The 144,179-nt window shown below is 49.1% G+C and overlaps 1 protein-coding gene and 4 pseudogenes across 2 annotated transcripts; all 5 read right to left on the bottom strand.

Moving 5' to 3' along the window:
- Positions 1–27,110: 27,110 nt before the first annotated feature.
- On the bottom strand, positions 27,111–47,205 carry LOC147118686 (uncharacterized; annotated as a pseudogene).
- A 9,868-nt stretch (positions 47,206–57,073) lies between these two features.
- Positions 57,074–137,265, bottom strand: LOC147118683 (uncharacterized). 2 transcript variants are annotated; one of them, XM_085984533.1, is made up of 3 exons: positions 137,176–137,265; positions 83,335–83,511; positions 57,074–60,236 (listed from the first exon to the last, which is right to left on the bottom strand). In XM_085984533.1, exon 3 carries the CDS (start codon positions 60,125–60,127, stop codon positions 59,288–59,290), a length of 840 nt encoding a protein of 279 aa, XP_085840659.1. In that variant the 5' UTR covers positions 60,128–60,236; positions 83,335–83,511; positions 137,176–137,265; the 3' UTR covers positions 57,074–59,287. The 2 variants fall into 2 exon arrangements, with proteins under 2 accessions (XP_085840659.1, XP_085840657.1); XM_085984531.1 differs by lacking the exon at positions 137,176–137,265 and adding an exon at positions 84,572–84,683.
- LOC147118685 (uncharacterized) lies at positions 79,164–82,181 on the bottom strand (annotated as a pseudogene).
- On the bottom strand, positions 134,512–137,141 carry LOC147118684 (uncharacterized; annotated as a pseudogene).
- Positions 137,266–140,752: 3,487 nt separating the features above from the next.
- Positions 140,753–143,864, bottom strand: LOC147118682 (uncharacterized; annotated as a pseudogene).
- Between the last annotated feature and the right edge of the window lie 315 nt (positions 143,865–144,179).

Genomic DNA, 144,179 nt, shown 5'->3' with positions numbered 1-144,179 from the left:
AAGTCACACAACACCAGGTTATAGTCCAACAGTTTTATTTGAAATCAATAGCTATCGGAGCGCTGCTCCTTCGTCAGGTGAAGTGGAGAGATGCCTATAGACACAGATTATATAGACAGAGAATAATGCCAGATGATTACAGGTAATCTTTCTAACTGCCATTTATCACTGCGGACAGTCCGGGCTTAGGCTGCGCGAGCTGGAGCCACGTGAGCTACACTGGTGAAGGTTGAGATTCCAGAAATACTGGGGAACCAAGGGGCTAATGAGAGTGAGGAACTTAAAGTAACTCATATCAGTCGAGAAAAAGTACTTGAGAAACTAACGGAACTAAAAGCCGACAAATCTCCTGGACCTGACGGCCTACATCCTAGGGTTCTAAAAGAGGTGGCTGCAGAGATAGTGGATGCATTGGTTGTGATCTTCCAAAATTCACTAGATTCTGGAAAGGTCCTCGTGGAATGGAAGGTAGCAAATGTAACCCCGCTATTCCAGAAAGGAGGGAGAGAGAAAACAGGGATCTGCAGGCCAGTTAGCCTGACATCAGTCCTCGGGAAAATGCTGGAATCCATTATTAAGGAAGTGGAACAGGGCACTTAGAAAATGATTATATGATTAGGCAAAGTCAACATGGTTTTATGAAAGGGAAATCATGTTTGCATAAAGCTCAAAAGTGGGTTCCAAATCATTAATGCTCCAACTTCTAAGATTGGGAAGTGAACAGCTGTGAAATGGTAGGTTTTAGACCACTTCTGCAGCTTTCACCTATTCACAGCAATCCACAGTCATTGCGAACCCGACATACTTACCTGACGTGATAGCCGCTCTCCGGGAACCTCATTAAAAACCTGGGAAAATGGTAAGTACATGGGAAAATGGTGCTTAACTACCTTTTAACAAGCTTTAAAGTATCTAAATTGACTGACCTGCCGCTTGGTGTCGGGTCTGTTCAGGGATGACAGACCCGACACCAAGGAAACTCACAAGGAGGCGGTTCAGAGCAGGGTACCGACCCGCTGTCAATCTTTGTGGTTTTGACAGCGGACTCGCCTCCAAACCCGCACTCTGAGCGTCGGCAAACTTCAGCCCTTAGAGTACTGCGTCCAGTTCTGGTCGCCATATTATAAAAAGGATATAGAGGCACTGGAGAGAGTGCAGAGAAGATTTAGAAGGATGACACCAGAAATGTGAGGGTTTACATATCAATTTCAATTTCAATTTTATTGGTCACATAACTAAATACAAGAAGTGTAATCTAGTCAGTGAAATGTTTTTTTCTTGACGAGCTGAGAGCACCAAGCAGCAAGAACACTTAGCTGCCTGGTACGCATGGAGCTCGCAAGGATGGCAGCCATCTTCATCGGCGCCATCACAAAAAACACATACCGACATATACACGCATACATATTTTAAAATATAAATAAAGCAGACATAAAATAAATAAAAGACATAAAAAGACAGCACATAAAATGAACAAGCAATAATGTAAAAAAAGTAATTTCTACAGCAATTACATTGATATTTCTAACCAGGCATCTAGAATAATCTCTGGTTACAGGGTGGCCGCACTGGGAGAGCATTGTGAGGAACTCACAACTTATAATTAAATTAATTTAATTAATTAATTAATCTATATATATAAACGGATCGATCTGTCTGTCTGTCTGTCTATCTGTCTGTCTGTCTGTCCGGCTATGCGCTCAAAAGTTATAGTGCGTACCTACGCGTGCGTTACGTCGAAAGAAAACTTACCTTTCCGAAACGGTCGTAAGCGTATTTACGTTTCGGCCGGACAAAAATCACGCCCGCGGTATCCGAAAAATGTTCAAAATTCCGCTCATTAGCATCTCATTATCCGCTCATTAGCGACAGAGTGACCTCGAGGTCGACCAATCGTACGCCGGGTTCTTGGCGCGTGCGGCCGGGCCCTCCTACGGTCGAGTGACGGGATGATTGACCAATCCTACACTTTGGTGATGTGACGGTCGACCAATCGGTGCGTGTGTGGGCGGGCCTTATCGTTCTGAACCGAGGTGAGTCGCCGCCATCTTGATTCCAAACTTTTCCTTTCTTTTTCCCGCTTTCTGCATCTTTAAAAAAAACGTTGCTTTTAAAACACATATTGTTTTTAAAAAAAGTTAATTACTTTCTAAATCTTTTATCTAATCTCATTAATTTTCCTGCCTTTCCCCATTTTTCCAGGTAGGCCTCGAAGCCTCGGCCTCTCCTCCGCACCCACGCCCGAGCTAGGCACCTCCCGGCCCCAGTCAACAAGCGGCCCCCGATCGCCGCCATCTTTGTGATGGCTGGAGGGGCGGGCCTCAGCCGAGCGCCGCTACCGCCGCCATCTTAGTAAAGGCTGACGCGGCGGTGGCGGCACGGAGCTCCGGGGAGCAGGAGCGCGGCGGCGTCTAACTCTCCCCGCACCCAGTCTGTCTCTCTCTCTCTTCCCCGCACCTCGTGAATGCGTGGGGGAAGAGGCCCGGGGCACCGGGGCCGCTTTCGGAGACTTCAACTCCGTGACAGGTGAGGAGGGTCTTTGTTCATGCAATCGGCTGCTCAGGCCCAGAGATCGGGAGGCGGAGAGGGGAGGAGGGTTACCAAGGCAACCGGGGCTCGGGTGGGGGGTGGGGTCTCTCTGCTCTTGAAGCCGGCGGGGGGCGGGGCTCCAGAGATCGGGCCTCTGGAGATCGGGGGGGGTGAGCCTTGGGAGATCGCGGGGGGGGGGGGAGGGCGGGGCAAGCCTCGGGAGATCGCGGGGGGGGGGGAGGGCAGGGCAAGCCTCGGGAGATCGCGGGGGGGGCATGGGGGGGCGAGCCTCGGGAGATCGCGGGGGGGGGGGGGAGATCGCGGGGCGGGAGGGGTGAGATCACAGGGGGGGAGGGGGGCGAGCCTCGGGAGATTGCGGAGGGGGAGGGGGGGCGAGCCTCGGGAGATCGCGGGGGGGAGGGGGGCGAGCCTCAGGAGATCGGGGGGCGAGCCTCGGGGGAGGGTGGGGGCGAGCCTCGGGGGGGGCGGGGGGCGAGCCTCGGGAGATCGCAGGGGGGAGGGGGGGCGAGCCCCGGGAGATCGCGGGGGGGGGAGGGTGGGCGAGCCTCGGGAGATCGCGGGGGGGTGGAGATCGCGGGGGGGGGAGGGGGGAGATCGCGGGGGGAGGGGGGCGAGCCTCGGGAGATCGCGGGGGGGAGGGGGGGGGCGAGCCTCGGGAGATCGCTGAGGGGTTGGGGGGCGAGCCTCGGGAGATCGGGGGGCGAGCCTCGGGGGGGGCGGGGGACGAGCCTCGGGGGGGGGGAGCCTCGGGGGGTGAGCCTCGGGGGGGGCGGAGCGGGGGGGAGCCTCGGGGGGGTGGCGAGGCGGGGGGCCGAGCCTCGGGGGGGGGGCGAGCCTCGGGAGATCGGGGGGGGCGAGCCTCGGGAGATCAGGGGGGACGAGCCTTGGCGGGGGTGGGGGGGCGAGCCTCAGGTGGGGGGGACGAGCCTCGGTAGATCGGGGGGGTGGGGGGCGAGCCTCGGGAGATCGGGGGGCGGGGCGCAGGAGATGGGGGGCGGGGCTCGATAGATCGGGGGGGGCGGGGCTCGGGAGATCAGGGGGGCGGGGCTCGGGAGATCGGGGGGGCGGGGCTCGGGAGATCGGTGGGGCGGGGCTCGGGAGATCGGGGGGGCGGGGCTCGGGAGATCGGGGGGGCGGGGCTCGGGAGTTCGGGGGGGCGGGGCTCGGGAGTTCGGGGTGGGGGGAGCCTCGGGAAATCGGGGGGGGGGAGCCTCGGGGGATGGGGGGGGAGCCTCGGGAGATCGGGGTGGCGGGAGCCTCGGGAGATCGGGGGGCGGGAGCCTCGGGAGATCGGGGGGCGGGAGCCTCGGGAGATCGGGGGGCGGGGCTCGGGGACTCTCCCCCTCCCCTACCCCCTCCCCCTTTCTCCCCCCTCCCCTCCCCCCGCTCCCTCTCCCTCCCCCGATCCCTCTCCCCACTCCCTCCCTCACACCTCCCTCCCTCCCTCTCCCCCGCCTCCACCCTCCCTCCCTCCCTCCTCCCCCTCCTCCCCTCCCTCTCTTCCCCCCAGTCGCTCTCTTCTCCCCCCAGTCGCTCTCTCTCTTCCCCCCAGTCGCTCTCTCTCTTACCCCCCAGTCGCTCTCTCTCTTCCCCAGTCGCTCTCTCTCTTCCCCCCCAGTCGCTCTCTCTCTCTTCCCCCCCAGTAGCTCTTTTGTTTCCCCCCGCCCCGCACCAGTCGCTCTCTCTCTCTCTCTCTTCCGACAACAACATGCCCTCGAAAAAGCCTTGGCACCGCCGGGCACTCCAGCTAGTCTATATATATAAACGGATCGATCTGTCTGTCTGTCTACCTGTCTATCTGTCTGTCTATCTGTCGGTCTGTCTGTCCTTTGGTGTGTGTCTGTCCGGCTATGCACTCGAACGTTATAGAGCGTACCTACACGTGCGTTACATCAAAAGAAAGCTTACCATTCCAAAACGGTTGTAAGCATATTTATGTTTCGGCCGGACAAAAATTGCGTCCGCGGTATCCAAAAAACTTTCAAAATTCCACTCATTAGCATCTCATTATCCGCTCATTAGCGATAGAGTGACGTCGAGGTCGACCAATCGTACGCCGGGTTCCTGGCGCGTGCGGGCGGGCCCTCCTACAGTCGAGTGACGGGACGATTGACCAATCCTACGCTTCGGTGACCTGACGGTCGACCAATCGGTGCGTGTGTGGGCGGGCCTTATCGTTCTGAACCGAGGTGAGTCGCCGCCATCTTGATTCCAAACTTTTCCTTTCTTTTTCCCGCTTTGCGCAGCGCCCCGCTATCGCCCCGCTGGCCATATTTGGTTGCCGCCGCCTCCCCCGCGCCGGCCGCAAACAGCGACTGGTACACAGGGCGCCGGCCGCAAACAGCGACTGGTACACAGGGCCTACCTGTGCCGGTAGTGGGGCGATTTAAGGTGGAGGTGCGGCCGGCCGCTTTTTCGGCGGCCGCCTGCCCGCACCTCCTTCCCCGGCCTCCTACACCCCCCCCCCATGGCATTGCTGGCTATTTCCAGAGAGCCCGGCACTTCTCCTTGGTGCAGGGCTCATTTGCCGGCACTCGCGAGCAGGGATCTCGCTGTTGCAGGCACCTCCCCCTTAAGAATTAGAGGAAGGCCTGCAGTACCGCAGGCTGCCGTGCCGCAGCGGGTGGCGCTGCGGCACTTTACACACCAATATTCAGTTTCAGCGCCCCAAGCGGGGCGCCAAAACCCTTGTTTAGCGGCCGGCTTCAACTTGGGGTGCTGAAACTGAATTTCCCGCTGGCGCAAGTGGCTCCGCGCGCAGCGGTAATTCCGGCGCCCAGGCGAGCTGGGCGCCCCTAACTGAATTTCTAGGCCTTTGTGTCTTAATGCGAGGAGCATTTGTAATAAGGTGGATGAATTGGCTGCGCAAATAGAGGTAAACGAATATGATTTGGTTGGGATTACGGAAACCTGGCTCAAGGATGGCCAAGGCTGGGAACTCAACATCCAGGGGTATTTGATATTCAGGAAAGATAGGCAAAAAGGAAAGGGAGGTGGGGTAGCATTACTGGTTAAAGAAGGGATTAACACAATTGTAAGGAAGGATATTAGCTCTGATGATGTGGAATCTGTATGGGTAGAATTGAAAAATACCAAGGGGCAGAAAACGTTAGTGGGAGTGGTATATAGACCTCCAAACAGTAAGGCGGAGGTTGGGGATGGCATTAAAAGGGAAATTAAAGAAGCGTGCAATAAGGGCACGGCAGTCATCATGGGTGACTTTAATCTACATATAGATTGGGCTAAACAAATTAGTAACAATAATGTGGAGGAGGAATTCCAGTCTTACTCGGGTCCCCTCCCTCACCTCCTTTTCCGGTACATCGATGACTGTATTGGTGCCGCTTCCTGCTCTCGCCCTGAACTATAAGTTCATTCACTTTACTTCCAATTTCCACCCTTCCCTCACCTTCACGTGGTCCATCTCCGACTCTTCCCTTCCCTTCCTTGACTTCTCCATCTCCATTTCTGGCGATCGGCTTTTGACAAACATCCACTACAAGCCCACTGACTCCCACAGCTACCTGGACTACACTTCCTCCCACCCCGCTTCCTGTAAGGACTCTATTCCTTTCTCCCAGTTTCTCCATCTCCGCCGCGTCTGTTCTGACGATGCCACCTTCCATACCAGTGCTTCCGACATGTCTTCCTTTTTCCTCAACCGAGGATTCCCCTCTACTGTGGTTGACACGGCCCTTGACCGTGTCCGTTCTATCTCCCGCACTTCTGCTCTCACCCCTTCTCCTCCCTCCCAGACCACGATAGGGTTCCCCTTGTCCTCACCTTTCACCCCACCAGCCTCCACATTCAACGGATCATCCTCCGCCATTTCCGCCACCTCCAGCGTGATCCCACCACCAAACACATCTTCCCCTCACCTCCCCTTTCAGCATTCCGTGGGGGCCGCTCCCTCCGCGACACCCTAATCCACTCCTCAATCACCCCCAACAGCCCTTCTCCTTCACCTGACACCTTCCCGTGCAAGCACAGGAGATGCAACACATGCCCTTTTACCTTCTCCCCCCCCACTGTCCAGGGCCCCAAACACCCCTTCCAGGTGAAACAGCGATTTACTTGTACTTCTTGCAATCTAGTATACTGTATTCGCTGCTCACGATGCGGTCTCCTCTACATTGGGGAGACCAAACGCAGATTGGGCGACCGCTTTGCGGAACACCTCCGTTCTGTCCGTAAGGGTGACTCTGAGCTTCCGGTCGCCTGTCACTTTAATTCACCGCTTCACTCCCACTCTGATCTCTCTGTCCTCAGGCTATTACATTGTTCCAATGAAGCTCAACGTAAGCTCGAGGAACAGCACCTCATCTTTCGATTGGGCACTTTGCAGTCTGCCGGACTCAACATCGAATTCAACAATTTCAGATAATTATCCCTGCCCCCATTTTTCATGCAGTATGATTTTTGCCACTCCCATTTGCAACATTTTATCTTTCCTGCCTCTTACAAAAGTACAGGATGTTCTTTCAATTCCTTCCTCCCCTCCTAACAGCCGCCCCCCCCCCGGTCTCTGCACCTGCTTAATATCTGTTACATCTCCAGCTTTCTCCAGTTCTGATGAAGGGTCCCAGACCTGAAACGTTAACTCTGTTTCTCTCTCCACGGATGCTGCCTGGCCTGCTGAGTATTTCCAGCATTTTCTGTTGTTATTACTGAGTTTGGATGATCAGCCATGATCGCATTGAATGGCGGAGCAGGCTTGAGGGGCCGAATGGCCTACTCCTGCTCCTATCTTCAATGTTTCTATGTTATGGCTGCTCAAGCACCATACTATAGATGGGAACAGTCTATCTTTCCTCCACCAAATGGCGGCGCACAAACCCGATCCCATCACCGAAACAAAGCCTCACAGCTGACACCAGATGGAGCACAGGCGGGGCCACTGGAGCTCATTCGGGCCAGAGACCGTTCTTCACCTTTAGAAACTGCAGCTTGCTCACCCACAGCATCTCCCGACTCCGCTTCTGTCGACCAGCCGCTCCGCCCTAGGCCCCCCACCTGGGGTCCTCCGTGCTGGGCCCCCCGCCTGGGGTCCTCCGTGCTGGGCCCCGCGCCTGGGGTCCTCCGCCCTGGGCCCCCCACCTGGGGTCCTCCGTGCTGGGCCTCCCGCCTGTGGTCCTCCGTGCTGGGCCCCCCACTTAGGACACTCTCCTCTGGGTCTTCCACCCTGGGCCTTCTGCACTGGGCCCTCCGCACTGGCATTCCCCGTGAGCAGCCGGGGTGTGGAGCAGCCTGTTCACACAGCACCGAGCAGAGCTGAGCTGCTGAGAATCTTGCAGCCTCCCCGGGGTTCATGAACCCGCTCCCTGAGCTCGGGGTGTGAGCAGCCCGCGTTCCCCCGGGTTTAATGAACCCGCTCCCTGAGCTTGGGGTGTGAGCGGCCCGCGTCCCCCCGGGGTTCATGAACCCGCTCCCTGAGCTCGGGGTGTGTGCAGCCCCCGTCCCCCCGGGTTTCATGAACCCGCTCCCTGAGCTCGGGGTGTGAGCGGCCCGCGTCCCCCCCGGGGTTCATGAACCCGCTCCCTGAGCTCGGGGTGTGAGCGGCCCGCGGCCCCCCCGGGGTTCATGAACCCGCTCCCTGAGCTCGGGGCGTGAGCGTCCCGCGTCCCCCCGGGGTTCATGAACCCGCTCCCTGAGCTCGGGGTGTGAGCGTCCCGCGTCCCCCCGGGGTTCATGAACCCGCTCCCTGAGCTCGGGGCGTGAGCGGCCCACGTCCCCCCGGGGTTCATGAACCCGCTCCCTGAGCTCGGGGCGTGAGCGGCCCGCGTCCCCCCGGGGTTCATGAACCCGCTCCCTGAGCTCGGGGCGTGAGCGGCCCGCGTCCCCCCGGGGTTCATGAACCCGCTCCCTGAGCTCGGGGTGTGAGCGGCCCGCGTCCCCCCGGGGTTCATGAACCCGCTCCCTGAGCTCGGGGTGTGAGCGTCCTGCGTCCCCCCGGGGTTCACGAACCCGCTCCCTGAGCTCGGGGTGTGAGCGGCCCGCGTACCCCCGGGGTTCATGAACCCGCTCCCTGAGCTTGGGGTGTGAGCAGCCCGCGTCCCCCCGGGGTTCATGAACCTGCTCCCTGAGCTCAGGGTGTGAGCGGCCCGCGTCCCCCCGGGGTTCATGAAACCGCTCCCTGAGCTCGGGGTGTGAGCGGCCCGCGTCCCCCCGGAGTTCATGAACCCGCTCACTGAGCTCGGGGTGTGAGCGGCCCGCATCCCCCCGGAGTTCATGAACCCGCTCACTGAGCTCGGGGTGTGAGCGGCCCGCATCCCCCCGGGGTTCATGAACCCGCTCACTGAGCTCGGGGTGTGAGCAGCCCGCGTCCCCCCGGGGTTCATGAACCCGCTCCCTGAGCTCGGGGTGTGAGCAGCCCGTGTCCCCCCGGGGTTCATGAACCCGCTCCCTGAGCTCGGGGTGTGAGCAGCCCGCGTCCCCCCCGGGGTTCATGAACCCTCTCGGGGTGTGAGCGGCCCGCGGCCCGCGTCCCCCCGGGGTTCATGAACCCGCTCCCTGAGCTCTCTCACCTGATGTGTCAGCGGCTGCTGCCAAGGTCTGCGCATGCTCAGCTCACACTGCCCGGTGATTGACGGGAGCTCCGGACCAATAGGAAGAGCGGGGCAGGGCTGGAGGAGCGAGCGGGCGGCGGGTCCTCCAAGCAATCGGAGTGTGTGAGGGGCGGGGCTTGCGTCACCCAGTGGGCGGGGCTTAGTCCGCAGCTCCCTCATTGGCTGAAACTCGCAGTGGGATTTGAATCCACAACCTTCAGAGTCAGAGGCGAGGGTGCTGCCAAGTGACATCTGCTTCTGTTTCCGCCTTAACTTCCTGTTCCCTCTGGTTTATGGAGAATGTGCTTTCTGTGGTCAGAATTCAGTTAATCAGTGTCGAGCTGCATGTATTCTCTCAGACTAACTTGTTTGTGCCCCTGGTTCTTGTGATAGCCATTCAGTCATTGTTTAAGGCTCAACCTATGTAGAAGCACTTTTATTTTCCAACAGGTGCTGTGTTCAGTTTTACACAACGCACCTCAGCAAAGATATAAATAATAAAATAGCAAAATACTGCCTCTGCTGGAAATCTGAAATAACAACAGAAAATGCTGGAAATACTCAGCAGGCCAGGCAGCATCCGTGGAGAGAGAAACAGAGTTAACGTTTCAGGTCTGGGACCCTTCATCAGAACTGGAAAATGTTGGCGATGTAACAGATTTTAAGCAGGTGCAGAGACAGGGAAAGCGGGGAGGGGAGGAAAGTACAAAAGGGAGGGTCTGTGACAGGGCGGCAGGCAGGAGAGATTAAATGTTGCAAGTGGGGATGGCAGAATCATCAACAGCTGCCGCCTGAAAAAATAGGGGCAGGGGTTAACTTTCGATAATGTCTCGCATAAGAGATTAGCGCGCAAAGTTAAAGCACATGGGATTGGGGGCAAGGTACTGACTTGGATAGAGAACTGGTTGGCAGACAGAAAGCAAAGAGTTGGAATAAACGGGTCTTTTTCCGAGTGGCAGGCAGTGACTCGTGGTGTACCGCAAGGATCGGTCCTAGGACCCCAGCTATTCACAATATGTATTAATGATCTAGACAAGGGAACTAGATGTAATATCTCCAAGTTTGCAGATGACACAAAGCTGGGTGGGCGTGTGTGCTGTGAGGAGGATGCTGAGAAGCTCCAGTATGATTTGGACAGGTTGGGTGATTGGGCAGAAGCAGGGCAGATGCAGTATAATGTGGATAAATGCGAGGTTATCCACTTTGGTGGCAAAAACAGGAAGGCAGATTATTATCTGAATGGCAATAGATTGGGAAAGGGGGAAGTGCAACGAGACCTGGGTGTCCTTGTGCACCAGTCGCTGAAGGTAAGCATGCAGGTGCAGCAGGCGGTTAAGTAGGCAAATGGTATGCTGGCCTTCATAGCGAGAGGATTCGAGTACAGGAGCAAGGATGTCTTGCTGCAGTTGTACAGGGCCTTAATGAGACCACATCTTGAGTATTGTGTGCAGTTTTGGTCGCCATATCTGAGGAAGGATGTTCTTGCCATGGAGGGAGTGCAGCGAAGATTCGCCAGACTGATACCTGGGATGGCAGGAACGACGTATGAAGAGAGATTGGGTCGATTAGGCTTATATTCGCTAGAGTTTAGAAGAATGAGATAAATCAACCCCAGTCACTGACACCAATCTCCTCCTGTCTGATATAAACCAACCCCACAGTCACTGACACCAATCTCCTCCTGTCTGATATAAACCAACTCCACAGTTACTGACACCAATCTCCTCCCGTCTGATATAAATGGACCCCACAGTCACTGACACCAGTCCCCTCCTGTCTGACATAAAACAACCCCAGTCACTGACACCAATCTCCTCCTGTCTGATATAAACCAACCCCACAGTCACTGACACCAATCTCCTCCTGTCTGATATAAACTAACCCCAGTCACTGACACCAATCTCCTCCTGTCTGATATAAACGGACCCCACAGTCACTGACACCAATCTCCTCCTGTCTGATATAAACCAATCCCATAGGCCCAGAAAGATTAAACTCAGCCCGTGATTTGGATTGGGCTTGTCTCCATTCCCGTGCCGAGGGGATTGCTGTACCAGACGGGAGGGGCAACATTTGGGGACTCTCGATTCTCCACCAATTCCCATTCCCCATCTTTCTGGTGGATAATGGAGGTACCACTGCGTGTAATGTGCAAGTCAGTAAGAATTGTCAGCGAGGATTAATCAACACTTTCTAATTGGAGCTGTTCTTATTCGAACGGGAAAGTGTAGTTGAGGTGGATGATCAGCCATGATCTTATTGAATGGTGGAGCAGGCTCGAGGGGCCGTGTGTCCCACTCCTGCTCGTAATTCTTATGTTAATCAGTGGAACCTTTAAGACATTGAATTGTAGATTTTGTACCAAAGATTAATATAGGATTAAAGAAAAATTAATAATTTTATTATAAACTAAACTAATTTCTGATGAGAATCTGTGAATTAAGGGGAAAGATCACAGACAGCACTTCTTAAAGCAGCCCCGAGATCACAATCAGCTTTATATCCAGAATAGTAAACTCCAGCCCAGTTATAGGGGTTATTAACATCAGTAGAAACAAACCCCAACTATCAGAATGAACCTGGTTCAGTCCCAGATGTGATTAACAGCAGAATCCAACCACTGCAGTCACCTGTGAACTTGACAGTGTCTCAACAGGTTGGATGAATAAGTGAATCTCATCCCACACACGGAGCAGGTGAACGGCCTCTCCCCAATGTGACTGCGTCAATGAATTTCCCGCTCAGATGGGTAACTGAATCCCTTCCCACAGTCCCCACATTTCCACGGTGCGGGTGTCCTTGTGTCTCTCCAGGTTGGATGATCAGTTGAAGCCTCGTCCACACACAACACGTGTACGGTTTCTCCCTGCTGTGAATGGTGCGATGTTTTTCAGGCTGAGTAACTGGGTAAAGCTCTTTCCACAGTCAGTGCACTGGAACACTCTCACTCGGGTGTGTGTGTCTTGGTGCTTTTCCAGTCACACTGATGTTTGAAATCTTTTCCCATAGGAAGAACAGACAAACATTTCTCCTTCCACATTCAGAAGCCGATGATATTCAGGTCCTGATGAATCGAGTGACTATGTCAGATCTTGATGTGATGTTTGGTTTGAGTTTCCCATTTGCAAATCCTCCCCTTCTAATACCCTGTAAAAAGAGTTTACAAAAGTCTTCACTGTGAGTACAGGATAGAAATTCAGAACAGGCAATTCTAGGTGCTGATTCTGGCTGGGATCAGTTCTACACTCACTGGTTCCCCTCCCTCTCCTCCCCTGAAGGTGCTGACTCTCGCTGGGTTCAGTTCTACACTCACTGGTTCCCCTCTCTCTCCTCCCCTGAAGGTGCTGACTGGCTGGGTTCAGTTCTACACTCACTGGTTCCCCCCCCTCTCCTCCCCTGAAGGTGCTGACTCTGGCTGGGTTCAGTTCTACACTCACTGGTTCCCGCCTCTCTCCTCCCCTGAAGGTGCTGACTCTGGCTGGGTTCAGTTCTACACTCACTGGTTCCCCTCCCTCTCCTCCCCTGAAGATGCTGACTGTGGCTGGCTGTCTGTGATCTCTCCCGCTCTTTCCAACACTCTGGCCTTCCCTGTTCATCTGTAATATCTCCCTGTTTTGGTGCTGGGCTCTCCCTGAACACTCTCCATTTCACCTTCTTCTACAGACACTCTCTGACCATCACCATTTCACAGAATGATACAGCACAGAAGGAGGCCATTTGGACCATCGTGTCTGTGCTGCTCTCTGAAAGAGCCATTCAATTAGTCCTTGGGAAGTACTTATCCAATTCCCTTTAGAAAGTTACTATTGAATCTGCTTCCACCAGCCTTTCAGGCAGTGCATTCCAGATCACAACATGTTAAGTCTGTGTGTTCTAGTTGTAATTACTAACACAGACTACAAGATTAAAGTTCAACAGGTCTTTACTGGTTGGAGGTCAGGACTATACTAAATACAATATTACTACACAGTGCTTATATCACAGAATCACAGAAACCTCACAGTGCAGATAGAGGCCATTTCGGCCCATCGAGCCTGCACCGACACATATCCCACCCGATCCCCGTAACCCCTACACCAACACATATCCCACCCTATCCCCGTAACCCCACGTATTTAATCCCCCTAACACAAAGGGTCAATTTATCATAGCCAATCAACCTAACCTGCACATCTTTGGACTGTGGGAGGAAACCGGAGCACCCGGAGGAAACCCACGCAAACACGGGGAGAATGTGCAAACTCCACACAGACAGTCGCCCGAGGCCGGATTTGAACCCGGGTCACTGGCGCTGTGAGGCAACAATGCTACCCACTATGCCACCGTGCTGCACCACCTGTATTACGTATACAGCAGCCAGAGAAAGTAGTACATCTCTTAAAGTGGAACAGGCTTAAGTTCTCTTAAGGTGGAACAGGTTACATACACCACAATCCTCCCTTTTTAGCTTAACAGTCATATCCCCATTTAACATAACATAATAACATATATAACTTCAGGTATAAACAGTTCAAAGGTTCAGTCTCTCAGGAGGCCTTCTGATTCGGTTTGGATAACGCCTTTCAGTGGTCTCTGATTCCTGTTGCTGAGGTGACTCCTCTAGTTGGTCTCCCATGCATTGGGTGTTATCATCATCAGGTACATTCCCTGCCGAGGTAGATGCTTCAGGTTCATTAACGTCTTCCACAGTTGTCTCTGTCGCAACCATGGGTTCGACCCTTGCTCTCGATTCTACCAGTTGATCCGCATGACGCCTTATCACATTGTTACCAATATCTACTGTGTACATCAGAGGTCCTTGTCTGGCCCGAATTGTTCCGGACTGCCATTTTTCGTTTCCATAGCCCCTTGCCAACACTGGTTGTCCTACGTCGAAACTTCGAGTGGTCTTGTTATTAATATGCCGGAACTGTTTGTTTTCCACTTCCCTCCGCACATTTGGTTTTAACAAGTCCAACCTGGACCGCAACCTCCTGTTATAAAACATCATGGCAGGACTTTGGTTAGTCACTGCATGAGTGGCGTTTCGATATGCCATTAGGAAATTGTCCACCTTGTGCTGTAGGGGAATCTGATCATCGTTCATGGCCTTTATTGCCTTTTTGAATGTTTGGACAAATCTCTCAGCCAACCCGTTTGTCGCCGGATGATATGGGGCAGAGGTATAATGTTTCACCCCATTCTTCTTTAAGAATTTTTGGAATTCTTCCGACACGAACTGTGGTCCGTTGTCCAAACAGATCTGTTCTGGCAATCCGTTCCTTGCGAATATTGTTCTTAACACCGCAATTGTCTTTTCTGAAGTAGTGGTATTCATCTTGATCACTTCTGGCCATTTGGAATGTGCGTCCACCGCAATTCGGAACATGGAGTCCATGAATGGACCAACAAAGTCAATATGTACGCGTTGCCATGGGGCTGAAGGCCATTCCCATGGGTGTAGTGGTGCGATCGGAGGTGCATTTTGCACTTTTTGGCACCCAGCGCAGCTTTTCGTCAACTCCTCTATCTGTTGGTCAATACCCGGCCACCATACATAAGCCCTAGCAAGACTTTTCATCTTAACTCCCCCCAGATGACCTTCATGCAGTTCTTTTAGAACTCTTTCCCTTAACTTGGGAGGAATAATCACTCTTGTCCCGTACATCAAAGTACCATGGCAGACGGACAGCTGGTCTCGCCTTGCCGAGAATGCCGGTAACAGAGGATCACCACGTTTTGGCCATCCTTTCACTGTCACCTCGTAGACTCTGGACAGTGTCGGGTCGTTCCTGGTTTCTCTTTCAATACTTGCATTGGTGACTGGTAAACACTCGATGATGGTCGAATGAAATAACTCAACAGGGTCAACTTTCGTCGTTTCTTCTTCTTCAGGCAGTGGCAGGCACGACAGCCCATCAGCATTGCCATGCTGCTTCGTACCTTTGAATTCTATTTGATATTGATGTGCCCCTAGGAAAAGGGACCATCTCTGGAGTCGCTGTGCTGTCATCACTGAAACACCCTTCTTAGGGTTAAAAATGGATACCAACGGCTGATGGTCTGTCAGAAGTGTGAATTTTTGGCCCTGCAGGTAATGATTAAACTTCTTCACTCCCCATACAAGGCTGAGAGCCTCCCTATCGATCTGCGCATAGTTGCGCTCAGCGGAGGTCAATGATCTGGATGCAAACGCGACTGGCCTTTCCGTGCCATTTGGCAACTTGTGTGAGAGTACTGCCCCAATACCATATGGAGAAGCATCACAAGCCAACCGAATAGGCAGTGTCGGGTTGAAGTGAGCCAACACTTCCTCTGAGGTGATCAATTCTTTGCTTTTGCAAAATGCCTTCTTACAGTTTTCGCTCCATTCCCATGGTACCCCCTTCTGTAAAAGAGCATTTAGCGGGTGCAGTACCGTGGATAGATTTGGTAGAAATTTATGGTAATAGTTAATCAATCCTAGAAACGACCTCAACTGAGAGACATTATCCGGAGCGGGAGCCTTTACAACTGCCTTTATCTTGTCAGGAGACTTATGAAGCCCCTCCCGGTCAATGACATGACCACAGTACGAGATCCGCTTCTGGAAGAACTCACATTTCTGCCGATTAACTCTAAGTCCATACTCTTTCAGTCTGTTGAGCACCAGTTCCAAGTTTGCGAGGTGTTCTTCATCACCATCACCTGTAATCAGAATATCGTCCAGGTAACATTGTGTGCCTGGAATTCCCTGTAATACCTGCTCCATGGCCCTCTGCCAAATTGCTGGAACCGATGCCACTCCAAAAACCAGCCTATTGTACCGGTACAAACCTCGATGCGTGTTGATCGTGAGGTATTGGCGTGACTCTTCTTCAACCTCCATCTGCAAGTACGCCTGTGCCAGGTCTATCTTGGTGAAGTGTTTCCCGCCAGACAATGAAGCAAAAATATCCTCAATCCGCGGAAGCGGATACTGCACCGTGTGAAGCACCGGATTAACGGTGATTTTGAAATCTCCACAGATGCGAACCTTCCCTGGTTCTCCTGGCTTGTTGCTCGAAGGACATTTCATAACGGGAACAATGGGCATAGCCCACTCACTCCAATCTACCTTAGACAGTACACCTGAACATTCTAGCGCTTCCAATTCCGCTTCTACAGTAGGTCGTATTGCATAGGGTACCGGTCTGGCTTTAAAAAATTTTGGGTGTGCATGTTCATCAATCTTGATGTTTGCCGTAATTCCTCTCAGTGTTCCCAGTCCCTGCTGGAACACCTCTTTAGCATCATCCAATATTTTGGACAATCGTTTAGGTTTGACATCTGTTTCCCCGGAATCTACCGTTAGTGCCTTCAAGGAGTGCCAGTCCATATTCATTTTCCTAATCCACTCCCGTCCCAGTAGTGGTGGACCTCCTTCAGGTAGCACATATAAGTCCATTACTTGGCTTTCTTCGCCCTTGTGGACCACTTTTACCTCTATCTTTCCGATGGGGTACACTCTTTGCCCCGTGTATGTTTTCAATATAATCTCCGTATCCCGTAGGGGAATATGTTGGAATAACCTTTTGTAATCTTTCTTATTCATGACCGTCAATGCCGATCCAGTGTCCAATTCCATCTTTACTTGGACTCCTGCTATCTGAAGGGTGACCCAAATTGTCTGGAGATCTGCATCCTTACCAACGTTGTGTACTCTTAAGCTACCCAGTTCATTACTGCTAGCGTCTGAATCTGACTTCTGTTCAGTCGAACTGTTCTTTGTCACCTTGTGTACCCTTATGTATTTTCCTTGCGGTGACTTTTTGTTGCTGGTCTTCTTTCCTGACCGGCATACTTTAGCTATGTGGCCAAGCCTGCCACACGTTCTGCATTCTTGGTTTTTAAACCAACACTGGTTCTGATCGTGCGTTGTCTTTCCACAACGATAACATTTTACAGTGCTCAAACCCAATTTATTTGTACTGAGTTCCGGTGACCGTAGCTGCATTACTGCCGTGCCTCTCGCTGCGGCTTCGTGTGCTGCTGCCATAGTGACCGCTTTCTCAAGCGTCAGCTCATTCTCCTCGAGCAGTCGCTTTTGTGTATCTTCTTTTAATAAACCACACACAAATTTATCTCGTAGCGCCTCTGTCAGTCTCGTTCCAAACTGACAGTACTTTGCTAGCTTACGCAATTCCATTAAATATTTAGCATTGCTTTCATCCTTCAGCTGCCTTCTGCTGTAAAATTTAAATCGTTCCGCTAGCATCAGCGGCGTGGGGTTTAGATGATTTTTCAGGACAGTAACAATCTCCTCGAACGTCTTATCCGCCGGTTCATCTGGTGATAAAAGGTGTTTCAATTGCCCGTATGTCTTCGCACCCATTAAGTTTAATAATGTTAGTGCTTTCTCTTCATCTGGGATTTTATTTGCTTTACAATAATTTTGTATGCGTTCTACATACATGGCCCAATCTTCGATGTCGCTATCAAAGGTATTAATGTTCCCATGTTTAGGCATCGTTGCAATTTAATTTATTTTTATTTTTATCCAAGATGGCGGCTTCCCGCTCTTGTCTTCGTCCTCCGCCTACAAAATGGCGGTTTTCCCGCGCTTGGCGGTCTTCACCCGTCCCCCGACGCTGTCTCCGCTTCACCGCGGCTCTCGCGCCTTCAGTTGCCCCAGACGCTGTGCCTTTTTAGCCCGAATGCGGCCCGGCCATTATCACCAGCCGCGATCGATGTCCCTGCGCTGCGCCTTTCGGCCCGAATGCGGCCCGGCCCTTATCTCCGGTCGCGATCGATCTCACCGCCCTTATTCCGCCGTCTTCCCTCCCCATCTGTACAGCCAACGCGGCCGACTTTCTGGTCACGTCGCTGCCCGGCTTACCCACCACCGAGGTAGAAAGAAGATAGCTGACAGCCGCTGATGGAGGCTTCGAGTTCAGGATGTCTTCTGCACTCTGGTTTCTCGATGTCTGCCGCACGACGTGTCTTCCAGCAGGGTGATGAGGGTGGAAGCCTCTCTTCGACGTCCGTTCTGTGGACGAAGCCGCCGTGGATATAAACTGCCGCAGGGTAAGAATCGGACTCATCGCCACTGTTAAGTCTGTGTGTTCTAGTTGTAATTACTAACACAGACTACAAGATTAAAGTTCAACAGGTCTTTACTGGTTGGAGGTCAGGACTATACTAAGTACAATATTACTACACAGTGCTTATATACCGGTGGTCACCACCGGTATTACGTATACAGCAGCCAGAGAAAGTAGTACATCTCTTAAGGTGGAACAGGCTTAAGTTCTCTTAAGGTGGAACAGGTTACATACACCACACAACAAGTCACTGATTTAAAAAGTCTCTCCCCATCTCCCCCCTGGCTTTTTGCCCAATTATTTTAATTCTGTGCCCTCTGATTACCGACCCTCCTGCCAGTGGAAACATCTACTATCCTATCGACTCCATGAAAACCCCTCATAATTCTGAACACCCCGATTAAATCTCCCCTTAACCTCTGCACAAAGGCGAACAATCTCAGCTTCTCCAGTCTCTCCAGATAACTGAACCCCTCATCCCTGGCACCATCCGAGTAAATCTCCTCTGCACCCTCGCCAAGGCCTTGAGGTCTTGTCTGAAGTGTGGTGCCCAAAATTAGACACAATACTCGAACTAGAGATTTATAAAGGTTCAGCATAACTTCCTTGCTTTGTACTCTATGCTCCTGTTAATAAAGCCAAGGATCCCGTATGCTACTTTAACAATGAACTTGTCCTGCCATCTTCAAAGATTTGTGTACACACAATCCCAGGTCTCTCTGTTCCTGCACCCGATTAAAATTGTACCATTTAGTTTATATTGCCTCTCCTCTTTCGACCTTCCAAAATGCATTACTTCACACTTCTCTGCATTAAATTTCATTTGCTACATGACTGTCCACTGCACCAGTCTGCCTATGTCCTCCTAACTGTTTACTATTTCTACTTCCTTTACACACGTTTCAGATACATCACCAGTTCTCTTTCGTTTACAGACATTCCCTGACCAAAAAACAAAATGAGACAGACTTGTATTTATATAGCGCTTTTCACGACCAGCAGAAGCGCCTTGGGACGTTTTACTACGTTGTTGACTTCCCAAAGAGCTTTACAGCCAATGAAGTACTTTCTGAAGAGTAGTCACTGTTGTAATGTAGTCCCCATTTCCCTTCCATTTACAGACGCTCCCTGACCAGTCCCCATTTCCCTTCCATTTACAGACGCTCCCTGACCAGTCCCCATTTCCCTTCCATTTTCAGACGCTCCCTGACCAGTCTCTATTTCTCCTTCATTTACAGACGCTCCCTGACCAGTCCCCATTTCTCCTTCATTTACAGACGCTCCCTGACCAGTCACCATTTTTCCTTCATTTACAGACGCTCCCTGACCACTCACCATTTGTCCTCCATTTACAGATGCTCCCTGACCAGTCCCCATTCCTCCTTCATTTACAGATGCTCCCTGACCAGTCACCATTTCTCCTTCATTTACAGATGCTCCCTGACCACTCACCATTTCTCCTTCATTTACAGACGCTCCCTGACCAGTCACCATTTCTCCTTTATTTACAGACGCGCCCTGACCAGTCACCATTTCTCCTCTATTTACAGACGCGCCCTGACCAGTCACCATTTCTCCTTTATTTACAGACGCGCCCTGACCAGTCACCATTTCTCCTCTATTTACAGACGCTCCCTAACCAGTCATCATTTCTCCTCCATTTACAGACGCTCCCTGAGCAGTCTCCATTTCTCCTCCATTTACAGATGCTCCCTGACTCACTTCCCATCTGTCCCGGAGTTTGGCGCTTTGTTGAGATTCGGGCCGGAGCGAAACGGGAACCCGCGGGTGGAGGCGGATAATGTTCACAGCTCTTATAATCGGGCCTGGGGCCGCACTCGGGGTGTGTGAAGCCCGCGTCCCCCCGGGGTTCATTAACCCGCCTCCCTCTGACCTGCTGCAGCCTCGCCACCCGCGCATGCTCAGCTCACACTGCTCCACAATCAGCCTCTCCCACGCATGCTCAGCTCACACTGCCCAGGTATGTCGTGTCCACAAAAAGCAGGACAAATCCAACCTGGCCAATTACTGCCCCATCAGTCTACTCTCAATCATCAGCAAAGTGATGGAAGGTGTCATCGACAGTGCTATCATGCGGCACTTACTCACCAATAACCTGCTCACTGATGCCCAGTTTGGGTTCCGCCAACACCACTCTGCTCCCGACCTCATTACAGCCTTGGTCCAAATATGGGCAAAGGAGCTGAATTCCAGAGGTGAGGGGAGAGGGACTGCCCTTGACATCAAGGCAACATTTGATCGAGTGTGGCATCAAGGAGTCCTAGTAAAACTGAAGTCAATGGGAATCAGGGGAAAGCTCTCCACTGGCTGGAGTCATACCAAGCGCAAAGGAAGATGGTTGTGGTGATTGAAGGTCAATCATCACAGCCCCAGGACATTGCTGCAGGAGTTCCTCAGGGCAGTGTCCTAGGCCCAACCATCTTCAGCTGCTTCATCAATGACCTTCCCTCCAACATAAGGTCAGTAATAATGATGTACGCTGATGACTGCACAGTGTTTATGGCCTTTCACAACTCCTCAGATAAGGAAGCAGTCCATGCCCACATGTAACGACCTCGACGACGTTCAGGCTTGGGCTGATAAGTGGCAGGTAACATTCGTGCCACAGAAGTGCCAGGCAATGTCTATCTCCAACAAGCGAGAGTCAAACCACCTCCCCTTGACATTCAATGGCATTACCATCGCTGAATCCCCCACCATCAACATCCTGGGGGGGTCACCATTGACCAGAAACTTAACTGGACCAGCCACATAAATACTGTGGCAACAAGAGCAAGTCAGAGACTGGGTATTCTGCGGCGAGTGTCTCACCTCCTGACTCCCCAAAGCATTTCTACCATCTACAAGGCACAAGTAAGTAGTGTGATGGAATACTCTCCACTTGCCTGGATGAGTGCAGCTCCAACAACACTCAAGAAGCTCGACACCATCCAGGACAAAGCAGTCCATTTGATTGGCTACCCATCCACCACCTTAAACATTCACTCCCTCCACCACCGGCGTACCGTGGCTGCAGTGTGTACCATCTACAAGATGGACTGCAGCAACTCGCCAAGGCTTCTTCGGCAGCACCTCCCAAACCCGCGACCTCTTCCACCTAGAAGGACAAGGGCAGCAGGTGCATGGGAACACCACCACCTCCAAGTTCCCGTCCAAGTTAAACACCATCCTGACTTGGAAATATATCGCCGATTCTTCATCGTCGCTGGGTCAAAATCCAGGAACTCCCTCCCTAAGAGCACTGTGGGAGTACCATCACCACACGGACTGCAGCGGTTCAAGAAGGCAGCTCACCACCACCTTCTCAAGGGCAATTAGGGATGGGCAATAAATGCTGACCTTGCCAGTGATGCCGACATCCCATGAACGAATAAAAAAAAACTCTGTGAATTCCTCATCCCTGTGGGAGCCGATATTAGTCAAAAACTGCTTCTTGGGCATTTCTGACAGTCAATGTTAGTGGAGACTGAACCAATCACACAGCTCGGTGACAGATTGAATTATTCCGCTCTCCAGCCTGTAACCGATGAAACTTGTAAAACTGAGGCTGAAATTCCACTGCAGTGCGCCGGGGGTGCAGGCAGTGCTGGGCACAGAGGGAGCAGCAAACCGGGTTCAGAGAGGGCACGCTGGGTTTGCCCTTGACCTGGGCTTTCCGTTCAGCATGTGCTGGGGCCCAGTGGGATTTCACTGCTCCGGGGCATTTCTGAGGGTGTCACAGGAACATTAGGAACAGGAGGAGGCCATTCAGCCCCTCGAGCCTGCTCCACCATTCAAATAGATCAGGGCTGATCCGTATCTTAACTCCATTTACCCGCCTTTATTCCACATCCCTTGGAACAATTACCTCAAAAAAATCTATCATCTCAGTCTTGAAAGCTCCAATCGACCCCCAGCATCCACAGCCTTTTGGGGGAGAGAGTTCCACATTTCTACTACCCTGTGTGTGAAAACGTGCTGCCTGATTTCACCCCTGAATGGCCGACCTCTAATTTTAAGATTATGGCCTCTTGTTCTTGATTCCAGCACCAGAGGAATCCTCCATGGCCTCCCCTCTCCTTATCTCTGTAAACTCCTCCAGCCCTACAACCTCTGAGATCTCTGCCCTCCTCCAATTCTGGCCTCTTGCACATCCCCGATTTTAAACACTCCACCATTGGCAGCCATGCCTTCAGCTGTCGAGGCCCCTAACTCCGGAATTCCCTCCCTAAACCTCTCGACCTCTCGTTCCTCCTTTAAGACATTCCTTAAAACCTACCTCATTGAACAAGCTTTTGGTCATCGGCCCAAATATCTCCTCATGTGGCTCAGAGTCAAATTTAGTTTGATAACGTTACAGTGAAGCACCTTGGGATGTTTTACTGCGTTAAAGGCGCTATCAAAATGCAAGTTGATGTTGTTACTCTCCAACCCCCCTCACCCCAACTCCTCTTTCACCCCTACTCTCCAACCCCCCTCACCCCAACTCCTCTTTCACCCCTACTCTCCAACCCTCTCACCCCAACTCCTCTTTCACCCCTACTCTCCAACCCCCTCACCCCAACTCCTCTTTCACCCCTACTCTCCAACCCCCTCACACCAACTCCTCTTTCACCCCTACTCTCCAACCCCCCTCACCCCAACTCCTCTTTCACCCCTACTCTCCAACCCCCTCACCCCAACTCCTCTTTCACCCCTACTCTCCAACCCCCTCACCCCAACTCCTCTTTCACCCCAACTCTCCAACCCCCTCACCCCAACTCCTCTTTCACCCCAACTCTCCAACCCCCCTCACCCCAACTCCTCTTTCACCCCAACTCTCCAACCCCCCTCACCCCAACTCCTCTTTCACCCCAACTCTCCAACCCCCCTCACCCCAACTCCTCTTTCACCCCAACTCTCCAACCCCCCTCACCCCAACTCCTCTTTCACCCCAACTCTCCAACCCCCCTCACCCCAACTCCTCTTTCACCCCTACTCTCCAACACCCCTCACCCCAACTCCTCTTTCACCCCTACTCTCCAACCCCCCTCACCCCAACTCCTCTTTCACCCCAACTCTCCAACCCCCCTCACCCCAACTCCTCTTTCACCCCAACTCTCCAACCCCCCTCACCCCAACTCCTCTTTCACCCCTACTCTCCAACCCCCCTCACCCCAACTCCTCTTTCACCCCTACTCTCCAACCCCCCTCACCCCAACTCCTCTTTCACCCCTACTCTCCAACACCCCTCACCCCAACTCCTCTTTCACCCCTACTCTCCAACCCCCTCACCCCAACTCCTCTTTCGCCCCTACTCTCCAACTCCCTCACCCCTACTCCTCTTTCACCCCTACTCTCCAACCCCCCTCACCCCAACTCCTCTTTCACCCATACTCTCCAACCCCCTCACCCCTACTCCTCTTTCACCCCTACTCTCCAACTCCCTCACCCCTACTCCTCTTTCACCCCTACTCTCCAACTCCCTCACCCCTACTCCTCTTTCACCCCTACTCTCCAACCCCCCTCACCCCAACTCCTCTTTCACCCCTACTCTCCAACCCCCTCACCCCTACTCCTCTTTCACCCCTACTCTCCGACTCCCTCACCCCTACTCCTCTTTCACCCCTACTCTCCAACTCCCTCACCCCTACTCCTCTTTCACCCCTACTCTCCAACCCCCCTCACCCCTACTCCTCTTTCACCCCTACTCTCCAACCCCCTCACCCCTACTCCTCTTTCACCCATACTCTCCAACCCCCCTCACCCCAACTCCTCTTTCACCCCTACTCTCCAACTCCCTCACCCCTACTCCTCTTTCACCCATACTCTCCAACCCCCCTCACCCCTACTCCTCTTTCACCCCTACTCTCCAACCCCCTCACCCCAACTCCTCTTTCGCCCCTACTCTCCAACTCCCTCACCCCTACTCCTCTTTCACCCATACTCTCCAACCCCCCTCACCCCTACTCCTCTTTCACCCCTACTCTCCAACCCCCCTCGCCCCAACTCCTCTTTCACCCCTACTCTCCAACCCCCTCACCCCAACTCCCCTTTCACCCCTACTCTCCAAACCCCCTCACCCCTACTCCTCTTTCACCCCTACTCTCCAACCCCCCTCACCCCTACTCCTCTTTCACCCCTACTCTCCAACCCCCCTCGCCCCAACTCCCCTTTCACCCCTACTCTCCAACCCCCTCACCCCAACTCCTCTTTCACCCCTACTCTCCAACCCCCTCACCCCTACTCCTCTTTCACCCCTACTCTCCAACCCCCTCACCCCAACTCCTCTTTCACCCCTACTCTCCAACTCCCTCACCCCTACTCCTCTTTCACCCCTACTCTCCAACCCCCCTCACCCCTACTCCTCTTTCACCCCTACTCTCCAACCCCCCTCGCCCCAACTCCCCTTTCACCCCTACTCTCCAACCCCCTCACCCCAACTCCTCTTTCACCCCTACTCTCCAACCCCCCTCGCCCCAACTCCTCTTTCACCCCTACTCTCCAACCCCCTCACCCCAACTCCTCTTTCACCCCTACTCTCCAAACCCCCTCACCCCAACTCCTCTTTTGCCCCTACTCTCCAACCCCCTCACCCCAACTCCTCTGTCACTCCTACTCTCCAACCCCCCTCACCCCAACTCCTCTTTCACTCCTACTCTCCAACCCCCCTCACCCCAACTCCTCTTTCACCCCTACTCTCCAACCCCCCTCACCCCAACTCCTCTTTCACCCCTACTCTCCATCCCCCTCACCCCAACTCCTCTTTCACCCCTACTCTCCAACACCCCACACCCAACTCCTCTTTCACCCCTACTCTCCATCCCCCTCACCCCAACTCCTCTTTCACCCCTACTCTCCAACTCCCCTCACCCCAACTCCTCTTTCACCCCTTCTCTCCAACCCCCTCACCCCAACTCCTCTTTCACCCCTACTCTCCAACTCCCCTCACCCCACCTCCTCTTTCACCCCTACTCTCCAACGCCCCTCACCCCAACTCCTCTTTCACCCCTACTCTCCAACCCCCCTCACCCCAACTCCTCTTTCACCCCTACTCTCCAACCCCCCTCGCCCCAACTCCTCTTTCACCCCTACTGTCCAACCCCCCTCGCCCCAACTCCTCTTTCACCCCTACTCTCCAAACCCCCTCGCCCCAACTCCTCTTTCACCCCTACTCTCCAACCCCCTCACCCCAAATCCTCTTTCACCCCTACTCTCCAACCCCCTCAGCCCAACTCCTCTTTCACCCCTACTCTCCAACCCCCTCACCCCAACTCCTCTTTCACCCCTACTGTCCAACCCCCCTCACCCCAACTCCTCTTTCACCCCTACTCTCCAACCCCCCTCACCCCAACTCCTCTTTTACCTACACTCCAAACCCCTCACCCCAACTCCTCTTTTACCCCTACTCTCCAAACCCCTCACCCCAACTCCTCTTTCACCCCTACTCTCCAAACCCCCTCAGCCCAACTCCTCTTTCACCCCAACTCTCCAACACCCCTCTCCGCGACTCCTCTTTTACCCCTACACTCCAAACCCCTCACCCCAACTCCTCTTTCACCCCAACTCTCCAACCCCCCTCAACCCAACTCCTCTTTCACCCCTACTCTCCAAACCCCTCACCCCAACTCCTCTTTCACCCCTACTCTCCAACCCCCCTCACCCCAACTCCTCTTTCACCCCTACACTCCAAACCCCTCACCCCAACTCCTCTTTCACCCCTACTCTCCAACCCCCCTCACCCCAACTCCTCTTTCACCCCTACTCTCCAACCCCCCTCACCCCAACTCCTCTTTCACCCCTACTCTCCAACCCCCCTCACCCCAACTCCTCTTTCACCCCTACTCTCCAACCCCCCTCACCCCAACTCCTCTTTCACCCCTACTCTCCAACCCTCCTCACCCCAACTCCTCTTTTACCCCTACTCTCCAAACCCCTCACCCCAACTCCTCTTTCACCCCTACTCTCCAAACCCCCTCAGCCCAACTCCTCTTTCACCCCAACTCTCCAACCCCCCTCACCCCGACTCCTCTTTTACCCCTACACTCCAAACCCCTCACCCCAACTCCTCTTTCACCCCAACTCTCCAACCCCCCTCAACCCAACTCCTCTTTCACCCCTACTCTCCAAACCCCTCACCCCAACTCCTCTTTCACCCCTACTCTCCAACCCCCCTCACCCCAACTCCTCTTTCACCCCTACACTCCAAACCCCTCACCCCAACTCCTCTTTCACCCCTACTCTCCAACCCCTCACCCCAACTCCTCTTTCACCCCTACTCTCCAACCCCCCTCACCCCAACTCCTCTTTCACCCCTACTCTCCAACCCCCCTCACCCCAACTCCTCTTTCACCCCTACTCTCCAACCCCCCTCACCCCAACTCCTCTTTCACCCCTACTCTCCAACCCTCCTCACCCCAACTCCTCTTTCACCCCTACTTTCCAATGCCCCTCACCCCAGCTCCTCTTTCACCCCTACTCTCCAACCCCCCTCACCCCAACTCCTCTTTCACCCCGACTCTCCAACCCCCTCACCCCAACTCCTCTTTCACCCCTACTCTCCAAACCCCTCACCCCAACTCCTCTTTCACCCCTACTCACCAACCCCCTCACCCCAACTCCTCTTTCACCCCTACTCTCCAACCGTTTCACCCCAACTCTTTCACCCCTACTCTCCAACCCCCTCACCCCAACTCCTCTTTCACCCCTACTCTCCAACCCCCTCACCCCAACTCCTCTTTCACCCCTACTCTCCAACCCCCCTCACCCCAACTCCTCTTTCACCCCTACTCTCCAACCCCCTCACCCCAACTCCTCTTTCACCCCTACTCTCCAACCCCCTCACCCCAACTCCTCTTTCACCCCTACTCTCCAACCCCCTCACCCCAACTCCTCTTTCACCCCTACTCTCCAACCCCCCTCACCCCAACTCCTCTTTCACCCCTACTCTCCAACCCCCCTCACCCCAACTCCTCTTTCACCCCTACTCTCCAGCCCCTCTCTCAGCAGCCATTGACTTCAATGGAACATATCAATTGTCAGTGTATCAGTCAGGATTTGAAAGATATTTACAAATGATTCGAGAGGATCTTTGAGTTGGGATCTTTCTTTGTTATGTCCACTCGATGAGTGTGATAACAGACTTTCTCATGTGAATATAGAGCTGGAGTACTGGGTCGTGATGTGTTTGGTGTTCATCCTGTTGACTCTAAAATTTGAGTCTTGTGGTTTCAGACACCAGATAATCAAGCTCACAACAACAAATTGTCTTTCACTGACTTTATTAACAGCACTGCAAAGATACAGAGAGAGTATAGTTACCTGATCCGGAGAACAGGGATAATACAGTGGATTCAGAGCTCTCTTCTCCCCAGGTCTGTTCTAACAAGCTGTGACTACACTGGCGATATTTATATTTAACTTGTTTATTACATTATTGATCTGGCCCTGCTCAAACCATAACCACAAGGATATCTGTCATTGTTCTGACTGTGACCACAAGGCTGTGTCACTATCACACACACACACCGTTTCCTTCTTTCACATCTCCATACACAGACCATCTCTTTACACATCCCCTTTCTACACAATTACAGCCGACATGAGCAAGGACGTGAGGCTCATTCAAAGACACACTCATTTCATGACAGCAAAGGTTACACTGGGACTAATCTTCAGTTATTTCCATTACAGGCACAATGCAGAGTAAAGATGAGACTTGCATTTATACCGCCTCTTTCATGACCTCAGGATGTCCCAAAACACTTTACAGCCAATGAAGTACTTTTGAAGTGTAGTCACTGTTGTAATGTAGAAAACGCGGCAGCCAATTTGCGCACAGCAAGCTCCCACAAACAGCAATGTGATAATGACCAGATCATCTGTTTTATTTTAGTGATAAATATCGGCCAGGACACCAGAGATCACTCCCCTGCTCTTCTTCTCAATAGTGCCATGGGATCTTTTCCACCCGAGAGAGCAGACGGGGCCTCGGTTTAATGTTTCATCTGAAAGACGGCACTTCCGACAGTGCAGCACTCCCTCAGTACTGCACAGGAGTGTCAGCCTCGGTTCTAGTGCTCAAGTCTCTGGGCTGGGACTTGAACCCACCACCTTCTGACTCAGAGGCGAGAGTGCTGCCCACTGAGCCAAGGCTGATACAGCAGCACCTCAACACTGCCTCATCACCCTGCAAGCTTCTGGTAAATAGATTTGCTGAATAAATTTAAAACCAGGTTTGCGGGCGTGATGCTCTATTCACACATCGAAGGTGAGAGAGATGCTGTGGGGCACACACTAAGTCCAGTAGCTGACAGTGATTAACAGACTGAGTTTGTATTCAGTGATCCCAGGTGTATTACCGATACCTTCCCTGGATACCAAGGCTAGGAGAGGGACTCTGGAAGGGATGGGGAGCTGGGACTTGTCCATGAGAGTAACCGAATGTATGAGAACTGAACTAATCTAGAGTTCGAAAGGAGAAAAGGACCAAAAATGGACATCAATTAGTCCCTTATCTTGGTGAAATAACGAACACAACACAGCCCAGTTATAGGGGTTAATAACATTGGTAGAAACAAACATAGGATGTGATTAACAGCAGAATCCTACCCCTACAGTCACTTATGAATTTGCTGGTGTCTCACCAGGCAAGATGATCGAGTGAATTCCTTCCCACACACAGAGCAGGTGAATGGCCTCTCCCTAGTGTGAACTTGCTGGTGTCTCAGCAGGTTGGATGAAGTAGTGAATCCCTTCCCACATACAGAGCAGGTGAACAGCCTCTCTCCGCTGTGAGTGCGTTGGTGGGCCTTGAGACTGGATGATAGAGTGAATCCTTTCCCACACACGGAGCAGGTGAATGGCCTCTCCCCAGTGTGAACCCGTTGGTGTGTCAGCAGATCCTTTGCGCTTTTAAAGCTCTTCTCACAGTCAGCACATTTGAAAGCTCTATCAAGGTGAACAAGTTGGTGTGTCAGCAGGTGGGATGATTTAGTGAATCCCTTCCCACACACGGAGCAGGTGAACGGCCTCTCCCCAGTGTGAACCCGTTGGTGTGTCTGAAGATTGGATGACTGTGTAAATCCCTTTCCACACACGGAGCAGGTGAATATCCTCTCCCCAGTGTGAACCCCTTGGTGTGTTAGAAGATTGGATGCATGAGTGAATCCCTTCCCACATACAGAACAGGTAAACGGCCTCTCCCCAGTGTGAACTCGCTGGTGTTGAATGAGGTGAGATGACTGCCTGAAGCTCTTCTTGCAGTGAGTACAACTGAACGGTCTCTCGTCGGTGTGAACAAGCTGATGTTTAATAAAATTTGCAGAGAGTTTAAAGCAGTTCCCACAGTCAGAGCATTTAAAAGGTCTCTCATCAGTGTGAACTCATTGGTGTAAATGGAGGCTGGACGACAGAGTGAATCCCTTCCCACAAACGGAGCAGGTGAACAGCCTCTCCCCGGTGTGAATGCGTTGATGAGTTTTCAGCTCAGATGGGTAATTGAATTTACAAAAGGTAAATCATGCTTGACTAATCTACTGGAAATTTTTGAGGATGTAACTGGTAAAATAGATAAGGGAGAACCAGTGGATGTGGTGTATTTGGACTTTCAGAAGGCTTTCGATAAGGTCCCACATAAGAGATTAGCATGCAAAATTAAGGCACATGGGATTGGGGGCAAGGTATTGACTTGGATAGAGAACTGGTTGGTGGACAGAAAGCAAAGAGTTGGAATAAACGGGTCATTTTCCGAGTGGCAGGCAGTGACTAGTGGGGTACCGCAAGGATCGGTCCTAGGACCCCAGCTGTTCACAACATATATTAATGATCTGGACAAGGGAATTGGATGTAATATCTCCAAATTTGCAGACGACACAAAGCTGGGTGGGAGGGTAAGCTGTGAGGAGGATGTCGTGAAACTCCAGTACGATTTGGACAGGTTGGGTGATTGGGCAGAAACATGGAAAATGCACTATAATGTGGATAAATGTGAGGTTATCCACTTTGGTGGCAAAAACAGGAAGGCAGATTATTATTTGAATGGCAATAGATTGGGAGAAGGGGAAGTGCAAAGAGACCTGGGTGTTATTGTGCACCAGTCGCTGAAGGTAAGCATGCAGATGCAGCAGGCGGTTAAGAAGGCAAATGGTATGTTGGCCTTCGTAGCAAGAGGGTTCGAGTACAGGAACAAGGATGTCTTGCTACAGTTGTACAGGGCCTTGGTGAGACCGCACCTTAAGTATTGTGTGCAGTTTTGGTCACCTTACCTGAGGAAGGACGTTCTTGCCATGTAGGGAGTGCAGCGAAGATTCACCAGGCTGATACCTGGGATGGCAGGAATGACGTATGAGGAGAGATTGTGTCGATTGGACTTATACTCACTGGAGTTTAGAAGATTGAGAGGGGATCTCATCGAAACCTATAAAATTCTGTCAGGTCTGGACAGACTAGATGCAGGAGGGATGTTTATGATGGCCGGGGAGTCCAGAACCAGGGGTCATAGTCTAAGGATAAGGGGTAAGCCATTTAGGACTGAAATGAGGAGGAACTTCTTCACCCAGAGAGTGGTGAACCTGTGGAATTTTCTGCCACAGAGGGCGGTGGAGGCCAGTTCATTAAATATATTCAAGAACGAGTTGGATATATTTCTTGAGGCTAAAGGGATCAAGGGATATGGGGAGAAGGCAGGGACAGGGTACTGAATTTGGATGATCAGCCATGATCTCATTGAATGGCGGAGCAGGCTCGAAGGGCCGAATGGCCTACTCCTGCTCCTATCTTCTATGTTTCTATGTTTCTATGCTTCCCACAGTCCCCACATTTCCACGGCTTCTCCATGGTGCGGGTGTCCTTGTGTCTCTCCAGGTTGGACGATCAGTTGAAGCCTTGTCCACACACAGAACACGTGTACGGTGACTCCCCGCTGTGAATGGTGCGATGTTTTTTCAGGCTGTGTAACTGGTTAAAGCTTTTTCCACAGTCAGTGCTTCTTCTTCTTCTTCTCCTTCGGCAGTCACTCGGAACACTCTCACTCAGGTGTGTGTGTCTCAGTGCTTTTCCAGTCACACAGATGTTTGAAATCTTTTCCCACAGACAGAACAGGCAAACATTTCTCCTTCCACATTCAAAGGCTGATGATATTCAGGTCCTGATGAATGGAGTGACTCTGTCAGATCTCGATGTGATGTTTCGTCTGAGTTTGCGGTCTGTAAATGCTGCCCTTCTCACAGCCTGTAAAAGGAGTTTACAAAAGCCATCACTGTGAGTCCAGGATAGAAATTGACAAGATTCTCTCCTCCTGGTTCCTGGCCAAGGGGGCCACGCATGCGCCCTGCTGCCCCCTGAGCCTCTCAAGATGGCGGCCGTTACCCCGGGCCTGTCACCGGGAGAAAGCCCTGCAGCTGCCGCCCCGCTCGGGGCAAACGCCCAGCCCGGAGGCTCTTGTTCGGGGCCTGAGACCCACCCCGGGTATTTGTGAAGCGGATAACGTCGAGTGTTTTAATAATCGGGCCTGGGGCCGCACTCGGGGTTTGTGCAGCCCGCGTCCCCCCGGGGTTCATGAACCCGCTCCCTGAGCTCGGGGTGTGAGCAGCCCGCGTCCCCCCGGGGTTCATTTTTCTTTTCATCAGTTACATAGTAAATCCATTACATTCATTGACCAATTATGGTCAACAATATAAATACAACAATAAATTTTACAGGTAAATCAATAATGTTTACAGTACAAACTGCAACTATTTAATAAACCAAGAATCCGTACATGCCAGTCCAACTGGCATCGTTCAATCATTCAGTCATTCATTCCTCCATTCGCCCGTTCGTTCGCTCAAGCATAAGTTCCATGTGCATGACTGCGTACATGTGTGCCATTTCTACCTGTGTGCGTTCGGTCATCCGTCCGGCAGGCTTCACGCTCACCAAGCGGGCCGACATCCTGGGGTGCGACGGCCCTTCATTCGGTCGAACGTAAGTTCCATTGTGTCTGCATGCGTGCATATATTTGTATCCACATGCGTGCGTTCACTAGAGCGTTCGTTCGTTCGATTAAGGAAGGATTTAACACTAAATAACACCACAATATACAAAATCCTATAACCATATTAAAAAATCACTTAAGACTTCAAGTAAACTACTTTTAACCAGAACCCGAAACTTGTTCAACAAGCAAGTAATACCAGTTCAACGCCAGTCCTACTGACACTCTAATAACTCCTCGTCTTCACTTGATGTTATCCAACCATATAATGTCATAATCCTGATCCACAGTCTTCAACCTTTCCACAGAAAGGAAGCCGACCACTTACTCAAATCCCGTAAAAGAGGAAAACGAGTCCTCAAATTTCCTTCTTCTTGCTGTTATCACTCACAGGACCCAGCCATCAAGACATTCGTTATTCCTTGCCGATATACCTTGTTTTGTCTTTTATTTTCCTTTTTTACTTTTATCCCGTTCTCTTTTCCCATCTTATGGCTGTTCAAGCACCATACGATAGATAGGAACAGTCTGTCTTTCCTCCACCAAATGGCGGCGCACAAACCCGGTCCCATCACCGAAACAAAGCCTCACAGCTGCCAGCAGATGGAGCACAGATGGGGCCGCTGGAACTCATTCGGGCCGGAGACCATTCTTCACCTTTAGAAACTATGCAGCATGCTCACCCACAGCATCCCCGACTCCGCTTCTGGCGACCAGCCGCTCCGCCCTAGGCCCCCCGCCTGGGGTCCTCCGTGCTGGGCCTCCTGCCTAGGACACTCTCCTCTGGGTCTTCCACCCTGGGCCTTCTGCACTGGGCCCTCCGCACTGGCATTCCCCGTGAGCAGCCGGGGTGTGGAGCAGCCCGTTCACACAGCACCGAGCAGAGCTGAGCTGCTGAGAATCTCGCAGCCTCCCCCGGGGTTCATGAACCCGCTCCCTGAGCGCGGGGTGTGAGCGGCCCGCGTCCCCCCGGGGTTCATGAAACCGCTCCCTGAGCTCGGGGTGTGAGCGGCCCCCGTCCCCCCGGGGTTCATGAACCCGCTCCCTGAGCTCAGGGTGTGAGCGGCCCGCGTCCCCCCGGGGTTCATGAACCCACTCCCTGAGCGCGGGGTGTGAGCGGCCCGCGTCCCCCCGGAGTTCATGAACCCGCTCCCTGAGCTCGGGGTGTGAGCGGCCCGCGTCCCCCCGGGGTTCATGAACCCGCTCCCTGAGCTCGGGGTGTGAGCGGCCCGCATCCCCCCGGGGTTCATGAACCCGCTCCCTGAGCTCAGGGTGTGAGCGGCCCGCGTCCCCCCGGGGTTCATGAACCCACTCCCTGAGCTCGGGGTGTGAGCAGCCTGCGTCACCCCGGGGTTCATGAATCCGCTCACTGACCTCTCACCTGATGTGTCAGCGGCTGCTGCCAAGGTCCGCGCATGCTCAGCTCACCTTCTGTTGTTCAGGTTTAAAGGTCAAGCCCCGCCCCTCGCACACTCTGATTGGTTGGAGGACCCGCCGCCCACTCGGCCCTCCAGCCCCGCCCCGCTCTTCGTATTGGTCCGCAGCTCCCGTCAATCACCCGGGCTGTGTGAGCTGAGCATGCGCAGACATTGGCAGCAGCCACTGACACATCAGGTGCGAGAGCTCAGGGAGTGGGTTCATGAACCCCGGGGGGACGTGGGCCGCTCACACCCCGAGCTCAGGGAGCGGGTTCATGAACCCCGGGGGGACGCGGGCCGCTCACACCCCGAGCTCAGGGAGAGGGTTCATGAACCCCGGGGGGGACGCGGGCCGCTCACACCCCGAGCTCAGGGAGCGGGTTCATGAACCCCGGGGGGGACGCGGGCCGCTCACACCCCGAGCTCAGGGAGCGGGTTCATGAACCCCGGGGGGATGCGGGCCGCTCACACCCCGAGCTCAGGGAGCGGGTTCATGAACCCCGGGGGGATGCGGGACGCTCACACCCCGAGCTCAGGGAGCGGGTTCATGAACCCCGGGGGGATGCGGGACGCTCACACCCCGAGCTCAGGGAGCGGGTTCATGAACCCCGGGGGGACGCGGGCCGTTCACACGAGGGAGACTTCGTTGCTATAGAAACGATCACAACATTTATATCGGACCCAATGAAAGGTCCAATCAGAAACTGCCCTCGGGCTCCTTTTACCAAGCTGCCGCCAATGACCTTCTCACAGACAGGCAGCAAATTCAACTGAAACTATTGTATTGGCAAACAGGTGACTGAATGCTCGTGTATTTCAACTGCTATAATCCAGGATATGTGAAATATATCTGAGTTTATATGAAGGTTTATACAGGGATCTTAATCTTCTCGCAAGTCAAATTATTTTCCCAGTGCAATCGAGAGTAATCTTCAGGTAACTAGTGTATCTCTCATGGCGTTGCTCAGGGTGAATACAATCTGGTGTGGGGGTCAATGATTACTGTGATTGAAAAATGTTAAATGGTGATTTTATTATACACCATTATAGGAGTGTTAATATTATAGGGCTCAAATTCTATGAGCATGTGCAGATTTGCATAGAAGCTGTAATCAGTGGCCTTGATTATAAATAAAAATTCATCTAACTATGTAAAAAAAAAACAAAGATAAATAAATAAATGAACCCCGGGGGGACGCGGGCTGCTCACACCCCGAGCTCGGGGAGCGGGTTCATGAACCCCGGGGGGACGCGGGCCGCTCACACCCCGAGCTCAGGGAGCAGGTTCATGAACCCCGGGGGGACGCGGGCCGCTCACACCCCGAGCTCAGGGAGCGGGTTCATCAACCCCGGGGGGACGCGGGCTGCTCACACCCCGAGTGCGGCCCCAGGCCCCATTATTAAAACACTCAACATTATCCGCCTCCCCACAACTACCCGCCAGTTTAAGACACAAACTCCGGGACAACCAGGAAGTGCTGGGAAATCCCCAGCGAGTCAGGGAGCGTCTATAAATGGAGGAGAAATGGTGACTGGTCAGGGAGCGTCTGTAAATGGAGGAGAAATGGTGACCGGTCAGGGAGCATCTGTAAATAGAGGAGAAATGGTGACTGGTCAGGGAGCATCTGTAAATAGAGGAGAAATGGTGACTGGTCAGGGAGCGTCTGTAAATGGAGGACTGGCAGCTCAATATTCTGGGGTATAGAATCTTCAGGCAAGACAGAGGGGGATGTAAAAGAGGAGAGGATGTCGCAATATTAATCAAGGAGTCAATTACTGCAGTAAGGAGGGATGATATCTTAAATAACAACAGAAAATGCTGGAAATACTCAGCAGGCCAGGCAGCATCCGTGGAGAGAGAAACAGAGTTAACGTTTCAGGTCTGGGACCCTTCATCAGAACTGGAAAAAGCTGGAGATGTAACAGATATTAAGCAGGTGCAGAGACGGGGGGGGGGGGGGGGGGTTAGGAGGGGAGGAAGGAATAGAAAGAACATCCTGTACTTTTGTAAGAGGCAGGAAAGATAAAATGTTGCAAATGGGAATGGCAAAAATCATACTGCATGAAAAATGGGGGCAGGGATAATTATCTGAAATTGTTGAACTCAATGTTGAGTCCGGCAGACTGCAAAGTGCCCAATCGAAAGATGAGGTGCTGTTCCTCGAGCTTACATTGAGCTTCATTGGAACAATGCAATAGGCCGAGGACAGAGAGATCAGAGTGGGAGTGAAGCGGTGAGTTAAAGTGACAGGCAACCAGAAGCTCAGGGTCACCCGTACGGACTGAATGGAGGTGTTCCGCAAAGCGGTCGCCCAATCTGCGTTTGGTCTCCCCAATGTAGAGGAGACCGCATTGTGAACAGCGAATACAGTATACTAGATTGCAAGAAGTACAAGTAAATCGCTGTTCCACCTGGAAGGGGTGTTTGGGGCCCTGGACAGTGGGAAGGGAGGAGGTAAAAGGGCAGGTGTTGCATCTCCTGCGCTTGCACGGGAAGGTGTCAGGTGAAGGAGCAGGGTTGTTGGGGGTGATTGAGGAGTGGACCAGGGTGTCGCGGAGGGAGCGGTCCCTTCGGAATGCTGAAAGGGGAGGTGAGGGGAAGATGTGTTTGGTGGTGGGATCACGTTGGAGGTGGCGGAAATGGCGGAGGATGATCCGTTGAATGTGGAGCCTGGAGGGGTGAAAGGTGAGGACAAGGGGAACCCTATCGTGGTTCTAGGAGGGAGGGGCAGGGGTGAGAGCAGAAGTGCGGGAAATAGAACGGACACGGTCAAGGGCCGTGTCAACCACGGTAGAGGGGAATCCTCGGTTGAGGAAAAAGGAAGACATGTCAGAAGCACTAGTATGGAAGGTGGCATCGTCAGAACAGACGTGGTGGAGACGGAGAAACTGGAAGAATGGAATAGAGTCCTTACAGGAAGCGGGGTGGGAGGAAGTGTAGTCCAGGTAGCTGTGGGAGTCGGTGGGCTTGTAGTGGATGTTTGTTGAAAGCCGATCGCCAGAAATGGAGATGGAGAAGTCAAGGAAGGGAAGGGAAGAGTCGGAGATGGACCATGTGAAGGTGAGGGAAGGGTGGAAATTGGAAGTAAAGTGAATGAACTTATCTAGTTCAGGATGAGAGCAGGAAATGGCACCAATACAGTCATCGATGTACCGGAAAAAGAGGTGAGGGAGGTGACCTGAGTAGGACTGGAACAAAGAATGTTCCACATGTCCCATGAACAGGCAGGCATAGCTAGGGCCCATGCGGGTTCCCATAGCAACACTTGGAGGAATTTGGAGGAAGTGAGTGGAGTCAAAGGAGTCAAAGGAGAAGTTGTTCAATGTGAGAACAAGTTCAGCCAGGCGGAGGAGGGTGGTGGTGGATGGGGACTGGTTGGGCCTCTGTTCAAGGAAGAAACAGAGCGCCCGAAGGCCATCCTGGTGGGGGATGGAGGTGTAGAGGGATTGGACGTCCATGGTGAAAAGGAGACAGTTGGGGCCAGGAAACTGGAAACTGTTAAAGTGACGGAGGGCGTCGGAAGAGTCGCGAATGTAGGTGGGAAGTGACTGGACAAGGGGAGAAAAAATAGAGTCAAGATAGGAAAAGATAAGTTCCGTGGGGCAAGAACAGGCTGAAACGATGGGTCTACCAGGGCAGTCCTGTTTGTGGATCTTGGGAAGGAGGTAGAAGCGGGCTGTGCGGGGTTGGGGGACTATGAGGTTGGCGGCAATGGAGGGAAGATCCCCAGAGGAGATGAGGTCAGTGACACACTTGGAAACAATGGCTTGATGTTTGCTAGTGGGGTCATGGTCCAGGCGGAGGTAGGAGGAGCTGTTGGAGAGTTGGCGTTCAGCTTCCGCACAGTAGAGGTCAGTTCACCAAATAACAACAGCACCACCCTTATCAGCAGGTTTAATGATAATGTTAGGGTTGGATCGGAGAGAACGGAGTGCTGCAAGTTCAGAGGGAGTTAGGTTGGAGTGAGTGAGTGGAGCAGAGAAATGGAGACGGCCGATGTCACGTCAGCAGTTAGCAATGAAAAGATCTAGAGAGGGTAGAAGGCCAGAGGGAGTGATCCAAGTAGAACGAGAATTTAGAAAGCGGGAGAAAGCTCAACGTACGCTCGAGGAACAGCACCTCATCTTTCGATTGGGCACTTTGCAGCCTGCCGGACTCAACATTGAGTTCAACAATTTCAGATAATTATCCCTGCCCCCATTTTTCATGCAGTATGATTTTTGCCATTCCCATTTGCAACATTTTATCTTTCCTGCCTCTTACAAAAGTACAGGATGTTCTTTCTATTTCTTCCTCCCCTCCTAACCCCCCGCCCCCCCACCGTCTCTGCACCTGCTTAATATCTGTTACATCTCCAGCTTTTTCCAGTTCTGATGAAGGGTCCCAGACCTGAAACGTTAACTCTGTTTCTCTCTCCACGGATGCTGCCTGGCCTGCTGAGTATTTCCAGCACTTTCTGTTGTTATTTCAGATTTCCAGCATCCGCAGTATTTTGCAATTATAGGGATGATATCTTAGCAGGTTCCTCTAATGAGGCCATATGGGTAGAACTTAAAAACAAAAAGGGGGCAAGCACTTTGCTGGGAGTGTACTATAGGCCCCCAAACAGTCAGGGGGAGATAGAGGAACAGATATCTAGGCAAATCACAGAGAAGTGTAGAAATAATAGCGTAATAATAGTGGGGGATTTCAACTTCCCCAATATTAACTGGGATAGTCAGAGTGTGAAAGGCTTAGAGGGTGCGGAATTCTTAAAGTGCATCCAGCAGAGCTTTTTGAGCCAGCATGTAGAAAGTCCAACAAGAGAGGGGGCGGTACTGGACCTAATTCTAGGGAATGTAGCTGGGCAAGTAGTAGAAGTGTCCGTAGGAGAGCATTTTGGTGGCAGTGACCATAATTCGGTGAGATTTAAGGTAGTCATGAAAAAGGAAGATGGACCGGAAATAAAGGTTCTAAATTGGGGGAAGGCCAATTTTAATATGATAAGGCAGGAGCTGGCCAAAGTGGACTGGGATCAGCTACTTAGAAACATAGAAACATAGAAGATAGGAGCAGGAGTAGGCCATTCGGTCCCTCGAGCCTGCTCCGCCATTCAATGAGATCATGACTGATCATCCAAATTCAGTACCCTGTCCCTGCCTTCTCCCCATATCCCTTGATCCCTTTAGCCGTAAGAAATATATCTAACTCCTTCTTGAATATATTTAATGAATTGGCCTCTACTGCCTTCTGTGGTAGAGAATTCCACAGGTTCACCACTCTCTGGGTGAAGAAATTCCTCCTCATCTCTGTCCTAAATGGCCTACCTCTTACCCTTAGACTGTGACCCCTGGTTCTGGACTCCCCGACCATTGGGAACATCCTTCCTGCAACTAGTCTGTCAATGAGATCCCCTCTCATTCTTCTAAACTCCAGCGAGTATAAGCCTAATCGACCCAATCTCTCCTCATACGTCATTCCTGCCATCCCAGCGTATCAGTCTGGTGAATCTTCGCTGCACTCCCTCCATGGCAAGAACATCCTTCCTCAGATAAGGCGAACAAAACTGCACACAATACTCAAGATGTGGTCTCACCAAGGCCCTGTACAACTGCAGCAAGACATCCTTGTTCCTGTACTCGAACCCTCTCACTACGAAGGCCAACATGCCATTTGCCTTCTTAACTGCCTGCTGTACCTGCATGCTTACCTTCAGCGACTGGTGCACAAGGACGCCCAGGTCTCGGAGCAGAAGGACACCCAGGTCTCGTTGCACTTCCCCTTCTCCCAATCTATTGCCGTTCAGATAATAATCTGCCTTCCTGTTTTTGCCACCAAAGTGGATAACCTGGCATTTATCCACATTATACTGCATCTGCCATGCTTCTGCCCAATCACCCAACCTGTCCAAATCATACTGGAGTTTCTCGGCATCCTCCTCACAGCACACACGCCCACCCAGCTTTGTGTCGTCTGCAAATTTGGAGATATTACATCTAGTTCCCTTGTCTAGATCATTTATATATATTGTGAATAGCTGTTGTCCCAGGACCGATCCCTATGGTACCGCACTAGTCACTGCCTGCCACTCAGAAAAAGAGCCGTTTATTCCAACTCTTTGCTTCCTGTCTGCCAACCAGTTCTTTATACAAGTCAGTACCTTGCCCCCAATCCCATGTGCCATAACTTTACACGCTAATCTCTTATGCGGGACCTTATTGAAAGCCTTCTGAAAGTCCAAATACACCACATCCACTGGTTCTCCCTTATCTATTCTACCAGTTACATCCTCAAAAAATTCCAGTAGATTAGTCAAGCACGATTTACCTTTTGTAAATCCATGTTGACTTTGTCCGATCCTGTCACTGTTTTCCAAGTGCTCTGCTATTACATCTTTTATAATGGACTCTAGCATTTTCCCCACTTATAAAAACCCCTCATCAGAGCAGCAGGAGTCTTTCAGAAAGGAAATAGAGAGAGTACAACGCCAGCGTGTTCCCGTAAAGGTCAAGGGTGGGACCAACAAGCCCAGGGAACACTGGATGGCAAGAGATATACAAGAATGGATTAGGAAAAAAAGGGAGGCTTTTGGCAGATACAAAGGACTAAAAACAGTGGAAGCCCTAGAGGAGTATAGAAAGTGCAGGGGGGTACTTAAAAAAGAAATTAGGAGAGCGAAGAGGGGGCATGAAAAAACACTGGCGGGCAAAATAAAGGAAAATCCCATGGTGTTTTATAAGTATATTAAGGGCAAGAGGATAACCAGGGAAAGAGTAGGGCCCATTAGGGACAAAAGTGGCAATCTGTGTGTAGAGCCGGAAGATGTGGGTGAGGTTTTAAATGGATATTTTGCATCTGTGTTCACTATGGAGAAGGACGATGTAGGCATAGAAATCTGGCAGGGGATTGTGATTTACTTGAACAAATTAGTATTGAGAGGGAGGAGGTACTAGCAGTTTTAGTGGGCTTAAAAGTGGGTAAATCCCCAGGCCCAGATGAGATGTATCCCAGGTTGCAGTGTGAGGCAAGGGAGGAGATTGCAGGGGCTCTGACACAAATTTTCAGAACCTCTCTGGCCACAGGGGAGGTGCCAGAGGACTGGAGAATGGCTAATGTAGTACCATTATTCAAGAAGGGTAGTAGGGTTAACCAGGGAATTACAGGCCAGTGAGCCTAACATCAGTGGTAGGGAAATTAGTGTAAAAAATTCTGAGGGATGGAATTAGTCTCCACTTGGAAAGGCAAGGATTAATCAAGGATAGTCAGCATGGCTTTGTCAGGGGGCGATCATGTCTAACCAATTTGATTGAATTTTTCGAGGGGGTGATTGGTGTGTGGATGAGGGTAGTGCGGTTGATGTAGTCTACATGGACTTCAATAAGGCTATTGACAAAGTCCAGCATGGGAGACTGGTCAACAAGGTAAGAGCCCATGGGATCCAGGGCAATTTGGCACATTGGATCCAAAATTGGCTTAGTGGCAGGAGGCAGAGGGTGATGGTCGAAGATTGTTTTTGTGACTGGAAGCCTGTGTCCAGTGGTGTACCGCAGGGATCGGTGCTGGGTCCTTTGCTGTTTGTAGTGTACATTAATGATTTAGATATGAATGTAGGAGGTCTGATCAGTAAGTTCACAGATGACACGAAAATTGGTGGAGTGGTAAATAGCGAGGAGGGAAGCCTCAGGCTATAGGACTATATAGACAGGCTGGTTAGATGGGCAGAACAGTGGCAAATGGAATTTAACCCTGAAAAGTGTAAGGTGATGCATTTTGGGAGGACTAACAAGGCAAGGGAATACACAATGAATGGTAGGACCCTCGGAAGGACAGAGGATCAGAGGGACCTTGGTGTGCATGTACATAGATCCCTGAAGGCAGCAGGACAGGTAGATAAGGTGGTTAAAAAGGCATATGGGATACTTGCCTTCATTAGCCGAGTCATAGAATATAAGAGCAGGGAGGTTATGATGGAATTGTACAAATCGCTGGTTAGGCCACAGCTGGAATACTGTGTACAGTTCTGGTCGCCACACTATAGGAAGGATGTGATTGCATTGGAGAGGGTGCAGAGGAGATTCACCAGGATGTTACCTGGGCTGGAGCGCTTCAGCTATGAAGAGAGACTGGACAGGCTGGGGTTGTTTTCCTTAGAGCAGAGAAGGCTGAGGGGGGACCTGATTGAGGTGTACAAAATTATGAGGGGCATAGATAGGGTAGATAGAAAGGAACTTTTCCCTTTAGTAGAGGGGTCAATAACCAGGGGGCATAGATTCAAGGTAAGGGGCAGGAGGTTTAGAGGGGATTTGAGGAAAAGCTTTTTCACCCAGAGGGTGGTTGGAATCTGGAACACATTGCCTGAAAGGGTGGTAGAGGCAGGAACCCTCACAACATTCAAGAAGCATTTAGATGAGCACTTGAAATGTCATAACATGCAAGGCTTTGGACCAAGTGCTGGAAAATGGGATTAGAATAGACAGGGCTTGATGGCCGGCGCAGACACGATGGCTTCTTTCTGTGCTGTATGACTCTATGAGAAATGGGGACTGGTCAGGGAGCATCTGTAAATAAAGGAGAAATGGAGACGGGTCAGGGAGCGTCTGTAAATGGAGGAGAACTGGTGACTGGTCAGGGAGCGTCTGTAAATGGAGGAGAAATGGTGACTGGTCAGGGAGCATCTGCAAATGGAGGAGAAATGGAGACTGGTCAAGGAGTGTCTGTAAATGAAGGAGAAATGGTGACTGGTCAGGGAGTGTCTGTAAATGGAGGTGAAATTGTGACAGGTCAAGGAGTGCCCCTCACCAAAATTGTGAGATATTACAGAAGAAAAGCTTATAAGGAAGGACAGAGTATTGGAAAGAAGGTTAGAGCCAGAGTCAGCACCTTTAGGGGAGGAGATGGAGGGGAACCAGTGAGTGTAGAACTGAACCCAGCCAGAGTCAGCACCTTCAGGGGAGGAGAGGGAGGGGAACCAGTGAGCGTAGAACTGAACCCAGCCAGAGTCAGCACCCTCAGGGGAGGAGAGGGAGGGGAACCAGTGAGTGTAGAACTGAACCCAGCCAGAGTCAGCACCCTCAGGGGAGGAGAGGGAGGGGAACCAGTGAGTGTAGAACTGAACCCAACCAGAGTCAGCACCTTCAGGGGAGGAGAGGGAGGGGAACCAGTGAGTGTAGAACTGAACCCAACCAGAGTCAGCACCTTCAGGGGAGGAGGGGGGAACCAGTGAGTGTAAAACTGAACTCAGCCAGAGTCAGCATCTTCAGGGGAGGGAGAAAAGTTGGCTGAAAGGAAAAATGATGGAGATGGTGCGATGGGTTTGAATTTCAGCACATGGAGGAGGGAGCGTGTGTGGGACAGGGATTTACAGCTTTTGGGAAACAAGAGAGGAAAGAATGTTGCATAGAAACTAAAATTGTCTGTTCTGAATTTCTATCCTGTACTTAGAATGATGACTTTTGTAAACTCCTTTTACAGGGTATTAGAAGGGGAGGATTTTGCAGACGGGAAACTCAAACCAATCATCACATCAAGATCGGACAGAGTCACTCGATTCATCAGGACCTGAATATCATCGGCCTTTGAATGTGGAAGGAGAAATGTTTGTCTGTTCTGTCTGTGGGAAAAAATTTCAAACATCAGTGTGACTGGAAAAGCACCGAGACACACCCACCCGAGTGAGAGTGTTCCAGTGCACTGACTGTGGAAAGAGCTTTAACCAGTTACACAGCCTGAAAAAACATCGCACCATTCACAGCGGGGAGAAACCGTACACGTGTTGTGTGTGTGGACGAGGCTTCAACTGATCGTCCAACCGGGAGAGACACAAGGACACTCGCACTATGGAGAAACCGTGGAAATGTGGGGACTGTGGGAAGGGATTCAATGCCCCATCCCAGCTGGAAACTCATCGACGCAGTCACACTGGGGCGAGGCCGTATACCTGCTCCGTGTGTGGGAAGAGATTCACTCAGTCATCCACCCTGCTGAAACACCAGCAAGTTCACACTGTGGAGAGGCCATTCACCTGCTTTGAGTGTGGGACGGGATTCATTCATATCATCTGACCTTCAGATACACCAGCGAGTTCACACTGGGGAGAGACCGTTCACCTGCTCCGTGTGTGGGCAAAGTTTTGCTCATTCAGCCAACCTGCTGACACACCAACGAGTTCACACTGATAAGAAACCTTATAAATGTTCTGACTGTGAGAAGAGCATTAAAAGCACAAAAGATCTGCTAACACACCAACACACACACTGGGGAGAGGCTGTTCCCCTGCTACATGTGTGGAAAGGGATTTGCTAATTCATCCCACCTGCTGACACACCAGCGAGTTCACACTGGGGAGAGGTCGTTCACCTGCTCCGTGTGTGTGAAGTGATTCATTCGTTCATCCAACCTGCTGGCACACCAGCGAGTTCACAAGTGACTGCGGGGGTTGGATTCTGCTGTTATTGCTGCTGTTAATCACATCCAGGACTGAACCTTGTTCATTCTGACAGTTGGGGTTTGTTTCAGCTGATGTTAGTAACCCCTATAACTGGGCTGGAGTTTAATCTGTATCAATGTCAAATAAATGAGCTTTGTTTCACACACACGCAGTGTGTCGAGTCCTTGATGTCTCGACAATAAGACGAGCTGATTGAGGACTTGTTACAAACTGAGTGAAATCCATCTGAGAACTGAGTTCCCACAACTTGTTAAAAGATGGATCTACAAGATGTCCAAGTCTGATAGGACAGAAAATTCTATTATATCACAGGGTCCACTTCAACCCTCCAGGGCAGTGAGTCCCTGTAATATTGGATTTTAACCTATGGGAAATATTCTGATAATCTGTTATTGTCACGGGGCAAAGCAGCCTTGTTACTTTAACATCAGTTTAATCAAACTCAATGGGCAATCCGATCTCCAAAGGGAAACGTCTCCTTAAAGCTGACGGTGTCGGCAGTTCTGCAGCTCATTTCTCAGTGTGAGCGTGTCAGAATGAAAAGCTTTAACAACAGCCGATGTTTCACAAAGGGAGACCTCACCAGACCAAAGGCCATTGGTGGAGTTTAATGGGCTGTTTGTGTCACTGGGTTACAGGAGGCCATTTTTAACCGAAGGAAGACTGGTCACAGCAAACAGAGAGTTTAACAGACTGTCCCTGGTCCACTCGAACCCCCACCTTCTCTCTCTCTCACTATTTATGGGCACTGCTGCAGTAATTGCTCCTCTGACCTTTCCTCTCTTGTCCCTCCTACACCCCTAATACATGGCCTGACACAATCTCCCTCCCCTTACATCCTCACTGTGCTGGAACCCACACCAGTCTCCCCATCTGCTCCTTGTTCTCTCCCTGGATCCCAAAACTACTGAACTCACTCTTCCCCTCCTGAAGTCTACAGGTTCTAAAACTGAAGCTTGGTGTCCCTCAGTCCCGACTCCTTGATTTACCTCCCCTTCTCTCCTCCTCTTTCCCCCCTTGGTTGTGTTCCACACTCTGGGCCTTGGGCCTTCCCCGGGGATTCTCAGTATGAACAGGTGGGATGTGTTTGGAGACAGGGTGTCCCGGCTCTCCACCTTTAAAGGGACAAGGAGACGACCAGCTGGGCTGAATGGCCCTGCTTTATGACATCACTGCAGTGCCTAGCAACCTACCTCCCTGAGTCCTGCTCATTATGGGCTGGGTTTAGCTCAGTGCTGTTACAGGAAGGGAAACAGGAGCAGGATTCGTCCCGTGTGGAGCCCAGGATTAATGGGGAGAGGTACAGGATCAATTTATTCCTTATTGAGTGAGAAATGTCATTGTCCCGGACACTCCCTGTCCCTCGGTATCTGTGTCGGGGAGCGGCTGATGGGGTTACTCTGTATCTAACCCGTGCTGTACCCGACTGGAGAGTGGTTGATGCTGACACTAGGGGCTCAGCTCCACGAGCACAACATTTAACCCAAAGATGATCTGATAAACCCATCAGCTTCTCCCCTGGACACAGGTCCTGAGGGACAGGGAGTGTGTCTGATATTTTGGTCGGTGTTGTTGATCAAGTTTAAACACCTCGCTCACATCTCCTCTCACTCTGCTTTGTTCTAATGAGAAGTGCCCCAGTTTCTTTCGTCTCTCCTCCTGGGAAAGAGAAGTTCAGCTCAGTTAGAAACTCAAACAGGCGCTTCACTGCAGACAGGCCATCATGAGGAAACATTTCTTTACCCAGCGAGTTATTATGATCTGAAATGCACTGCCTGAAAGGGTGGAGGAAGCAGATTCAAGAGTAACTTTCAAAAGAGAATTTGATAAATATTTGAAGGTAAAACATTTACTGGGATATGGGGAAAGAGCAAGGGAGTGGGACTAATTGGATAGCTCTCCCAAAGAGCTGGCACAAGCATGATGGGCCGAATGGCCGCCTTTTGTGCTGTATCATTCTCTGGTTCTCTGATAACTAAAGCCTCTCATCCGTGGTATAATCTCAGTGAATTTATTCTGCAGCCTCTCTGTGGCCCCGACATCCTTACTAGTGTAAGATACCCAAAACTTATTCTAACTGCAGCCGAACCGATGGTTTTGTTTTCTATGCCCCATTTATAAAAAACCTTGGTTAACATTTTTAAACCACTTTATAAACTTGTCCTCCCACTTTTAAAGATTTGTGTATCTGATCTCCCTGTAGATTTTAGAGATATTAACATAACATGGCTAAAATACATTGACATCAAATGTCTGATATAATGTGTATTATGGGAAAGAGAAGTTTAGTCTGAGTAAGAAACTCAAACAGGCATTTCACTGCAGAGAGGTCGCCATGGCAACACTGATAAGACATTCCATTCACTGAATCAACTGGTTGGAATCTGTAATCAGATCAGGGGAAAGAACTGAGTTTGTCTGTTACTAACCACAATATAAGCTTAAAATCAGAGAATGGTTACAGCACAGAAGGAGGCCATTCAGCCCGTTGAGCCCGTGCCGGCTCTCTGCAAGACCACTTCAGCTAGTCCCACTCCCCCGCCCTTTCCCCGTAGCCCTGCAAATTTCTTTACTTCAGGAACTTATCCAATTCCCTTTTGAAAGCCATGATTGAATCAGCCTCCACCACCCTTTCAGGCAGTGCATTCCAGATCCTAACCACTCGCTGCGTAAAAAGGTTTTTCCTCATGTCGCCTTTGGTTCTTCCGCCAATCACCTTAAATCTGTGTCCTCTGATTCTCGACCCTTCCGCCAATGGGAACAGTTTCTCTCTATCTACTCTGTCCAGACCCCTCATGATTTTGAACACCTCTATCAGATCTCTCAACCTTCTCTGCTCTAGGGAGAACAACCCCAGCTTCTCCAGTCGATCCAAGTAACTGAAGTCCCTCATCCTTGGAACCATTCTTATAAATCTTTTCTGCACCATCTCTAAGGTCTTCACATCCTTCCTAATGTGCGGGGCCCAGAATTGGACACAATACTCCAGTTGAGGCCGAACGTGTGTTTTATGAAGGTTCATCATAACTTCCTTGCTTTTGTACTCTGTGCCTTCCTTGCTTTTGTTGCCTCTTGTTGCTGGCTCCAGGCACTGGAGCAGTTCCTGTGTGTTCAGCTCTCAGCTGCAGTCAGTACCTGGGCCGGGCTCAGCACTTTACCCAGCACATCTCTGTCCACGTTGTCATACTTGACACGGAGGGGCTGCGCAGGCTTCTCGTCCACCTCGGTCAGGACGAGAGGTCCCGACCACTCGTGCAAGTCTACGGGCATGTTGCGGCCGCACTGCGGACAGCCCGGGCTTAGGCTGCGTGAGCTGGAGCCACGTGAGCTACACTGGAGAAGGTTGAGATTCCAGAAATAGTGGGGAACCAAGGGGCTAATGAGAGTGAGGAACTTAAAGTAATTAATATCAGTCGAGAAAAAGTACTTGAGAAACTAACGGAACTAAAAGCCGACAAATCCCCTGGACCTGACGGCCTACATCCTAGGGTTCTAAAAGAGGTGGCTGCGGAGATAGTGGATGCATTGGTCGTGATCTTCCAAAATTCCCTAGATTCTGGAAAGGTCCTCATGGAATGGAAGGTAGCAAATGTAACCCCGCTATTCAAGAAAGGAGGGAGAGAGAAAACAGGGATCTACAGGCCAGTTAGCCTGACATCAGTCCTCGGGAAAATGCTGGAATCCATTATTAAGGAAGTGGAACAGGGCACTTAGAAAATGATTATATGATTAGGCAGAGTCAACATGGTTTTATGAAAGAGAAATCATGTTTGCATAAAGCTCCAAAGTGGGTTCCAAATCATTAATGCTCCAGATTCTAAGATTGGGAAGTGAACAGCTGTGAAATGGTATGTTTTAGACCACTTCTGCAGCTTTCACCTATTCACAGCAATCCACAGTCATTGCGAACCCGACATACTTACCTGACGTGATAGTCGCTCTCCGGGAACCTTGTTAAAAACCTGGGAAAATGGTAAGTACATGGGAAAATGGTGCTTAAGTACCTTTTAACAAGCTTTAAAGTATCTAAATTGGCTGACCCACCGCTTGGTGTCGGGTCTGTTCAGGGATGACAGGCCTGACACTTAGGAAACTCACAAGGAGGCGGTTCAGAGCAGGATACCGACCCGCTGTCAGTTTTTGTGATTTTGACAGCGGACTTGCCTCCAAACCCACACTCTGAGTGTCGGCAAAATTCAGCCCTTAGAGAACTGCGTCCAGTTCTGGTCACCATATTATAAAAAGGTTATAGAGGCACTGGAGGGAGTGCAGAGAAGATTTAGAAGGATGATACCAGAAATGCGAGGGTATACATATCAGGAAAGGATGAATAGGCTGGGTCTCTATTCTCTTGAAAAAAGGCTGAGGGGTGACCAAATAGAGGTCCTTAAAATTATGAAAGGTTTTTGATAGAGTGGATACAGAGAGAATGTTTCCACTTGTGGGGAAGAGCATAACTAGAGGCCATCAATATAAGATAGTCACCAGGAAATCCAATAGGGAATTCAGAAGAAACTTCTTTACCCAGCGAGTGGTGAGAATGTGGAACTCGCTACCACAGGGAGTGGTTGAAGCGAATAGTATTGATGCATTTAAGGGGAGGCTGGACAAGCATATGAGGTAGAAGGGAATAGAGGGATATGCTGATAGATTTAGATGAGGAAAGATGGGAGGAGGCTCTTGTGAGGCAACCACAGAAGGCAGTTGAGGCCAATTCATTAAATATATTCCAGAAGGAGTTAGATATATTTCTTAAGGCTAAAGGGATCAAGGGAAATGGGGAGAAGTCAGGGACAGGATACTGAGTTTGGATGATCAGCCATGATCTCATTGAATGGCGGAGCAGGCTAGAGGGGCCGAATGGCCTACTCCTGCTCCTATCTTCTATGTATCTATGTATGAAGCAGAAACACCGACATGGACTGGTTGGGCCAAATGGCCTGTTTCTGTGCCGTATATCCTGTGTAATCCTATGTAATTCTAACAATCTCAGTTTTGCAATTTTCAATTCACTATTTCCTGTAAACCGATTGTTAAAACCTGAGCCAGTGTGTTGTGAGACAAAGAGCCTTGTGTCCAATAAGGGGAATAAAGGCCCACAGCCTCCCCTGGCACCGGGCCCTGAACAAGGGACTGGAGAAACTCGCTGCACTGCGGATCAGACAATCAGCCGGCGCTTGTCCCGCCCCTCGGGCGCCCCGATTGGTTGGAGGACCCGCCGCTAGCTCGCTCCTCCAGCCCTGCCCCGCTCGCTCCCTATTGGTCGGAAGCTCCCGTCAATCAGGCCGCGGGCCCGGGTCACGTGTCTCTCACTGGGCGGAGCTGCAGGTCAGCGGGAGCGGGGGCGGGAGATTAATAAACTGCGGGTAGGCCGTGCAGCAGGGTTTATAAAGATGGTGGAGGGAGCGGGTTTACGAACCCCGGGGAGACGCGGGCTGCTCACACCCCAAGTGTGGCCCCAGGCCCCATTATTAAAACACTCAACATTATCTGCTTCACACACACCCGGGGTGGGCCTCAGGCCCCGAACAAGATCCTCCGGGCCGGGCGTTTGCCCCGAGCGGGGCGGCAGTTGCGGGGCTTTCTCCTGGTGACAGGCCCGGGGTAATGGCCGCCATCTTGAGAGGCTCAGGGGGCAGCAGGGCGCATGCGCGGCCCCCTTGGCCAGGAACCAGGAGGAGAGAATCTTGTCAATTTCTATCCTGGACTCACAGTGATGGCTTTTGTAAACTCCTTTTACAGGCTGTGAGAAGGGCAGCATTTACACACCGCAAACTCAAACTAAACATCACATCAAGATCTGACAGAGTCACTCCATTCATCAGGACCTGAATATCATCGGCCTCTGAATGTGGAAGGAGAAATGTTTGTCTGTTCTGCCTGTGGGGAAAGATTTCAAACACCAGTGTGACTGGAAAAGCACCGAGACACACACACACACCCGAGTGAGAGTGTTCCAGTGCACTGACTGTGGAAAGAGCTTTAACCAGTTACACAGCCTGAAAAAACATTGCACCATTCACAGCGGGGAGAAACCGTACACATGCTCTGTGTGTGGACGAGGCTTTAACCGATCGTCCAACCTGGAGAGACTCAAGGACACCTGCGCCACGGAGAAACCATGGAAATGTGGGGACTGTGGGAAGTGATTCCCATCCAAGCTGTAAACTCATTGATGCAGTCACACCGGGGAGAGGCTGTTCACCTGTTCCGTGTGTGGGAAAACATCACTTGTTTCCCACTTGGCACAAAAAGAATATATTAATGGCAACAATTCATTTGAGCTGATTTGAAATAGTTTCGTTTACAAATTGAATCATGTTTCTCTCATTGTATTTCCCAACTCAGATTCATGGCCTCATTAACTTCCTCTGAGCCTCTGAACCTCATCTGGCAGTGTAATGTGGGTGAGTGTTGATTGATGGCCCTGGGAACCAATAGGAAGAGAGCTCAGAGGCTGGAGGGCCAAGGGAGCAGCGAGTTCGGCAACCAATCGCGGTGCTTGAGGGGCGGAACCTGAGTTGGGTGAGTCAGTGTGAAGCTGTTAAACAATTTGGCCTAGAAATTCAGTTGGCTTTGCGCCCACTTTTCGCCCAAAGAGGGCTTTTGCGCCAGTAGGGGTGGTAGCGCTGATATTGAGTGCCGTGGTAATGGCGGCGGTATGCGCAGTGCCCCGGTTCCGCCCCGCTACCGCCCCGACCCCCATCTTCAGTTATCGCCGCCTCCTCCGTGGCGGCCGCTATTAACATCCGGAGACCAGGGCCTTACTGCAGCCTCCTCCACCACCCCCCCCCCGCAGCATTGGCGGCTGCTTTTCGCGAGCCCGGCACTTCTCCGTGGTGCCGGGCTCATTTGCCGGCACAATCCAGCGGTGATCTCCCCGTTGCAGGCACCTCCACCTTAAGAGAAGGAGGAGGCCTGCAGTACCGCAGCCTGCCGCACCGCATCGGGTGGCGCAGCGGCACCTAGAGCGCTGATATTCAGTTTCAGTGCCCCAAGCGGAGGCGGGCACACCGTGGAACAGTGCCCGGTTCCGACTTGGGGCGCAGAAACTGAATATCTCACGGTGCAACTGGCACCGCGCGCAGCGCTAACTTTTGGGCGCACGCCAGCTGGCGGGCCCAAACTGAATTTCTAGGCCTTTATCTTTTAAAACTTAAATTGAGATTTAATTTGTCAACAGAACAGTTCAACATTTGTCAGTAGTTTGTTTCCCTGGAGTTGCTATTATGAGTTTCAGACACTTCAGTGCCAAGTGGACCTGGTGTTTAAAGCCCTCTTAATAAGGAGAAACTCACTCCAGTGTCAGAAAGGTTGGTAACCAGAGGACTCAGATTTAAGGTCATTGTCAAAAGAACCAGCGGCGACATGAGGAAAGAATTTAAGCAGCGAGTTGTTATGACCTGGAAGGCACTGCCTGAAGTGGTGGTGGAAGCAGATTCAATGGCAACTTTCAAAGGGGAATTGGAGAACTACTTGAATTGGAAACAAATTGCGGGTCTGTGGGGATAAAGCAGAGGAGTGGGCCTAAATTCAAAGAGCTGGCTCTGGGACAATGGGCCGAAGGGCTGTACCATTCTCTGATTCTATGAACTCTGCATTCCTCCAATTCTGGCCTGTTGTGCATCCCCCACTTCCTTCGCTCCACCATTGGTGGCCGTGCCTTCAGTTGCCTCGGCCCTCAGATCAATTTTTGCCCATTCCGCTCTTGTGAAGCACCTTGGAACGTTTTACTATGTTAAAGGCGCTATGTAAATGCAAGTTGTTGTTGGTGTGCTACCATTGGCCTCAGCTTTTCCAGACAGAATCAGCCAGGGACGGCGGCTGTGCTGCTCCCCATAGTCGAAATGCTGGCAGCTCGCCGTATAGGCCCACAAGCCCAGAATTGCTATTAGCGAGGTACTGGAGGGCAAAGAGTGACTGGGCCAAACCCGATCATCAAGCAGCACCTTGAGGAGAGAAAGGGAGAAAAATCCAATTTTCTATCCTGTATTTACAGTGATAACTTTTGTAAACTTTTACAGGGCATTAGAAACCAAACATCATGTCAAGATCTGACAGAGTGACATGCTTCATCAGGACCTGAATATCATCGGCCTTTTAATATAGGAGAAATGTTTGTCTGTGGGAAGAGATTTCAAACGTCAGTGTGCCCGAGACACACAGACCCGAGTGAGAGTGTTCCAGTGCGCTGACTGTGGAAAGAGCCTTAACCAGTTACACAACCTGAAAAAACATTGCACCGTTCACAGCGGGGAGAAACCGTACACGTGTTCTGTGTGTGGACAAGGCTTCAACTGATCATCCAACCTGGAGAGACACAAGAACACCCGCACCACGGAGAAACCGTGGAAATGTGAGGACTGTGGGAAGGGATTCAGTTCTTCATCGAAGCTGGAAATTCATCGACGCAGTCACACCAGGGAGAGGGCGTTCACCTGCCCCGTGTGTGGGAAGGGATTCACTCATTCATCCAACTGTCTGGTACACCAGCGAGTTCACACTGGGGAGAGGCCGTTCACCTGCTCCATGTCTGGGAACAGATTCACTTGTTCATCTGAGCTTGTGAAACACCAGCACATTCACACTAGAGAGAGGCTGTTCACCTGTTCCATGTGTAAGAACAGATTCACTCGTTCATCCGAGCTTCTGAGACACCAGTGCATTCACACTAGAGAGAGGCTGTTCCCCTGCTCCATGTGTAAGAAGGGATTCACTCGTTCATCCGAGCTTCTGAGACACCAGTGCATTCACACTGGAGAGAGGGAGTTCACTTGCTCAACATGTGGGAAGGGATTTAATTGACCATCCAAACTTCTGACACACCAGCGCATTCACACGGGGGAGAGGCCATTCACCTGTTCAGTATGTGAGAAGGGATTCACTAATTCATCTGACTTTCTGAAACAACAGCGAGTTCACGCTGAGGAGAGACCATTCACCTGCTCCATGTGTGGGAAGGGATTCATTCAGTCATCCAACCTGCTGAGACACCAGCGAGTTCACACTGGGGAGAGGGCGTTTACCTACTCCGTGTGTGGGAAGGGATTCACTCGGTCATCGCACCTCACTGGACATCAACTTGTTCACACAGATAAAAGACCTTTTAAATGTTCTGACTGTGAGAAGATCTTTAAAAGCACAAAGGATCTGCTGATACACCAGCGAGTTCACACTGGGGAGAGGCCATTCACCTGCTCCATGTGTGGGAAGGGATTCACTCAGTCATCCAACCTGCTGACCTACCAGCGAGTTCACACCGGGGAGAGGAAGTTCACCTGCTCAATGTGTGGAATGGGATTCACTCAGTCATTCCAACTGCTGACACACCAGCAAGTTCACCAGTGACTGCAGGGGTTGGATTCTGCTGTTGCTGCTGCTGTTAATCACATCCAGGACTGAACCAGGTTCATTCTGACAGGTGGGGTTTGTTTCTGCTGGTGTTAATAACTGTATAACTGGAGTTTAATATTCTGGATATATGTCAAATAAATCAGCTTAGCTTTCAATGCATTCCTGTAGATTTTTGTCACCATTCCTTCTTCATTTATAGATGCTCCCGAACCAGTCATCATTTCTCCTTCATTTACAGACGCTCCCTGATCAGTCACCAATTTGTCTTCATTTACAGACGCTCCCTGACCAGTCACCATTTCTCCTTCATTTACAGACGCTCCCTGACCAGGCACCATTTCTCCTCCAGTTACAGATGCTCCCTGACCTGTCACCATTTCTCCTCCATTTACAGACACTCCCTGACCAGTCACCATTTCTCCTCCTTTTATAGACGCTCCCTGACGGTCTCCATTTCTCCTCCATTTACAGACGCTCCCTGACCAGTCACCATTTCTCCTCCATTTACAGACGCTCCCTGACCAGTCTCCATTTCTCCTCCATTTACAGACGCTCCCTGACCAGTCACCACATCTCCTCCATTTACAGACGCTCCCTGACTTCCTGTGTGTCACGGAGTTTGGGCGGGGCCCCTTTGCTGAGGGAACAGGCGGGTGGATAATGTTCACTGTTTTTATAATCGGGCCTGGGGCTGCACTCGGTGCAGTGAGGGAGGAAATGCAGTGGATGTTGTGTAGATGGATTGTCAAAAGGTGTTTGATAAGGTGACGGACAGGAGGCTTGTTGATCAAATTAAGGCTCATGGTATTAAAGGGAGTGGGGCAGCGTGGATAGGAAGTTGGGTAAAGGGCAGAAAACAGAGAGTAGTGGTTAATGGATGTTCTTCAGACTGGAGATGTGTGAGGTGATAGATTTAGGAGGAAGAAAAACATAGGAAATGTACATGAAATGGTAAAACTTTGAAAGGAGTGGAGGAGCAGAGAGACTTAGGGTGTAAGATTCTAGCTAATGCCTCGTCTTATTAACTTGCAGGTTCAAACACTCCCAGGGCAGGTACAGCATGGGTTAGATACAGAGTAAAGCTCCCTCTACACTGGCGCATCAAACACTCCCAGGGCAGGTACAGCACGGGTTAGATACAGAGTAAAGCTCCCTCTGCACTGTCCCATCAAACACTCCCAGGGCAGGTACAGCACGGGTTAGATACAGAGTAAAGCTCCATCTACACTGTCCCATCAAACACTCCCAGGGCAGGTACAACACGGGTTAGATACAGAGTAAAGCTCCATCTACACTGTCCCATCAAACACTCCCAGGGCAGGTACAGCACGGGTTAGATACAGAGTAAATCTCCCTCTACACTGTCCCAGCAAACACTCCCAGGGCAGGGACAGCATGGGTTAGATACAGAGTAAAGATCCCTCTGTGATTCTGCAATTATTTACACAGGAGATCCCCAGTACCCACATTCCTGATAATCCAGCAGAATTTTCACAGGGATAAACCCTGCAAGAGACTTCACTGCATTGACACTAATCTCCTGTGTGATATACTCGCTGGAGTTTAGAAGAATGAGAGGTGATCTCATTGAAACATACAAGATTCTGATGGGGATTGACAGGGTAGTTGCTGAGAGGTTGTTTCCCCTGGCTGGACTGTCTAGAACTAGGAGTCATAGTCTCAGGATAAAGGGTAGGCCATTTAAGACTGAGATGTGGAGGAATTTCTTCACTCAGAGGGTTATGAATCTTTGGAATTCTCTGCCCCAGAGGGCTGTGAATGCTGAGTCTTTGAGTATATTCCAGACTGAGATAGATAGATTGTTGGACTCTAGGGGAATCAAGGGATATGGAGATTGGGCGGGAAAGTGGAGTTAGAAACATAGAAGATAGGAGCAGGAGTAGGCCATTCGGCCCCTCGAGCCTGCTCCGCCATTCAATGAGATCATGGCTGATCATCCAAATTCAGTACCCTGTTCCTGCCTTCTCTCCATATCCCTTGATCCCTTTAGCCTTAAGAAATATATCTAACTCCTTCTTGAATATATTTAATGAATTCGTCTCCACCGCCCTCTGTGGTAGAGAATTCCACAGGTTCACCACTCTCTGAGTGAAGAAATTCCTCCTCATCTCTGTCCTAAATGGCTTACTCCTTATCTTTAGACTGTGACCCCTGGTTCTGGACTCCCCCGCCATCGGGAACATCCTTCCTGCATCTCATCTGTCTGGTCCTGTTAGAATTTTATAAGTTGCAATGAGATCCCCTCTCATGCTTCTAAACTCCAGCGAGTACAAGCCCAATCGACTCAATCTCTCCTACTTCATTCCTGCCATCCCAGGTATCAGTGTGGCAAATCTTCGCTGCACTCCCTCCATGGCAAGAACATCCTTCCTCAGATAAGGCGACCAAAACTGCACACAATACTCAAGGTGTGGTCTCACCAAGGCCCTGTACAACTGCAGCAAGACATCCTTGTTCCTGTACTCAAACATACCATTTGCCTTCTTAACTGCCTGCTGCACCTGCATGGTTACCTTCAACCACTGGTGCACAAGGACACCCAGTTCTCGTTGCACTTTCCCTTCTCCCAATCTATTGTCGTTCAGATAATAATCTGCCTTCCTGTTCTTGCCACCAAAGTGGAGAACCTTGCACTGATCCACATTGTACTACATCTGCCATGCATCTGCCCAATCACCCAACCTGTCCAAATCATACTGGAGTTTCTCGGCATCCTCCTCACAGCACACACGCCCACCTAGCTTTGTGTCGTCTGCAAACTTGGAGATATTACATCTAGTTCCCTCGTCTGGATCATTAATATATATTGTGACTAGCTGGGGTCCTAGGACCGATCCCTGCGGTACCCCACTAGTCACTGCCTGCCACTCGGAAAAAGAGCCGTTTATTCCAACTTGTTGCTTGCTGTCTGCCAAGCAGTTCTCTATCTAAGTCAGTACCTTGCCCCCAATCCCATGTGCCTTAACTTTACACGCTAATCTCTTATGCGGGACCTTATCGAAAGCTTTCTGAAAGTCCAAATACACCACATCCACTGGTTCTCCCTGATCTATTCTACCAGTTACATCCTCAAAAAATTCCAGTAGATTAGTCAAGCACGAGTTGAGGTCGATGATCAGCCATGATCTTATTGAAGGCTTGAGGGGCCCAATGGCCTACTCCTGCTCCTATTTCTTATGTTCTTAACCCCACAGTCACTGACACCAATCTCCTCTTGTCTGATATAAACCAGCCCTACAGTCACTGACACCAATCTCCTCCTGTCTGATATAAACCAGCCCCACAGTCACTGACACCAATCTCCTGTCTGGAATAAACCAACCCCACAGTCACTGACACCAATCTCCTCCTGTCAGATATAAACCAACCCCACAGTCACTGACACCAATCTCCTCCTGTCTGATATAAACCAACCCCACAGTCACTGACACCAATCTCCTCCTGTCAGATATAAATCAACCCCACAGTCACTGACACCAATCTCCTCCTGTCTGATATAAACCAACCCCACAGTCATTGACACCAATCTCCTCCTGTCAGATATAAACCAACCCCATAGTCACTGACCCCAATCTCCTCCTGTCTGATATAAACCAGCCCCAGTCACCGACACCAATCTCCTCCTGTCTGATATAAACCGACCCCAGTCACTGACACCAATCTCCAGTGTATGTCAGACTGAAGTTGTTTACAATCCTGATGAGCTTTTACGCTATTCCTAGTTGAGTTCGAGATCTCCAATGAAACACTCCACACACCTTAATCCCCCTGAGCACAGGCTTTATTTTTAACATTCTGCAATAATACAACTCATATACTAAATGAGTGCAAAATATTTACAATATTACATTTATATAGTAAGACTCATAATCTAACAAGCTGTATCCATGAACTCAGACTTTGATCATTGCCAAGCCTGAGAGGCACGAAAGGATGTTCGACTCTTTTAAAATGCCAATTAGAATGACATTGTCATCAATCGATGTCACATTACCGAGCGAGCCCCCTGTTTAAAGGGGCACAAACAATCAACTCCAAATTATAATTAAATCAGAAGCGAATACTGTTGCTGGTGTTGACAATTGACTCCAGTCCCTCTGATGCCCACCGGTCACGGAAGGCCTCCAGCGTCCCGGCGGACACCGCGTGCTCCCACTCCAGGGACAGCCCGAAGGATGTTCCACCTTGGCTGTAGCCATCAGCTTTCTTCTTCCCGGGGTGCTCTCTGACCTAAGTTGCAAACTGTTCCTGTATTTAAAGCCAAATCAGGTGCAGCCCATGTGACCCTGGTTACCTCGGCCAATCAAACCATTGAGCTGAAAGACATTCATCAAACAAAGCATTCCATTGGATGGCTGTTTAGGTTTAGGTTTCATCGAGTAACCGCTTCCTGTTCATTGGAGCTACGAGGAATCTGCAAGTCAGAACAATGTCAGAGTTTGCTTTTACTGGGACATTTCAACAAACAAATGGCCTTCACGGTTCCGCTCAGTCCACACAGGCAGAGTTCTCAGCTCTGCTGGTTCTGTTCACACGAGGTCTGTTTCAGCTTAAAAGGGATAATTAGAGCCTGTTCTGTCTGAGGTGATTACAAGCTAATAGTTCACTAAACACGGGTCTTTAATACAAAGTTTACTCATATTAAACATACATGTATATAAAACAAAGCAAGACTTTACTTTTATGACTATTTCACGTAAAATCTGATCTTCTAATAAAACCCAGCTTTCTTACCGTCCACTGCTGGAGGCTCCACTCCCTGAGCCTACAACCTTCAGCAGGGTCAATGGTGGAGTTCCACAGCGGGAGTGATCCCAGAGTGACTGTCGGGATCGCACCCCTGTGGATGTCCCGTGTCGTGTATTTTTAGTTATCCTGGTGTCTAACACACACATCAATAAAACAGGGAATTCCTGGAAACACGCTGCAGGTCCTTCTTTATCTGGAGATCAAATGTCTGTTGTATAATTGTACCAGCAGTTAACAGGCTCCTGTGAACTCCTCCGTCTGCTATTTTAATGTAGGCCTTAACCAATTTATTTTAAACGGGTTTATTTTAAATGGGTTAATGCCTGACTTAAAATGGTAGACTCAGGACTGTCACACAATCATGTTAAATCTTCGTGGAATAATTACCTGTGATTTTTAGACTAGAAACTTAAACCTGCCGTGTCACTTTCAGTCAGGAGCAGATCGCAGTTTTACACCAATCTCTGATTTGACAGCACGTTTCCAGCATTCACCGTTGTTCTTCCTGACTCTAAACACAGTTGTAAAGGAGCCTTCTGTTCCGTTCCTAGGAGCTCTGGACCATGGAAGAGAGCGGCTGGGACACATTTCTTACACACCTCGAGATTAACCCTCACGGGGACTTTGCTGTCAGTGAAGAGACAAGAAAGACCAAAGTGCTGTTTGCCCCTCTCAGTGTGGCCCTGAAGGACTGTGTCCAGGCTGGAGTTCTGTTCCTGCCATACGATCCTCCCCCAGATTGTCCTTTCTGAGCTCCAGCCAGGTGATGCTAAACACTCAGGTGGGAAAGACAAAAATCTACAACAATGTGTTTAAAACAAAGCTGATTATTTGACATTTATAAAAGAAAGACTTGCATTTCTATAGCGCCTTTCACGACCTCAGGCCATCCCAAAGCGCTTTACAGGCAATGAAGAACTTTTGAAGTGGAGTCACTGTTGTAATGTGGCAGCCAATTTGCATACAACAAGCTCTCGGAAACAGCAACATGATAATGAGCAGGTAATCTTATTTTTTTTGTTATGTTGATTGAAGGATAAATATTGACCAGGACACCGGGGATAACTCCCCTGCTCTTCTTCGAAATAGCGCCATGGGATATTTTACGTCAACCTGAGAGGGCAGATGGGGCCTCGGTTTAACGTCGCCAGAATATTAACTTCCAGCCCAGTTATAGGGGTTATTAACATCAGCAGAAACAAACCCCAACTGTCAGAATGAACACGGTTCAGTCCTGGATGTGATTAACAGCAGCAATAACAGCAGAATCCAACCCCTGCAGGCACATGTGAACTCGCTGGTGTCTCAGCAGGTTGGATGAATCAATGAATCTCTTCCCACACACAGAGCAGGTGAATGGCCTCTCCCCAGTGTGAACATGCTGGTGTTTCAGTAGTTGGGTTGAATGAGCGAATCCCTTCCCACACATGGAGCAGGTGAACGGTCTCTCCCCAGTGTGAACTCGCTGGTGTGTCAGCAGATCCTTTTTGCTTTTAAAGCTCTTCTCACAGTCAGAACATTTAAAAGGTCTCTCATCAGTATGAACAAGCTGGTGTTTAGTGAGCTGGGATGACTGAGTGAATCCCTTCCCACACACGGAGCAGGTGAATGGCCTCTCCCCAGTGTGAGTGCGCTGGTGTACGGTGAGGTCAGATGATCGCCTGAACCCAATCCCGCAGTGAGAGCACCTGAACGGTCTCTCATCAGTGTGAACACGTTGATGGCATGTCAGTTCCCCGGAACTTTTATAGCACTTCCCGCAGTCCGGGCATTTAAAAGGTCTCTTGTCTGTGTGAACTCGCCGGTGCTTCAGCAGGGCAGAGGAATGAGTGCATCCCTTCCCACACTCGGGGCACGTGAACAGTGTCTCCCCAGTGTGACTGCGTCGATGAATTTCCAGCTCAAACGGGTAACTGAATCCCTTCCCACAGTCTCCACATTTACACGGTTTCTCCCCAGTGTGGCTGCGCTTATGTCTCGACAGGCCAGATGATCGGCTGAATCCTCGTCCACATTGAGAACAGGCATACGGTTTCTCCCCGCTGTGAACAGTGCTTTTTGCTTCCATGTTCAAAGGCTGATGATATTCAGGTCCCAATGAATCAAGTGACTCTGTCAGATCTTGATGTGATGTTTTGTTTGAGTTTCCCGTCTTCAAATCCTCCCTTTCTAATACCCTGTAAAATGAATTTAAAACAGGAAAAAGGGAGCGTGAGAGAGAACCCACAAAAACAACAAAGGCAAGTTGTGAAATTGAGCTCAATGAATCTGGTCATTTGTGGGGTCGGCACCAGAAAAAAGTGACCATGAAAACTGCCGGATTGTCGTAAAAACCCATCTGGTTCACTGATGTCCTTCAGGGCAGGGAACCTGCCACCGGTCTGGGCCGACACAAGACTCTGGCCTCTATGGGAGGAGAGAGAGATGTGGGAGGGCGAGGGCTCGAAGGAGAGAGACTTTATACAACTTTGACAAAACCTCCCAAACCTGCGACCTACAGTTTGTAGAAGGACAAGGGAAGCAGGTACATGGGAACACAATCACCACCAAGTTCCCCTCCCAGTCACTCACCATCCTGACTTGGACAAATATCACCGTTCGTTGCTGAGTCAAAATCTGGTAACTCCTGGCATTGTGGGAGTACCTTCACCACATGGACTGCACTGGTTCAAGAAGAAGGCCCACCACCCCCTTCTCAACAGGACACTGTGGATTGGCAATATATGCTGGCCTTGTTAGCAATGCCCATATCCCAAGAATTAATTTTTAAAATCTGTAGATGTAAAACGGATTAAAAGCCTCTACAGAAATACTTGTTCCTAAAACAATACTCTTTTACATTGTAGGGACAGTGTCTGTTTAACAACCTAATCTCCCCCAGAATCCACCTCCCCTGACAGTCTCACATTGGAAATTGATGGGTCCTCCTGGGCTCAGAAGTACTGGGGGTTAAACCCAGCAGCTTCTCCTCCATCTCCACTCCAGCTCAAACTGAAGCAACAAAAAGACCTACACAGGTGGCCAGGGACCGACTTCCGCATCCAGCCCTGATACAAGCCGGCTCTGGATTGGCGGCTCTGCTGTGTCGATCCAGTTGTGGTTTCTCCTGTCTGGGGGAGGCGCTGCACCCTGGGTTTCCTGGTGCCGGGGCCCTGGCCGCACGTCCGCCGGGCCCGGCCGCTCTGATTCGGGGCCTGAGACGCGCACTCGGTGTTGCTGAGGCCGCGCTCGCCCCTGCTCAGTGTCCTGGAGCCGCACCGCACATGCTCCGCGCAGGAAGGCGCTCTCCGGGGACCAGCCCTTCCCGCGCCTGCGCGCTGCGCCCCTGCTGATGGACATAGGCTGTATTCACCTGCGCGGGGCACTCTGGGTAAGGGCATCCGCCATGTTCAGTATTGTGTTTCCCTGGAGTTCCGGTTCTCAGTTTCAGACACTTCAGTGCCAAGTGGACCAGGTGTTTAAAGCTCATTCATTTCCCTTGCTCCATGTCGCTGTTAGTTAAAGGTACAGAGATTGATTTCCCTCATTGTGCCTCTGTTTGTGATATTTAGAGAAAGAAAGACTTGCATTTATATAGCGCCTTTCACGACCAGCGGACGTCCCAAAGTGCTTCACAGCCAATTAAGTACTTTTGAAGTATAGTCACTGTTGTAATGTAGGAAACGTAGCAGCCAATTTGCACACAGCAAGCTCCCACAAACAGCAATGTGATAATGAGAGAGCTTGGACCTGGGGGAGAGCAGAGGCGCAACCGGCGGCACTTAAAAGCGGCGGCAGCGAACGAGGCCCGACCAGAGAGTGAGCAGAGGCGCGACCGGCGGCACTTAAAAGCGGCGGCAGCGAATGAGGCCCGACCAGAGAGCTTGGACCTGGGGGAGAGCAGAGGCGCGACCGGCGGCACTTAAAAGCGGCGGCAGCGAATGAGGCCCGACCAGAGAGCTTGGACCTGGGGGAGAGCAGAGGCGCAACCGGCGGCAGATAAAAGCGGCGGCAGCAAACGAGACCCGACCAGAGAGCTTGGACCTGGGGGAGAGCAGAGGCGCGACCGGCGGCAGATAAAAGCGGCGGCAGCGAACGAGGCCTGACCAGAGAGCTTGGACCTGGGGGAGAGCAGAGGCGCGACCGGCGGCAGATAAAAGCGGCGGCAGCGAACGAGGCCCGACCAGAGAGCTTGGACCTGGGGGAGAGCAGAGGCGCAACCGGCGGCAGATAAAAGCGGCGGCAGCGAACGAGGCCCGACCAGAGAGCTTGGACCTGGGGGAGAGCAGAGGTGCGACCGGCGGCAGATAAAAGCGGCGGCAGCGAACGAGGCCGGACCAGAGAGCTTGGACCTGGGGGAGAGCAGAGGCGCGACCGGCGGCAGATAAAAGCGGCGGCAGCGAACGAGGCCCGACCAGAGAGCTTGGACCTGGGGGAGAGCAGATGCGCGGCCGGCGGGAGATAAAAGCGGCGGCAGCGAACGAGGCCCGACCAGAGAGTTTGGACCTGGGGGAGAGCAGCAGCGCGACTGGCGGGAGATAAAAGCGGCGGCAGCGAACGAGGCCCGACCAGAGAGCTTGGACCTGGGGGAGAGCAGAGGTGCGACCGGCGGGAGATGAAAGCGGCGGCAGCGAACGAGGCCCGACCAGAGAGCTTGGACCTGGGGGAGAGCAGAGGCGCGACCGGCGGCAGATAAAACCGGCGGCAGTGAACGAGGCCTGACCAGAGAGCTTGGACCTGGGGGAGAGCAGGGGTGCGACCGGCGGGAGATAAGAGTGGCGGCAGCGAACGAGGCCGGACCAGAGAGCTTGGACCTGGGGGAGAGCAGGGGCGCGACCGGCGGGAGATAAAACCGGCGGCAGCGAACGAGGCCCGACCAGAGAGCTTGGACCTGGGGGAGAGCAGAGGCGCGACCGGCGGCAGATAAAAGCGGCGGCAGCGAACGAGGCTCGACCAGAGAGCTTGGACCTGGGGGAGAGCAGAGGCGCGACCGGCGGCAGCGAACGAGGCCCGACCAGAGAGCTTGGACCTGGGGGAGAGCAGAGGTGCGACCGGCAGGAGATAAAAGCGGCGGCAGCGAACGAGGCCGGACCAGAGAGCTTGGACCTGTGGGAGAGCAGGGGCGCGACCGGCGGCAGATAAAAGCGGCGGCAGCGAATGAGGCCCGACCAGAGAGCTTGGACCTGGGGGAGAGCAGCAGCGCGACCGGCGGGAGATAAAAGCGGCAGCAGCGAACGAGGCCCGACCAGAGAGCTTGGACCTGGGGGAGAGCAGGGGCGCGACCGGCGGGAGATAAAAGCGGCGGCAGCGAACGAGGCCCGACCAGAGAGCTTGGACCTGGGGGAGAGCAGAGGCGCGACCAGCGGCAGATAAAGCGGCGGCAGCGAACGAGGCCCGACCAGAGAGCTTGGACCTGGGGGAGAGCAGAGGCGCGACTGGCGGGAGATAAAAGCGGCGGCAGCGAACGAGGCCCGACCAGAGAGCTTGGACCTGGAGGAGAGCAGAGGCGCGACCGGCGGGAGATAAAAGCGGCGGCAGCGAACGAGGCCCGACCAGAGAGCTTGGACCTGGGGGAGAGCAGCAACACGACCGGCGGGAGATAAAAGCGGCGGCAGCGAACGAGGCTCGACCAGAGAGCTTGGACCTGGAGGAGAGCAGAGGCGCGACCGGCGGGAGATAAAACCGGCGGCAGCGAACGAGGCCCGACTAGAGAGCTTGGACCTGGGAGAGAGCAGAGGCGCGACCGGCGGGAGATAAAACCGGCAGCAGCGAACGAGGCCCGACTAGAGAGCTTGGACCTGGGAGAGAGCAGAGCGACCAATTCAACAGCAGAGGAGAGAGGTAAAAAGTAATCCAAGTGTGACGTCACCAGGAAGCAGGTAAGTGATTGGTTGGTGAGTGTTTCTTTTATTACAAGATTAAATTCTGCGGTTTATATTTTCTTGGCTCTCTGTGGTGTAGTGGGGCAGTTGGTAAATAAGCGCCCTAGAGTATATCTTTAACTGGTGGTATTGAATTAATTTAAATTAATTAAAGGGGTAAGTCATGCCAGGAGAGCCCAGCCCCGTGTTATGCTCCTCTTGCTCTATGTGGGAATTCAGGGACGCTGCCGGTGTCCCTGATGACCACGTGTGCCAGAAATGCATCCAGCTGCAGCTACTAACGGGCCGTATTGAGGCGCTGGAGTTGTGGATGGATGGGTTGTGGAGCATTCACGATGCTGAGAGGGTCGTGGATTACACGTATGATGAGTTGGTCACGCCGCAGGGTAGGGCTGCATAGGCAGAAGGGAAATGGGTGACCACCAGGCGGAGCAGTAGAAGCAGGCAGGTGGTGCAGGAGACCCCTGTGGCCATCCCCCTTTCAAACAGGTATACCAATTTGGATACTGTTGAGGGGGATGACTCACCAGAGGAAGGCAGCAGCAGCCAACTTCCTGGCACCGGGGGTGTTGCTGCTGCTCAGGAAGGGAGGAAAAAGAGTGGGAGAGCAATAGTGATAGGGGATTCTATCGTAAGGGGAACAGATAGACGGTTCTGTGGCCGTAGACGTGACTCCAGGATGGTTTGTTGCCTCCCTGGTGCCAGGGTCAAGGATGTCACTGAACGGCTGCAGGGCATTCTGAAGGGGGAGGGTGAACAGGCAGAGGTCGTGGTTCACATTGGGACCAACGACATAGGTAGGAAGAGGGATGAGGTCCTGCAACAAGAATTTAGGGAGCTAGGTAGCAGATTAAAGAGCAGGACCTCAAAGGTTGTAATCTCTGGATTACTCCCGGTGCCACGTGCTAGTGAGTATAGGAATAGGAGGATAGAGCAGATGAATGCGTGGCTAAAGAGTTGGTGCAGGAGGGAGGGCTTTAGTTTCCTGGATCACTGGGCCTGTTTCTGGGAAAGGTGGGACTTGTACAAGTCGGACGGGTTGCACCTGAACCAGAGCGGGACAAATATCCTTGCGGGGAGGTTTGCTAGCACTGTTCGGGGGGGTTTAAACTAAAATGGCAGGGGGTTGGGAACCTGAGCAGGGAGACAGAGGAAAGGAAAACAGGGATAAAAGCAAAAGATAGGAAGGAGAAAAACAAAAGTGGCAGTCAGAGAAATCAACGGTTTAAATCAAACGTGGCCACAGTAAATAATAATTCTAATAGGACTAAGAGCGTTAAAAAAACAAGCCTGAAGGCATTGTGTCTTAATGCGAGGAGCATTTGTAATAAGGTGGATGAATTGGCTGCGCAAATAGAGGTAAACAAATACGATTTGGTTGGGATTACAGAAACGTGGCTCAAGGATGGCCAAGACTGGGAACTCAACATCCAGGGGTATTCGATATTCAGGAAAGATAGGCAAAAAGGAAAGGGAGGTGGGGTAGCATTACTGGTTAAAGAAGGGATTAATACAATTGTAATGAAGGATATTAGCTCTGATGATGTGGAATCTGTATGGGTAGGATTGAGAAATACTAAGGGGAAAAAAACATTAGTGGGAGTGGTATATAGACCTCCAAACAGTAAGGTGGAGGTTGGGGATGGCATTAAAAGGGAAATTAAAGAAGCGTTGAATAAGGGCACAGCAGTCATCATGGGTGACTTTAATCTACATATAGATTGGGCCAACCAAATTAGTAACAATACTGTGGAGGAGGAATTCCTGGAGTGTTTACGGGATGGTTTCCTGGACCAATATGTCGAGGAACCAACTAGAGATCAGGCCATCTTAGACTGGGTATTATGTAACGAGAAAGGATTAATTAGCAATCTTGTTGTACAAGGCCCCTTGGGTCGGAGCGATCATAATATGATCAAATTCTTCATTAAGATGGAGAATGAAGTAGTTGACTCAGAGACAAGGGTCCTCAATTTAAATAAAGGAAACTACGATGGTCTGAGGAGCGAGTTGGGTAGGATTGATTGGGGAATGGCACTCAAAGGGTTGACGGTGGATAGGCAATAGCAAACATTCAAAGACCGAATGGATGAGCTACAGAATTTGTTCATCCCAGTTTGGCATAAAAATAAAACAAAAAAGGTGACTCAACCGTGGCTGACAAGGGAAATTAGGGATAGCATAAGATCCAAGGAGAGGACATATAAATTGGCTAGAAAAAGCAATAATCCCGAGGATTGGGAGCAGTTTAGGAGTCAACAAAGGAGGACAAAGGGATTAATTAAGAAAGGGAAAATAGAATATGAGAGTAAGCTAGCAGGGAACATAAAAACTGACTGTAAAAGCTTTTATAGATATGTGAAGAGAAAAAGATTGGTGAAGTCAAGCGTAGGTCCCTTACAGTCAGAATCAGGGGAATTTATAATGGGAAACAAGGAAATGGCAGACCAACTAAATACATACTTTGGTTCTGTCTTCACAAAGGAGGACACAAATAACCTCCCAGAGATGCCGGGGAACATAGGGTCTGATGAAAGAGAGGAACTGAAAGAAATCAGTATTTGTAGGAAAATGGTGTTAGGAAAATTGATGGGACTGAAGGCCGATAAATCCCCAGGGCCTGATGGTCTACATCCCAGGGTACTTAAGGAAGTGGCCCTAGAGATAGTAGATGCATTACTGGTCATCTTCCAGAACTCGATAGACTCTGGAACGGTACCCATGGATTGGAGGGTAGCTAATGTTACCCCACTATTCAAAAAAGGTGGTAGAGAAAAAGCGGGGAATTATAGGCCGGTAAGCCTGACATCGGTAGTGGGGAAAATGCTAGAGTCTATTATAAAAGATGTAATAGCAGAGCACTTGGAAAGCAGTGACAGGATCGGACAAAGTCAACATGGATTTACAAAAGGTAAATCATGCTTGACTAATCTACTGGAATTTTTTGAGGATGTAACTGGTAAAATAGATAAGGGAGAACCAGTGGATGTGGTGTATTTGGACTTTCAGAAGGCTTTCGATAAGGTCCCACACAAGAGATTAGCGTGCAAAATTAAGGCACATGGGATTGGGGGCAAGGTATTGACTTGGATAGAGAACTGGTTGGCGGACAGAAAGCAAAGAGTTGGAATAAACGGGTTGTTTTCCAAGTGGGATACCGCAAGGATCGGTCCTAGGACCCCAGCTGTTCACAATATATATTAATGATCTGGACGAGGGAATTGGATGTAATATCTCCAAATTTGCAGATGACACAAAGCTGGGCGGGAGGGTAAGCTGCGAGGAGGATGTCGGGAAACTCCAGTACGATTTGGACAGGTTGGGTGATTGGGCAGAAACATGGCAAATGCACTATAATGTGGATAAATGTGAGGTTATCCACTTTGGTGGCAAAAACAGGAAGGCAGATTATTGTTTGAATGGCAATAGATTGGGAGAAGGGGACGTGCAAAGAGACCTGGGTGTCCTTGTGCACCAGTCGCTGAAGGTAAGCATGCAGGTGCAGCAGGCAGTTAAGAAGGCAAATGGTATGTTGGCCTTCGTAGCAAGAGGGTTCGAGTACAGGAACAAGGATGTCTTGCTACAGTTGTACAGGGCCTTGGTGAGACCGCACCTTGAGTATTGTGTGCAGTTTTGGTCACCTTACCTGAGGAAGGACGTGCTTGCCATGGAGGGAGTGCAGCGAAGATTCACCAGGCTGATACCTGGGATGGCAGGAATGACGTATGAGGAGAGATTGTGTCGATTGGGCTTATACTCACTGGAGTTTAGAAGATTGAGAGGGGATCTCATCGAAACCTATAAAATTCTGTCAGGTCTGGACAGACTAGATGCAGGAAGGATGTTTCTGATGGCCGGGGAGTCCAGAACCAGGGGTCATAGTCTAAGGATAAGGGGTAAGCCATTTAGGACCGAAATGAGGAGGAATTTCTTCACCCAGAGAGTGGTGAACCTGTGGAATTCTCTGCCACAAAGGGCGGTGGAGGCTAGTTCATTAAATATATTCAAGAAAGAGTTGGATATATTTCTTGAGGCTAAATGGATCAAGGGATATGGGGAAAAGGCAGGGACAGGGTACTGAATTTGGATGATCAGCCATGATCACATTGAATGGCGGAGCAGGCTCGAAGGGCCGAATGGCCTACTCCTGCTCCTATCTTCTATGTTTCTATGACCAGATAATCTGTTTCTGTGATGTTGATTGAGGGATAAATATTGGCCAGGACAACGGGGATAACTCCCCTGCTCTTCTTCGAAACAGTGCCCTGGGATCTTTTATGTCCATTCAAAAGAGCAGACGGGATCTCGGTTTAACATCTCAGCTAAAAGGCAGCACCTCTAGCAGTGCAGCAGCTCACTACCGCACTGGAGAGTCAGCCTACATTTTTGAGCTCAAGTCTCTGGAGTGGAAACTTGACCCCACAAGCCGTTACTGACTCAGAGGTGAGGGTGCTACTAACTGAGCCACGGCCTGACACAAGCACAATGGTTCACCTCTCTACACCTATAGTAGTTAAAGTAACATCCTTCCTGTTAGTAATGAGCCACATTCTGTACTGGGGGAGACTGCTTTCTATTTTGGTGGCTTCAGCCTTTTAAATTCTCATCCTCCAGCCGTACAACCCTATGAGACCCCTGCACTCCTCCAACTCTGGCCTCTTGTGCAACCCCCACTTCCTTTGCTCCACCATTGGTGGCCATTCCTTCAATTGCCTAGGCCTTAAGATTTTTGGCCAAGCTTTTAGTCACCAGTTCTAATGTCTCCTTCTTTGGCTCGGTGTCAATTTTTGACTGATTCCACTGTTGCGAACCGCCTTGGAATATTTTACTATGTTAAAGACGCTATGTAAATGCAAGTTGTTGATGCTGTGCTACTTTTGGCTTCAACGTTGCCAGACAGAATCAGCCAGGGATGGTGGCTGTGATGCTCCCCATGGTAGAAATGCTGGCAGCTCACTGTATAGGCTCACAAGCTCAGAATTACCATTTGACAAAGTACTGGAGGGAAAACAGTGACTGGGGCTCAACGCCACCATCACGCAGCACCTTCAGGAGAGAAAGGGAGAAAATTCAGAGCCTGCGATGAATCTGGATTTCAAACGGCGAGTGTGTGGGATGGGGGAGAGTGTGTGGGACAGGGGAGAGTGTGTGGGACAGGGGAGAGTGTGTGGGACGGGGGAAGAGTGTGTGGGACGGGGGAGAGTGTGTGGGACGGGGGAGAGTGTGTGGGATGGGGGAGAGTGTGTGGGACAGGGGGAGAGTGTGTGGGACGGGGGAGAGTGTGTGGGACGGGGGAGAGTGTGTGGGACGGGGGAGAGTGTGTGGGACGGGGGAGAGTGTGTGGGACGGGGGAGAGTGTGTGGGACGGGGGAGAGTGTGTGGGACGGGGGAGAGTGTGTGGGACGGGGGAGAGTGTGTGGGACGGGGGAGAGTGTGTGGGACGGGGGAGAGTGTGTGGGACGGGGGAGAGTGTGTGGGACGGGGGAGAGTGTGTGGGACGGGGGAGAGTGTGTGGGACGGGGGAGAGTGTGTGGGACGGGGGAGAGTGTGTGGGACGGGGGAGAGTGTGTGGGACGGGGGAAGAGTGTGTGGGACGGGGGAGAGTGTGTGGGACGGGGGAGAGTGTGTGGGACGGGGGAGTGTGTGGGGGACGGGGGAGAGTGTGTGGGACAGGGGAGAGTGTGTGGGACGGGGGAGAGTGTGTGGGACGGGGAGAGTGTGTGGGACGGGGGAGAGTGTGTGGGACGGGGGGAGAGTGTGTGAGACGGGGGAAGAGTGTGTGGGATGGGGGAGAGTGTGTGGGATGGGGGAAGAGTGTGTGGGACGGGGGAGAGTGTGTGGGACGGGGGATTTACAGCTTAGGAGGGGCAAGAGAGGAAAGAACTGTCTGTTCAGAATTTCTATCCTGTACTTCCAGAGATGACATTTGTAAATTATGAGGACAGATTGCATAGACTAGGCTTGTTTTTCCATGAATATAGAAGATTAACAGGTGATGTAATTGAGGTGTTTAAGATGATTAAAGGAGTTGATAGGGTAGATAGAGAGAAAAACCCTCGTAAAACTGAAGTCAATGGGAATCGGGTGAAAACGCTCCACTGCCTGGAGTCATACCTAGCACAAAGAAAGATGGTTGTGATGGTTGAAGGTCAATCATTACAGCCCCAGGACATCGCTGCAGGAGTTCCTCAGGGCAGTGCCCTAGGCCCAACCATCTTCAGCTGCTTCATCAATGACCTTCCCTCCAACATGAGGTCAGAAGTGGGGATGTTCGCTGATGACTGCATGGTGTTCACTGCCATTCACAACTCCTCAGATAATGAAGCAGTCCATGCCCGCATGCAGCAAGACCTGGACGATGTTCAGGCTTGGGCTGATAAGTTGCAGGTAACATTCGTGCCACAGAAGTGCCAGGCAATGACCATCTCCAACAAGCGAGAGTCTAACCACCTCCCCTTGACATTCAATGGTATTATCATCGCCAAATCCCCCACCATCAACATCCTGGGGGTCACCATTGACCAGAAACTTAACTGGACCAGCCACATAAATACTGTGGCAACAAGAGCAGGTTAGAGGCTAGGTATTCTGTGGTGAGTGTCTCACCTCCTGACTCCTCAAAGCCTTTCCATCATCTACAAGGCACAAGTAAGTAGTGTGATGGAATATGCTCCACTTGCCTGGATGAGTGCAGCTCCAACAACACTCAAGAAGCTTGACACCATCCAGGACGAAGCAGCCCACTTGATTGGCACCCCATCCACCACCTTAAACATTCACTCCCTCCACCACCACCAGCGGACCGTGACTGCAGTGTGTACCATCTACAAGATGCACTGCAGCAACTTGCCAAGGCTTCTTCGGCAGCACCTCCCAAACCCTCGACCTCTTCCACCTAGAAGGACAAGGGCAGCAGGCGCAGGGGAACACCACCACCTCTAAGTTCCCCTCCAAGTCACACACCATCCTGACTTAGTATATCGCCGATCCTTCATCATCGTGGGGTCAAAATCCTGGAAATTCCTCCCTAACAGCACTGTGGGAGTACCTTCACCACACGGACTGCAGCGGTTCAAGAAGGCGGCTCACCACCACCTTTTCAAGGGCTACTAGGGATGGGCAATAAATGCTGGCCTTGCCAGCGACGCCCACATCCCATATACGAATAAAAAAGTGAGCAATTTTGGCAGATGAGAGCAGGACCCGATAATGCTTGATGTGGCCCAGCCAGATCTGGCGGTGAATGGCTAAACCAGTTGTCCGCCATATCCGTTCAAGTCTGCGTCCCTTGGACTTAAGGGAGCGAAGATGAGGGCCGTACCAGGGGGACCGGCCAGGGTGAGAGAGACAGTAATTGCTTTAATAGGGACTAGGGCATCAAAGGTGGTGGTGAGGGTGTGGCTGAGCAGATCGATAGCTGCAGAAATGTCATGGTGAATGGAGGGCCAGAGGCTGGACAGTTGGGATTTCATAAGGACAATTGTAAGAGAGTTGAGAGAGAGTTTTTTTCAGGGGCGGACACAGAAGGGTTGGGGGATGTGGGTGGAAGGGGGATGTGGGTGGAGAGCGAGATGAGGAAGTGGTCAGAGATGGTCTTATCTGCAATTGACACGATGGGAGTAGCGAGGCCACAAGAGATGGCAAGGTCGAGGGGGTGGCTGTGAATATGGGTTGGGGAGTTTACATGGAGGGAGAGATTAAGGGAGGACAGGAGGCTCAGGAACTCAGAGGAGAGAGAACATGATGAATTAAGAAATCACACAACACCAGGTTAGAGTCCAACAGCTTTATTTGAAATCACAAGCTTTCGGAGCGCTGCTCCTTCGTCAGGTGAAGGAGCAGCGCTCCGAAAGCTTGTGATTTCAAATAAAGCTGTTGGACTATAACCTGGTGTTGTGTGATTTCTTACATTTGTCCACCCCAGTCCAACACCGGCATCTCCACACCATGAAGAATTAAGATGGAGGTTGAAATCACCGAGGATGAGAAGTCGTTCGGTGCAGAGGCTGAGGGAGGAGAACAGTGAAGAAATCTCAGTAATAACATTTTTATGGTACTTGGGTGGGCGGTAGAGAACAAGAATTATAAATGGAGGAGAAACTGCTGGAGGAACAGAACAGAAGGAGGCCATTCGGCCCATCGAGTCTGCACTGGCTCTTTCGAAGAGCAATCCAGTCAGTCCCACTCCCGGCTCTTTCCCCAGATCCATGCATTTTTTCTCCAACTATTTATCCAGTTCCCTTTTGAGGTTACTATTGAATCTGTATCCACCCCCTATCAGGCAGTGCATTCCCAATCCTAACCACTCCTTGTGTAAAGACGTTTTTCCTCATGTCTCCGCTGGTTCTTTTGCCAATCACCTTAAATCTGTGCCCTCTGGTCACCGACCCTTCAGCCATTAGAAACAGTTTCTCTTTATTTATGGGAATGGTGACATAGTGGTCATGTTACTGGTAATCCAAAGGCCTGGACCAATGATCCGGAGCCATGAGCTCAAATCCCACCACGGCAGCCGGGGAACCCGACTTCAGTCAATTCAATAAATCTGGAACAAAAACAGTTCAGGTGACCATGAAACTACCGGATTGTCAGTAAAACCCATCTGGTTCACTAATGTCCTTTAGGGAAGGCAATCTGCTGTCCTTACCCGGTCTGGCCGATATGTGACTCCAGACAATGTGGTTAACTCTTACCTGCCCTCTGAAATGGCCCAGCGAGCCACTCAGTTGTAATGAACCGCTACGATTCACCACACGGACTGCAGCGGTTCAAGAAGGCGGCGCACCACCACCTTCTCAGGGATATAGACAGGTTAACTGTGAAGGATTCGAAAATTTCATACATCTCCCCCCACCCCCCCCGAAGATTTATTTGGTTTTTAAAAGAAACCCTGGTCAGACTGAGTTTTAAAATCCAGGGCACAACAAAATGGCTGCGGTCAGACCTCGTGACCGAAAGCCTGTCAGTTTCAATTCAGACCCTGGCAAGCTAACAGCTTGTGCATTTCAATGTCTGCAGCAAGGAGATCACGAAACCAGACAAGACCTTTGCATATGCATTGGGGACAAACCCAATTACAATCAGACCTACGCATAAAGGCCATCAAGGTGTTTGCTCAAACAATCAAAATAATCAGCGGGGCCATCGAGGCTGGGCTAGCCCCCATCAAAGAACCTGTTCGACAAAGGAGAGCAGTTGCAGAACCGGCAGGAACCGATTACCGGCCATCCAAGTCGATGGGCCAAGATCGACACCTTCTGTTTAATTCCAGCCCGCTCAAATCAGACAAAAGAATGAGCTGATTGAGCACAGAGATAAGGACTACCGAGGGGGGTATAACTAGCCTCTCGAGAAGCCATTCTCTCTCTCTCGCCTCGCCTCCTGCGCCCTGCCTCGCCATCAACCAAGGAAGAAGACCATCGAAGGAGAGCCCGTCCAGAGAGGTAGGATACCCTGTCAGAGACCTTTTAATTACTGGGGTTTCTCTACCTGGACGGTGAGGTCTGTGCAACAGCGGGACCACGTGACATCGGCAGGCAACAGGGCAAAGGGGCAAGGCTTTCTTTCAACATCTCGGACCGGTGAGCATTATACTTCTGACCCATCGCAAGATAATCTAGCTAGGTGTAGAGGGTGGGAGTTAAGGGGAATGCTGAATTGTCATTTTAGCCATTTTCCCTCGATGTGCCGTTTTCTCCTCCCTTGTTAAGTGTAAGTGTACTGCATTCCTATCATCTTTTTGTATAGTATTGTTATCTTATTTTCTCTGATAATAAATTTTGGTTTTCTTTGTACCAAACCACTGGTCTGCTCGTTTGTCTATATCGCTATCTGCCAATAAGCCCGGGGATCAGAACTAAGGGGTGAGCGATTCGAACCGCTCAGAGCTAAGGCAGCCGGAGACACAACCGACTGGCCAAAGCAAGTAGCAAAACCCCCTTACAACTGAGTGGGCGATAAGGTGGCAGATGGAGTATAATGTAGGGAAATGTGAGGTTATTCACTAGGGTAAGAAAAATAGAAAAACAGAATATCTTTTAAATGGTGAGAAACTATTAAATGTTGGTGTTCAGAGATTTAGGTGTCCTCGTCCAGGAAACATAGAAAGTTAGCCTGCAGGTTGTTGCAATGGGATGTTGGCCTTTATTGCAAGGGGGTTGGAGTATAAGAGTAAGGAAGTCTTGCTACAATTGTACAGGGCCTTGGTGAGACCACACCTGGAGTACTGTGCACAGTTCTGGTCTCCTTATCTAAGGAAGGATATACTTGCCTTGGAGGCGGTGCAACGAAGGTTCACTAGATTGATTCCTGGGATGAGAGGGCTGTCCTATGATGAGAGATTGTGTAGAATGGGCCTATACTCTCTGGAGTTTAGGAGAATGAGAGGTGATCTCATTGAAATATACAAGATTCTGAGGGGGATTGACAGGGTAGATGTTGAGAGGTTGTTTCCCCTGGCTGGAGAGTCTAGAGCTAGGAGCCATAGTCTCAGGATAAGAGGTTCGGCCTTTTAAGACCGAGATGAGGAGAAATGTCTTCACTCAGAGGGCTGTGAATCTTTGGAATTCTCTGCCCCAGGGGGCTGTGGATGCTCAGTCATTGAGTATATTCAAGGCTGAGAGAGAGATTTTTGGAATCAAAGGATATGGGAATCGGGCGGGAAAGTGAAGCTGAGGTCGATGACCAGCCATGATCTTATTGAATGGCGGAGCAGGCTCGAGGGGCCGCATGGCCTACTCCTGCTCCCAATTCTTATTCTTTTCTCGAGGGCAACTAGGGATGGGCAATAAATACTGGCTTTGCCAGTGACGCCCACATCCCGAGAATGAATTTAAAAAAATTCTAGACTGCAACAATACTGGCCAGTTGCCCAATCTGATCAAAGTGCAGATGGCTGGTGCTGACAAGATACAGATCAGCAGGAGTCGGATCTGAGGCAAGAGGAAGTGGTGAGGATGGATGGAGGACTGAGGGACCTCGGCAAGAGCCTGTGCATCATCATGGGCACCTCCAGGGGTCTGGGGAAGAGGTTGTCCCTGGTGCTGGCTCCTAGGCTGCGGGCTGGCTCCCACCTGGTGCTGATGGCCGGGTCCGGGGACAACCTGCGGGAGGTGGAGCGCCAGGTGCTGATGGCCAGGTCCGGGGACAACCTGCGGGCTGGCTCCCACCTGGTGCTGATGGCCGGGTCCGGGGACAACCTGCGGGAGGTGGAGCGCCAGGTACTGGAAGCAGCGGCTCTGCTGGGCGGCGGGTTGAGGGTGGGCCGTGTGGAAGCCAAGCTCAGCGAGGCAGAGGCGGTGCAGCACTCGGTCACTGGTAGCCAGGACCAGGACCAGGACGGACCTCCGGAGCGGCTACTCCTCATCAACAACACGGGTGAGGGCCGGAGGCTTGTTGATCAAATTAAGGCTCCCGGTATTAAAGGGAGTGGGGCAGCGTGGATAGGAAGTTGGGTAAAGGGCAGAAAACAGAGAGTAGTGGTTAATGGATGTTCTTCAGACTGGAGGGATGTAAACAGTGGTGTCCCCCAGGGTCAGTGTTGGCACCATGGCTCTTCTCAATATAGAGAAATGTTCTGGGCTTGAGTTTATGGGGCAAGATCAAAATCTCTAGATGCTAAAAAAGGGACCTTGGCCAACTGTGAAAGGCTTGTCAGTGACTTCAGTGCATACACAGGTTATAAATGGGGCAGGGAGATGGCAGATGCAGTTTAACGCAGAGAAATGTGAGCTGATACATTTTTCTTCCTCCTAAAATCTAAAAAATATGCATCAAATGGTAAAACTTAGAAAGGAGAGTCTTGGGGTGTAAGATTCTAGCGAACCCCTTGTCCTATTAATTAGCAGGTTCAGGTGTCCAGTGTCACCAACTCTAATACTCTATTAAGAAGCTGATGCATCTATATCACATCGGCTTTGGGTTAAATATTGTGGTCATCGAGGCAAACACCACGTATCCCATCAAACTATCTCCAGTCAGGTACAGCACAGGTTAGATACAGAGTAAAGCTCCTTCTACACTGTCCCATCAAACACTCCCAGGGCAGGTACAGCATGGGTTAGTTACAGAGTAAAGATCCCTCTACACTGTCCCATCAAACACTGCTAGGGCAGGTACAGCACGGGTTAGTTACAGAGTAAAGCTCCCTCTACACTGTCCCATCAAACACTCCCAGGGCAGGCACAGCACAGGTTAGAGTCTGAGTAAAGATCCCTCTGTGATTCTGTAATTATTTACATAGGAGATCCCCAGTACCCACATTCCTGACTATCCAGCAGAATTTTCACAGGGATAAACCTTGCCAGAGACTTCACTGCATTGACACTAATCTCCTGTGTGATATACTCGCTGGAGTTTAGAAGAATGAGAGGTGATCACATTGAAACATAGGAGATTCTGAAGGGGATTGACAGGGAAGAAGCTGAGTGGTTGTTTCCCCTGGCTGGAGTGTCTAGAACTGGGGGGCATAGTCTGAGGATAAGGGGTCGGCCATTTAAGACCGAGATGAGGAATTTCTTCACTCAGAGGGTTGTGAATCTTTGGAATTCTCTGCCCCAGAGGGCTGTGAATGCTGAGTCGTTGAGTATATTCAAGGCTGAGATAGATAGATTTTTGCACTCCAGGGGAATCAAGGGTTATGGAGATCAGACGGGAAAGTGGAGTTCAGGTCGATGATCAGCCATGATCTTATTGAATGGTGGAGCAGGCTTGAGGGGCCGTATGGCTACTCCTGCTCTTATTTCTTATTTTCTTAAGTGCACAGTCACTGACACCAATCTCCTCCTGTCTGATATAAACAAACCCCAAAGTCGCTGACACCAATCTCCTCCTGTCTGATATAAACCGACCCCGCAGTCACTGACACCAATCTCCTCCTGTCTGATATAAACCAACCCCAGTCACTGACACCAATCTCCTCCTGTCTGATATAAACTAACCCGTCACTTACACCAATCTCCTCCCGTCTGATATAAACCAACCCCACAGTCACTGACACCAATCTCCTCCTGTCTGATATAAACCAACCCCAAAGTCACTGACACCAATCTCCTCCTGTCTGATATAAACCAACGCCAGTCACTGACACCAATCTCCTCCTGTCTGATATCAACCAACCCCACAGTCACTGACACCAATCTCCTCCTGTCTGATATAAACCAACCCCACAGTCACTGACACCAATCTCCTCCTGTCTGATATAAACCAACCCCAGTCACTGATACCAACCTCCTCCTGTCTGATATAAACCAACCCCAGTCACTGACACCAATCTCCTCCTATCTGATATAAACCAACCCCAGTCACTAACAGAGATGTCGGGGAACATAGGGTCTGATGAAAGGGAGGAACTGAAAGAAATCAGTATTTGTAGGGAAATGGTGTTTGGGAAATTGATGGGATTGAAGGCGGATAAATCCCCAGGGCCTGATAATCTGCATCCTAGGGTACTTAAGGAAGTGGCTCTGGAAATAGTAGATGCATTGCTGGTCATCTTCCAGCATTCGATGGAATCTGGAACAGTACCCATGGATTGGAGGGTAGCTAATGTTACCCCACTATTCAAAAAAAGGTAGTCGAGAGAAAACGGGGAATTACAGACCGGTATGCCTGACATCGGTAGTGGGGAAAATGCTGGAGTCTATTATAAAAGATGTAATAGCAGAGCACTTGGAAAACAGTGACAGGATCGGACAAAGTTAACATGGATTTACAAAAGATAAATCATGCTTGACGAATCTACTGGAATTTTTTGAGGATGTAACTGGTAAAATAGATAAGGGAGAACCAGTGGGGATGTGGTGTATTTGGACTTTCAGAAGGCTTTTGATAAGGTCCCACATAAGAGATTAGCGTGTAAAGTTAAGGCACATGGGATTGGGGGCAAGGTATTGACTTGGATAGAGAACTGGTTGGGTGACAGAAAGCAAAGAGTTGGAATAAACGGGTCTTTTTCCGAGTGGCAGGCAGTGACTAGTGGGGTACCGCAGGGATCGGTCCTTGGACCCCAGCTATTCACAATGTATATTAATGATCTAGACAAGGGAACTAGATGTAATATCTCCAAATTTGCAGACGACACAAAGCTGGGTGGGCATGTGTGCTGTGAGGAGGATGCCGAGAAACTCCAGGATGATTTGGACAGGTTGGGTGATTGGGCAAAAGCATGGCAGATGCAATATAACGTGGACAAATGTGAGTTATCCACTTTGGTGGCAAAAACAGGAAGGCAGATTATTATCTGAATGGCAATAGATTGGGAGAAAGGGAAGTGCAACGAGACCTGTGTGTGCTGGTGCACCAGTCGCTGAAGGTAAGCATGCAGGTGCAGCAGGCGGTTAAGAAGGCAAATGGTATGTTGACCTTCGTACCGAGAGGGTTTGAGTACAGGAGCAAGGATGTCTTGCTGCAGTTGTACAGGGCCTTGGTGAGACCACATCTTGAGTATTGTGTGCAGTTTTGGTCGCCTTATCTGAGGATGTTCTTGCCATGGAAGGAGTTCAGCGAAGATTCACCAGGCTGATACCTGGGATGGCAGGAATGACGGATGAGGAGAGATTGGGACGATTGAGCTTGTACTCGCTGGAGTTTAGAAGAATGAGAGGGGATCTCATTGAAACTTATAAAATTCTGACAGGACTGGACAGACTAGATGCAGGAAGGATGTTCCCAATGGTCGGGGAGTCCAAAACCAGGGGTCACAGTCTAAGGAAAAGGGGTAGGCCATTTAGGACAGAAATGAGGAGGAATTTCTTCACCCAGAGAGTGGTGAACCTGTGGAATTCTCTACCACAGAAGGCAGTAGAAGCCAATTCATCAAATATATTCAAGAATGAGTTGGATATATTTCTTAATGCTAAAGGGATCCAGGGGTATGGGGAGAAAGCAGGGACCGGGTACTGAATTTGGATGATCAGCCATGATCGCATTGAATGGCGGAGCAGGCTCGAAGGGCCGAATGGCCTACTCCTGCTCCTATCTTCTATGTTTCTATGTTTACTAACACAAATCTCGTTAGTCTGATATAAACCAACCCCACAGTCACTGACACCAATCTCCTCCTGTCTAATATAAACCAACCCGTCACTGACACCAATCTCCTCCTGTCTGATATAAACCAGCCCCACAGTCACTGACACCAATCTCCAGTGTATGTCAGACTGAAGTTATTCACAATCCTGATGAGCTTTTACGCTATTCCTAGTTGAGTTCGAGATCTCCAATGAAACACTCCACACACCTTAATCCGCCTGAGCACAGGATTTATTTTTAATATGTAGATTCCACAATAATACAACTCCTATACTAAATGAGTGCAAAATATTCACATGGGAGTTTCTACAAAGGAATACTTATTGTAATATTTATATAATATTATACTTATATAGTAAGACTCATAATCTAACAAGCTGTATCCATGAACTCAGACTTTGATAACTGCCAAGCCTGGGAGGCACGAAAGGATGTTCGACTCTTTTAAAAGGCCAATTAGAATGACATTGTCATCAATCGGTGTCACGTTACCGATAGAGCCCCCTTTTTAAAGAGGCACAAACAATCAACTCCAAATTATAATTAAATCAGATCCGAATACTGTTGCTGATGTTGACAATTGACTCCAGGCCCTCCGATGCCCACCGGTCACGGAAGGCCTCCAGCGTCCCGGCGGACACCGCGTGCTCCCTCTCCAGGGACAGCCCGAAGCATGTTCCACCTTGGCTGTAGCCATCAGCTTTCTTCTTCCCGGGGTGCTCTCTGACCTGAGCTGCAAACTGTTCCTGTATTTAAAGCCCAATCAGGTACAGCCCATGTGACCCTGGTTACCTCGGCCAATCAAACCATTGAGCTGAAAGACATTTATCAAACAAAGCATTCCATTGGATGGCTGTTTTGGGTTCATCGAGTAACCGCTTCCTGTTCATTGGAGCTACGAGGAATCTGCGAGTCAGAACAATGTCAGAGTTTGCTTTTACTGGGACATTTCAACAAACAAATGGCCTTCACGGTTCGGCTCAGTCCACACAGGCAGAGTTCTCAGCTCTGCTGGTTCTGTTCACACGAGGTCTGTTTCAGCTTAAAAGGGATAATTAGAGCCTGTTCTGTCTGAGGTGATTACAAGCTAATAGTTCACTAGACACGGGTCTTTAATACAAAGTCAGCTAATATTAAACATACATGTATATAAAACAAAGCAAGTCTTTACTGTTATGACTCTACTTCATGTTAAATCTGATCTAATAAAACCCAGCTTTCTTACCGTCCACTCCTGGAGGCCCCACTCCCTGAGCCTACAACCTTCAGCAGGGTCAGTGGTGGAGTTCCACAGCGGGAGTGATCCCAGAGTAACCGTCGGGATCGCACCCCTGTGGATGTTCCAGTCATGTATTTTTAGTTATCCTGGTGTCTAACAGACACACATCAATAAAACAGGGAATTCCTGTTAACACGCTGCAGGTCCTTCTTTATCTGGAGATCAAATGTCTGTTGTACAATTGTACCAGCAGTTAACAGGCTCCTGTGAAATCCCCCGTCTATTTAAAATGCAGAATTTAACCAGTTTATTTTAAACAGTTGTATTTTAAATGGGTTAACGCCTGCCTTAAAATGGTAGACTCAGGACTGTCACACAAACATGTCAAATGATTACCAGTAATTTTTAGACTGGAAACTTAAACCTGCCATTTCACTTTCAGTCAGGAACAAATCGCAGTTTGACACCAATCTCTGATTTGACAGCACATTTCCAGCATTCACCGTTCTTCCTGACTCTAAACACAGTTGTAAAGGAGCCTTCTGTTCCATGCCTAGGAGCTCTGAACCATGGAAGAGAGCGGCTGGGACATATTTCTTACAGGTCTCAAGATTAACCCACACAGAGACTTTGCTGTCAGTGAAGAGACGAGAAAGACCAAAGTGCCATTTGCCCCCCTCAGTGTGGCCCTGAAGGACTGTGTCCAGGCTGAAGTTCTGTTCCCACCGTACGATCCTCCCCCCAGATTGTCCTTTCTGAGCTCCAGCCAGGTGATGCTAAACACTCAGGTGGGAAAGACGAAAATCTACCACAATGTGTTTAAAACAAAGCTGATTTATTTGACAGATATCCAGGATATTAATCTCCAGCCCAGTTACAGGAGTTATTGTCATCAGGAACAAACCCCAACTGTCAGAATGAACATGGTTCAGTCTGGATGTGATTAACAGCAGCAATAACAGCAGAATCCAACCCCTGCAGTCACTTGTGAACTCGCTGGTGTCTCAGCAGGGAGGATGACTGAATGAATCCCATCCCACACTCAAAGCAGGTGTACGGCCTCTCCCCAGTGTGAACTCGCTGGTGTAACAGCAGGTGGGATGACTGAGTGAATCCCTTCCCACACTCAAAGCAGGTGAACAGCCTCTCTCAGTGTGAACACGCTGGTGTATCAGCAGATCTTTTGTGCTTTTAAAGCTCTTCTCACAGTCAGAACATTTAAAAGGTCTTTTATCTGTGTGAACAAGTTGGTGTTCAGTGAGGTGCGATGACCGAGTGAATCCCTTCCCACACACAAAGCAGGTGAACGGTCTCTCCCCAGTGTGAACTCGCTGGTGTGTCAGAACATCGGAAGAATTGGTGAATCCCTTCTCACACACGGAACAGGTGAACGGCCTCTCCCCAGTGTGAATGCGCTGGTGTGTCAGAAGTTTGGATGGTCGATCAAATCCCTTCCCACACGTGGAGCAGGTGAACGGCCTCTCTCCAGTGTGAACTCGCTGGTGTCTCAGAAGCTCGGATGAACGAGTGAATCTGTTCTCACACACGGAGCAGGTGAACAGCCTCTCTCTAGTGTGAATGTGCTGGTGTTTCACAAGCTCAGATGAACGAGTAAATCTCTTCCCACACATGGAACAGGTGAACGGCCTCTCCCCAGTGTGAACTCGCTGGTGTATCAGCAAGCTGGATCTCTGAGTGAATCCCTTCTCACACAGGGAGCAGGTGAATAGCCTCTCCCCAGTGTGAACTCGCTGGTGTCTCTGTAGGTTGGATGAATGAGTGAATCCCTTCTCACACACGGAGCAGGTGAACGGTCTCTCCCCAGTGTGACTGCGTCGATGAGTTTCCAACTTCGATGGGGAACTGAATCTCTTCCCACAGTCCCCACATTTCCACGGTTTCGCTGTGGTGCGGGTGTCATTCTGACTCTCCAGTTTGGATGATCAGTTGAAGCCTCGTCCACACACAAAACACGTGTACGGTTTCTCCCTGCTGTGAATGGTGCGAATATTTTTTCAGGCTGTGTAACTGGTTAAAGCTCTTTCCACAGTCAGTGCACTGGAACACTCTCACTCGGGTGTGTGTGTCTCGGTGCTTTTCCAGTCACACTGATGTTTGAAATCTTTCCCCACAGACAGAACAGAGAAAAATTTCTCCTTCCACATTCAAAGGCTGATGATATTCAGGTCCTGCTGATTCGTGTCACTCTCTCAGATCTTGACGTGATGTTTGGTTTGAGTTTCTCATCTGCACATCCTCCCCTTCTAATGCCCTGTAAAAGCAGTTTACAAAAGTCAGGATAGAAATTTGGATTTTTCTCCCTTTCTCTCCTCAGGGTGCTGCGTGATGGTGGGGTTTGGCCCCAGTCACTCTTTGTCCTCCAGTACCTCGCCAATGGCAATTCTGAGCTGTGAGCCGATACAGCGAGCTGCCAGCATTTCGACCATGGGGAGCAGCACAGCCGCCGTCCCTGGCTGATTCTGTCAGGAAAAGCTGAGACCAATGGTAGCACAGCAACAACAACTTGCATTTACATAGCGCCTTTAACGTAGTAAAACGTTCCAAGGTGCTTCACAAGAGCGTAATCAGGCAAAATTTGACCTTAGGGCCGAGGCAACTGAAGGCACGGCTACCAATGGTGGAGCGAAGGAAGTGGGGGATGCACAACAGGCCAGAATTGGAGGAATGTAGAGTTCATAGAATCAGAGAATGGTACAACCCTTCGGCCCATTGTCCCAGAGCCAGCTCTTTGAATTTAGGCCCACTCCTCTGCTTTATCCCCACAGACCCGCAATTTGTTTCCCAATTCAAGTAGTTCTCCAATTCCCCTTTGAAAGTTGCCATTGAATCTGCTTCCACCACCACTTCAGGCAGTGCCTTCCAGGTCATAACAACTCACTGCATAAATTCTTTCCTCATGTCGCCGCTGGTTCTTTTGACAATGACCTTAAGTCTGAGTCCTCTGGTTACTGACCCTTCTGACATTGGAATCATTATTAAGAGGGTTGTAAACACCTGGTCCACTTGGCACTGAAGTGTCTGAAACTCATAATAGGAACTCCAGGGAAACAAAATACTGACAAATGTTAAACTATTCTGTTGACAAATGAAATCTCAATTTAAGTTATAAAAGATAAATTGTTTAACGGGTTCACACTGACTCACCCGACTCAAGTTCCGCCCCTCAAACACCGCGATTGGTTGCCGAACTCGCTGCTCCCTTGGCCCTCCAGCCTCTGAGCTCTCTTCCTATTGGTTCCCAGGGCCATCAATCACCACTCACCCACATTACACTGCCAGATGAGGTTCAGGGGCTCAGAGGAAGAAAATGAGGCCATGAATCTGAGTTGGGAAATACAATGAGAGAAACATGATTCAATTGATGAACTAAACTATTTCAAATCAACTCAAATGAATTGTTGCCATTAATATATTCTTTTTGCACCAAGTGGGAAAGAAGTGATGTTTTCCCACACACGGAGCAGGTGAACGGCCTCTCCCCGGTGTGACTGCATCAATGGGTTTCCAGCTCAGACAGGTAATTGAATCCCTTCCCACAGTCCCCACATTTCCACGGATTCTCCGTGGTGCGGGTGTCCTCGTGTCTCTCCAGGTTGGACGATCGGTTAAAGCCTTGTACACACACACAACACGTGTACGGTTTTTCCCCGCTGTGAATGGTATGATGTTTTTTCAGGCTGTGTAACTGGTTAAAGCTCTTTCCACAGTCAGTGCACTGGAACACTCTCACTCGGGTGTGTGTGTCTCGGTGTTTTTCCAGTCATACTGATGTTTGAAATCTTTTCCCACAGACAGAACAGACAAACATTTCTCCTTCCACATTCACAGGCCGATGATATTCAGGTCCTGATGAATGGAGTGACTCTGTCAGATCTTGATGTGATGTTTGGTTTGAGTTTGCAGTGTGTAAATGCTGCCCTTCTCACAGCCTGTAAAAGGAGTTTACAAAATCCATCACTGTGAGTCCAGGATAGAAATTGACAAGATTCTCTCCTCCTGGTTCCTGGCCAAGGGGGCCGCGCATGCGCCCTGCTGCCCCCTGAGCCTCTCAAGATGGCGGCCGTTACCCCGGGCCTGTCACCAGGAGAAAGCCCCGCAGCTGCCGCCCCGGGGTTCATGAACCCGCTCCCTGAGCCCGGGGTGTGAGCGGCCCGCGTCCCCCCGGGGTTCATGAACCCGCTCCCTGAGCTCGGGGTGTGAGCGGCCTGCGTCCCTCCGGGGTTCATGAACCCGCTCCCTGAGCTCGGGGTGTGAGCGGCCCGCGTCCCCCCGGGGTTCATGAACCCGCTCCCTGAGCTCGGGGTGTGAGCGGCCCGCGTCCCCCCGGGGTTCATGAACCCGCTCCCTCCACCAACTGTACAAACCCTACGGCGCGGCCTACCCGCAGTTTATTAATCGGCCGACCCCGCTCCCGCCGACCTGCAACTCCGCTCGGCGAGGGACACGTGACCCGGGCCCGCGGCCTGATTGACGGGCGCTTCCTACCATTAGGGAGCGGGCGGGGCGGGACTGGAGGTGCGAGCCGGCTGCGGGTCCTCCAACCAATCGGGGAGCCCGAGGGGCGGGACTTGACCTTTAAACCTGAACAACAGAAGGTGAGCTGAGCATGCGCGGGAGAGGCTGATTGTTGGGCAGTATGAGCTGAGCATGCGTGGGAGAGGCTGATTGTTGGGCAGTATGAGTTGAGCATGCGCGGGTGGCGAGGCTGCAGCAGGTCAGAGGGCGGCGGGTTCATGAACCCCGGGGGGACGCGGGCTTCACACACCCCGAGTGCGGCCCCAGGCCCGATTATAAGAGCAGTGAATATTATCCGCCCCCACCCGCGGGTTCCCGTTTCACTCCGGCCAGAATCTCAACAAAGCGCCAAACTCCGGGACAGACAGGAAGTGAGTCAGGGAGCGTCTGTAAATGGAGGAGAAATAGTGACATGATCAGGGAGCGTCTGTAAATGAAGGAGAAATGGGGACTGGTCAGGGAGCGTGTGTAAATGGAGGAGAAATGGTGACTGGTCAGGGAGCGTCTGTAAATGGAGAAATGGTGACTGGTCAAGGAGCGTCTGTAAATGAAGGAGAAATGGGGACTGGTCAGGGAGCGTGTGTAAATGGAGAAGAAATAGTGACTGATCAGGGAGCGTCTGTAAATGGAGGAGAAATGGTGACTGATCAAGGAGCGTCTGTAAATGGAGGAGAAATGGTGACTGGTCAGGGAGCGTCTGTAAATGAAGGAGAAATGGGGACTGGTCAGGGAGCGTGTGTAAATGGAGGAGAAATGGTGACTGGTCAGGGAGCGTGTGTAAATGGAGCAGAACTGGGGAGTGGTCAGGGAGCATCTGTAAATGGAGGAGAAATGGAGACTGGTCAGGGAGCGTCTGTAAATGGAGCAGAAATGGTGACTGGTCAGGGAGCGTCTGTAAATGGAGCAGAAATGGTGACTGGTCAGGGAGCGTCTGTAATTGGAGCAGAAATGGTGACTGGTCAGGGAGCGTCTGTAAATGGAGCAGAAATGGTGACTGGTCAGGGAGCATCTGTAAATGAAGGAGAAATGGGGACTGGTCAGGGAGCATCTGTAAATGAAGGAGAAATGGGGACTAGTCAGGGAAAGTCCGTAAATGGAGGAGAAATTACTCAGTATTTTGTGGCTGTTGGTTTGTGTGGACAAATATATCCGTGATTTTAATGAGACACTTTTCTGTGTCCCAGCCTCTGCAAAGACTGGATGTAAAACTAGTAGGGAGCAGAAACAAAGGCCAACAGTAAAGAGGGTCAATGTGCAGAAAAATATTAAACAGGCAAAGGTGAAGGCACTTTATCTAAATGCACGTAGCATTTGCAACAAGGTGGATGTTCCTGTTCCTGGGACTAGGGACAGGGTCACTGGCAAGGCTTGGAAGCTAAGCAGAGCCAGGCTTGGTTAGTACCTGGAGGGGTGACCATCAGGGAAGACCAGGTGCAGAAGGTCACGGAAAGAGCCCCGAGGAGGGGCGGTTGGTGAGAAGGTCACGGAAGGAGGAGCGGCTGGTGAGCAGGCCCGGGCGTTGGGCTGAAGATTGTCGGACAGGAGGAATGGCGGCGCGCACCGACGCAGCGGCTTTGCTTCTCCCAGTCATGGGAGCTTGCAAGATCACATTTCGTTGTTCATGTACTTGTGCAATGACAATAAAGTTGAATTATTATTATTAATGGCACTAATAGAAGTACAGTAAATGGGTATGATGTAATTGCCATTACAGAGATATGGTTGCAGGGTGTGGTAAACCACTTTATCGTTACACTATAGTTATCACTGTTGTATTGTTATCACCGTTGTATCACGATACGAGGTCGCCTCTTGTCGCGCTGTTATACCTGGGCTGACCACCTCCGACTCCGCCCATGGCTCCACCTACCTGCCCAGGTATAAAGGTAGTCGACTGGCTGGTATTCCTCCTTGTTGGACCCGATCACCCACGAGGGTGGGCTCTGTTATTTAGTCAATAAAAACCTTTAGTTACGTTCCTAACTCGTCGCCTTTTATTGGACGAATTGATAGGTATATCAATTTTATTGACTAAATTTTAAAGATGTCTACTACTGGCCAGCCAGAAGCCCTCCCAGAAGCACAGCCACACCAGCCGGCTTGGCTGCAAGCCCTCAAACCACCGTACCTGGATCTAAACCCACAGGCAGCAAACGCAGCCCTCAACTTCAAACACTGGCTGGACTGCTTCGAATCCTACCTGGAAGAATCCGGCGCCCCGCAGAGATCCAAACTAAGACTTCTGAACGCCCAAGCGAGCCCGAGAGTATACGCACTCATACAGGACACGACTACGTACGAGGCCGCTATCAACCTACTGAAACAGCAGTACCGCAGCCCGGTAAATTACATGTACACCAGGCACCTCCTAAGATCCCGCCCGCAACAGCCAGGAGAGTCTGTAGCTGAATTTTTACGGGCGCTAAGAGCACTCGGCAGGAACTGTGACTTTAAAGCGGTGACGGCTGTTGAAAATACGGAAGATAATATCCGCGATGCCTTTGTGAAAGGCCTACGGTCCGACTACTCACGGCAAAGACTGCTTGAAGCTAAAGACCTCGACCTGGACAAAGCTGAAGCCCTCGCTCTCTCCCTGGAGGTGGCCCATCAGGACCAGGAGGCGTTTTCCAGGTACTGCTCACGACCCTGGGACTCGGGCCCGACCCCTACCGCAATACCCTTCGCAGCGCCGCCCCCGGGACCTACCTCAGCGTCGGCGTCCCGGACCCGACCGGGCCCGCCACCCCCGGTACCGGCTCCGACATCGGGCACCCGCGATCGGGCCGCCGGCTGCTTCTTTTGCGGCCAGGAGAAGCACCCGAGGTCGCGCTGCCCAGCCAGGAACTCTACCTGCACAACCTGCAGGAAGAAAGGCCATTTCTCTAAGGCCTGCAGGAGCGGATCTTCAGAGGCCAGCAGTGCCTCATGCGAACTGTGGGGGCGGCCATCTTCTTTCACGGCAACTGAGGCCAGTATCCCCACACGTGAGTCATGGGGGCGGCCATCTTTGATCAAGGCAACCGACCCCAATAGTGCCTCATGTGAGTTATGGGGGCAGCCATCTTCTCCGCCATTTTGTCCTACCTCGTGGGAGACGCCATTTTACCCACCACGCCCGACTGCCACCGGGCCCCCGGACCCGACGACCGCCTCGCCCGCAGACGACAACGACTCGCTTACCTACACGCTAGCCTCCGTCACTCTGGATCAAGCCCGCCCACACCACCTGTCCAAGTCGATGATGGACATCAAAGTAAACGGCCACGCCACGACCTGCCTGTTCGACAGCGGAAGCACGGAGAGCTTCATCCACCCAGACACGGTGAGCCACTACTCCCTCCCTGTCCTGCCAACGCGCAACCGAATCTCGATGGCATCGAGGTCCCACGCCACGGACATTAGCGGCTACTGTGCTGTGACCTTGTCGGTTAAGGGTACAGAGTATAAAAACTTTAAACTCCTCGTCCTCCCCCAGCTCTGCGCTGCCGTCCTACTAGGGCTGGACTTCCAATCCCACCTCCAAAGTGTAACCCTAGCATACGGTGGACCCCTCCCCCCACTCACAGTCGACAACCAGCGAAGGTTAAACCGCCCACCGCGTAACACCTGCAGCCTATCCACCCTCAAGGTGCCGCCACCTTCCCTGTTCGCTAACCTCACCCCCGACTGCAAACCCGTCGCTACCAAGAGCAGGCGGTACAGCGCTGGGGACAGAGCTTTCATTTGCTCTGAGGTGCAGCGTCTCCTGAAGGAGGGCATCATCGAGGGGAGCAACAGCCCCTGGCGTGCCCAGGTCGTGGTCGTTAAGACCGGCGATAAAAATCGCCTGGTCATCGACTACAGCCAGACCATAAACAGATACACCCAGCTGGACGCATACCCCCTTCCCCGCATATCTGACATGGTCAATCAGATTGCACAATACCGCATATTCTCGACCATCGACCTTAAGTCGGCCTACCACCAACTCCCTATCCACCCCGAGGACCGCCAGTACACCGCCTTCGAGGCGAATGGGCGCCTATACCACTTCCTTAGGGTCCCCTTCGGTGTCACCAACGGGGTCTCAGTCTTCCAAAGGGAGATGGACCGGATGGTTGACCAGAACGGACTGCAGGCCACATTCCCCTACCTAGATAACGTCACCATCTGCGGCCGCGACCGGCAGGACCACGACGTGAATCTGGAGAAATTCCTCCGTACAGCCCAACGGCTGAACCTCACCTACAATAAGGAGAAATGTGTGTTTAACACCTCGCGCCTTGCCATCCTTGGCTGTGTAGTAGAGAACGGACTCATCGGCCCCGACCCCGAAAGAATGCGCCCCCTCATGGAGCTACCCCTCCCCCACTGCCCTAAGGCACTTAAGAGAACCCTGGGGCTCTTCGCCTACTATGCCCAATGGGTGCCCAATTATGCGGACAAAGCCAGACCCCTCATGAAGTCCACATCCTTCCCCCTTACGGAGGAAGCGTGCGCAGCCTTCTCCCTCATTAAGGGAGACATTGCCAAGGCCACTATGCACGCAGTGGATGAGTCCATCCCCTTCCAAGTCGAGAGCGATGCATCCGACTTCGCCCTAGCCGCCACCCTTAACCAGGAGGGGAGACCGGTGGTCTTCTTCTCAAGGACCCTACAGGGCCCTGAGATCCGACACTCGTCGGTCGAGAAGGAGGCCCAGGCGATTGTGGAGGCGGTACGACGCTGGAGGCACTACCTGGCAGGCAAACGATTTACCCTCCTTACCGACCAACGTTCGGTCGCTTTTATGTTTAATAACAAGCTGAGGGGCAAAATCAAGAATGACAAGATCTTGAGGTGGAGAATCGAGCTCTCCACCTACGATTATGATATCTTGTACCGGCCAGGTAAGCTGAACGAACCCCCCGATGCTCTGTCACGAATTACATGCGCCAGCGCGCAAAGTGATAGACTTCAGACCCTCCACAACGACCTCTGCCACCCCGGGGTCACCAGACTTTACCACTTCATTAAGGCCCGCAACCTGCCCTACTCCATCGAGGAGGTCAGGACCATAACCAGGAACTGCCAGACCTGCGCCGAGTGCAAACCGCACTTCTTTAGGCCGGACAGAGCAAGCCTGATCAAGGCCACCCGCCCCTTCGAGCGCCTGAGCATCGACTTTAAGGGGCCCCTCCCGTCCTCTGACCGTAATGTGTACTTCCTCAACATTGTTGATGAGTACTCCCGTTTCCCCTTTGCCTTCCCCTGCCCAGACATGACCAGTACCACGGTCATTAAATGCCTGAACGACCTCTTCGCCTTGTTCGGGTTCCCAAACTATATACATAGTGACCGGGGCTCCTCTTTCATGAGCGAGGAACTCCGTCAGTTCCTACTAGCGAGAGGTATTGCAGCAAGTAGGACCACCAGCTACAACCCCCAAGGGAACGGCCAGGTGGAAAGAGAGAACGCGACGGTATGGAAGGCCGTCCTCTTAGCCTTAAAGTCTAAGGGCCTCCCAACCTCCCGCTGGCAGGAAGTCCTCCCGACAGCGCTGCACTCCATCCGGTCACTACTTTGCACTGCCGTTAACGCCACCCCCCATGAACGAATGTTTGTTTTCCCCAGGAAGTCGACTACGGGAACCACTCTACCAACCTGGCTGACCTCTCCGGGGCCCGTCTTGCTGCGAAAGCACGTGAGGGCCCATAAAACAGACCCCCTGGTCGAAAGGGTGAACCTCCTGCACGCCAACCCCCAGTACGCCTACGTGGCTTACCCAGACGGGCGGGAGGACACTGTCTCCTTACGAGACCTCGCACCCTCGGGCACTCCGGAGACACCACCTTTACCCCCCCCCACCACCCCCCCAATTCCAGCCCAGGTAGACGGCATGCCGGAACCCCACGAGCCTTCGCCGACCACGCAGACACCAGCACTAACACCGGATAATGCAGCACCGCCGCTGCGACGATCGGAGAGGCTTACGAGGCCTCCGGACAGACTGACATACCAGAACTGGTAGTACACTTCACCCCGCCGGTAAACCACTTTATCGTTACACTATAGTTATCACTGTTGTATTGTTATCACCGTTGTATCACGATACGAGGTCGCCTCTTGTCGCGCTGTTATACCTGGGCTGACCACCTCCGACTCCGCCCATGGCTCCACCTACCTGCCCAGGTATAAAGGTAGTCGACTGGCTGGTATTCCTCCTTGTTGGACCCGATCACCCACGAGGGTGGGCTCTGTTATTTAGTCAATAAAAACCTTTAGTTACGTTCCTAACTCGTCGCCTTTTATTGGACGAATTGATAGGTATATCACAGGGTAAGCTGGGAACTGAATGTTTCAGTGTACTCAACATTTAGGAAGTACAGACAAAAAGGAAAAGGAGGTGGCGTAGCGCTGTTAATAAGGGATGAGATCGGTACGGTAGAGATAAAAGATCTTGGCTTGGCAGATCGTGATGCAGAACCGGAATCAGTTTGGGTGGAGCTAAGAAACAGCAAAGGGTGGAAAACATTGGTGGGAGTTGTGTATAGGCCACCAAACAGTAGTGGTAATGTAGGGCACAGTATCAATCAAGAGATTAGAAGTGCAAGAAACAAGGGCAATATGGTAATCATGGGGGACTTTAATCGACATGTTGACTGGGCAAATCAAATTACCACTAATGGAGGACGAATTCTTGGAATGCATGCGAGATGGTTTCCTGGATCAGAATGTGGAGGAAGCAACCAGGGAACAGGCTATTCTGGATCTGGTACTGTGTAATGGGAAAGGGCTAATCAATAATCTTGTGGTAAAGGGGCCTTTAGGGACAAGTGACCATAATATGATTGAAGTTTACATTAAGTTTGAGAGTGATGTAGTCCAATCTGAAACTAAGGTCTTCAATCTAAATGGAGGAAACTACAAGGGTATGAGGGACAAGTTGGTCATGGTAGATTGGGAGACTACACTAAAAGGTATGAAGGTGGACATACAATGGCTAACATTCAAGATAATAATGCATAATTTGCAACAAACATATATTCCTCTCGGGCATAAAAACCCAAAAGGAAAAGTGATCCAACCATGGCTAACAAAAGAAATTAAAGCTAGTATTAAGTCAAAGGAGGAAGCTTATAAAGTTGCCAGAAAAAGCAGTCAGCCTGAGGATTGGGATCATTTTAGAAATCAGCAAAGGGGGACCAAGAAATTGATAAAGAAAGGGAAAATGGAATATGCGCACAAACTAACAAAAAATATAAAAACAGATTGTAAAAGCTTCTATAGGTATGTAAAAAGGAAAAGACTGGCGAAGGTAAATGTAGGTCCTTTACAGTCAGAGACGGGGGAATTTATAATGGGGAATGAGGAAATGGAAGAGAAATTTAAGTAAATACTTTGTTTCTGTCTTCACGGAGGAAGACACAGGAAACCTCACAGAAATACGAGAAAACCAAGGGTGTGGCAAGAATGAGGAACTTAAAGAGATTATTATTAGTAAAAAAAACTACCAGCAAAATTAATGGGGCTAAAAGTCGATAAATCCCAAGGACCGGATGATCTACATCCTAGGGTTTTGAAAGAGGTGGTCATTGGGATAGTGGACGCATTGGTTGTCATCTTCCAAAATTCTATATAACGTGGATAAATGCGAGGTTATCCACTTTGGTGGCAAAAACAGGATGGCAGATTATTATCTGAATGGCAATAGATTGGGAGAAAGGGAAGTGCAACGAGACCTGGGTGTCCTTGTGCACCAGTTGCTGAAGGTAAGCATGCAGGTGCAGCAGGCGGTTAAGAAGGCAAATGGTATGTTGACCTTCATAGCGAGAGGGTTTGAGTACAGGAACAAGGATGTCTTGCTGCAGTTGTACAGGGCCTTGGTGAGACCACATCTTGAGTATTGTGTGCAGTTTTGGTCACCTTATCTGAGGAAGGATGTTCTTGCCATGGAGGGAGTGCAGCAAAGATTCACCAGACTGATACCTGGGATGGCAGGAATGACGTATGAGGAGAGATTGGGTCGATTGGGCTTATACTCGTTGGAGTTTAGAAGAATGAGAGGGGATCTCATTGAAACTTATAAAACTCTGACAGAACTGGACAGAATAGATGCAGGAAGGATGTTCCCGATGGTCAGGGAGTCCAGAACCAGGGGTCACAGTCTAAGGATAAGGGGTAAGCCATTTAGGACAGAGATGAGGAGGAATTTCTTCGCCCAGAGAGTGGTGAACCTGTGGAATTCTCTACCACAGAAGGCAGTAGAGGCCAATTCATTAAATATATTCAAGGAGTTAGATATATTTCTTAAGACTAAAGGGATCAAGGGATATGGGGAGAAAGCAGGGACAGGGTACTGATTTTGGATGATCAGCCATGATCTCATTGAATGGCAGAGCAGGCTCGAGGGGCCAAATGGCCCACTCCTGCCCCTATCTTCTATGTAAGTGATTAAATTTGAACTTTTAAAGATGCTCATAACTGATAAATAGCGAAGTAATTAATCGCAGTTCTAAACTACAGATAAGAAATAATGAATTCATTCATTCATTAATAAAGACCAGGCAGCGTGTGGGGATTGTAGTATGTGGGAGTTTGTGAACAACGAGACTGCCCCAGACTGCCACATCTGCAGCAAATGTCTCTGCCTCATGACATTCCAGCTCAGAGTCGGTGAGCTGGAGTCCAAGCTAGAGACACTCCGACATATAAGGGAGGAGCAGGAATTACTGGATAATTTACTCGAGTACAGTCACACACCAGAAGAAAGCACAGGTGCAGGAAGGGGAGAGTGTGACTGTCAGTCAGCCGGGTAAGGGGAATGTAGGAGAAGTAGTGAAGGAAGTCCAGCAGACACTGCTCCTGTCCAACAGGTACAAAGTACTCAATACCTGTGAGGATAAGGAGAAAGACTGGGAAGGACAGCTAGAATGCTGCCTGAGGCACCATGGAACAGGAGGCTGTCCAAGGGGTGGAGGAGCAGAGTGGAAACATTGTCGTATAGGGGATTCTATAATTAGAAGAATAGATAGTAGTCTTTACAGTCAGGATCGAGAGTCCCGAAGGGTGTGTTGCCTTTCTGGTGTCAGGGTAAGGGACATCTCAAAATGGCTGGAAAATTATCTGGACATCAAATCCAGGGACCACTTACACTGAGACGATAAATGGAAATCAGAGAGCCTCAGTATGGAGAATGGTCATGGTGGTGAAACCTGCTTTAATGAGGGCGAAAGGCAGGTAATGGATGAAGATATGACGGTGGAATCAGATGGTGACAGGTTATTTTCAGAAGCCCTTTTCAGGCAGGCTGATGATTGGATGTAACCAGCTCAACACCTGGATCCGCCTGTTCTTGTCCCCAAAACCCAAAGTCTAATGTCCCTGATGTCTTTTTCTGTGAGAAATGAAGAGATGTTCGGGGAGTCCAGAACCAGGGGTCACAGTCTAAGGATAAGGGGTGGGCCATTTAGGACAGAGATGAGGAGGAATTTCTTCACCCAGAGAGTGGTGAACCTGTGGAATTCTCTACCACAGAAGGCAGTGGAGGCCAATACATTAAATATATTCAAGAAAGATTTGGATATATTTCTTAAGGCTAAAGGGATCAAGGGATATGGGGAGAAAGCAGGGACAGGGTACTGAGTTTGGACGATCAGCCATGATCTCATTGAATGGCGGAGCAGGCTCGAGGGGCCGATGACCTACTCCTGCTCCTATCTTCTATGTTTCTATCTGAAAGGGAAAGAATCAGGCTCCAGCTAGAAAGAAGGTACCTCAAATGAACAATTCATGAGGCATTTTTCCGTCTCGTTCTGTGAGGTTAAAAAACATGAAATGAAAAAAGATGCATCCAGCGACACTGGTGTTGTTAATAGTGGTTTCTGACCCTAATCACTAACTCCTAAGCCTAACCTCCAATTGACTACCCCCAACCACTAACCCAATCCTAACCAATAACAAGCCCCAACCACTAACCCAATCCTAACCAATAACAAGCTCCAATCACTAACCCAATCCTAACCAATAACAAGCCCCAATCACTAGCCCTAATCCTAACCAATAACAAGCCCCAATCACTAACCCAATCCTAACCAATAACCAGTAGCCCCAACCACTAACCTCAATCCTAACCAATAACAAGCCCCAATCACTAACCCAATCCTAACCAATAACCAGTAGCCCCAACCACTAACCCAATCCTAACCAATAACAAGCCCCAACCACTAACCCTAATCCTAACCAATAACCGCTGGCCCCAACCACAAATGTAACACCCCTATTGAAGAAGAGGGAGACAGAAAGCAGGAGGTTATAGACCAGTTAGCCTATCACCTGTTGTTGGGAAAATGCTGGAATCCTTCCTTAAGGAAGCAGTAGCAGGGCATTTGGAAAATCATAATGCAGTGAAGCAGAGTCAGCATGGTTTTATGAAAGGGAAATCATGTTTAACAAATTTGCTGGAGTTCTTCGAGGATGTAACAAGCACGGTGGACAAAGGTGAGCCAGTGGATGTGGTGTATTTGGATTTCCAGAAGGCATTCGATAAGATGCCACATAATGCATAAGATAAGAGCTCACAGAGTTGGGGGTAATATATTAGCATGGATAGAGAATTGGCTAACAGAAAGCAGAGAGTCGGGATAAATGGGTCATTTAACGGTTGGCAAACGGTAACTAGTGGGGTGCCACAGGGATCGGTGCTGGGTCCTCAACTATTTACAATCTACATTAATTACTTGGATGAAGGGACCGAGTGTAATGTTGCCAAGTTTGCGGATGATACAAAGATGGGTGGGAAAGCAAGTTGTGCAGAGGACTCAAAGAATCTGCAAAGGGATATAGACAGGCTAAGTGAGCGGGCAAACATTGGGCAGATGGAGTATAATGTGGGAAAGTGCGAGGTTATACACTTTGGCAGGAAAAATAAAAAAGCAAATTATTATTTAAATGGAGATTACAAAATGCTACAGTTCAGAGGGACCTGGGGTTCCTTGTGCATGAAACACAAAAAGTTAGCATTTAGGTACAGCAAGTAATCCTACAGGCAAATGGAATGTTGGCCTTTATTTCAAAGGGGGTTGGAGTATAAAAGCAGGGAAGTCCTGCTATAACTGTACAAGGTATTGGTGAGACCACACCTTGAGTACTGCGTACACTTTTGGTCTCCTTATTCACTAGGTTAATTCCTGAGATGAGGGGGTTGACATATGAAGAAAGGTTGAGCAGGCTGGGCCTATACTCATTGGAATTTAGAAGAATGAGAGGTGGTCTTATTGAAACATATAAGATACTGAGGGGGCTCGACAAGGTAGATGCAGAGAGGATGTTTCTCCTCGTGGGGAAATCTAGAACTCGGAGGCATAGTTTCAGAATAAAGGGGTCGCCCTTTTAGAACTGAGATGAGGAGGAATTTCTTCTCTCAGAGGGTCGTAAATCTGTGGAATTCTCTGCCCCAGAGAGCTGTGGAGGCTGGGTCATTAAATACATTTAAGGTGGAGATAGACACATTTTTGCAAGATAAGGAAGTGAAGGGTTATGGGGAGCGGGCAGGGAAGTGGCTTTGAGCCCAAGATCAGCCATGATCTTATTAATGGCGGAGCAGGCTGGAGGGGCCAAGTGGCCTATTCCTGCTCCTATTTCTTATTCACTAATCTGGTCTTTCAATGGGGAGCCTTTACCCAGCATTCCCCACGGAGGGGAATGTGCCGCACCCAGACTGCAGGAGCCCAGTGCGCAGGCGCGGTAGTGGAGGGTATATTGAGCATGCGCAGTGCGATACTGGAGACGGACAGACGGAGAGGAACCGAAGCCGGGAACGCCATTCCGCAGCGGGTAAGAATCGAGGTCGCAGAAGAATAATGGTCCGGTAGGTAGGTGAGGCGGCTTTCTAAACAACTGGGGTAGGCCGGAAGCCCTGAATAATAATCTGAAAATCCCGTGTTTGCAGCTGCAGGGAATTCTTCCGCTAACAGGCCCAGGTTAATGGTCGCCATCATTGTAAAGGAGGGCGGAAAGTTCTAGTGTGATGCCATTTTGATTCATTGTGTGACAGTGCATGCGTGGCCATCTTAGTACAGGAACATAGTGGGCGGGGCTTCAGTGTCTGCTTCCATCCGGGTCCCAGTGCCCGGGAGAGCCAATCAATGTCTCAGTTATTTTATCCTCACTCTCCACACAGGGCATTTCTCACCATCTCTCCTGAAGGCGCTGGTAAGTGGCAAAAATATAAAAACAGATAGTAAGAGTTTTTATAGTTATATAAGAAGAAAAAGGGTGGCTAAAGTAAATGTTGGTCCCTTAGAGGATGAGACCGGGAAATTAATGGTGGGAAATATGGAGATGACAAAAACACTGAATGAATATTTTGTATCAGTCTTTACAGTAGAAGACACTAAGAATATCCCAACACTGGACAAACAGGGGGCTAAAGGGGGGGAGGAGCTAAACACGATCAAAATCACTAAGGAAGTGGTACTCGGTAAAATAATGGGACTCAAGGCGGGTAAATCACCTGGACCTGATGGCTTACATCCTAGGGTCTTGAGGGAAGTGGCAGTAGGGATTGTGGACGCATTGGTAATAATTTTCCAAAACTCCCTGGACTCGGCAAAGGTCCCGGCAGACTGGAAAACTGCTAATGTAACACCCTTTATTTAAAAAGGGCAGTAGACAGAAGGCTGGAAACTATAGACCGGTTAGCCTAACATCTGTGGTAGGTAAAATTTTGGAGTCCATTATTAAGGAGACAGTAACAGGACATTTGGATAATCATAATTTAATAGGACAAAGTCAGCATGGTTTTATGAAGGGGAAGTCATGTTTGACAAATTTGCTGGAGTTCTTTGAGGAAGTAACATATAGGGTGGATAAAGGGGAACCAGTGGACGTAGTGTATTTAGACTTCCAAAAGGCATTTGACAAGGTGCCACACAAAAGATTATTGCTTAAGATAAAAAATCACGGGATTGGGGGTAATATTCTGGCATGGATAGAGGATTGGATATCTAACAGAAGGCAGAGAGTTGGGATAAATGGTTCATTCTCAGACTGGCAATCAGTAGCTAGTGGTGTTCCGCAGGGGTCAGTGCTGGGTCCCCAACTCTTTACAATCTATATTAATGATTTGAAGGAGGGGACCGAGTGTAACACACCAAAGTTTGCAGATGATACTAAGATGGGAGGGAAAGTAGTGAGTGAGGAGGACATAAAAAACCTGCAGGGGGACATAGACAGGCTAAGTAAGTGGGCAGAGATTTCGCAGATGGAATACAATACTGGAAAGTGTGAGGTTATGCACTTTGGCAGGAAAAATCGTAGAGCATGTTATTATCTTAATGGCAAGAAACTGGAAGGTACTGAACTACAAAGGGATCTGGGGGTCCTGGTGCACGAAACTCAAAAGGTTAGTATGCAGGTGCAGCAAGTTATTAAGAAGGCCAATGGAATGTTGGCTTTCATTGCTAGGGGGATAGAATATAAAAATAGGGAGGTATTGCTTCAGTTGTACAAGGTATTGGTGAGACCGCACCTGGAATACTGCATACAGTTTTGGTGTCCATACTTAAGTAAAGACATACTTGCTCTCAAGTCAGTACAAAGAAGGTTCACTCAGTTAATCCCGGGGATGGGGGGATGGACATATGAGGAGAGGTTGAGTAGATTGGGACTCTACTCATTGGAATTCAGAAGAATGAGAGGTGATCTTATTGAAACATATAAGATCGTGAAGGGTTTGGATCGGGTGGATGCGGGGAGGATGTTCCCGATGATGGGTGAAACTAGAACTAGTCTTAGAATAAGGGGCTGCTCTTTCAAAACTGAGATGAGGAGGAACTACTTCACTCAGAGGGTGGTAGGTCCATGGAATATGCTGCCCCAAAAAGCTGTCGAAGCTACATCATTACATAAATTTAAAACAGAAATAGACAGTTTCCTAGAAGTAAAGGGAATAAAGTGTTATGGGGAGCAGACAGGAATTTGGACATGAGTCGAGGTTCGGATCGGTCATGGCCCTGTGGGTAGCGGAGCGGGCCCAGCGGCCGTGTAGCCTGATCCTGCTCCTATTTCGTGTGCCTAATTCTGTTAGATTCAGGAGATGGTTCTGTGATAGTAGATTGGCGATTAGGATCAGATCAGCCTTGATCTTATTGAATGGCGGAGCAGGCTCGAGGGGCCGATTGGCCTACTCCTGCTCCTATTTCTTATGTTCTTATGTTAAAGAGGAGTTGGGGTGAGGGGGGTTGGAGAGTAGGGGTGAAAGAGGAGTTGGGGTGAGGGGGTGTTGGAGAGTAGGGGTGAAAGAGGAGTTGGGGTGAGGGGGTGTTGGAGAGTAGGGGTGAAAGAGGAGTTGGAGTGAGGGGGTTGGAGAGTAGGGCTGAAAGGGGAGTTGTGTTGAGGGGGTTGGAGAGTAACAACAACAACTTGCATTTAGATAGCACCTTTAACGTAGTAAAACATCCCAAGGTGCTTCACTGTAGCGTTAGCAAACAAAATTTGACTCTGAGCCACATGAGGTGATATTAGGACAGAGGACCAAAAGCTTGTTTAAGGAGGTAGGTTTTAAGGAATGTCTTAAAGGAGGAACGAGAGGTAGAGAGGCGGGGAGATTTAAGGAGGGAATTCCAGAGCTTGGGGCCTCGACAGCTGAAGGCACGGCCGCCAATGGTGGAGCGATTAAATCAGGGATGTGCAAAAGGCCAGAATTGGAGGAGTGCAGGGATCTCAGAGGTTTTAGGGCTGGAGGAGTTTACAGAGATAAGGAGAGGGGAGGCCATGAAGGATACCTCTGGTGCTGGAATCAAGAACAAGAGGCCATAATTTTAAAATTAGAGCTCGGCCATTCAGGGGTGAAATCAGGCAGCACTTTTTCACACACAGGGTAGTAGAAATGTGGAACTCTCTCCCCCAAAAGGCTGTGGATGCTGGGGGTCGATTGGAGCTTTCAAGACTGAGATGATAGATTTTTGTGAGGTAATTGTTCCAAGGGATGTGGAATAAAGGCGGGTAAATGGAGTTAAGATACGGATCAGCCTGATCTAATTAAATGGTGGAGCAGGCTCGAGGGGCTGAATGGCCTCCTCCTGTTCCTAATGTTCCTGTGACACACTCAGAAATGTCCCAGAGCAGTGAAATCCCACTGGGCCCCAGCACATGCTCAATGGAAAGCCTAGGTCAAGGGCAAACCCAGCGTGCCCACTCTGAACCCGGTTTGCTGCTCCCTCTGTGCCCAGCACTGCCTGCACCCCCGGCACACGGCAGTGGAATTTCAGCCTCAGTGTTACAAGTTTCATCGTTTACAGGCTGGAGAGAGGAATGATTCAATCTGTCACCGAGCTGTGTGATTGGTTCAGTCTCCGCTCATATTGACTGTCAGAAATGCCCAAGAAGCAGTTTTTGACTAATATCGGCTCCCACAGGGATGAGGAATTCACAGAGTTACAGAGAGTCTGCAGCACAGAAACAGGCCATTCGGCCCAACTGATCCATGCCGGTGTTTCTGCTCCACACGAGCCTCCTCCTGCTCCTCTTCATCCAAACCTATCAGCAGATCCTTCTATTCCTTTCTCCCTCATGTACTTATCGAGCTTCCCCTGAAATGTATCCGTGCTATTCACCGCAACCACTCCATGTGGTAGCGAGTCCCACATTCTCACCACTCTCTGGGTAAAGAATTCCACGTTGGATTTACTGGTGACTGTCTTATATTTATGGCCCCCAGTTTTGGACTCCCCCTCAGAAGGAAACATCTTCTCTATGACCACCCTATCAAACCTCTTCACAGTTTTAAAGACCTCTATCATAAGAAACATAAGAAATAAAAGCAGGAGTAGGCCATAAGACCCCTTGAGCCTGCTCCACCATTCAATGAAATCATGGCTGGTCTTCGACCTCAACTCCACAGGTTTCAAGAGAGCGAAAAATAAAAATGTCAGCGGAGAAGGCAATAGAGCAAAGTAGCAGTGGGGAAATTAAAAACCAGAGCGTGTCAGGAAGGGACAGAATATATAAAGATAAAGGTAAAGTAGTAAAGGGGGTAAAAGCAGGAATAAATTGTCACAAAACATATTTAAAAGTTCTTTATCTGAATGCACACAGCATTCGTAACAAAATAGACGAGATGACGGTACAAATAACTACGCATGGGTATGATCTGCTGACCATTACAGAAACATGGCTGCAAGGTGACCATGACTGGGAACTAAACATCCAGGGGTATTTGATGATTAGGAAGGACAGACAGGAAGGAAAGGGATGTGGGGTGGCTATGTTAATAAAGGATAGAATCACTGCAATAGTGAGAAATGATATTGGGTCAAAGGATCAGGATAATGAAACCGTTTGGGTGGAGATAAGGAATAATAAGGGGAAAAAGTAACTAGTGGGCATAGTCTATAGGCCTCCTAACAGTTGCAACTCTATTAGTCGGAGTATAAATCAGGAAATAGTTGGGGCTTGTAATAAGGGAACAGCTATAATCATGGGGGATTTTAACTTTCATATTGACTGGACAAATCAAATTGGGCAGGGCAGCCTTGAGGAGTTCATAGAGTGCATTAGGGATGGGTTCCTTGAGCAGTATGTTACTGAATCAACCAGGGGGCAGGCAATCTTAGATCTGGTCCTGTGTAATGAGACAGGATCAATAAAAAATGTCCTAGTGAAGGGTCCCCTTGGAATGATTGACCATAACATGGTTGAATTCCAAGTTCAGTTGGAGGGTGAGAGAGTTGGATCTGAAACCAGCGTACTAAGCTTAAATTAAGGAGACTATGAAGGTATGAGAGCAGAGTTGACTAAAGTGGACTGGGAAAATAGAATAAGGTGTAAGACGGTACAGGAGCAGTGGTGTATATTCAAGGAGATATTTCACAACTTTCAAGAAAAATATATTCCACTGAGGAAAAAGGGGCGTAAAAGAAAAGACAGCCATCCACGGCTAAGTAAAGTAATAAAGGATAGTATCCGAGTGAAAAAAAGGGCATATAAAGTCGCCAAATCTAGTGGGAGGATAGAAGATTGGGAAGCATTTAAAAGCCAGCAAAGAAAAACTAAAAGATTAATTAAGAAAGGGAAGATAGATTATGAAAGTAAACTAGCAAAAATATAAAAACAGATAGCAAGAGTTTCTACAGTTATATAAAAAGAAAAAGGGTGGCTAAAGTGAATGTTGGTCCCTTAGAAGACGAGACTGAGAAATTAGTAGTGGGGAACATGGAGATGGCAAATACGCTGAACAAATATTTTGTATCAGTCTTTACAGTAGAGGACACTAAAAATATCCCAACACTGGAGAAACAGGAGGCAATAGGGGGGGAGGAGCTAAACACGATTAAAATCACTAAGGAGATGGTACTCGGTAAGATAATGGGACTTAAGGTGGATAAGTCCCCTGGACCTGATGGCTTACATCCTAGGGTCTTGAGGGAAGTAGCAGTAGGGATTGCGGATGCATTGTTGGTAATTTTCCTAAACTCCCTGGATTCAGTAAAGGTCCCAGCAGATTGGAAAACTGCTAATGTAACACCTTTATTTAAAAAGGGAGGTAGACAAAAGGCTGGAAACTATAGACCAGTTAGCCTAACATCTGTGGTTGGTAAAATGTTGGAGTCCATTATTAAGGAAGCAGTAACCAGACATTTGGATAAGCATAATTTAATCGGACAGAGTCAGCATGGTTAGATGAAGGGGAAATCATGTTTGACAAATTAGCTCGAATTCTTTGAGGACGTAACAAACAGGGTGGATAAAGGGGAACCAGTGAATGTGGTGTATTTGGACTTCCAAAAGGCATTTGACAAGGTGCCACACAAAAGATTACTGCACAGGATAAAATATCACGGGATTGGGGGTAATATACTGGCATGGGTGGAAGATTGGCTATCTAACAGAAAACAGAGAGTTGGGATAAATGGTTCATTCTTGGGTTGGCAATCAGTAACTAGTGGTGTTCCGCAGGGGTCAGTGCTGGGACCCCAACTCTTTACAATCTATATTAACGATTTGGAGGAAGGGACCGAGTGCAACATGTCCAAGTTTGCCGACGATACAAAGATGGGAGGGAAAGCAGTGAGTGAGGAGGACATAAAAAACTTGCAAAAGTACATAGACAGGCTAAGTGAGTGGGCAGAGATTTGGCAGATGCAATATAATGTTGGAAAGTGTGAGGTTATGCACTTTGGCAGAAAAAATCAAAGAGCAAGTTAATATCTAAATGGAAAGAAACTGCAAAGTGCTGCAGTACAAAGGGATCTGGGGGTCCTGGTGCATGAAACACAGAAGGTTAGTATGCAGGTACAGCAGGTGATCAGGAAGACCAATGGAATCTTGGCTTTTATTGCAAGGGGGATGGAATATAAAAGCAGGGAAGTCTTGCTTCAGTTATACAGGGTACTGGTGAGGCCGCACCTGGAATATTGCGTACAGTTTTGGTTTCCATATTTAAGAAAAGATATACTTGCTCTTGAGGCAGTTCAGAGAAGGTTCACTCGGCTGATTCCAGAGATGAGGGGGTTAACTTATGAGGAAAGGTTGAGTAGGTTGGGCCTCTACTCATTGGAATTCAGAAGAACGAGAGGCGATCTTATCGAAACATATAAGATTGTGAGGGGGCCTGATCAGATGGATGCGGTGAGGATATTTCCACTGATGGGTGAGACTAGAACTAGGGGGCATAATCTTAGAATAAGGGGCTGCCGTTTCAAAAGTGAGATGAGGAGAAACTTCTTCACTCAGAGGGTAGTAAATCTATGGAATTTGCTACCTCAGCGAGCTGTGGAAGCTGCGACATTAAATAAATTTAAAATGGAGATAAACAGTTTCCTAGCTGATAAGGGAATTAAGGGTTATGGGGAGCGGGCAGGGAAGTGGACTTGAGTTTAGGTTTGGATCAGCCATGATCCTATTGAATGGCAGAGCAGGTCCGAGGGGCCGTATGGCCTACTCCTGCTCCTACTTCTTATGTTCCTGCCTGATCTCCATATCCCTTGATTCCCCTAGAGTCCAACAATCTATCTATCTCAGCCTTGAATATACTCAAAGACTCAGCATTCACAGCCCTCTGGGGCAGAGAATTCCAAAGATTCACAACCCTCTGAGTGAAGAAATTCCTCCTCATCTCAGTCTTAAATGGCCAACCCCTTGTCCTGAGACTATGCTCCCTCGTTCTAGAATCTCCAGCCAGGGGAAACAACCTCTCAGCATCTACCCTGTCAATCCCCTTCAGAATCTTGTATGTTTCAATGAGATCGCCTCTCATTCTTCTAAACTCTAGAGAGTATCGGCCCAATCTACACAATCTCTCATCATAGGACAGCCCTCTCATCCCAGGAATCAATCTAGTGAACCTTTGTTGCACCGCCTCCAAGGCAGGTATATCCTTCCTTAGATAAGGAGACCAAAACTGTGCACAGTACTCCAGGTGTGGTCTCACCAAGGCCCTGTACAATTGTAGCAAGACTTCCTTACTCTTATACTCCAACCCCTTTGCAATAAAGGCCAACATGCCTTCCTTATTGCTTGCTGTACCTGCATGCTAGCTTTCTGTGTTTCTTGCACAAGGACACCCAAATATCTCTGAACACCAACATTTGAAAGTTTCTCACCATTTAAAAAATATTCAGTTTTTCTACTCTTCTTACCAAAGTGAATAACCTCACATTTCCCTACATTATACTCCATCTGCCACCTTACTGCCCACTCACTTAGTCTATCTATCTCCCTTTGCAGACTCTGTGTTCTCCTCACAGCTTACTGTCCCACCTAGCTTTGTATCATCAGCAAACTTGGATACATTACACTCAGTCCCTTCATCTAGGTCATTTATATAGATTGTAAATAGCTGAGGCCCCAACACTGATCCTTGCGGCACCCCACTAGTTAGAGCCTGCCAACCTGAAAAAGATCCGTTTATCTCTACTCTGTTTTCTGCCCGTTAACCAATCCTCTATCCATGCCACTCGGGTCTCGAGAAAATAGCCCCAGACTGTTCAGTTTTTCCTGATAAGTATATCCCCTCAGTTCTGGCATCATCCTTGTGAATCTTTTTTGCACCCCATGCAGTGCCTCTGTATCCTTTGATAACATGGAGACCAGAACTGTGCAGAGTGCTCCAAGTTTTGATAGAAATTTAACATAACTTCTCTGCTGTTCAATTCTATCCCTCTAGAAATGAACCCCAGTGCTTGGATTGTTTTTTTATGGCCTTATTAACCTGTTCAATCAGAAATCTCAGGGTACACCCAGCCTGCCCTCTCTGAACCCGGTTTGCTGCTCCCTCTGTGCCCAGCACTGCCTGCACCCCTGGCGCACGGAAGTGGAATTTCAAAGGAAGGAAGGAATCTGTCAGCATTTGAAAGGTACTTACAAAGAATTCAGAGAGTTCCCAGGGAGTTGGGATCTTTCTGTTGTAGGGGGCATCTTTTTCGGGGTTTACGGTAATTTACCTTCCTTTACCTGGTTTACAGTAATTCACCTGGTCAGGCAGCTTTTTGCCACTGCACCTCTGACCAACCCCAAACAGCGGTTTCGAATCGCTAAGCCCCACCTTTAAGCTCTGACTGAAGGAACTTATAATTAATGATATATTAAAAACCGACAACTGGTCTGGATGTGAGAAAGTCAAATTTTATTAACTAAAGAAAGCTACACCACACGATTACAGTAATCACTGTAAAATTGCTTAAATAGGGGAAGGCAGATGGCAAAAACGAGGGATAAATGGCTACAATGTTAATTAAACAACCTTAGCAATTTCCCTTAAATTACCACCCCCTTTAACTCCTTACTCGATTGCCTTGCTGAGGAGTCAGAAACCTGCTCACCTGTGGTCCAAAGAGAGAAGAGCTCACCTGCTGTCCAAGGAAAATAAGAGAGCGAGCTAAGCTTCGGAGAAGCTATCTTTATATCCTGTGAGCTCCTGCTGTTTTTGGCGCTGAAAAGGTCTGTGTGCAAATTCGCACCAAAAAGTTCGAATACACAAGAGAAAGGCCATGATTGGCTGATTCAAACGGGCTATCACCCAGTGGCTAAACTGCTTCCTTTGCCTGGAATGGGTTTCGAATAAAGCTTGGGGTGGTTTGAATGTGTCTTCATTCTGGGGCCGAAATGTTCCCGCCCACATCCAAGTTCATCTGGCTAAAACAAAAGGGATACAACTGCCCTATTGTCTGAGTAATGGGTGATTCAAACCCATTCAATTCTTAAACTGTTCCTTTCAAAAAGTCTCTTCCGTAGTTTAGGTGTGTCCCATTGACTGCTGGGCTTTGAATGGAGTTGGATTACTATGTAAACAGAAATCCATTCATTGTGGTCACTGAAACTGCAGTCTCAAGTGGTTTAATCCCTTATGTCAACATCCTGCAGTTTCCTGTAAACAAACATTGCCTCTGTAGGGAAGGGAATCTCCCTGTTTTTGATTGACAGAATCTGACTGCCACTGCTTGATCCTCCCACTTTTCACAGACATCCACGAGCTGCTTTCCAAGCCCCATTGTCCCTGGCCATGCTTTTCTGATGGCCATTTGTAAACCCCTTTGCAATTTACCAAACTCAAGGGAACAATTTTATTAATAAAATGTACTGTCTTAAAGTGTGCGAATTTGTCCACGAAGTTCCTCGATTCCGGTGTTGTCCATGTGCTGCCCATCTCAACGCAGTCTTTTGCGGTTCTGGGTATATTTAAAACATTGTCCAACCCAGAGGCAATTTCCATGATGTAGATTAACATCTCCAGTATCTTCAGGGCTGAGGGATTTTGCGACCCCCTACACTCTATTCTTGGGGAGTTAGATATCAGCCTTTCTCCTGTGAATATAGAGCTGCCTTATAGGGCTGTGATCATCTTTGAAAGAGCTGCCAATTAATCCCACTCCTCAGCCATTTCCCCATAGCTCCACAAACTTTTCCTTTAAGTAGATCCAATTCGCTTTTGAAAATTTCTATTGAATCTCCACCCACCCCCTTTCAGACAGTGCATTCCAGATCACAACTCACTGAGTGAAAAATGGCTCATCTCCCCTCTGGCTTTACTTGTTAAATACATTTGCTGAGTGGATTCAAATTTAAAACCAGGTTCTGAGGCATGATGCTCTATTCACACATCGAAGGTGAGAGAGGTGCTGTGGGTCACATGCTAAGTCCAGTAGCTGAAAGTGATTAACAGACTGGGTTTTGTGTTTAGTGATCCCAGGCATGTTACTGATACCTTCCCTGGATACCAAGGCTAGAGGAGGCACTCTGGCAGGTATGGGGAGCTGGGACTTGTCCATGAGAGTAACCGAAGGTCTGAGAACTCAAATAATCTAGAGTTAGAAAGGAGAAAAAGCCCAAAAATGGAGCAGTCGGTAACAGGACATCAATTAGTCTCCTCTTATCTTGGAGAAATCAAGGACTCGACACACTGTGGCCTAGAAATTCAGTTTGGGCCCGCCAGCTCGCTTGCGCCCAGAAGTTACCGCTGCGCGCGGAGCCACTTGCGCCCGCCGGAAATTCAGTTTCAGCGCCCCAAGTCGAAGCCGGCCGCTATTCAAGGGTGTGGCCGCCCCCGCTTGGGGCGCTGAAACTGAATTTCGGCGCGCTAGGTGCCGCAGCGCCACCTGCTGCGGAGCGGCAGGCTGCGGTACTGCAGGCCTTCCTCCCTCTCTTAAGGGGGAGGTGCCTGCAACAGCAAGATCGCCGCTCGCTAGTGCCGGCAAATGAGCCCGGCACCACGGAGAAGTGCCAGGCTCCCGGAAAACAGCCGGCAATGCCGCGGGGGGGTGGTGGAGGAGGCCGGGGAAGGAGGTGTGGGCAGGCGGCCGCCGAAAAAGCGGCCGGCCGCACCTCCGCCTTAACCCGCCCCACTAAGGCTGCAGGACGGCCCCATTTTCAGATCGCTGTTTGCGGCCGCTGCGGAAGAGGCGGCCGCAACTAAATATGGCGGTCGGGCCGGTAGTGGGGCGGTAGCGGGGCGCTGCGCACACCGATGACATCATCGGTGGCGGCGCAGCGCTACTGGCTAACGCCGCCATTACCGCAGCGCTGAATATCAGCGCAATCTCAGCAAGTGGCGCAAAAGCCCTCTTTGGGCGAAAACTGGGCGCAAAGCCTACTGAATTTATAGCCCTGTGTGTTTGATACAAAGCTGATTTATTTGACATATCAAAATATTAAACTCCAGCCCAGTTATAGGGTTATTAACATCAGCAGAAACAAACCCGAACTGCCATCATGAACATGGTTCAGTCCTGGATGTGATTAACAGCAGCAATAACAGCAGAATCCAACCTCTGCAGTCGATCGTGAACTCGCTGGTGTGTCAGCAGGTTGGATGACTGAGTGAATCCCTTCCCACACATGGAGCAGGTGAATGGCCTCTCCCCAGTGTGAACTCGCTGTTGTCTCAGATGGTGAAATGATTTAATGAATCCCTTCTCACACACGGAGCAGGTGAACGGTCTCTCCCCAATGTGAACTTGCTTGTGTACAGTGAGGTGGGATGACTGAGTGAATCCCTTCCCACACACGGAGCAGGTGAATGGCCTCTCCCCAGTGTGAACTCGCTCGTGTCTCAGATGTTGAAAAGAACAAATGAATCCCTTCCCACAGATGGAGCAGGTGAACAGGCTCTCCCCAGTGTGAACTCGCTGGTATACAATGAGGTTGCAAGAATGCCTGAACCTCTTCCCACAGTGAGAGCAACTGAACAGTCTCTTGTCAGTGTGAACTCGCGGATGTTGAATTAGTCCCTCAGAACTTTTAAAGCAGTTCCCACAATCAGCGCATTTAAAAGGTCTCTCATCACTGTGAACTCGCTGGTGTGATCGGAGGGCAGATGAGTGAGTGAATCCCTTCCCACACATGGAGCAGGTGAACGGCCTCTCCCCAGTGTGACTGCGTCGATGAGTTTCCAGTTGGGAGGGGTAATTGAACCCACATTTCCATGGTTTCTCCGTGGTGCGGGTGTCCTTGTGTCTCACCAGGTTGGATGATCAGTTGAAGCCTCGTCCACACACAGAACACGTGTACGGTTTCTCCCCGCTGTGAACAGTGTGATGTTTTATCAGGCTGTGTAGCAGGTTAAAGCTCTCACAGTCAGTGCACTGGAACACTCTCACTCGGGTGTGTGTGTCTTGGTGCTTTTCCAGTCACACTGATGTTTGAAATCTTTTCCAAGACAGAACAGACAGAAATTCCTCCTTCCACATTCAAAGACCAATGATATTCAGGTCCTGATGGATGGAATGTCTCTATCAGATGTTGATGTGATGTTTGGTTCAAGTCTCCCATCTGCAAATCCTCCCCTTCTAAAACCCTGCAAAAGGAGTTTACAAAAGTCATCACTGTAAATACAGGCTAGAAATTCAGAACAGACAATTCTAGTTTCTATGGAGCATTCTTTCTTCTCTTGTTCCCCCAAAGCTGTAAATCCCCATCCCACACACTTTCCCTCCTCTCTGTGCTGAAATCCAAATCCATCACACCATCTCCAACATTTCTTTCCTCCACTCCCAGTTATCCCCCTCCCTCTACTCTGGTTGGGTTCAGTTCTACACCCGCAGTGTGCAGAGTGAGAATAAAATCAATGAGTCAATGGGCCTCCTGGTCACTGGGACACTGAAGCCCCGCCCACTCTTTGTTCCTGTACAAAGATGGCCGTGCAGGTACCCTGCTGCAGGTGGAACCGGTCCGGCTTTCCTCTACTAAGATGGCGGCGCGTAACCCGGGCCTGTCACCAAGAAAAAGCCTCACTGCTGCCGTCCGGTGGAACACAGACCGAGCCGCTGGATCTAATTCGGGCTGGAGGCCATTCTCCAACTCTATAAACCCTGCGGCGCGGCCTACCCACGGTTTATTAATCTCCCGACCCCACTCCTGCCGACCAGCAGCTCCGTCCAGCGACCGAGCAGAGCCTGTCCCGCGCCTGTGTGCTGGGATCCTGACATCCTCCCCAGAAAACCTGACAGAGGAATCTGGATTGTCCCCGGCACTCATTCTTAAAGGGACAGCACCCTGTGTCTGGGCAGCTGCTGTTAAAGGCACAGACACAGCTTCACCCTTCTCTATTATGAATAAAAACAGGAAATACTCAGCACATCAGGCCGCATCTGCGGAGAGGGAATCAGAGTTAATAGATAGATCTTCCCTAACCAACTTCTTAGACTTTTTTGAAAGAGATGACGTCCCGAATTAAATGGGGCATATCCCAAATTAAATGGTGTAGTTTACCTGGACATCCAAAAGGCCTTTGACAAAGTATTGCATGAGGGACTTCTTTACAACCTAAGGTCCGTAGGTTTCAAGGTGAAACATGCATATTGATTAATTACTGTCGAGATGAAGGGGAGGGTTTAAACTAAAATGGCAGGGGGTTGGGAACCTGAGAAGGGAGACAGAGGAAAGGGAAACATGGATAAAACCAAAAGATAGGAAGGAGAAAAACAAAAGTGGCAGCCAGAGAAATCAACGGTTTAAATCAAACATGGCCACAATAAATAATAATTCTAATAGGTCTAAGAGCGTTAAAAAAACAAGCCTGAAGGCTTTGTGTCTTAATGCGAGGAGCCTTCGTAATAAGGTGGATGAATTAGCTGCGCAAATAGAGGTAAACGAACATGATTTGATTGGGATTATGGAAACATGGCTCCAGGGTGGCCAAGGAAAGATAGGCAAAAAGGAAAGGGAGGTGGGGTAGCATTGCTGGTTAAAGAAGGGATTAACACAATTGTAAGGAAGGATATAAGCTCTGATGATGTGGAATCGGTATGGGTAGAACTGAGAAATACCAAGGGGCAGAAAAGGTGAGTGGGGGTGGTATATAGACCTCCAAACAGTAATGTGGAGGTTGGGGATGGCATTAAAAGGGAAATTAGTGAAGCGTGCAACAAGGGCACAGCAGTCATCATGGATGACTTCAATCTACATATAGATTGGGCTAACCAAATTAGTAACAATACTGTGGAGGAAGAATTCCTGGAGTGTTTACGGGATGGTTTCCTGGACCAATATGTTGAGGAACCAACCAGAAATCAGGCCATCTTAGACTGGGTATTATGTAATGAGAAAAGATTAATTAGCAATCTTGTTGTATGAGACCCCTTGGGTCAGAGCGATCAAAATATGATAGAATTCTTCATTAAGATGGAGAATGAAGTAGTTGACTCAGAGACTAGGGTCCTGAATTTAAATAAAGGAAACTACGATGGTATGAGGCGTGAGTTGAGTAGGATTGATTGGGGAATGTCACTCAAAGGGTTGACGATGGATAGGCAATGGCAAACATTCAAAGACCGCATGGATGAACTACAGAATTTGTTCATCCCAGTTTGGCATAAAAATAAAACAAAAAAGGTGACTCAACTGTGGCTAACAAGGGACATTAGGGATAGCATAAGATCCAAGGAGAGGACATATAATTTGGCCAGAAGAAGCAGTAAACCTAAGGATTGGGAGCAGTTTAGGATTCAACAAAGGAGGACAAAGGGATTAATTAAGAAGGGGAAAACAGAATATGAGAATAAGCTTGCAGGGAACATAAAAACTGACTGTAAAAGCTTTTGTCGATATGTGAAGAGAAAAAGATTGGTGAAGTCAAGCGTAGGTCCCTTGCATTCAGAATCAGGGGAATTAATAATGGGGAACAAAGAAATGGCGGAACAATTAAATACATATTTTGGTTCTGTCTTCACAAAGGAGGACACAAATAACCTCCCAGAGATGTCGGGGAACATAGGGTCTGATGAAAGGGAGGAACTGAAAGAAATCAGTATTTGTAGGAAAATGGTGTTAGGGAAATTGACAGGATTGAAGGCCGATAAATCCCCAGGGCCTGATAATCTACATCCTAGGGTACTTAAGGAAGTGCCCCTAGAAATAGTAGATGCATTGCTGATCATCTTCCAACATTCGATGGAATCTGGAACAGTACCCATGGATTGGAGGGTAGCTAATGTTACCCCACTATTCAAAAAAGGTGGGAGAGAGAAAACGGGGAATTACAGACCAGTAAGCCTGACATCGGTAGTGGGGAAAATGCTAGAGTCCATTATATAAGATGTAACAGCAGAGCATTTGGAAAACAGTGACAGGATCAGACAAAGTCAACATGGATTTACAAAAGGTAAATCGTGCTTGACTAATCTACTGGAATTTTTTGAGGATGTAACTGGTAAAATAGATAAGGGAGAACCAGTGGATGTGGTGTATTTGGACTCTCAAAAGGCTTTTGATAAGGTCCCGCATAAGAGATTAGCGTGTAAAGTTAAGGCACATGGGATTGGGGGCAAGGTATTGACTTGGATAGAGAACTGGTTGGCAGACAGAAAGCAAAGAGTTGGAATAAACGGGTCTTTTTCCGAGTGGCAGGCAGTGACTAGTGGGGTACCGCAGGGATCGGTCCTTGGACCCCAGCTATTCACAATATATATTAATGATCGATACGAGGGAACTAGATGTAATATCTCCAAGTTTGCAGATGACACAAAGCTGGGTGGGCGTGTGTGCTGTGAGGAGGATGCCGAGAAACTCCAGTATGATTTGGACAGGTTGGGTGATTGGGCAGAAGCATGGCAGATGCAATATAATGTGGATAAATGCGAGGTTATCCACTTTGGTGGCAAAAACAGGAAGGCAGATTATTATCTGAACGGCAATAGATTGGGAGAAGGGGAAGTGCAACGAGACCTGGGTGTCCTTGTGCACTAGTCGCTGAAGGGAAGCATGCAGGTGCAGCAGGTGGTTAAGAAGTCAAATGGTATGTTGGCCTTCGTAGTTAGAGGGTTTGAGTACAGGAACAAGGATGTCTTGCTGCAGTTGTACTGGGCCTTGGTGAGACCACACCTTGAGTATTGTGTGCAGTTTTTGTCGCCTTATCTGAGGAAGGATGTCCTTGCCATGGAGGGAGTGCAGCGAAGATTCACCAGGCTGATACCTGGGATGGCAGGAATGACGTATGAGGAGAGATTGGGTTGATTGGACTTATACTCGCTGGAGTTTAGAAGAATGAGAGGGGATCTCATTGAAACTTATACAATTCTAAAAGGACTAGACAGACTAGATGCAGGAAGGATGTTCCCGGTGGTCGGGGAGTCCAGAACCAGGGGTCACAGTCTAAGGATAAGTGGTAAGCCATTTAGGACAGAGATGAGGAGGAATTTCTTCACCCAGAGAGTGGTGAACCTGTGGAATTCTCTACCACAGAAGGCCGTAGAGGCCAATTCATTAAATATATTCAAGAAAGAGTTAGATATATTTCTTAAGGCTAAAGAGATCAAGGGATATGGGGAGAAGGCAGGAACAGGGTACTGAATTTGGATGATCAGCCATGATTGCATTGAATGGCGGAGCAGGATCGAGGGGCCTTTGTAAACCCATGTTGAATTTGTCCGATCCGGTCACTGTTTTGCAAGTGGTCTGCTATTACATCTTTTATAATGGACTCTAGCATTTTCCCCACTACCGATGTCAGGCTTACCGATCTGTAATTCCCTGTTTTCTCTCTACCACCTTTTTTGAATAGTGGGTAACATTAGTTACCCTCCAATCCATGGGTGCTGTTCCAGAGTCTATCGAATTTTGGAAGATGACCAAAATTTATGTTGTGTCAGGGAACATGAAGGGCTGTATTTAGTGTTTTTAACTTTTGGTGTTAACATGATCATTGAACTCTTTTATGCACCTGTTCCCATTAAATAAGCAAGTGTGACTTTATGCACAAAATATGGTGCAGCATCACTGATTAAATTATCTGCATTGCTTTGTGGAGGAAGGTTCCCTTCCTCTCATTGTATGTCCCAAAAGAGCAGCTGTAATGCTAAAACTGTATAAAACACTAGTTATGACACAGCTAGAATACTGCGTGCAGTTCTGGTCACCAGATTATGGGAAAGATGTGATTGCACTCGAGAGGGTACATAGGAGATTTACGAGGATGTTGCCAGGACTGGAGAATTTTAGCTTTGAGGAAAGATTGGATAAGCTGGGATTGTTTTCTTTAGAACAGAGGAGGCTGAGAGGAGATTTAACTGAGGTGTACAAATTATGAGGGTCCTAGATACAGTGGACAGGAAGGACGTATTCCTCTTAGCAGAGATGTCAATAAACAGGGGGCATAGATTTAAAGTAATTGGTAGAAGGATTAGAGGGGAGGGGAGTTGAGGAGAATTTTTTTCACCCAGAGGGTGATGGGGGTCTGGAACTCACTGCCTGAAAGGGTGGTCAAGGCAGAAACCCTCATCACATTTAAAAGTTATTCCGATATGCACTTGCAGTGCTGTAACCTACAAGGCTACGGACCAGGAGCCTGGACAGTGGGATTAGGCTGGGTAGCTCATTTTCGGCCGACACAGACACAATGGGCCGAATGGCCCCCTTCGGTGCCGTAACTTTCTATGATTCCTATGATTCTATTAACGTTTCAGGTCGATTAACTTTCGTCAGAACTGGAAAAAGTTAGAGATGTAACAGATTTTATGCAAGTACAGAGGCAGGGAAAGGGGAGGAAAGAACAAAGCGGAAGGTCTGAGATAGGATGGAAGACAGGAGAGATTACATGACAAAAGGGATGTTGGTGCAAGGCAAAAGGAGATGGTAATGGGACAAGTGAAGAAACAAAAGATGGGTCTCGAGGAAGTGTAAATGGGAATATCAGAATCATCAGCAACAACTGCCATCTGAAAAAATGGGGGCAGAGGTTATGATCTGAAATTGTTGAACTCAATGTTGAGCCTGGAAGGTTGTAGAGTTCCTAATAGAAAGATGAGGTGTTCCTTGAGCTTATGCTGAGCCTCATTGGAACAGTGTAGGAGGCAGAGGACGGAGAGTTCACCGTTATAGTGGGGTGGAGAATTAACCCTTCTCTATGTTGTGTGTTTTTTTGGGTAAAGGTAGAGTGCCTCTGCTTGCCTGTGGGTGTGAGGTCGTTTTTTAAAGAGACAGTGTGTGGGAATCGATTCACTCAGTCATGCCCCAATGTTTGCACATTGATAGACCAGCTGGTTCACACTGGTGATGGACCTTTTAAATGTCTGGACTGTGAGAAGAGCTTCAAAAGCAAAATCAATCTGCAGACACACCAACACACTCACACAGGGGAGATGCCATTCACCTGCTCCATGTGTGGGAAATAAATTACTCATTCATCCAACCTGCTGAAACACCAGTGAGTTCACATGTGACAGCAGGGGTTGGAAGCTGCTGTTATTGCTGCTCTTAATCAAATCTCGGACTGAACCGTGTTCATTCTGGCAGTTGAGGTATGTTTCTGCTGATATTAATAACCCCTATAACTGGGCTGCAGTTTAATATTCTGGGTATATATCAAATTAATCAAAGGGTGAAGGGTCAGGTAAAAATTCTGCTGATTGTGTTTGCCTTCAATGGAGTTTAATTTTACTTTTTCCAAACACGTCACGTTTTAAAGGGTTTTCTTCAAATACTGAAAACTACCACAGTGCAGCTACTATCAGACTCACCAATAAATGGAAACTTTCTCCTTCTCCACTCATTAACCCTGACATAATGTTAAAGACCTCTAACAGGTCTCCTCTCAGTCTTCTCTTTACCAGAGTAAAGAGCCCCAGCTTGCTGCCACAGGGAGTAGTTGAGGCAAAGTGCATGGATGTATTTAAGGGGAAGCTGGATAAACACATGGGAGAAAGGAATAGAAGGAGATGCTGATAGGGTGAGATGAAGAGAGATGGGAGGAGGCTCGTGTGGGGCATAAACACTGCATGGACCAGTTGGGCTGAATGGCCTGTTTCTGTGCTGTACAATCTATGAAATTCTATGTAATAAGAGAGGAAAGAATGTTCCATAGAAACTGGAATTATCTGTTCTGCATTTTAATCCTGAACTTACAGGGTTGTCTTTTGTAAACTGCTTTTACAGGGAATATCATCAGCCTTTGAATATGGAAGGAGAAATGTTTGTCTGTTCTGTCTGTGGGAAAAGATATCATACATCATTGTGACTGGAAAAGCACCGAGACACACACACCCGAGTGAGAGTGTTCCAGTGCACTGACTGGAAAGAGCTTTAACCATTTACACAGCCTGAAAAAATATCGCACCATTCACAGCGGGGAGAAATCGTACACGTGTTCTGTGTGTGGACGAGGCTTCAACTGATCATCCAACCTGGAGAGACACAAGGACACCTGCACCATGGAGAAACTGTGGAAATGTGATGACTGTGGGAAGGGATTCAATTACCCGTCCCAACTGGAAACTCATCGACACAGTCACACCGGGGAGAGGCCATTCACCTGCTACGTGTGTGGGAAGGGATTCATTAAATCATCGAACCTGCCGAGACACCAGCGAGTTCACACTGAGGAGATGCCATTCACCTGCTCCGTGTGTGGGAAGGGATTCATTTGCTCGTCCAGTCTCCAGACACACCAGTATGTTCACACTGAGGAGAGGCCGTTCACCTGCTCTATATGTGGGAAGGGATTCACTCAGTCATCCCACCTGCTGACACACCAGCGAGTTCACACTGGGGAGAGGCCATTCACCTGCTTCGTGTGTGGGAAGGGATTCACTAAATAATCGAACCTGCTGAGACACCAGCGAGTTCACACTGAGGAGAGGCCATTTACCTGCTCCGTGTGTGGGAAGGGATTCACTTGCTCGTCCAGTCTCCAGACACACCAGTATGTTCACACTGAGGAGAGGCCGTTCACCTGCTCCATATGTGGGAAGGGATTCACTCAGTCATCCCACCTGCTGACACACCAGTGAGTTCACACTGGGGAGAGGCCGTTCACCTGCTTTGTGTGTGGGAAGAGATTCACTCAGTCATCCCACCTGCTGACACACCAGCATGTTCACACTGAGGAGAGGCCGTTCACCTGCTCCATATGTGGGAAGGGATTCACTCTGTCAGCCAACCTGCTGAGACACCAGCGAGTTCACATGTGATTGCAGGAGTTGGATGCTGCTGTTAATCACATCCAGGACTGAACCATGTTCATTCTGACAGTTGGGGTTTGTTTCTGCTGATGTTAATAACCCCTATAACTGGGCTGGAGTTTAATATTCTGGATATATAGCTGATTGACTTGTCAGGGCTGCAGTGTTTGTTTAAGAATCGCTGTCTGATCTTTCCCCTTAATTTCTGATGAGAGTCCCTGAATTATTTTACAATATAATTATGAACTTTTACTTCAATCCTAAATTGATCTTTGGTACAAAATCTACAATTCAGTGTCTGAAAGGTCCCACTGATTAACATCTCCAATTAGAAAGTGCTGATTAATCCTCACTGACAATTCTTACTGACTTGCACATTACACACAGTGGCACCTCCATTATCCACCAGAAAGAAGGGGAATGGGAATTGGTGGAGAATCGAGAGCCCCAAATGTTGCCCCTCCCGTCTGGTACAGCAATCCCCTCGGCACGGGAATGGAGAGAAGTCCAGTTATAGTAACAGGATGAGTTAAAGGTATTTACTCAGACGGGCGGGAGGTGGGAAGTGGTGTTCCATGGGGATCGGTGCTGGGACCACTGTTGTTCACCATTTACATGAATGATTTGGACTTGGGAATCAAGTACAATTTCAAAATTTGCTGATGACACTAAATTGGGGGATGTAGTTAATACTGAGGAAGACTGCGATAACATCCTTGTAGAATTATTCAGTTGTGTTCAGTAAATAGCAGCATCTTTTAATTTGCTTTGACTGATCACATCACTATACAGTTATGTGAAAAACAGAAATCATTAACAGCTCCCAATTTCAGAATTGTCAGTTTCAAACTCAACTTCTTCCAAGTACAATCTAACATTTCAAAAATTGTAATGGATGTAGGTGAGATATTAGGACTCTTGTCTAACACAATCCAAACACAGTGACACACAGACAGATGATCAGGTGTAGCTTCACAGCGAATCCTTTCAAGCCTCACTAAAAAGTGGCAGCCTGGCAATCCATTGTTCACTAATGGAGTTGTGATCTTTGTAAATTAAGAAAGGAAATGCATGGAAATGTGTCAAAGAGTTGATTAACAGAGTGGGGCATCATCTCCCTTTGATTTCTATTTCTGACACCAGGCAACAGAAAAAGGTCATTACAACATGACATAAACAGACTCTTCAGGTGTGAGACATCAGACTTCAGAACAACACGTCTGCCAGCTCTGGCCACAAACCTCAGTACAGTCAACCTTTCAGCAGCTGCAGCCCTGATTAAATAACTAATAGTTTAACATGTCTAGTAGAGCTTTTGTATCAAAATAGAAGAAATGTATTTGTGACACACACACAATTAATAATTACATCACAATGTGATTGTGAGGATCGATTATCGCCTCTTGATACCTTCCGTGCCCACCGGTCGAGGAAGGTATCAAGTGAGCCGGTGGACACCGCCTGCTCCCTCTCCAGGGCCACCCGGGCAGGGACAAGACCACGGGAGAGAGGCAGGAAGCCAGAGTGACCCCCCCATGGGCCCCGCCCATCCTGGGCCTACAAATTGCTATTTTCACCAGGCCCAAGAGCAGGTCCAGGAGAAGGTCCTCTGACTTACCCACACCCCCCTCCGCACTGGGCGGGCATAGATTAGGAGCGTGGGGCTAAAGTGTAACCAAGAGTTGAGGAGCAGCCCCTTCAGGTAACTAGACAGTGGCTGCAACCTCTCACACTGAATATATACACGGCCCATGGACTCCTCTAGGCCGCAAAAACACAGCTGGCCTTGGAGTCCGGAAAGGAACTTAAAAACTGTTGCACACAACAGCTCCCTGCAACAGTCTCCACCCCAGATCCCCAATGGTGCAGGGAAGGACCCCCGCGTAGAGAGCCCTCCACTGGGGAACCTCGCCTCCGCAAGCTAACCCGCCTGTCTGATTGAGATTGGGCAATAAACTAAATGAATCAATAAATGATACAGAAACCCGAGTCCCCGGGTCCTCAGCCCTGGTGTGAAGTATGCTGGCCACCAATTTTCCGTTACTAACTTGCACCTCAGGCCCTGCCCAGTCTGGTTTAATTACTAAATGTTTTCTAACTCAAGTGGAGGCCTGTCATTCTGAGGGAAACTTACAAGGCCTCATTTATTGGTGTGTCCCACCTGAGCTGCTGTTAATGGCTTTAATAAACTGGCAGCAAGGTTTTTTAAAAGGTGGAAAGTGGTGAAAAACGCCACTAGCGCTGCCTCAAAACTCGCGGACAGAGAAATCCACTTCATCAGCGCCCCTGCCACAGGACTCAATATCCACCCCCTCCACCACTGGTGCACTGTGTCTGCAGTATGTACGGTCTACAAGATGACCATGGTCAGGCCCTGTGGAGTCAAAGGTCAGGTAAGACAATGGATGGAAAGATCGCAACAAACTTCCCTTAACTCCAACCCTCTGATTTCTGTTTTGTAGCCATCTTTCCATCCATTCTGCTGCCTGGCCCTTCACTCCACACGGCCTGATCTGGGTCATCTTCTAGATCTTACAAACTGTTATGGAAAACAAGCTGGTCACAAAACAGGAAACAGAGAGCCGGGGTTGGGAGTAGCTACTCAGACTGGCAAAAGGTGGGAAGTGGTGTTCCACAGGGATCGATGCAGGGATCATTGTTCACTATTTACACAAACGATTTGGACTTGGGAATCGAATTTAAAAATTTGTCGATAACACCAAATTGGGAGGTAGATTTAATTAATAGGATTACACAGGATATACGGCACAGAAAGAGGTCATTCGGCCCAACAAATCCATGCTGGCGTTTATGCTCCACACGAGCCTTCTCCTGTCTTTCCTCATCTAAATCTGTCACCATATCCCTCTATTCCCTTCTCCCTCATCTGCTTGTCCAGCCCCCCCTTAAATGCATCGATACTGTTCGCTTCAACCACTCCCTGTGGTAGCGAGTTCCACATTCTCACCACTCGCTGGGTAAAGAAGTTTCTCCTCAATTCCCTATTGGATTTCTTGGTGACTGTCTTATATTGATGGCCTCTAGTTATGCTCTTCCCCACAAGTGGAAACATTCTCTCTGTATCCACTCTATCAAAAACCTTTCATAATTTTAAAGACCTCTATTAGGTCACCCCTCAGCCTTCTATTTACAAGAGAAAAGAGACCCAGCCTGTTCATCCTTTCCTGATCTGTATACCCTCGCATTTCTGGTATCATCCTTGTAAATCTTCTCTGCACCCTCTCCAGTGCCTCTATATCCTTTTTATAATATGGTGGCCAGAACTGTACGCAGTTCTCCAAGTGTGGCCTGGCCAAGGTTCGATACAGGTTTAGCATAACTTCCCTACTTTTCAAATCTATTCCTCTAGAAATAAACCCTAGTGCTTGGTTTGCTTTTTTATGGCCTTGCTAACCTGTGTCGCAACTTTTAGTGATTTATGTATTTGTACTCCGAGATCCCTTTGTTCCTCTACCCCACCTAGACTCGCACCCTCCAAGTGATAAGTGACCTCCCTATTCTTCCTACCATAATGTAATACCTCACATTTATCTGTGTTGAACTTAATTTGTCAATTATCTACCCATTCTGCAAGTTCATTAATGTCCTCTGTAATTTGTTGTAGTCCTCCTCAGTATTGATTAACCCCCCCAATTTGGTGTCATCCGCAAATTTAGAAATTGTGTTTTTGATTCCAAAGTCTTAATCGTTAATATAAATTGTGACCAGCAGTGGTCCCAGCACTGATCCTTGTGGAACACCACCACCCACCTTCTGCCACTGTGAATAGCTATCCTTTACTCCCACTCTCAGGTTTAGAAACATAGAAACATAGAAGATAGGAGCAGGAGTAGGCCATTCGGCACTTCGAGCCTGCTCCGCCATTCAATGAGATCATGGCTGATCATCCAAATTCAGTACCCTGTCCCTGCCTTCTCCCCATATCCCTTGATCCCTTTAGCCTCAAGAAATATATCCAACTCTTTCTTGAATATATTTAATGAACTGGCCTCCACCGCCCTCTGTGGCAGAGAATTCCACAGGTTCACCACTCTCTGGGTGAAGAAATTCTTCCTCATTTCAGTCCTAAATGGCTTACCCCTTATCCTTAGACTATGACCCCTGGTTCTGGACACCCCGGCCATCATAAACATCCTTCCTGCATCTAGTCTGTCCAGACCTGACAGAATTTTATAGGTTTCGATGAGATCCCCTCTCAATCTTCTAAACTCCAGTGAGTATAAGCCCAATCGACACAATCTCTCCTCATACGTCATTCCTGCCATCCCAGGTATCAGCCTGGTGAATCTTCGCTGCACTCCCTCCATGGCAAGAACGTCCTTCCTCATGTAAGGTGACCAAAACTGCACACAATACTCAAGGTGCGGTCTCACCAAGGCCCTGTACAACTGTAGCAATACATCCTTGTTCCTGTACTCGAATCCTCTTGCTACGAAGGCCAGCATACCATTTGACTACTTAACCGCCTGCTGCACCTGCATGCTTACCTTCAGTGACTGGTGCACAATAACACCCAGGTCTCTTTGCATTTCCCCTTCTCCCAATCTATTGCCATTCAAATAATAATCTGCCTTCCTGTTTTTGCCACCAAATTGGATAACCTCACATTTATCCACATTATAGTGCATTTGCCATGTTTCTGCCCAATCACCCAACCTGTCCAAATCGTACTGGAGTTTCACGACATCCTCCTCACAGCTTACCCTCCCACCCAGCTTTGTGTCATCTGCAAATTTGGAGATATTACATCCAATTCCCTCATCCAGATCATTAATATATATTGTGAACAGCTGGGATCCTAGGACCAATCCTTGCAGTACCCCACTAGTCACTGCCTGCCACTCGGAAAAAGACCTTTTATTCCAACTCTTTGCTTTCTGTCCGCCAACCAGTTCTCTATCCAAGTCAATACCTTGCCCCCAATCCCATGTGCCTTAATTTTTCACACTAATCTCTTATGTGGGACCTTATCGAAAGCCTTCTGAAAGTCCAAATACACCACATCCACTGGTTCTCCCTTATCTATTTTACCAGTTACATCCTCAAAAAATGTCAGTAGATTAGTCAAGCATGATTTACCTTTTGTAAATCCATGTTGACTTTGTCCGATCCTGTCACTGCTTTCCAAGTGTTCTGCTATTACATCTTTTATAATAGACTCCAGCATTTTCCCCACTACCGATGTCAGGCTTTCTCTCTACCACCTTTTTTGAATAGTGGGGTAACATTAGCTACCCTCCAATCCATGGGTACCGTTCCAGAGTTGATCGAGTTCTGGAAGATGACCAGCAATGCATCTACTATTTCTAGGGCCACTTCCTTAAGTACCCTGGGATGTAGACCATCAGGCCCTGGGGATTTATCAGCCTTCAGTCCCATCAATTTTCCTAACACCATTTCCCTACAAATACTGATTTCTTTCAGTTCCTCCCTTTCATCAGAGCCTATGTTCCCCGACATCTCTGGGAGGTTATTTGTGTCCTCCTTTGTGAAGACAGAACCAAAGTATGTATTTAGTTGGTCTGCCATTTCCTTGTTTCCCATTATAAATTCCCCTGATTCTGACTGTAAGGGACCTACGCTTGACTTCACCAATCTTTTTCAATTCACATATCTATAAAAGCTTTTACAGTCAGTTTTTATGTTCCCTGCTGGCTTACTCTCATATTCTATTTTCCCTTTCTTAATTAATCCCTTTGTCCTCCTTTGTTGACTCCCAAACTGCTCCCAATCCTCAGGATTATTGCTTTTCCTAGCCAATTTATATGTCCTCTCCTTGGATCTTATGCTATCCCTAATTTCCCTTGTTAGCCACGGTTGAGTCACCTTTATGTTTTATTTTTATGCCAAACTGGGATGAACAAATTCTGTAGCTCATCCATTCGGTTTCTGTCCTGAAGCCAGCCAGCAATCCATTCTGTTATTTTTCCCCTGACTGCATTCTCTGACCTTGCTCATCATTAATACTGAGGAAGACTGTGACAAAATGCAAGAGGACATTATCAAGCTTGCAGTAGGGGAGGGTAATTAGCAAATACATTTTAAGATAGGTGGTGCATTTTGGTAGGAATAATAGGAAGGCCACATACTACTTGGAAAATAAGAATCTAAATGGGGTAGAGGAGCAAAGGGGTCTCGGGGTCCAGATACACAAATCACTAAAAGTAGCGACGCAGGTTAATGAGGCCATAACAGGAGCAAACAATGGACTGGGGATCATTTCTAGAGGGATAGAATTGAAAAGCAGCAAAGTTATGTTAAGCTTGTATCGAACCTTGGTTAGACCACACTTGGAGTACAGTGAACAGTTCTGGTCACCATATTATAAAAAGGATATAGAGGCACTGGAGAAGGTGGAAAAAGGCTTTGCAAGGATGATCCTAGAACTGAGATGTTATACTTATCAGGAAAGGCTGAACAGGCTGGGGCTCTTTTCTCTAGAATAAAGAGAAGGCCGATGGGTGACCTGATAAAGGTCTTTAAGATGATGAAAAGGTTATAGAGGGTGGACCTGGAGAAAATGTTTCCACTTGTGGGGGAGTCCAAAACTACAGGTCATAAATATAACACAGTCTCTAATAAATCCAATGGGGAATTCAGGAGAAACTTCTTTACCCAAAGAGAGGTCAGAATGTGGAACGTGCTACCACAAGGAGTGGTTGAGGCGAACAGCACAGATACATTCATGGGGAAGGTAGATAAGCCCATGAGGGAGAAAGGAATAGAAGGATATGCTAATAGGGTTAGATGAAGAGTGGTGGGAGGAGACTCGTGTGGAGCAGAAACACCGGCATTGACCAGTTGGGCCGAATGGCCTGTTCCTGTGCTGTAGACTCTGTAATTCTATGTAACTCTGTGTAACTATGTCTTCTGACTCCTGACACAGTTGGAAAAGCTTTTATTATTATTACCACAATTATACACCATCTTCCAAAAGATCTCTTAGCCTCTCTAATGGCTGCTTTTGACTCCCTCAATTGTGGGTGATATTTGTCCCTATTCTCCTATAAACTGAACTCACCTTGATCTGAACTGGGTTCAATGTAAGACAGTTCGGGGAGTCAGACATCATTCACCCCTAGACCTACGCTGGCCGGTAAAACCCCAGACGGTTCCTCAGTAAGGATTCCTCTGGTTCCTCGCCATATATTTGTCAGGATAACGAAACCCAGTTTCTTACCATCCACTCCTGGAGGCCCCACTCCCTGAGCCTACAACCTTCAGCAGGGTCAGTGGTGGAGTTCCACAGCGGGAGTGATCCCAGAGTAACTGTCGGGATCGCACTCCCATGGATGTTCCAGGTCGTGTATTTTTAGTTATCCTGGTGTCTAACACACACATCAATAAAACAGGGAATTCCTGGAAACACGCTGCAGGTCCTTCTTTATCTGGAGATCAAATGTCTGTTGTATAATTGTACCAGCAGTTAACAGGCTCCTGTGAACTCCTCCCTCTGCTATTTTAATGCAGACTTTAACCAATTTAATTTAAGCGGGTTTATTTTAAATGAGTTGATGCCTGCCTTAAAATGGTAGACTCAGGACTGTCACACAAACACGTTAAATCTTCATAGAATAATTACCACAGTCATTTTTAGACTAGAAACTTAAACCTGCCATTTCACTTTCAGTCGGGAACTGATCGCAGTTTGACACCAATCTCTGATTTGACAGCACGTTTCCAGCATTCACCGTTGTTCTTCCTGACTCTAAACACAGTTGTAAAGGAGCCTTCTGTTCTGTGCCTAGGAGCTCTGAACCTTGGAAGAGAGCGGCTGGGACACATTTCTTACAGGCCTCAAGATAAACCCACACGGAGACTTTGCTGTCAGTGCAGAGAGACGAGAAAGACCAAAGTGCCGTTTGCCCCTCTCAGTGTGGCCCTGAAGGACTGTGTCCAGGCTGAAGATCTGTTCCCGCCGTATGATCCTCCCCCAGATTGTCCTTTCTCATAGAGTCATAGGCCTAGAAATTCGGTTGGTAGCGCCAGCGATTAGCGCCTAAAGAGCCCGAGAATTGGGGCGCTACCCAATTTTCGGGCGGGCGCAGTGAATATAGCGCCACCTCCCATATTGACTATCCTTTTAGCGCTGGCGCTAACTCTTTGCGTGCGCCCGCGGGCGCAGGCAGATCATGACGTCATTTCAGTGTGCAACGCCTTTTTGGCGCCCCAGACCGGATATTCGGTAGCGCCCGCAACCTTTCCGCCTGGCGCTATTAGTGACAGTTGGATGGAGCGTTCCCAGGCCCTTCTCGGACTCGGGGAGCACTATTTAAAGGGGACAGCACTAGTATAAAAGCTGCAGCCATTTGGGCTGGCCATTCTGATCATTGCTGGAGAGAGTTGCTGACCTTCTGTTGGACAGTACTTTTCTCATTGAGCCCTTGGAGGCACTGGCACTGGCAGCTTGAGGGCCCGGCTCCCGAGCTGGTGATGCAGCATCTGAAAGCAGGGAGGTGGAAGAGTGGCTTTAGCAAAAGGACAGCTTACAGCAAGGGATGCCAGATTGCGGCAAGGCTATGACATGGGTCCACAGTGAGCAAGAATGCTGGCGGGGGGAACAAGTGGAAGGAGACAGTTGTAAAGGGTGAGAACCTTACCATCGCTGTTGACAATGGGGTCGGCAGCTGCAGTGGTTACAGGACAACTCAGACATCCTCCAAGAATCTGGTGGACTCTCTCCTCGAGATCCGTGAGAGTGACCACTTGTGGAGGTCCTCCACCGGTGTGAAGCTGGTCTTTGCCAATCCTCGCCAGCTTGGACTGCAGGGGAAAGGAGGGGAAGTTATGTTACCTGATGCCCTGAGTGATCATCTCATGCCCCCATGGTGCAAGAGCCCTTACATGACGCCTTGAGTCAAATGTGCATGTGTGTGCCCAGAAAGGGCCATGGGTGCTTGCTGGCAGATGGCCAATGGGGCACAGGCCACCCTGTAGCCATAAAGTCAGGTGCAAATGAAGGGATGCAGAAGTTTGCAGAAACAACACTCACCCTCACGACCCGAGTGAGGTCGTTGAATTTCTTTCTGCATTGGACAGGGCTCCTGGTCACCATGCTGCTGGAGTTGACCCTCTGACATACATCCCTCCAAGCTCGTCAGTAGTCCTTATGATTCGGCCTCGTGCCACTGTCTGGGTAGAGAACATCTCGCCGGCACTCCACTGCGGCCACCAATTGCTCCAGAGCCTCATTGGTGAAGCGCTCTGCTCTCTGTCTCACCTTCTCCATCTGGTCCATGATTTTAGCACCAGAGAAGGGCCTGCGCCGATTCTGAGGCCTGCAAGGTGCAGAGTGTGGATGCTGAAGCTGACTGACCCACCCCTTTAAGAGCTGGCCGGCGCCTGGAAGTCTCGTGGTCATTGGTAATTGAGAGCACCTGCGCTGCGCCCATCCGCTCCGATATTGGGTTGCGCCGGAAGTTTAGCACCTTAGGAGTCCCATGTAATGCCTGAATTCACACCTTAATCACCTTTAGGGGCGATGCAACCCAATATCGTGCCAGGTGGCGATAAGTTGCATCTGGGTATAAACTTTGCGCTGCACCATTTCTAATGCCCCAAGCGGGGCTATACCCAATTTCTAGGCCATAGAGTTATACAGCACAGAAAGATGCCCTTCAGCCCATCGTGTCCGCGCTGGCCATCAAGCCCTATCTATTCTAATCCCATTTTCCAGTACTTGGTCCGTAGTCTTGTATGCTATGGCATTTCAAGTGCTCATCTGAATGCTTCTTGAATGTTGTGAGGGTTCCTGCCTCTACCACCCTTTCAGGCAGTGAGTTCCAGATTCCAACCACCCTCTGGGTGAAAAAGTTTTTCCTCAAATCCCCTCAAAACCTCCTGCCCCTTACCTTGAAACTATGTCCCCTGGTTATTGACCCCTCTACTAAGGGGAAAAGTTGCTTTCTATCTACCCTATCTATGCCCCTCATAATTTTGTACACCTCAATCAGGTCCTCCCTCAGCCTTTTCTGCTCTAAGGAAAACAACCCCAGCCTGTCCAGTCTCTCTTCACAGCTGAAGTGCTGCAGCCCAGGTAACATCCTGGTGAATCTCCTCTGCAACATCTCCAATGCAATCACATCCTTCCTATAGTGTGATGATCAGAACTGCACACAGTATTCCAGCTGTGGCCTAACTAGCATTTTGTACAGCTCCATCATAACCTCCCTGCTCTTATATTCTATGCCTCAGCTAATGAAGGCAAGTATCGCATATGCCTTCCTATCCACCTTATCTACCTGTCCTGCTGCCTTCAGGGATCTATGTGTTATGTTCATTAATAACTAGACATTCTTATTATGAACACAGCTAGCTTTTGCTAGTTACTTTTATTGAGCACATGTGGACTTGTACAGCATCTTGTAGAGGCTTCCATCTTGACTGCTGCCCTGTGGGTAGCCTAGCCTCATGGGTAATGTAGTCTTAATGTAATATATAGCTGGGTAGTGTAGTCTTATACATACAGCTATATACAGCTCTACTGCTCCACCTAGTGTCCACCACAGAATGACATGTTATTGATCACTACATCCTCCTTTCTTTGAGGTTTAACAAAATCAATATCAATCAACTTTCAAGAAAACAATAAAGATAATATCAGTAACACTTTTGTTAGTGCTCTATAAACATAAACATTTTCAAAACAGTCAATACGTTTTCAAGCTTTACATTGTACTCAAAGATTAAGTCTATCAGGCTCTTTTACTTCACATGTGGATCTTCTCAACACGGGTAAGTCTGATGTGTCTTCATGAGATTGTTCTGGCGGTGAATGACAAGATGCAGTTGCGGCATTGTCATCAATCTGCTCTTGTATAGATCGAGGTCTCCTTGCGATCTTTGCTTGGAGAGGGTTTCAGTGTTTCCTTCACTCTTCATGCCATAACTCTCAATGTAGTCAATGCACTCTCGAAAAACTGCTGGCAGCTGGATCCCATCATACAGCATAGTCCTCTCAGCAGCCTCGGCTAATGGAACACCAAAGATTGGCCTGAGGGAAGAAGGAGTATCCACCAGAACTGCTTCCTGCTCTGGTGCAGGCTTCTTCTTTTTCTTTTTCTCTTTCCACTGCTTAACAACATCTGCTGCGGTTATATCTTTGGACTTTTTCTCCTTGTGTTTTTCCTCTTTGTGCTTTTCTTCCTTTGGCTTCTCTTTGACCTTAAAGTCTTTTTCTTTCTTCTTGGAGAAACTAGGCTTTTTGAAGACATGGATACCCTTTGGCCTTTTCATCCTGCTTCATCACCTGAGTCATCTGGTCTGCTTATGGCACAGTTTATACGGTAGACTCTCTTGACCAGTTCTAAGTCTTCACAAGCTTTGTCACCTAGTATCGAATCAAGTCTTTCAGCCACAACAGAAAACATGAGATGATGCACTTTGTCTTTGACTGTCACTTTAAGTCTGCATACACCTAAGCTATCTATTTTCTGTCCATTATAGCTCTTCAGTAGTACTGACTTTTTCTGTATTTTGGGCTTTTCTTTCATATTTTTTATGTCACTCATACTGATTAAGTTTGCTTTTGCCCCAGTGTCCAGTTTCAATGTAACTAATGCTCCATTTATCTGCAGTGGGATCATCCATTTGTCCACTTTTACTGCATTGACTTTATGTTCAGCATTGTCTATTTCTGAGGGCTGCACATTTTCTGTATCTTTTTTGATATCGTCACATGACACCATTCCTACAAAAAATGTCTCACTTAAATCAGTGTCCTCAATTACATTAACTTGTTGCCCTTTCATTGTTTTTACTTTTGAAAAGCATTGTTTGGCAAAGTGATTCTTTCCATTACACTTTGTGCACATTTTTCCAAACGCTGGGCATTGTCTTAACTGGTGTTTGTAACCACAGCGTTTACAATTAAAAATTTCATCCTCCGATTGCTTTTCATTCCTGTTCTGCCCATGTTTCTTCCCCTTATAGGACACAGCACCAACAGCAGCATTATCACTCATTACAATCGCATCATTATTGATTTCACTGAAAGTCTGCGCGTGCTTTTGAGCTAGCTCGCTGGCTTGGCATATTTTCACCGCATTTTCCAAATTTAGTTCGGTTTCTCTCAACAGACGTTCCCTGACTTTTTTATCATGAATACCAAACACAATCTGGTCACGAATCATGGATGCTTTGAGCTCAGAGAAATTACATGTCTGTGCTTTCAGTTTCAGATCAGTTATAAAGCTATCAAAAGTCTAATTTTGTTGCTGTGTCCGAGAACGTAAGATGTATCTTTCATACGTCTCATTCTTTTTGGGAGAACAATGTGCATCAAATTTCTGTAGCACATCGTCTAATTTGTCTCTGTTCTCCACTGGATTAAATACAAATGTATTAATTACCTCTATCGCCTGTGGGCTTGCAACCGTAAGCAGCAACGCTATCTTCCTTGCGCCTGGCTTCGTACCAAATCCGATGGCTGCAATGTAGAGTTCGAATTGCTGTTTAAAAGTCTGCCAATTGTAGTCGATTTTTTCTGTGAGTTTCAAACGCTCTGGTGTCTTCAAATTCTCCATGTCGCTTTTCACAATTTTCGGCAGATCTTAACCACCCTGGTACCATGTTATGTTCATTAATAGCTAGACATTCTTATTATAAACACAGCTAGCTTTTGCTAGTTACTTTTATTGAGCACATGTGGACTTGTACAGCATCTTGTAGAGGCTTCCATCTTGACTGCTGCCCTGTGGGTAGCCTAGCCTCATGGGTAATGTAGTCTTAATATAATATATTGCTGGGTAGTGTAGTCTTATACATACTGCTATATACAGCTCTACTGCTCCACCTAGTGTCCACCACAGAATGACATGTTATTGATCACTACACTATGTACATGCATACCAAGGTCCCTCTGATCCTCTGTCCGTCCTAGGGTCCTACCACTCATTGTGTATTCCCTTGCCTTGTTAGTCCTCCCAAAATGCATCACCTCACACTTTTCAGGGTTAAATTCCATTTGCCACTGTTCTGCCCATCTGACCAACCCGTCTATATCGTCCTGTAGCCTGAGGCTTCCCTCCTCGCTATTTACCACTCCACCAATTTTCGTGTCATCTGCAAACTTACTGATCATACCTCCTACATTCATATCTAAGTCATTAATGTACACTACAAACAGCAAGGGACCCAGAACCGATCCCTGTGGTACACCACTGGACACAGTCACAAAAACAACCTTTGACCATCACCCTCTGCCTCCTGCCACTAAGCCAATTTCAGATCCAATGTGCCAAATTGCCCTGGATCCCATGGGCTCTTGCCTTTTTGACCAGTCTCCCATGCGGGACTTTGTGAAAAGCCTTACTGAAGTCCATGTAGACTACATCAACTGCACTACCCTCATCCACACACCTAGTCACCCCCTCAAAAAATTCAATCAAATTGGCCAGACATGATCTCCCCCTGACAAAGCCATGCTGACTATCCCTGATTAATCCCTGCCTCTCCAAGTGGAGACTAATCCTGTCCCTCGGAATTGTTTCCAATAATTTCCCTACCACTGATGTTAGGCTCACTGGCCTGTAATTCCCTGGTTTATCCCTACTACCCTTCCTGAATAATGATACTATGTTAGCTGTCCTCCAGTCCTCTGGCACCTCCCCTGTGGCCAGAGAGGTTCTGAAAATTTGTGTCACAGCCCCTGCAATCTCCTCCCTTGCCTCACAAAGCAGCCTGGGATACATCTCGTCTGGGCCTGGGGATTTAACCACTTTTAAGCCCCCTAAAACCACTAGTACCTCCTCCCTCTCAATGTTAATTTGTTCAAGTAAATCACAATTCCCCTGCCTGATTTCTATGCCGACATCATCCTTCTCCATAGTGAACACAGATGCAAAATATTCATTTAAAACCTCACCTACATCTTCTGGCTCTACACACAGATTGCCACTTTGGTCCCTAATGGGCCCTACTCTTTCCCTGGTTATTCTCTTGCCATTAATATACTTATAAAACAACTTGGGATTTTCCTTTATTTTGCCCACCAGTGTTTTCTCATGCCCCCTCTTCGCTCTCCTAATTTATTTTTTAAGTACCCCCCTGCACTTTCTATACTCCACTGTTTTTAGTCCTTTGTATCTGCCAAAAGCCTCCCTTTTTTCTCTAATCCATTCTTGTATATCCCTTGACATCCAGGGTTCCCTGGACTTGCTGGTCCCACCCTTGACCTTTACAGGAACATGTTGGCATTGTACTCTCTCTATTTCCTTTCTGAATGACTCCCACTGCTCTGATGTGGATTTTCCGACAAGTAGATGATCCCAGTTCACTTTGGCCAGATCCTGCCTTATCATATTAAAATCGGCCTTCCCCCAATTTAGAACCTTTATTTCCGGTCCATCTTTGTCCTTTTCCATGACTACCTTAAATCTCACCGAATTATGGTCACTGTCACCAAAATGCTCTCTTACTGACACTTCTGTGTAGTAGTGAGCTCCAGCCAGGTGATGCTAAACACTCAAGTGAGAAGACAAAAATCTACAAAAATGCATTGAAAACAAAGCTGATTTATTTGACACATATCCGGAATATTAAACTCCAGCCCAGTTATAGGGTTATTAACTTCAGCAGAAACAAAACCCAACTGTCAGAATGAACAAGGTTCAGTCCTGGATGTGATTAACAGCAGCAACAACAGCAGAATCTAACCCCTGCAGTCACTTGTGAACTGGCTGGTGTCTCAGCAGGTTGGATGACCGATTGAATCCCTCCCCACCCACGGAGCAGGTGAACGGCCTCTCCCCAGTGTGAACTGGCTGGTGTGTCAGCAGGGTGGATGAATGAGTGAATCCCTTCCCACACACAGAGCAGGTGAACGGCCAATCCCCAGTGTGAGTACGTTGGTGTTGCATCAGTTTCCTTTTGCTTTTAAAGCTCTACTCAGTCAGAACATTTAAAAGGTCTTTCATTTGTGTGAACAAGTTGATGATCAGTGAGGTGGGATGAGCGAGTGAATCTCTTCCCACTCATGCAGCAGGTGAATGGTCTCTCCCCAGGCTTTAAACTAATTAGTGGGGGGGAGGTTTAAAGAGAGCGAAAAATAAAAATGACAGTGGAGAAGGCAATAGAGCAAGGTAGCAGTGGGGGGAATTAAAAACCAGAGCGTGTCAGGAAGGGACAGAATGTATAATGATAAAGGTAAAGTAGTAAAAGGGGTAAAAGCAGGAATAAATTGTCAGAAAACATATTTGAAAGTTCTTTATCTGAATGCACGCAGCATTCGTAACAAAATTGACGAGTTGACGGTGCAAATAACTACACATGGGTATGATCTGGTGGCCATTACGGAAACATGGCTGCAAGATACTCAAGACTGGGAACTAAACATACAAGGGTATTTGACAATTAGGAAGGACAGACAGGAAGGAAAGGGAGGTGGGGTTGCTATGATAATCAAGGATGGAATCACTGCAATAGTCAGAAATGATATTGGGTCAAAGGATCAGAATAGTGAAACAGTTTGGGTGGAGATAAGGAATAATAAGGGGAAAAAGTCACTAGTGGGCATAGTCTATAGGCCTCCTAACAGTTGCAACTCTGTTGGTCGGAGTATAAATCAGGAAAAGGTTGGGGCTTGTAATAAGGGAACAGCTATAATCATGGGAGATTTTAACTTTCATATTGACTGGACTAATCAAATTGGGCATGGCAGAATTGAGGAAGAGCTCATAGAGTGTATTAGGGATGGGTTCCTTGAGCAGTATGTAACTGAACCAACCAGGGGGCAGGCAATCTTAGATCTGGTCCTATGTAATGAGACAGGATTAATAAAAACTGTCCTAGTAAAGGATCCCCTTGGAATGAGTGACCATAATATGGTTGAATTCCAAATTCAGTTTGAGGGTGAGAGAGTTGGACCTCAAACCAGCGTACTAAGCTTAAATAAAGGAGACTATGAAGGTATGAGAGTAGAATTGAATAATGTGGACTGGGAAAACAGATTAAAGTGTAAGATGGTACAAGAGCAGTGGTCTACATTCAAGGAAATATTTCACATCTTTCAAGATAAATATATTCCACTGAGGAAAAAGGGGAGTAAAAGAAAAGACAGCCATCCGTGGCTTAGTAAAGTAATAAAGGATAGTATTCGACTGAAAACAAGGGCATATAAAGTAGCCAAATCTAGTGGGAGGATAGAAGATTGGGAAGCATTTAAAAGCCAGCAAACAATAACTAAAAGATTAATTAAGAAAGGGAAGATAGATTATGAAAGTAAACTAGCAAAAAATATGAAAACAGATAGCAAGAGTTTCCACAGCTATATAAAAAGAAAAAGGGTGGCTAAAGTGAACGTTGGTCCCTTAGAGGATGGGACCGGGAAACTAGTGGTGGGGAACATGGAGATGGCAAAGACGCTGAACAAATATTTTGTATCAGTCTTTACAGTAGAGGACACTAAAAATATCCCAACACTGGACACACAGGGGGCAATGGGGGGGGGGGAGCTAAACATGATTAAAATCACTAAGGAGATGGTACTCAGTAAAATAATGGGACTTGAGAGAAGTGGCGGTAGGGATTGTGGGTGCATTGGTGATCATTTTCCAGAACTCCCTGGACTCAGGAAAGGTCCCGGCAGATTGGAAAACTGCTAATGTAACACCCTTATTTGAGAAGGGAAGTAGACAAAAAGCTGGAAACTATAGACCAGTTAGCCTAACATCTGTGGTTGGCAAAATGTTGGAGTCCATTGTTAAGGAAACAGTAACAGAGCATTTGGATAAACATAATTTAATAGGACAGAGTCAGCATGGTTTTACGAAGGGGAAGTCATGTTTGACAAATTTGCTCGAATTCTTTGAGGATGTAACATACAGGGTGGATAAAGGGGAACCAGTGGATGTAGTGTATTTGGACTTCCAAAAGGCATTTGACAAGGTTCCACACAAAAGATTACTGATCAAGATAAAAAATCAATGGATTGGGGGTAATATACTGGCATGGGTGGAAGATTGGCTATCTAACAGAAAACAAAGAGTTGGGATAAATGGTTCATTCTCGGGCTGGCAATCAGTAACTAGTGGTGTTCCGCAGGGGTCAGTGCTGGGACCCCAACTCTTTACAATCTATATTAACGATTTGGAGGAAGGGACCGAGTGCAACATATCCAAGTTTGCCGACGATACAAAGATGGGAGGGAAAGCAGTGAGTGAGGAGGACATAAAAAACCTGCAAAAGGACATAGACAGGCTAAGTGAGTGGGCAGAGATTTGGCAGATGCAATATAATGTTGGAAAGTGTGAGGTTATGCACTTTGGCAGAAAAAAATCAAAGAGCAAGTTATTATCTAAATGGAGAGAAACTGCAAAGTGCTACAGTACAAAGGGATCTGGGGGTCCTGGTGCATGAAACACAAAAAGTTAGTATGCAGGTGCAGCAGGTGATCAGGAAGGCCAATGGAATCTTGGCTTTTATTGCAAGGGGGATGGAGTATAAAAACAGGGAAGTCTTGCTGCAGTTATACAGGGTATTGGTGAGGCCACACCTGGAATACTGCGCGCAGTTTTGGTTTCCATATTTAAGAAAAGATATACTTGCTCTCGAGGCGGTTCAGAGAAGGTTCACTCGGTTGATTCCAGAGATGAGGGGGTTGACGTATGAGGAAAGGTTGAGTAGGTTGGGACTCTACTCATTGGAGTTCAGAAGAATGAGAGGCGATCTTATCGAAACATATAAGATTGTGAGGGGGCTTGATCGGGTGGATACGGTGAGGATGTTTCCACTGATGGGTGAGACTAGAACTAGGGGGCATAATCTTAGAATAAGGGGCTGCCCTTTCAAAACTGAGATGAGGAGAAACTTCTTCACTCAGAGGGTAGTAAATCTATGGAATTTGCTACCCCAGAGAGCTGTGGAAGCTGCAACATTAAATAAATTTAAAATGGAGATAGACATTTTCCTAGCAGATAAGGGAATTAGGGGTTATGGGGAGAGGGCAGGGAAGTGGATGTGAGTCTAGATTCAGATCAGCCATGATCCTATTGAATGGCGGAGCAGGCCCGAGGGGCCGTATGGCCTACTCCTGCTCCTATTTCTTATGTTCTTATGTTCTTATGAGTGCACTGGTGTACAGTGAGTTTAGATGACTGCCTGAACCCAGTCCCACAGTGAGAGCACCTGAACGGCCTCTTGTCAGTGTGAACACGTTGATTGCACATCAGTTCCCCGGAACTTTTATAGCACTTCCCACAGTCCAGGCATTTAAAAGATCTCTCCTTAGTGTGAACTCACTGGTGTATCAGCAGGTTTGATGAATTAGTGAATCCCTTCCCACACTTGGAGCAGGTGAACGGCCTCTACCCAGTGTGAGTGCATTGGTGTCTCAGCAGACCACTTGCACTTTTAAAGCTCAGTTCACACTTAGAACATTTAAAAGGTCTCTTATCAGAGTGAACAAGCTGGTGTTTCCGCAGGGTGGATGAATGAGTGAATCTCTTCCCACACACGGAGCAGGTGAACAGCCTCTCCCCAGTGTGAACTCGCTGGTGTTGCAGCAGGTGGGATGACCGAGTGAATCCATTTCCACACACGGAGCAGGTGAACAGCCTCTCCCCGGTGTGACTGCATTGATGAGTTTCCAGGTGGGACGGGGAATTGAATCCCTTCCTACAGTCCCCACATTTCCACGGTTTCTCTATGGTGCGGGTGTCCTTGTGTCTCTGCAGGTTGGACAATCGGTTGAAGCCTCATCCACACACAGAACACATGTACGGTTTCTCCCCGCTGTGAATTCTGCGATGATTTTTCAGGCTGTGTTAAAGCTCTTCCCACAGTCAGTGCACTTGGACACTCTCACTCGGTGTGTGTGTCTCGGTGCATTTCCAGTCACACTGATGTTTGAAATCTTTTCCCACAGACAGAACAGAGAAAAAGGCCAATGATATTCAGGTCCTGATGAATCAAGTGACTCTGTCAGATCGTGTTGTCATGGGACAAGTTATTGACTTGGATAGAAAACTGGTTGGCAGACAGAAAGCAAAGAGTTGGAATAAACGGGTCTTTTTCCGAGTGGCAGGCAGGGACTAGTGGGGTACCGCAGGGATCGGTCCTTGGACCCCAGCTATTCACAATATATATTAATGATCTAGACAAGGGAACTAGATGTAATATCTCCAAGTTTGCAGACGACACAAAGCTGGGTGGGCATGTGTGCTGTGAGGAGGATGCTGAGAAACTCCAGTATGATTTGGACAGGTTGGGTGATTGGGCAGAAGCATGGCAGATGCAATATAACGTGGATAAACAGGAAGGCAAATTATTATCTGAATGGCAATAGATTGGGAGAAGGGAAAGTGCAACGAGACCTGGGTGTCCCTGTGCACCAGTCGCTGAAGGTAAGCATGCAGGTGCAGCAGGCGGTTAAGAAGGCAAATGGTATGTTGGCCTTCGTAGCGAGAGGATTCGAGTACAGGAACAAGGATGTCTTGCTGCAGTTGTACAGGGCCTTGGTGAGACCACATCTTGAGTATTGCGTGCAATTTTGGTCGCCTTATCTGAGGAAGGATGTTCTTGCCATGGAGGGAGTGCAGCGAAGATTCACCAGGCTGATACCTGGGATGGCAGGAATGACATATGAGGAGAGATTGGGTCGATTGGGCTTATACTCGCTGGACTTTAGAAGAATGAGGGTATCTCACTGAAACTTATAAAATTCTAACAGGACTAGACAGACTAGATGCAGTAAGGATGTTCCCGATGGTTAGTGAGTCCAGAACCAGGGGTCACAGTTTAAGGATAAGGGGTAAGCCATTTAGGACAGAGATGAAGAGGAATTTCTTCACCCAGAGAGTGGTGAGCCTGTGGAATTCTCTACCATAGAAGGCAGTTGAGGCCACTTCATTAAATATATTCAAGAAGGAGTTAGATATATTTCTTAAGGCTAAAGGGATCAAGGGATATGGAGAGAAGGCAGGGACAGGGTACTGAATTTGGATGATCAGCCATGATGTCATTGAATGGCGGAGCAGGCTCGAGGGGCCGAATGGCCTACTCCTGCTCCTATCTTCTATGTTTCTATGTTTGGTTTGAGTTTCCCGTCTTTAAATCCTCCCCTTCTAATACCCTGTAAAAGGAGTTTACAAAAGTCATCACTGTAAGTACAGGATAGAAATTCAGAACAGACAATTCTAGTTTCTATGGAACATTCTTTCCTCTCTTGTTCCCCCAAAGTTGTAAATTCCCGTCCCACACACTCTCCCTCCTCCCTGTGCTGAAATCCAAACCCATCGCGCCATCTCCAACATTTCTTTCCTCCACTCCCAGTTTTCCCCCTCCCTCTGCTCTGGTTGGGTTCAGTTCTACACCCGCTATGTGCAGAGTTAGAATAAAATCAATGAGTCAATGATTGTCTCTCCGGGTCACTGGGACCCTGAAGCCCCGCCCACTCTCTGTTCCTGTACTAAGACGGCCGTGCATGCGCTGTGCTGCAGGTAGAACCGGTCTGTCCTTCCTCCACCAAGATGGCGGCACGTAACCCGGACCTGTCACCGAGAAAAAGTCTCACTGCTGCCGTCCGGCGGAACACAGACCGGGCCGTTGGATCTCATTCAGGCCTGAGGCCATTCTCCAACTTTATAAACCATGCGGCGCGGCCTACCCGCAGTTTATTAATCTCCCGACCCCGCTTCCGCTGACCTGCAGCTCCGCCCGGCGACCACGCGAGCCTTTCTTTGTAAAGTCGGCGAGGGACACGTGACCCGGGCCCACGGCCTGATTGACGGGAGCTTCCGACCAATAGGGAGCGAGCGGGGCGGGGCTGGAGGAGCGAGCCTGCGGCGGGTCCTCCAACCAATCGGGGAGCCCGAGGGGCGGGACTAGCGCCGGCTGATTGTCTGATCCGCAGGGCAGCGAGTTTCTCCAGTCCCTTGTTCAGGGCCCGGGGCCAGGGGAGGCTGTGGGTCTTTATTCCCCTTATTGGACACAAGGCTCTTTGGCTCACAACACACTGGCTCAGGTTTTAATAGAGACTTTTTAAATTCATCAATAAAAGCAAATAAACCTGGATGCTTCTGAAGAATAAACTTTTTAATATTTAGGAGTAAAAGTACAAGTTTCTTTCCCTCTGGGGAATTTATTATCAGTTTCAGGAAACAACAACAACCACTTGTATTTATAAAGCGCCTTTAATGTAGTAAAACTTCCCAAGGCTCTTCACAGGAGCGTTATAAAACAAAATTTGACACCGAGCCACATAAGGAGATATTCGGGCAGATGACCAAAAGCTTGGTCAAAGAGGTAGGTTTTAAGGAGCATCTTAAAGAAGGAGAGAGAGGCAGAGAGATGGAGAGGTTTAGGGAAGGAATTCCAGAGCTTAGGGCCCAGGCAACTGCAGGCACGGCCACCAATGGTGGAGCGATTAAAATCGGGGATGCTCAAGAGGCCGGAATTAGAGGAGCGCAGATATCTCGGGGGGTTGTGGGCTGAAAGAAATTACAGAGATAGGGAGGGGCGAGGCCACGGAGGGATTTGAAAACAAGGATGAGAATTTTAAAGATGAGACACTTGAGGAAAAGCAGGGAGTGGGGGAGGGTCGCTAATTCTGTTGTGCGACAGTTACTGGGACAGACTGTATCTCCCCTCTCCTCCACACAGGGATTTGTGGTAGTTAAAGGGACAGCGATTCTCCTTGTTCTGTGAGATTGTAATTAAAGGGACACTACTCTGAGATGGCGGCGAACTTTTAGTGCCACCAGCTTTTCTAAAACATCATCCTTTCTTTGAAGATCTGTGTGAACTCGCTGGTGACTCAGCAGGTTGGATGACCTCTGAAACCTCTTTGCACAGTCAGAACATTTACAGGGTCTCTCGTCAGTTCTGGGGCAGGAGGGATCTGGTTAACAGTGATCACAGTATCATTGGGTTTAAAGTAGTTATGGAAAGGGACAAAGAAAAATCAACAGTGAAAATACCCAGCTGGAAGAGAGCCAATTTCAGTGATTTGAGAAGGGATTGAGCACAGGTGGACTGGAAACAAAGATTGTCCAGGAAAACAGTGACTGACCAATGGCAGGCCTTCAGGGCTGAGATAGTTCGGGTACAATCCAAGCATATTCTCATAAGGAGGAAAGATGGGGCATCCAAAGCTAGAGCTCCCTGGATGAGAAAGGATATCGAGGTTAGAATAAAACAGAAAAAGGAGGTTTACAACAAACGTCAGGTACAGAACACAGTCAAAAACCAGGCAGAATACAGAGAGTGCGGGGGGAAATGTAACAGAATACAAGGGCAAAGAGACAATATGCAAAAAGATTAGCGGGTAACATAAAAGAGAACCTAAAAATCTTCTATAAACATATGAAAAGTAAAAGGATAGTTAAAGGAATGGTGGGGCCGATAAGGGACCAAATAGGAGCTCATCATACGGAGGCAGAGGGCGTGGCTGAGGTACTGAATGAGTACTTAGCATCTGTCTTCACAAAAGAAGAGGATGAAGTTAATGTCGCAGTAGAGGAGGGGGAGTAGAGAAATTGGATAAAAATAGATAGAAAGGAGGTGCTCAATAGGTTGTCATCACTTAAAGTTAACAAGTCACCCGGTCCAGATGCGATGCATCCTAGATTGCTGAGGGAAGCTAGGGTGGAGATAGCAGAAGCTCCGACCACAATCTTTCAATCTCCCTCAGATATATGGGAGTGGTGCCATAAGACTGGAGGATTGCAAATGTTACACCCTGTTTAAAAAAGGGGAGAGGGATAAACCTGGTAACTGCAGGCCAATCAGTCTAATGTCAGTGTGGGTGAACGACTAGAGACCATTGTCAAGGACAAAATTAATTCTCACTTGGAGAAGCATGGGTTAATAAGGGGCAGCCAGTATGGATTTGTTAAAGGTAAATCGTGTCTGACTAACCTGATTGAGTTCTTTGATGAATTAACAGAGGGTTGATGAAGGTAGTGCAGCAGATGTTGTATACATGGACTTTCAAAAGGCATTTGATAAAGTACCACATAAGAGACTTACTCGGAAAATAGAAGCACAGGGAATTAAAGGGCTGATGGTAATTTGGGTATATAATTGGCTAAGGGAGTGGAGGCAGTGAGCAGTGCTGAGGGATGTTTTTCTGACTGGAGGGAAGTATGCAGTGGGGTCCCCCAGGGGTCAGGATTAAGACCACTGCTTTTCTTGTTATATATAACTGACCTGGACTTGGGTATAGGTGTACAATTTCAGTTTACGGATGATACAAAACTTGGCAACGTAGTAAATAGTGAGCATAGTAGTAGCAGACTTCAGGAGGACAGAGACAGACTGTGAAATGAGCAGACACAAGGCAGATGAAATTAAATGAGGATAAGTGTGAAGTGATGCACTTTGGGAGAAACAACAGGGAGAGGCCGTATAATCTAAATGGGACTATTTTGAGGGGGTGCAAGAGCAGAGGGACCTGGGGGTCCATATTCACAAATCTTTGAAAGTGCCGCGGCAAGTTGGTGAGGCAGTTCAGAAAGCGTATGGGATACTTGGCTTTGTAAATAGGGCCATTGAATACAAAAACAAGGAAGTTACACTAAACCTTTACAAATCACTAGTTAGGAACATAGGACAGGAGGAGGCCATTCAGCCCCTCGAGCCTGTTCCGCCATTCAATGAGATCATGGCTGATCTGTGACCTAACTCCATACACCCGCCTTTGGCCCATATCCCTTAATGCCTTTGGGTAACAAAAACCTATCAATCTCAGATTTAAAATTAACAATTGATCTCGCATCAATTGCCATTTGCGGAAGAGAGTTCCAAACTTCTACCACCCTTTGTGTGTAGAAGTGTTTCCTAATTTCACTCCTGAAAGGTCTGGCTCTAATTTTTAGACTGTGCCCCCAGTCCTAGAATCCCCAACCAGCAGAAATAGTTTATCTCTATCTACCATATCTGTTCCCCTTAATATCCTGAAAACTTCGATCAGATCACACCTTAACCTTCTAAATTCCAGGGAATACAACCCTAATTTGTGTAATCTCTCCCCGTAACTTAACCCTTGAAGTCCGGGTATCATTCTGGTAAACCTACGCTGCACTCCCTCCAAGGCCAATATATCCTTCCTAAGGTGTGGTGCCCAGAACTGCTCACAGTACTCCAGGTGTGGTCTAACCAGGGTTTTGTACAGCTGCAGGGTTTTGGCCTCAGCTGGAGTCTTGTGTACAGTTCTGGGCACCACACTTTAGGAAGGATGTCAAGGCCTTGGAGAGGGTGCAGAGGAGGTTGACCAGGATAGTACCAGGGATGAGGGACTTCAGTTATGTGGAGAGATTGGAGAAGCTGGGATTGTTCCCCTTAGAGCAGAGAAGGTTAAGAGGAGACCTAATAGAGGTGTTCAAATGATGAGGGGTTTTGATCGAGCAAGTAGGGAGAAACTGTTCACTCTGGCAAATGGGTTGGTAACCAAAGGTCACAGATTTAAAATAGTTGCTAAAAGAACTAGAGGGGAATGAGGAGAATTGTTTTCACACAGAGGGTTGTTAAGATCTGGAACACACCATCTGAAAGGATGCTGGAATCAGGTTGCACAGGAACTTTCAAACGGTAATTGGACATGTACTTGAAGAGGACTAGTTTGCAGAGTTCTGGGGATAAAGCTGGGGTTTGGGACTAAATTGGACAGCTCTTTCAAAGAGCCGGCACAGACACGATGGGCCGAATCACCTCCTTCTGTGTTGTTAGATTCTATGATCAGTGTGAAGACGCTGGTGTCCCTTAAGGTTCTTAGAGCTTTTAAAGCTCTTCCCACAGTCAGAACATTTAAAGGGTCTCTCGTCAGTGTGAACTCACTGGTGTGACAGGAGGGTGGATGACAGAGTGAATCCCTTCCCACACACGGAGCAGGTGAACGGGCTCTCTCCAGTGTGTAGGTGTTGGTGTTTCTTCAGCTCCCCGGAGCTTTTAAATCTCTTCCCACAGTTAGAACATTTAAAGGGTCTCTCGTCAGTGTGAACAAGCTGGTGTGACAGGAGGGTGGATGAATGAGTGAATCCCTTCCCACACACAGAGCAGGTGAATGGTCTCTCTCCAGTGTGAACAAGCTGGTGTGACAGGAGGTTCGATGATTCAGTGAATCCCTTCCCACACACGGAGTAGGTGAATGGTCTCTCTCCAGTGTGAACAAGCTGGTGTGACAGGAGGTTCGATGATTCAGTGAATCCCTTCCCACACACAGAGCAGGTGAATGGTCTCTCTCCAGTGTGAACAAGCTGGTGTGACAGGAGGTTCGATGATTCAGTGAATCCCTTCCCACACACGGAGTAGGTGAACGGTCTCTCCCCAGTGTGGAGGAGCCAATGCCTCTTCAGCTCCCCGGAGCTTTTAAAACTCTTCCCACAGTTAGGACACTGAAATGGTCTCTCATCAGTGTGAACAAGCTGGTGTCGCTTTAGATCCCTGGAGCTTTTAAAGATCTTTTCACAGTCAGAACAGTTAAACGGTCTCTCAACAGTGTGAACAAGCTGGTGTACCAGCAGGTTGGATGACTGAGTGAATTCCTTCCCACACACGGAGCAGGTGAACAGCCTCTCCCCAGTGTGTAGGTGTTGGTGTCTCTTCAGCTCCCGGGAGCTTTTAAATCTCTTCCCACAGTCAAAACATTTAAAGGATCTCTCGTCAGTGTGAACAAGCTGGCGTGACAGGAGGGCGGATGACACAGTGAATCCCTTCCCACACACGGAGCAGGTGAATTGTCTCTCTCCAGTGTGAACTCGCTGATGTGCCAGCAGGTTGGAGAGCTGAGCGAATCCCTTCCCACACACGGAGCAGGTGAACAGCCTCTCCCCAGTGTGGAGGTGTTGGTGTCTCTTCAGCTCCCAGGAGCTTTTAAATCTCTTCCCACAGTCAGAACATTTAAAGGGTCTCTCGTCAGTGTGAACTCACTGATGTTCCAGCAGGTGGGATGACTCAGTGAATCCCTGCCCACATTCAGAGCAGATGAACGGCCTCTCCCCAGTGTGAAGGCGCTGGTGTTGCTTCAGCTGCCCGGATCTTTTAAAGCTCTTCCCACAGTCAGAACAGTTAAACGGTCTCTCCACAGTGTGAACTCGCTGGTGCCCCTTCAGCTGCCCGGAGCTTTTAAAGCTCCGACCACAGTCAGAACCCTGAAATGGTCTCTCCAGTGTGAACAAGCTGGTGTTGCTTCAGATCCCCAGAGCTTTTAAAGTTCTTCCCACAGTCAGGACAGTTAAATGGTCTCTCATCAGTGTGAACAAGCTGGTGTTCCTTCAGATACTGGGGGCTTTTAAAGCTCTTCCCACAGTTAGGACACTGAAATGGTCTCTCATCAGTGTGAACAAGCTGGTGTTGCTTCAGATACTGGGGGCTTTTAAAGCTCTTCCCACAGTCAGAACACTGAAATGGTCTCTCATCAGTGTGAACAAGCTGGTGTCCCTTCAGATCCCCAGAGCTTCTAAAGCTCTTCCCACAGTCAGGACAGTTAAATGGTCTCTCCTCAGTGTGAGCTCGCTGGTGTTCCTTCAGATCCCAGGGGCTTTTAAATCTCTTCCCACAGTTAGGACACTGAAATGGTCTCTCATCAGTGTGAACAAGCTGGTGTCGCACCAGATCCCTGGCGCTTTTAAAGCTCTTCCCACAGTTAGGACACTGAAACGGTCTCTCCCCAGTGTGAACAAGCTGGTGTCGCTTCAGATCCCTGGAGCTTTTAAAGCTTTTCCCACAGTCAGAACACTGAAACGGTCTCTCCCCAGTGTGAACAAGCTGGTGTTTCTTCAGCTCCCCGGAGCTTTTAAAGCTCTTCCCACAGTCAGAACACTGAAATGGTCTCTCCCCAGTGTGAATTCGCTGGTGTGCCAGCAGGTTGGATGACACAGTGAATCCCTTCCCACACACGGAGCAGGTGAACGGTCTCTCCCCAGTGTGTAGGTTTTGGTGTCCCTTCAGCTCCCCGGAGCTTTTAAAGCTCTTCCCACAGTCAGAACACTGAAATGGTCTCTCATCAGTGTGAACAAGCTGGTGTCCCTTCAGATCCCTGGAGCTTTTAAAGCTCTTACCACAGTCAGAACACTGAAATGGTCTCTCGTCAGTGTGAACTTGCTGGTGTTTCTTCAGCTCCCCGGAGCTTTTAAAGCTCTTCCCACAGTCAGGACACTGAAACGGTCTCTCCCCAGTGTGAACTCGCTGGTGTGTTTGCAGGTGGGATGAACAAACAAATCCCTTTCCACACACGGAGCAGGTGAACAGACTGTCCCTGGTGTGACTGCGCCGTTGAACTTCCCATGCAGACGGGAAACTGAATCCCTTCCCGCCGTCCCCACCTTTACCCGGTTTCTCCCCGGTGTGACGGTGCATGTGTCTCACCAGGTCAGGCGATCGGCTGAATCCGCGTCCACACACCGAACACGTATGCGGTTTGTCTTCGCTGCGATCGCTGCTTTCTCCTTCCATGTGCAAAGGCTGATGATATTCAGGTCCTGATGAGTCGAGCGACTCTGTCAGATCTTGACGTGATGTTTGGTCTGAGCTTCCCGCCTGTAACTGCTCCACTTCTATAACCCTGTAAATTGAGATCAGAAAAGGATCAGAAGCAAACTGTTGTTTAATTTTCCCCTTTCCAACCCTAGGGGCAGTGAAGCTGATTTTCAGGCCCCAGCTGCTGCACAGGTT

The sequence above is a fragment of the Somniosus microcephalus genome, chromosome 4, assembly GCF_052327205.1.
Source record: "Somniosus microcephalus isolate GS21.2 chromosome 4, FLI_Smic_1.0, whole genome shotgun sequence".
NCBI classification, from domain to species: Eukaryota; Metazoa; Chordata; class Chondrichthyes; order Squaliformes; family Somniosidae; genus Somniosus; species Somniosus microcephalus.
The sequence above is the reverse complement of the archived record's forward strand: the minus strand, read 5'-3'. Positions and strand labels throughout refer to the sequence as shown.

Bases quoted from the DNA above. Each gene is read 5' to 3' on its own strand.
- LOC147118683 (XM_085984533.1), bottom strand. From the start codon at position 60,127: ATGGAAGCAAAAAGCACTGTTCACAGCGGGGAGAAACCGTATGCCTGT.